Genomic DNA, 143,744 nt, shown 5'->3' on the forward strand with positions numbered 1-143,744 from the left:
TGAATGGTGGACAGTGGACTGCCGCCACCAAAGTTCTTTGCGGAGGTGGCTTGTGTACTGTGCATGGTGGCCACCGTCAGCCGACCCTTTCCGTGACCTCGTGACCTTTCCACTGCCCGGCGGCCGGTGGACCGTGACCCCTGGGGCTGACGGCGGCTCCCTGCTGCATCGGCTTCCCAGCGCCACTTGAGTCCGATGGGGCTTCCAAGTGCCACTCCAGAGCCCGGCTTCGGGCTGCCTGAGCCGACCCGACACCGGAAGGTCGGCCCAGCAGTTCACACGACGTTACTATCTGGACGGGAGTTAATTAGGAGCGGCGCTCGATAGCATCTGTCTTGGGGAGGGGGGGGGGGCACCGCCCACTGTTCCGGCAGATGGGTGGAGCCTAACGATACCAGGAAATCAGATAGGTAGGTCGGGGAGCTAGAGCCTATTTTTGCGCCCCCTCCCCTCCCTCTGCCGAGTGACCTCTTATGTGCACGCAGTTGTGCATTTAGGATGGATGATTGGGATGTTCTACGGATATGATAAGGACACAGACTGTAGGTATATGGAAATGGCGCCATATAAACTTTAACAATGCCAAACTTCCAGTGTTACAATGATGCAATATGCTGCTTAATTAAAGTAAAAGTGCATAATATATTTATTGTGAAGCATCCGTAGTTCCAAACAAGGCATGTGCATGATTACTTAGCGTCAGTGTGGGGTACCAAAATAAAGTAAAAATTAACCCTCGCCGGACCTATTGGTTTTCTACATACGCGCCGGCCGAGGGGGGGGGGGGCGGGTACGACCCCCCCCCTCGCCGTTTCGCCCCTGGTGGAGCTAGCGCGTCGCGGAAAAAACGAGCGTGTGCGCCGTTACGAGACGCAGAGATTGGTACCCGATTTTAAGGTCCTAGGTCAACCGGTGACCTCTGAGGTCAGGTCAAGTGCCCCAAGGTACGGTTCAGTTTTTGGTGAATAACTTCGCAAAAAACGGCCGCAGAGCGCCGATTTTGGCAGCATCGCGTTCGCCTCGCTCAGGCGCGTCGAATGATATACTTTTTGTCCGGGTCAGGTCAACTTGGGGTGTTGACCTCAGGTCAAGGTCAGGTCAGCACCCCCAGGTCACGAAGTTGGTCGAAAGAGGTCATGTCGCATATCATTCGATTCGGCAGGCCTTCCTGAGTCCATTGGTGCCTTCCCCGACTCGCTAGCTCAATTTGATCAAGAGTTATTGACGAAAAACTAATTTGACCTTGATGACGTCATAAATGACGTCACGCAAGGTCAACATTGCAAAAGTGACGCATCTAACCTTACAAGGAGTGCATCAAATCACGATTCTGTGTGCTTGAGATAGTTGGAGATCGTTCCCGGCGCCAGAATAGCAGTTTGAATTTTTCCCCATTGACTTATAATGGTGAGGTCACGAAAATGACCTGACCTCATATGACCTTTAGGAAAAATCCGAGATATACAAGTTGTGGGACTCATAATGGATACTAGATCCTGCAAGTTTCATTTCCCTGTGACATCTCCTCTGGCAGTGAGGGCGTTGCGAAGTTGCGACATCTGAAGACCGTGCAGAGGTTCACTTATGACGTCATAGGTCAGTGACCTGACCTGACCCAAAAATGCGGTTGGTGTCAAAAGATGCGGCTTGGATCAAAGGTCAGGTATGCCAAGTTTCAGCTCTCTATCGCCAGCGTGTTCGGAGCTATCGCGAAAAAACCCTATGGGGGGGGGGGGCGGCACCCGCCCCCCCCCCTCGGCCGGCGAGGGTTAAACTGTAATCACAGACCACAGTCGTTCAGCAGACGGCCTCAGATCCAGATAAATTATGGAACTTTTATTTTCCTTTATTTCATGTCATCACTTTCAGAGGCCAAATCTTGTTATAGTGACCTATTAAATCAAACACAAACGGCTATGGAACTAATCAAATCAAACTAGTGCAGTTATAACACATGAATATTTATTCAAATATGAAATCAATAAACCCAAAATTTCTGGCGTTGAATTGGAAGGCAGAGAGGAAAGACGCTTCCACGGTCATCTGAAAGAGGCAGGATGGAGACGGAGCGCACTCCGCGTTTTCCGATTCCCATCCGTCCGCTAAAAAGCCCCGGAAACCGTTCGGATGAAAGGAGTCGTGCCGCTACCGAATCGGACAGCACGGCCCCCAGAGCTGTCAGCCCTAACCAACAGCTCAATACCTTTCAGTGGGACGCGCTGAAAGGTCCGCGAGGTCGCAAGCGGTGGGGTGAGGGAGGCACCGCGGACTTAGGTCAGTCCGAGGCGTGGGGCGGCCACAGATCTCTCCTTCACAAAATGGCCATTGGTCACAGTGATATGTGACCAATGACACGCGCAACGTGCTACCATTATAGCAGGGTACGAACGAAGCTATTTAGGCAACCATATATCACAATGGTATTGCAGCATTATTACTGCTGCAGATAGTTGATTCTGTGATGTCCTATTATGCATACACTGAAAACAATTTAACCCAAGGCCCGCGAGTAAACCGGTGTTTTGCGGGTACCCCTATCCGCAACCATTTTTAACCACCCTCCCAGGAGTACAGTAAGGTCCCATTGCAGCGTAGTCGTCCCTGCTCTCAGCGGACTTGTTCCCTGACAGCGGTTATATCCGCTCAGAGCAAGTACGACTGCACCGCAATGGGACCTAGCACTACTCCTGGGAGGGTGGTTAAAAATGGTTGCGGATAGGGGTACCCGTAAAACACCGGTTTACTCGCCAGCCTTAGGTTAAATTGTTTTCAGTGTAGTATTCGATATTTTATGTTCACGTGCAAGTTTATTGAAGTAATTTACACATCTATATCTTTTTGTTGACTGCCTGTCAATGTTTGAGGTCGCTTCATTCATAGTTCCACTAAAATGAAGGGCATTCCACGAATTACGAAAGGTGTCTGGCATCGGACGCTGACAAATGCGAATCTATTAGAACGACCCGGACAATCTGTTTTAGGCACTTGCGAAGTTCTGGACTCACCGGAGAACATGTCCGAAGTAATGACTCCATTTCGCTGTTGTATTCAAGAGAGAAGCATCTGGTTTCCTGCAGAGTCGTCTTCAGTTTCCTCACACCTCGGGGCCAGGCTTCCGTCCATTGCATGTCAAGTGCCACTGGAGATTGCCGGCACCGTGTTCTGAGAGTTGGCCGCCGGTGTTCCCGAGACGTGACCTGGGGCCGGAGAGGGGGTGGGTGATGTCGCACATCACTCTCACCCCTGGGAGACAAGGTGTCCTTTCTGGTCATGTGTCTGTCCAGACGCCGCCGGTCAGGGCGGAAATAGGACCGTCCTGGGTCGGACAATGGCATTCTGTTGCGACGGCGCCCGGTGGCGGCGCCGCTCCGTTGATAGGTGACCTGTGAAACCCCATCGTGACTGGCCGCGCCCCCGCCCCGGCCGGTCATGGGATTCCACCGGACGTGACACGGGCTTTGTCACGTGGTCAAATCGCCGCCGATCTCGATCGAGGTCCTAGTGAGATTGTGAAACATTGCGCTGCACTACGCCGTTGTCGCTTCATTTTGTGACAACATAACACGATTGCAAATCAGCGAATAAAAGCGGACAGCTAGCAATTTATACCCTAACTCAGCGCTAACTGGGTCTCTTAGTCCTGCTCATCTACCGATTAATATGTGCATCGGGACTGTGCCTATCACCCGCTCACTTCACACACAGACCCAGTCGCCCAGACTAGGCCTGCAGCTCCACAACTTCTCACAGATGTCCTTGGTCGGCGCGGTGATCAAAGTCGCTTCACTGACAGCGACATCGGACCACGTATGATCGGGAGGGAGTCGGAGTGGTCTGTTGACGTCATTTACTGATGTCATCGCGGGTACTCTCGTGGCGTTCCCACGGTCCCGGCTGACGGCTGAAGCCAAACAGAACAGCGGCGGCGCGGTCGGTCGGCCGGTGGTCCTCGATGGTCCGTGCGGAGGCGGACCGAAGCGGACGGTCCTCGGTGGTCCAGCCGGACCGTGGCGAATGGTCCTCGGTGGTCTAGACGGACCGTGGCTTATGGTCCTCGGTGGTCTGAGGTAGATGTGCCGTGGTGACTGTGGCCGGCTCTTGGATGGCGCCTTTCGTGTTTGTTTTCTTAGCTCTGCACTGCAGCTGTGATTTAGTAGCTATGTTTTGGTGGTTTTATCTCTTTGGTTTTGTAGCAAAAGGCTGGAGGTGGCAGTGTTGTTAGGTACATTATATTTAGCTCCAGCGAAGGCAGAATTAGCTTCTTTTTAATCCGTTTGGTCTTCATCCTTTGCTTCTTCCCCCTCTCGTTTTTATTCGTTTTGTCATCTGAATTAGTCATCAGACACTCAATCCACTCATCCTCATTCCGGTTGACGAACATCTTTCTCCTCATTTTCAGAAATTATTCAGAAGATGGAGCTTCCTAAATCATGAATTATGAAATGAGAAGGCATATCTAGACGAATAAGCACCCATCGGTACCCACCGCATTGGCGTTATACGGTAGTTGTCTCGTAGTCGCCAGTTCCGCCGCACTCCTATATATAATGAAACAGCAGTTAATTTCCACCGGTCCAATTAACATCGATTCTCCTTCCGATCCCACGTTCTTACAGGGTTGGACTCTAAATTGGCCTCTGTTCCGGCCGGAGTAAAAAGGGTGGCCCCCAATTATCAGCGTATGGACCGCCATGGGAGCAGTGGCCGGGACCGGCCCAGACTGGTGTCAGGGTGGTGACCGGTCAGCGTCACAGGTGGGTTGCTGGTGATTGGTGTCGAGGAGGTAGAACAGGTTTCAATCGCTGGTCGACGTGATTGACTATAGTCAGCGATCAGAATCGTTACTGTCGTATGCTACAGGTGGATTGGTTGGTATAATGGCTATAGTTACGGAACCACTTGAAGCATGAATGCTGTGACGAGTCGAAACCGTCTAGCGGCTGTTGGAAATTGGCCCCAATTGCTTATTACAACAGTGATTCGATGTCTAAACCCTTCATCTCTAAGGCGGCACACATACTGTCCGTGGTCTGAAATGTCAGACATTCTGCACATCAGGAAAAAATATTCTTCTTCTATATCCGCAAGGCAAAGGTCACGCCTTCAGTATCCTCCCCCAGGCCGAATGGCTGCCCCTTCCGACAATCCTTCAATCCTCCCGCGTCGGTCGCGTCCCATCTGTATGTAGGACACGCCGCTACACGGGTGGGCAGGTGGGAGCCGCAGCTGCCTCTGTCGATACTCATCTTCAGCTCCAATCTCGCCGTCCAAACTTCAATTAAACCCTTGTCCGTAGCACGTGCCGGCGATGCTGAATGAAAGCGTCGCGACAGTGGAAGACTTGGAATGGAAACGAAGCAGCCCATCGCATGTGATTTCTGTTAGCAGAATGGATCATAGGATACTAAAGGCCAGGTGGGCTACAGTTATGGGTTGACATTTACAAAAGGCTCCTTGCATGCAGTCTTCAGAACTGATTATGCTTTATTGAGAAATTGCTATCGGCTTTGGCGTAATCGCCCTGCCTATTGAGCTGACTATGTAGGTAGTTTGACACGTGGCCCAGAAGACCCGCTTTGAAGCTTGTTGGCCGTGATTCGATTTAAATTGGAAGTGATTTAGATGTTTTGATCTGATGAATGCGCGGAATGATTGCTGATGAAAACCGATGACGGCGATGGCGGGGAGTAGCGTCGATGACGTATGACGCTGGAACTAGTGCAAGTTACACCGATGGCTCTGACGGCCGATGACTGTTGATGACGCTGAATGACGCCTATGACGGCGATGACGGCGGGCCGGGCCGGACCACCTGGCGTTGCCGTACTCTCTGACCGGTCTCTGCCAGCTGGTAATTCCCGAAGGTCATCTCTACTGCTCTCCTGCATGGGTGACCCGTTCCTCCTCCTGCGCCTAGGGGGACAGAGCGGCGGCGGGCACGGCGAGAGCAGGCAGAGCAATGGGAGTCACTCCACTGGTGTCAGATTTATTGTATTTTCTGAAGGAGAACTTAGGGAATGGTCGCGGTGAGCTACTTTTTCAGCCGGTTGCATGTTTTGTTCCGGTGGGTGATTGGCAATGTTTTCCAGTTTCGGCGTCGTTGTCGTAGTTTTAGAGCACAACTTTGTTAATAAGCCTCCTTTTAAATGCTTTCCTTAACTATATATGTTGCGTGGCGCATAGTGCAATGAGTAATTCGGCAAACCTAGCCTAACACAGTATACCTGCACAACATGCCACAACATAAGGCATATTTGTGAGATATTGTGGTTCATTGAAGGCGAGTTATAATTATTGTGGCTCTTCGATTTGCGCTCGGGCTTGCATCTGGGACTGTATTGATCGCGCCACTCTTTTGCTTGTTTAGACACCGCTGGGGAATTATTCTGGCCTTCAGTTTAGCCGGCTGTGGCCTGTCAACTCCTGATGGTAAACTGCTTATTTCCGAAACATAAAGGGAAGATACAGAAATATAAACACATGAACAGAATTAACACATCGACAGAAATGGATGAAGCCGGCTAAACCATGGCTCTATTTCTTTTGGATTCGGTCAATTACCAGCTGGGTCTAAACAGATAAAAGGTTCATCACTTCCCATTCTACCACCTCCAGCACCGATCATACCTGGTTCAGCTATTGTGTGGTCCCCCAGTCCATCCAGGGCCGCTATGGAGTTGAAGGCAGCTGGCCGGACCACCGCGTCCACCGGTCTCGGCGCGGTCGGTCCGTCGACGGTCGCAATTGGCATTCGTCTCGCGCACCGGCGGCCGGGCCAAGCCGCCAAGAGTCGTCGATCGTCCGCTTTAGCCCGAGCCCCGATCGGCGGTCGACGCGTCGGTAACGACGGAAGGCGGCTATGAGGGGCCGCTCACAGGCCGGCACGGAGTGAGACTCAAAACTGTGAACTGATTGCAGGGGTTGATGAGGGAGCTGGAAGGCTGCAGAGATGGGAAACTGCGTTAGATGGTGTCAGGAGCTGTACAAGTGTACATGGTGTACCTAGAGTCAGATGGGAAATTGTTGAACAGCATCCACTTTCGCCTATCTACAAGGTAGTTCAGCTGAAAATATCGAGTACATGCAGCATGCCACTATAGTAATACCTGTGAGGGCGCAAGGAGATCTAGAGCGGGAGGAGAGAGAGAGAGAGAGAGAGAGAGAGAGAGAGAGAGAGAGAGAGAGAGAGAGAGAGAGAGAGAGAGAGAGAGAGAGAGAGAGACAGAGACAGAGACAGAGACAGAGACAGAGAGAGAGAGAGAGAGACAGAGAGAGAGAGAGAGAGAGAGAGAGAGAGAGAGAGAGAGAGAGAGAGAGAGAGAGAGAGAGGAGAGCGGGAGAGAGATGAATAGAGAGACGTTGCTTTGATGTTCATTCGGCCTGCACCAAGCCTTATTACGGGCATCGTGCTGCGCTCCGCCTTATGAGCTCCACTGCAGCGCCATATGGCATTGGCATCTGTGGGGCTTGACTAATCTATCCTGAGAACTGAATTCAATTTAGCTGTTTTGCTGAGATAACACATCATTTGCATGCTCATATATCAGTGCGCTATTGATCTATTTACGAATAGCCGATCTTAAATCCTACCACATGGCTGTATAATAACTAGTTAGGCAAAACACCTTATTATGTAACCTAAGCGCAAAACAAGCAATTTTTACCTCAAAGACTTGACTGCTAGTTGCTGGTCCTACTGGGTCCAAAGTGAAAAGTGGATGAACTCCTGACATAGGTATTTGGGGTTCAACCTACGCAGAAGGATCGTTGGAATTTGTGAAGAAATGGTTTGAGGGACTCAGAGCGACGCTCAACGATATTCCCTGGGTGTGATTAATTAGTCAAGCGACAAGTGCTGGGGTGTTATTGCATTAATTAGCAGGCAGAGCTGATATGTTTATGGTCTAGTTGAGTCAGTTGTAACTAGCTGATTAAGCTTGTAGCATTGAAATTTATCGGCATTGGCAGCTCATTCAAATATTCGTCGTTTCGGGCAGACAAGTTCTACTTATTCTTCATTTTTTTGCCTGTGTGGTTAAAGTAATGGAAGAACAACGTATGATATTATCCTCATAATCTTACGACACATTATCACAATCACAAGAAACACATCGCATAGCGAATGGGCATAATGACACTGAAACACATTTGTCTTGTAATTGTGTGTACCGCACTGCCACTTTTGCATTCATGTGTGAATAATAGCTGCACCACAATACCAGCATAATGACGTTAGACAGAAAGGATTTCGGTCGTTGCATATCCAGGTAACGGCATTAAGGTACGTAAAGGAATTAGAGCCGCAAAGACCCCAATGCCTCAAGCAACCACTTGTAGTCTATAAATAGAAAGCCATTATGTCGTGCTTTGACTTACGACCTACTCTATTCCAGCGATCTCAGTGCATTAACTTGTCGGATTTCAGGATTGAGAAGGCACCGCTCATCCTACGCTTTGTGCTCGAAAGCTTTTATTTAAATGGAGGCTTTAGAAACCCTTTTAATGGAAAATCCTCACGCTTGCCCGGAGGTGCGTCTTCCGCAAAACCGGCAGAACATGGCGGCATAAAATGGATCGCGTTTATCAATTACACAACGTCAGTCCGCGTGCGGGTGTGAAAAAGTTCAGACCAACGGCAGATGGAATCGGGCCGAATTTGGTGCTGTTGGACTGGCCGTCCACCCGGCCGACCCCCAGCTGATAGGGATGGTACATTAGTCGACAACAGAGGACGACTGGACGCAGGCGGGACGAAAAACTGCGGCCAACAAGCCGGACAGCGATAATGAAAAGAAGTTTTAATGACAAATGGTTTGACAAACCACAGTTGAAAGGCGACAAGGGGTGAGCACTGAGCAGCCAAAAGGAAATTTAGAAAAGGTCCCAGCGCCATAGTATTTGTACTGACCAATGTAGAAGTAGGCCTGGTAGATTACCTCTGAAATCAGTATCCAAATGCAATGCATGCAAGGGAATTGATGATAAACAATACCTACATAAATCAATATTACAGGCACGTAGCCAGGATTTTGCTCACGGAGGGGCCACAGGTCGCGGCCTAGTGTCGTACCCCTCCCAAAAAGGAAAACTCCTCGGATTTGGCCTACTACCTATTTTTGGGGGTGTAGCGCAGCTGTTGTTATTTACTTTTATTTTCTTTTAAGTTTTATTTTATTTTTCGCCTTCAAGGGGGCATGGCGCCCGTCCCCCTTCGCTACGTCCCTGCAATATCAACTGTTCAAGCTGAGTTGTATAATGTATTTGATCTGCTCCATCGAAACGGTGTTCCCTGGGCCTAGCGTAAACCGAAGGTCGTCCAAACTCTCGCGAAAAGACCAGGGGCGGATCCAAGGGGGGGGTCACATGGGTCATGCCCCCCCCCCCTTGAGGCCCGAGGGCCCAAAGACCTGCCAGGGGCACCACCGGCCTATCAGGGGTATCACAGTCCTGACAGGGGCACCACAGGACCGCCAGGGGCACCACCGGCCTAGCAGGGACACCACGGGCCTGGTGCCCCTGGGCCCTGACAGGACTGTAACGCCCCTGACAAGCCTGAAGTGTCCCCGGCAGGCACGTGGTGCCCCTGACAGGCCTGAGGCGCCCCTGCAAGGCCGGTGGTGCCCCTGGCAGGCCTGTGGTGTCCATGGCAGGCCTGTGGTGGCCTTGCTAGGCCTCTGGTGCCCCTGACAGGCTTGTAATGCCCCTGGAAGGACTGCGGTGCCCCTGGGCCCTGACAAGCCTGAGGTGCCCCTGACAGGCCAGTGGTGCCCTTGCTAGGCCTGTGGTGCCCCTGGCAGGCCTCTGGTGCCCCTGACAGGCTTGCGGTGCCCTTGGAAGGACTGTGGTGTCCCTGGGCCCTGACAAGCCTGAGGTGCCCCTGACAGGCCCGTGGTGCCCTTGTTAGGCCTGTGGTGCCCCTGGCAGGCCTCTGGTGCCCTTGCTAGGCCGCTGGTGCCCCTGGCAGGCCTCTGGTGCCCTTGCTAGGCCGCTGGTACCCCTGCGCCCGGAGAGGACTGGTGCCCCTGAAAAGTCTGAAGTGCCCCTCGGCAGGCCCGTGGTGCCCCTGACAGGGCCAAGGTGCCTCTGCGAGGCCGGTGGTGCCCCTGGCAGACCTCTGGTGCCCCTGGCAGGTCTGTGGTGCCCCTGTGGCGCCCCTGGCAGACCTGTGTTGACTGGTGCCCCTGCTAGGTCGCTGGTGCCCCTCACAGACCTGTGGTGCCCCTGGGCCTTGACAAGCCTGAGATGCCTGGCTATGACAGGCTCGTGGTGCCCCTGATAGACCAGTGGTGCCCTTGCTAGGCCTGTAGTGCCCCTGGCAGGCCTCTGGTGCCCCTGCTACCCCTGCGCCCGGAGAGGACTATGGTGCCCCTGAAAAGCCTGAAGTGCCTCTCGACAGGCCCGTGGTGCCCCTGGGCCCTGGCAGGCCCAAGTTACCCCTGCGAGGTCGGTGGTGCTCCTGGCAGGCCTCTGGTGCCCCTGGCAGGTCTGTGGTGCCCCTGGCAGGCCTGTGTTGACTGGTGCCCCTGCTAGGCCGCTGGTGCCCCTCACAGGCCTGCGGTGCCCCTGGAAGGACTGTGGTGCCCCTGCCCCTAGGGCCCCATGGGCCCAACAGGCCCGTTGTGCCCCTGACAGGCCTGTCGTGTATACTTGCTAGACCTGTGGTGCCCCTGCTTCCTGGCAGGCCTGTGGTGCCCCTGGCGGGCCTGTGGCGCCCCTACAAGGCCGTAGGTGCCCCTGACAGGTTTGTGGTGTCCCTGGAAGGACTTTGGTGCCCCTGACAAGCCTGAAGTGTCAAGGACAGACCCCTTAGACGCCAGGGTCAAGTTCGTCGGACTGACAACGATTTGCTTACCTGATAACGTTCCTGGTAAGTACTCACTGCTCAGCGTCCACAACATATATACACATAGCACATTCATATATACTTGCTTACAATTGGTAAATGTGGTTGGGGCTAAGAGTTAAGATACTGACTAAAAATAAAAAATAAAAATAAAAAAACTGAAAATGGGGGCACCACCAAAATGAAGTGGACGAAATCCGTTGAGTTTTTAATTTTGGGTATAGGTAGGGGCACCACTTCGATTCATGACCCTCCCCTTGGAGTTTTCCTGGATCCGCCCCTGGAAAAGACTCCAATCGCTTAACGAATACGAAGAGCAGTAATTACAAGCTACAACCTATCGAATGACTGAATCAGACACTTACAGCAGCATTTACATTGCACAACTGATGAGCAGCGATCGTACAGCCGGCGACAAACGACAGACGACAATCGTATAGATGTGCACCCGGCTGCAGCCATCAGACAGACAGGCCATCTCCGTCTCTCAGAGTGGTCGGACGGGTTGTGACTGCCGAGCTGCACCTGGCCAAACCTGCAGCACCGGTCCGCTCCAGCTGCCCCCGTCTGCCCCCCCCCCCCGCCCCCTCGGTGCCCCGGTCAGTCGGTCGCTGCCGGCCCCAGCTGCCGCCGCCGCCCGGCAGCGGCCGTTTCTTTGGAGCGGGACGGAAGGCCAGATTGACGAACTAGCGTCGACCAGAGGACGCAGCTGCCCCGAGAACGGACAGACGCGATCGCTGCGGATGGCGCCGCCATTGTTTTCGTCGTTATCTCTTTCACACGGATGGAAGTCGCTTCGGGGCGAGTGACGATGGGAGGGAAGACGTTTACGATGGACAGAGAAGGACGGAAATGTCAGAAACGGACGATAGGAGGTCCACTCTGTGACAACCTCAGACCATTCGCACTGTATCGAGCCCATAACGTTGGTTGTCATTCATTGTCCTTGTAGCCGATGTCTTATACATTTCCTTACCTTAGATTCATGAATTTAGCGCCGGTGAACCGTGCCGATCATCGGCCTGTCAGTACCGGTACTGCTGTTTCTGCATCGTCCTGAGGGGCGCCGTTATTTCTAAGGAGCTTCGAAGGTCGCCGAGAATGGCTACCAACATAAAAGGTCGATTTCTGGGTAATGCATGGTTTCGCACAGTTTGTGTGTCTACCACGAAAGAAAGGCGTAGATATTTTTTCATAGAATTCCGGCAGTCAATGCCGTGTGGTACACCCATACTGCTAAATATACTCCCTAATATCACCATGCTGATGGGTATATGTCAAACCCTGATTGGATCCACAAATGATAATTTCCTCTGGTAGAAGATCAAAAGCTGACATTTTCGAGCTGGAGGTTTCAGTGCAGTTTAGAGAGCCGGGAGTTGGCCATAAAACCACCACGGCTTGGTAAGTCTGGGTAGCTCTGTATCTATGTAGTTTGCTGTAGTAATGCCAAAAGTCCAGTACACTCAGATGCCTCTATTCACACCCGTACCCGCTCGTGTCCCGGAGCGCACTGCCCGGCTTCACCACATTAGCCTAGATCATACCTCTGTACACGTCATATCACGTCATATCACGTCATTCTGAACCCTAGACAAAGGCTGATCAATTTCTCCCTCCGCCGACTCACCGGCGCCATAAGACCCTGGCTCGCAATACGACGCGCACCATCATCGCTCGAACCACGCAATGACTAAGACACAGACTACACCTCACCCTGATCCTCAAGATCATCACTTCCGCTGCTGCTGTTTAACGCATCAATCGGCACCACGTGGCCGAAGAAGTCAGGCGGCCGCCGATTACGCTGACCTCGGCGCACCACCCTTTCGCCGCTGTCGCTCTCAGACCGGCCGCACTCACCACCCGCATCATCAGCCTCCTCCACCGGGCGCCCCGGCGCGCCATCGCCCTCATAACCGAATGTCATGACGACCGGGGACCCGGCACGGTCCTCCTCCGCTTCCTGTGGGCCCCCGCTGCCCCGGTCGAGGGTCCGAGGGCCTGCTGCTAGTCCCCCGGTGTCACCGCAGTGGCGGAGGTCTCTGATGTGCCAAGGCACGCCGCCCACTTCAACCACCTGCGGCGACACCACGCCAGACACCGTTCCTCGAACCGACCGCTCGGTGCAGCGGGTGCCCGGCCGCCTCACCCACACGGCGTCCCCCACCTGGAAGTCACCCTCCCGCCGGGCTGGCGGCCGTCCTATCACGGCCTCCTCGGACGCTCCGGCGGTAGCTCTTTGTCTCACGGCGTCCCTCACAGGGTAGCGGTAGATGCCGTTGGCGGGCGCCTCAGCCGCCGTCCCGCCGTCACGGGGCGTGATATTGTACAGGTGCACGGCCTCTCCGATGCCACACTTCTTCCGCGCCGCGATCACTTTGACACTGCGGTGGTTCCGCTCCACGATGGAGTTCCCGCTGGGGCGATGCACTGCGCGGAAACGCAGCAGCACTCCCCAGCGGGCAGCGAAAGCGGCGAACTGACGACTGCGGAAAGCGGTGTCGTTGTCCGCCAGAAGCTCAGCCGGTGCGCCTCGCTCCGCGAACACTTGTTCGAGTTCACTCGTGACTGTCGCCGCGTCCGACCGCCGCAGCAGCCTCCACACACAAAACCGTGACGGGCCACAGTCTATCACCGACAAGTAGGACTGACCACCGTAGTGCGTGACATCGATGGCCAGCCGGTCCCACGTCCCCTCCACAGCCAGCGACCCGTGCCTCCAGGTCACCGGCGCCGGGTCAACCGCGCGGCAGACGTCACAGGCCGTCACCACTTCCCTGACCACTTTCCGGGAAATCGACGATGACACATCCCGACGCGCGAAATACAGCGTTCGTCGGACACCCGGGTGACCCGCCCTGACATGTACGTCAGTGACGGCCTGTCGGAAGTCCACGGTAACGGCGCCGCCGCCGTCTCCCACTTCCGATCCAACCACTGCCGCTGCTGCCACTGGCTGTCCATCGCTCGGCCGCTGGTCCGCTGGCTGCGAGTCCTGACGCAACCACAGGGACGGCACTCGGGTCAGCGTGTCCGAACGGTTCTGAGACGAGCGGACTAGAGACACGGTGAGAGAAATGCCCAGCTCTGCGACCAGCTGCCTGATGACGTCGACCCGCCGGCGGATAAGCATCTCTCCATGTGCCTTGGTTCGCAGTCTCGCGCGCCCGCTCAGAGCGTCGCTGACCCACCGGTGAACAGTGGCGGAGTCCGTCTTCAGCTCGATGGTCTTCATGTCCCACGCCAGGGCCAGGTTGATGCCCCGCACGGCGGCGTCGAGCTCCGCCATGTTGATGTGGGTGGCCTCGTCCCGGCGGAGCCAGCACGCGTCCTCGATGACGTCACCTCCCTCGCTCTCCAGCACGACGCCGGCGGCTATCGAGCTAGCGTCCGTCCACAGTACGGCGCGGTGCCCAGTCACGCACCACTGCCCACGGGCCGGGTCCTCGCTCGCCAGTCGCTCAGCCACGTGCTTCAGCTGTTCCCGCAGGGCCGCGTCGTGTGTGACGTCATCCCACCCGCGTGTGAGAGAGTTGACACGACGCTTCAGCCACGCTGTCGCTGGTCTCAGCCAACCGCAGACCGGCAGGTGCGCCACGATACGACCACACCATGAAAACACGGAGCGCCGCGTCATTGCCGCGGGCGGTGAGCCGACTGGGTTGTCACGCCTCCAGGCCAGCCCACCCCCGACTGGCTCCACACGCAGTCCCAGCAGCCGCGCTCCGTCCGCAGCCCGCTCCGGCGGCTTACACTGGAGCCCATAGCTCGCGAAGTGGGCGATCACGCGCTCCGCGCTCACCACGTCCTCATTGACGCACAGATCGTCGACGTACGGTATGACGGCGCCCTGCATCACTGGGTCCTGTTGCAGCACCGTCCGCACCACCGCCTTCATGATGAGAGGCGCGACGTTGAGCCCGAATCCGACACGGGTAAGAGCGTACCTTTGGCCATCAATCACGACTGTCTGAAACGGCCACAGCCGACGATCGGTCCTGAGCTGCAAGTACGCCCTCTTCAGGTCGACGACGGCGACGTTGGCCCCGTGCCGCCGCCATTTCCTCAGCGTGTCGGCACATACGTCAGCGTCGGCCGTGTGTGCCTCCACATGGCTGTTGAGCTCGCGGCAGTCTAAGACTGGTCGTACTTTAGTCTTGTTCTGCTGTTCAACAGCCATGAGAGGGATCAGCCCACGCGGCGGCCCGTCCACCGTCTCGTCGTACGGCTCCAGCCAGCCGTTGTCGATCCATGTACGGAGTTCAGCATCAAACTCCTGCCGTGCCTCGGCCGGCACGCCGTACTGGGGGACACCGTTCCTCAGGCACCCTGGCTCCGCCCCGTTCCGCCACTTCCACGCCACCGTCCAGTGTTGACTTTTCGCGTCATAAGTGACCGTGAAGTCTCGCTCTTCCACGGTCAACGCCGGGGGCGTCACGGCGCTGCATCGCGGCGGCACCCCTCCCGGGCCCGGCACGGCCACGTCGGGCCTCTCGCTGGCACCGAACACCACATCGTCCGCCGCCCGCACTGTCACCCCGCCCAGCGCCGCGATGCCGGTCATCCCCACCAGCATATCCACGCCCAGTGGTTTGTCCGGCACTACCACGGCGCTGAGCGTCACCGCGGGCCCGCCGCTCTTCAGCTGAACCGCCACCTCCGTTACTCCGCTGCTTGGCAGCCGGGACCCGTTGACGGCCATTACAGTCACGCCGCACCGTCTCCAGCTCGCGCAGCACGACTCGTGGATGATGGTGCAGCTGCAGCCCGAGTCGATGACAGCCACTCTGCGCTGCCCATTCACCAGCAGCTGCACCGTCGGTAGCGCGCCTCTTACTCTTGGGCTGCCCGAGAGGAGGTTGGCGCAGACACCGCCTCTCCTGACGCGTTTCCCGGCATCCGTTCCGGGCAGCGTGCCGCGGCGTGTCCTGGCTGCTCGCACCGGAAACAGATGATGTCCGCTCTCCTCTCCGCCCGGCAGTCACGAGCGAAGTGACCGGCTCGACCGCAGCGGTAACACCGTGATGACGCCGGCGTGTGGCGGGAACGGGCCGGCGCAGCGGCGGCAGCGGCTGCAGCGACGGCATTCTCTGCCATCAGCGCCCGAGCCCGCTCCACCAGCTCGGCCAGCGTCAGGCTCTCCATGCGGCAGCCGGCCCTCAAGGTATGCCTCGCCGCATCCGGGAGACCGGCCACGAAGCCGCACATCAGCGCCGTGTCGCCGAGCCCGCCGAACAGGGAGGCCAGCCGCCGCAGGTCTGCCAGGTAGACGTCGACGCTCTCGCCGACACGAAGTCTTCTCGCCGTGAACTCCTCGTACGCCTGGAACTTATCCACAGCGAACGCCCGCAGCAGGGCAGCTTTGACGGCAGAGTACTGCAGCTTCTCCTCGGGCTTCAGCTGCTGGTAGACGCTGAAGGCTCCGCCGGTCAACCTACCGCCATCGAACTCGGGGATTAGCCGCATGTCCAGCGCAGAACTTGCCACAGCGCTTTCCTGTGACATGGTCGCCGAAATAGCTTGTAGTAATGCCAAAAGTCCAGTACACTCAGATGCCTCTATTCACACCCGTACCCGCTCGTGTCCCGGAGCGCACTGCCCGGCTTCACCACATTAGCCTAGATCATACCTCTGTACACGTCATATCACGTCATATCACGTCATTCTGAACCCTAGACAAAGGCTGATCAATTTCTCCCTCCGCCGACTCACCGGCGCCATAAGACCCTGGCTCGCAATACGACGCGCACCATCATCGCTCGAACCACGCAATGACTAAGACACAGACTACATTTGCACAGTGCAGAGCAGGATCACTGGAGAAGAAAAAACTTGCCTGGGCAGTTCTCAAATGGTCGTGGCACGGCGATGCACCGACACACAGCTCATTGTCCGAATGATGACTCATTCTATAGAATGAGTATACCGCTTATTTAGGCACTGCGGCAGAGCTTACACGGCTCAGACTCCTTGCAGAATATAGGGACTGACATAAGGACCCTCGCGTGTTGTTTTACCGCCCACATGTTATTTACACGCGCTGATGACGATGACGTAACGGTAACGACGGATGAGCCATAGTGGCCCAATTCCTGTCTTGTGCTTATTTCACGATAAGCTGTGTCTGTCAAGCCTCATTTCCACCCGGTAAGTTTTTCCGTTCTCTTGGCACGTAAAATTTCCACGTTTTAGTGTTTGAAATACATCCTTAACATAATTAGATTGCGTTCGGAGCCAGTCGGCGGATCATTCAGTAGGTGTTGGCAGATCAATGCCCTACCTTACGGCGTAAAATAGGCCACACCGGTGAGTGATTCCAGACAATCCCTCAATTTAATCTGGCCGAGCCCGTGAGACAAAGCCACGTGACGCCATCCCACGAAACGAGATGCACTTGATCTGGAGTGATTCCCAGAAGTCGGCTCCGACGGCTTGGTTCGGTGACTGCAGCTGCGCCCATGTCGGTCCTCACGGCTCGTGCTCATCCACACGGCCCGTGCCCGCCCCATTGCCGAACTTACTGGCACGGTCACGGCCCGTGCCCACCCACACTACCCGTGCTCACTCAAAAGGTCAGTGCTCACCCGCATCTACCCGGCCTGTGTTCCTTCGTGTGCTCCCTTTCCCTCACGTTCTCACCTGCACCAGCCCGTACTCACCCACACTCTCGGTGAGCTCGGTGAGCGCCTCCCCTCCAGCCGGCTCCGGTTTCAGGTGTTTCCCCTCCGGCGATGTCTCGTTAGCCGTTTGGCGTCGGCCATCAGCCGCCACAGCTCCATTGTCGGGTATGTGCGCGGTGCCAGCGGCGCAGCCACCGCACTGCCGGTCATTGTGTCCGGCCCTGCAGCGGCTGAGACACACCCGCGACAGCCCGTGTCAGCCCGTGTCGGTTTGTGTCGATCTGTCTGTAAGACGCGGTCCGTGACCGTCTATGTGCACCAGAGCGTACCAGAAAGGTCGCCTAAGGCCGCTGGTGCACTGCGTGCTGTCGGACATTGTTCAAAGCTGATATAAAGTGCTCAGCGGTAGTATAGCTTACACGACCTAGATAATTCTCGTAGTTGCCATGTCGTCATGCACATTTTTTATTACTTTCATTATTCTCTAATTAGAACCGTGTATTGACTAGACATTTGAGTTTCAATTTATCAGTAGCGTGCGATGACGATATGATGCAAATATATTTGTCGAAAACTCTTAATTGGGAACGGAAGCTGCGGACCGCAATAGTTGAAATCTGATGGACAAACGACGTCTTTCGCGTGTTCTCTTCAAGTTGTTTTCCTTAGCCACTGTTTTTTTCCCAGTCGATTTTCATTAGTTCGGATCATTCGAACACTGTTATAAAATTTGCACTTAACCCTCGCCCGTATTGGTGTTTTCCCAGCCGCGAACGTATAAGGGGGGGGGGGGTCCGTTGGACCCCCCCTTGCCGTTTCGCCCCTGATCGAGCTAGAGCTTCGCGGAAAAAAACGAGCGTGTTGCCCGTGACGAGAGGAAGCCGATGATACCTAATTTTAAGGTCCTAGGTCATTGATTGACCTTGCAGGTCAGGTCAATGACCCAAAAGTCGGGAAAATCGGGACCTGCTATAACGTCGTAAAGTGTGTCTGCTATGGGGTTTTTCGGGGCGCTGATCACGAATATCATGTAAGTTTTGATCACAGATGATGTCTTTATGCATTTAGTCCAGGTCGGGTCAGGTCAGGTCAGGTCAACCAGTAGGGGTCCTGCCGGGTATTCCTAGTAGGTGTCAACCGCCTCTGACAGCTTCGTAACATGTTACGAAGGCACCAAAACTACTTCGTAAATGTTCATATGGTTGCTAAATTCGAATTCAGCTCCAAAAACTGGCCTAGGAACATGTAAAACTCGAAAAAGTGAACCGAGGTCACCAAAGGTCAATGACCTGACCTGACCTTCAGGTGACCTTGATACCCACCCTAATGCATGGGGGCAACATCATATCACATGTTTGAACGCTTGAAACCACGAAAAGACTGCAAACGCGCGGCTAATGCGAGCCGACATACGCAGAATCGCGATTCCGGCCAAACATGGTCTCGAAAAGTAGGTCACAGGTCAAAGGTCATTGGGGTCAGGGTCATGAAATTTTCAGGGTAGGTGTAAAATTGATTAACGCGAGGGTACTGAAAGTTTCGTCGCGATCGGCCGCTTTTTACGCGAGTTATTCGCGAAAAACCATGGGGGGTCCGTTCGACCCCCCCCCCCCTCCCTATACGGGCGAGGGTTAAGTGCAGTTTTTATGGCCTAACTAGCAAATCTTGCATTTTACCATTTGATGTTCGGCACGCGTATGATGTCGTTGCTATTATAACTTCTTCTTTTTTATTTCTGAAACAATGTTTCGCAACGCTTGTCGGCGCTCTGAATCGACGCATCTAAACAGTGAGACGCTGTCAAACCGAACCGAACTGCTAAGCCAACTAAGGTGGATCTATATCAATATGATAGGCTGCCGAAATCTTAAAATCACCTATTGACTTTGTGCTGTTGCCTGCTTTACTTGTTGCCATTATATTTGTGGGTTTATTCGTCAGCTTTCTTTCTCTCTGTGTTTGCAGTTTGTTGTCAGCAGCAGCGGTTCCGTGTCCGTCCGTCCAACGTGAGCGTGGTGGAAGGAGACAGCGCCATCTTACGGTGTGAAGTGCAACACCAAGTCGGACAACTCCAGTGGGCCAAGGATGGATTCGCTCTCGGTAAGTCCAGTATCATCTATCTATCTGCATTATACCCACGTTCATGCATGCCAGTTGCAAGACAACTATGTAGATGTAGCTGCCTGTTGGTATTTTAGGACTGCGAAGGTCGACTATATCCCTCGTCGTAACTACGAATATCAACTATGACTTCCCAGAGCTGCAACAGCCCCTGTGGTAGCCCACGTGGAGGGGTCGGTGAGCCGAGACAGCCCACCCTTCCGGGGACAGCCCACGCTTCCTTGTTCACCCTTCCTTCCGGCGGTGTCGGCGGCGGAGAGCGTCGGAGACGACGTACCGCTCTGGAGCGACGGCCAGATCCGCCCTCTCCAAAAGTTGTGACGAGTGACGAGCTCGCACGAGTCAAAGGTCGTGGTTCAGGCGACGCGGTCGAGTCGCCACGCAGCTTCCGGTATTTGTTTCTGCAGGAAGAAGCTCAGCTGCAGAAAGCGATGATGACAATGCACGGAAACCGGTCCTTGCTAGCAGTGGCCTCTACGTCAATTTTTAGAAGTGGAGAGCTGTTGGTTGAGGTGTGACATCCTGATGTTTCCCATAGGCTGTGATGCGCCGGTCCCTCGCATGCGCAACGCATTTCTTCTTATCGCTGAACGTCTCACTGCTCACGCCCTAACTGTGGTCCCATTATTGTGGCCAAGCTTCTGTGCAGTTAATTACCTATCTCAGCTCGATATAACTGGACCGGGCTGTGCCGTCGTATCTGTTCCCGTACTGGCCGTCTGCGGTATCTTGGCAGCAAGCCGAATGCCACGGCTACCTCCAACATACACCTGCTCCTTCTGCACATTACGCAGGCGTATGACGTCGGCTCTTGCGGCGGAGGCGGGCCGGGGTCCTCGGCCCAGGTCGCGGTCCTGTGTGCCCGTCCGATCGATGCGCGTCGTTTGGAGTGCGGCCTCGATGGCGATACGGGCCCGCCGCTGCCGGTGGGTGGCAGCCGCCATCAGCCTATCAGTGATACATGGGCCCATATAGGCTAAATTATGGCCGCTGAAACCTCTCCAGGAGGCACGATTTTTTAGCATTCACGGCGGCGACTCTCTCGAGGCCGCTGTGTTTGGGTGAGCTGAGGACTCTGTTTTGGGAAGGACGCGAACGCAGCGCGCCACGACCGTGCCACCCGACTGTCATCAGTTACGGTGGCAGGATGCAACGAGCGCTGCATACCGCCGTAAATCTGCCAGAATGTGATGCAATGAGGGAAATCGCCAATAGTGCCGGGGCTGCATTCGTCCAATATTGAAAAGCATGATAGGATCAGTGGGTTCATTCCCCAACGTGCCTGTTTCTGGGTGTTATATATATTGTCCGTCGCGGTGCTATGAATAATGTCATATCTGAGGGATTAGCTTTAGTTACATGTATCAAATCGCCAGCCGTTCCGTCAATCATCTAGTTTAATGTCGAATCGTCTCATTTTATCGGTTGCTAAGCAACATCTATTTCTGTGACTGTTGATTCTTACCTATTTAGTTTGTCTTTGGTGTTTCCCAGAAGCGATAGAAGTCATTCAAGTTTCAAGGACTTTCCAACTGCATTTGGTTGGAAGTGTACTTACTGTGAGACGAAAACAACAGCTCTAGCTATAATGTAGCGACGAAAACTCGACTGGAACTTATCCATTTCAATACTTTTTACAGGTTACTCTCGGTCACTTCCCGGCTACGACCGGTACCGAATGCTGGGTGACCCGGGGTCAGGAGTGCATGACCTGGAGGTCACCAACGTGACCCTGGAGGACGACGGTCGGTTCCAGTGTCAGGTGTCACCGAACCGGGGACAAGACGCCATCCGAGCCGACGCCATACTCACCGTGCTAGGTAAGATTGTCCATTTACTCTCGCCATATTGGGTTCCTTCTCAGAAAGTAGTCGCGCCATCCATGTTTTATTCATCGTACCGTCATGCCCTATGATGTTTATTGATTTTATGAGTTGTGTTTCATCCGAGACTCCTTCCTTCGCCGCAGCTCCACCTCTCCCGTCAGCCCTCTGCCGCTCTCCCCTCCCTCTCTCGACCACCTCCGCGCCGCCATCACTCGCCGTCAGTTATATCTGGTAAGAGCAGCGCGCCGGGCCGGACGTTTCTATTTATGCACCAGGAAAATATATCACCGAATGCGGAACGAGCCACCCGAATAGTGGACGACACCGGAGTCTGATAGATCGCATCGTGAATCTTCCATGAAGCCATCAGCAGCCGCTTACATAAAGGCTGACATGTGTCCAGTGGGAATTGGATTCGCCAATTATTCGCCCGTTGGCCATTTGTACCCTTCAGCCAGGCTGCATGTTGTGCATGGACGCTGGCTCTCGAAAATAGTCGGACTGATACTCGGATTTGGGGTCTTTTATGGTGATTCGATGACTGTTGGATGGTTCAACACGATCTGCTGATGAGCTAACGGGAAAAGAAAGCAGTACAAGATTGTTTGCCATCTGTGTGAGGCTAGTGCAGGATTGGAATGACAATCAAATCGTAAAAGGGAACCTATATTCTTAGAATGCTTAGCTTTTATACAACCACTTACGAATAGTTCAGTCATAGGCGGCGGAACGGGGAGGGCACCGGGGCACCGTGCCCCCCTTTGATTTTGGCATTTTAAAATTAGCCCTATGGGCGTTGCATAGAAAGAATGGGACCAAAAGTCGGTAGTGCCCCCCCCCCCTTTAATTGAAGGTGTTCCGCCGCTACTGAGTTCAGTTGTTTGTTTTCACTGGTAAGACAATCTTCTACCTGTCACTTCCACGACCTTATTTGCTCATTATTTTATCTAAATATGAATAGGTTTGCTATATTGCATTTGCTTTATTACATTTGCTTTATTTTTACCGTTTGCTTACAAACGGTATAAACATAAGTCGGCATTTTCCATGTCACATTCGTTTAGATCTAAGATGGCGTTCATTGCGTTTCTTCTTTCGATGCAATTGTATTTCGGCAAAACCATCCGCAAAACCATTATAAGCGTTCAACATAACTAACGGAACCGTCTTCAGTAATGTAACGAAAACGGTATCAACGATAACAGGGGCAGCCTATTATGGCATTGCAGTATACGCGGGAACGGGATGATGCAGATTTACCCAACGTCAGGGATGTACGGTTCGATGTTCTGAGAACTTTAATCTTTGACGTGCCGCCTACCTGACACCTAATCTCTCGTCACAAATTACGAGGGTCTAAGTGCTTTCAAGTCCGCCCCAAGTTTGTCGGAGGCATAACTTGTCGTGCACCGGACTTTACCAGGAACGCCCCAGCTGGTAGATCTGAGTACGTTTTACCAGCAGCGTACAGCTAAGTAGGTATAGGCTAGAGTTCTGCACGGCTGCAATTTTCCACAGCCTAGCCGCCCCGCAGCCGTGGCTCCACAGCCACAGCCGCCCACAGCCGTGGCAAACTGTGGGCAGCCAGCCGTCAGCCGGCCGTGGATACTTTCAATGAAATGCAACCAAATAGTATATAATAAGTTGTTTTTTAGTTGAAACATATAGCCAAAAGCACATTGCAATGGGCTATAGATTCTCAAGCTCATGAAGCATCATAGGTTAAGTGGTTGTGTATCTGGCTTTAGGCCGAAGGCCTGAAGCCTGATGCGCAACGCATGCCTCCACAAGCCCTTGCAAGGGGTTAAGAAAGATGGATAGGTAGGTACCTACATCATCAGAAAACACAAACAACGAACCAGAATAGAAGCACTAGCAGTGTAGACATCTAATGCCAAATCCTGAAGCATGGTTGTGGGACAGAACAACAGACCCTGATGCTTTTCATTATCAATGTTAGGCGTGGAAAATGAAACTGAAGTTGATGGACTGTCAAAAAGTGATTGTCTAGTCAAACCTCTTGCTTCTTTCTTACCTTGCATATTTTCTGGGGTGTGATATGCCAGGCTTGAAGCAGCCTTCTGAGCAAGTCTCAAACTATTTTGATATGCAAGGCATCAAAACACTAGTGAGCATCCAAGAAAGAAAAACATTCATCTATTTTGATTTTTCCAAATAATGATCTTCGCTCAAATCCCCAAGGACGTGCAAGCCACATTTGCCTCTTTCAATCAAAAATTTTACTTGAGTTTTAATGACGTCAATAGCAAAGAAGTGGCAATAAATTGTTTTGTGTCACCATTAACAGCCATGAAAACTATAAATAATAAACAATAATGCTCTACAGTTTAAAAATTGCTCTCAAACAAAGATTAGGTATCAAATTTTAACATTTTCAGAAGAAGACGTCATTTTATTAGTAAAGTCAACAGCTCGCGTAAGAAATGTTGTGTTCAGGGTTTTCACCGTCATGTGAATTACGTGTTCAGGGTTTTCACCATCATGTGAATTAACCGTAAGTAAGGTTCATGCTCACTTATAATCTAATTCCATTGGCTTCGTTGATCAGCATTTTCTGTTAGCGGTCACTCACACACCAGTTAGAACATAAAGCGCCAGTTTTATATTATGTAATTGGACTTGCCGAAAATCCAGAAATACATCTAAGAGTGTTATTTTAGATAATATTTTAGGAAGCCTTTACCTGCCTTTACCTAGGCGTGATTTCTTTTTCTATTACCTGAAAGAATTATTGAACGCTCGTCTTCAATAGCTGTAAGGTGCTCTCCTAACTAATGACCAGGTGAGATTGATTTGAGAGGGATGTGACAATGCAACATGTTGCTTTTTCTGAAACTGTCAAGCTCTTGATGATGCGCGCCCTAACTCTTCAACAACAACAACAACAAGCTCTTGATGATGAAGGAACAATTGGTACCTATAATCAGTATTCTGTACCAGAGTGCAAACTCCCCTACAGCAAATGGTAAAACCATTACAGGTTTTCAAAGGCTTCACCACTTTCAATGTTGCTGGGCATCCTTTGCATGATTTTTACAGGCTAGACTGCTTATCAGAATGTAAGATTAAGGATTTAAAATTTCATATTTGAGTACTTAAGATTGAGCTTGAAATCTCACAGCCGTGGCCACAGCCGTAGCCGTGTTCTTGGAGATATTTGCAGCCGCCCCGGCCCACAGCCGTGGGGCTGCAGCCAGCCGCGGCTGCAGCCGGCCGGTGCAGACCTCTAGTATAGGCCATAATATTCCCACAAATGATAATCCTTGAATCACTTGGTCATGTTAGAGATAACCAAATTTGTCAGCATTTTGAAGCATTGTGAAACGCATAGCAAATATTCGAGAAGTTAGTTAATTTTCCCTGGTTGGTGTTCGTTATCACTATCTAGTATCTATACATTCATGATTCAGCCGCATTTGCCAGTTTTCTGACAATGTAAATTAAGTAAGCTTTAGTCCCATCTGCGTCAGACAACGTGCCACGTGCATGAGGCAGACACGTGCCACGTTTGCTCCGGCCTCCGGCACGTGCCGTGGCATTGGACACAGCTGCACACAGGGCAGAGGTCGGCTAAACTCAGATAGATCGCTGCAGGTAAACCGAGCTGCATCATTGCTCAAACGCCTGTTACAAGGCCATGAAATTAGATCACGACGGTGAACCTTTCGGCGCAACGTACAAATTGGTAAAAGGGCTTTCAGGTTAGCACGGCCCATGGGAGACGGACGTCTCTGAAATCAAGATGTACTTGCATCATTTATTCCAACGTGAATGTTTGCTTATTTCCATACATCGATAGAATTCGAGGTGCCCAGGTGTGGATGTCCACTGTCCAGTGACCATGAGCAGTGAGCACCTGACATGTCGCAGCTTTTACTTGTGTTGCATTGTAATGTCCTGGCTTAACCCGCGCACCGACGGGGGGGGGGCGGATATCCGCCCCCCTCCCCTGAGGTTTTTCGCGAATAGCCATGGTGTGCAAGTTTGAAGCTCCTATCTTTTAAGGTCAGGTCACCAGGTCACTTTGAATGACCCAACCTCAAGTCACTTTTTTGCAACTTTGTCACCGTGCCAGAGCTACAGTAGATGTCGGAGGCCTTTGAAAGTCGCAGGATATTATTAGGTCATTAGTAGCTACAATTTGTATATCTCGGAATTTTGATATCGGTGACCTAAGGTCAGGTCAATTTCGCGACCTCCCCATTATAAGTCAATGGGGGAAAAATCAACTCCCTGTTTTTACCACTTAAACGGGTCGGAATGGCCCCATATACCATACATGACTTCATATACGATCAACCTTCACTACCTTGAGGTCTGTTTTGCTGTTGGGCAGCTGTGAGGTCATGTGACGTCATCAAAGGTCACCAAATGTTTTTGGCCAATAACTCCGTACAGGAACAAGATACAGACGCGTGGATGGTCTCATTGTGTTCAGCTAGTCAAGACGCATCGAATGATATACATGATGACCTCGAGGTCACGTGACCTGAGGTCAACCTTTGACCTTGACCTTTCGAGGTCAACGTATATATCATTCGATGCGGATTGACGAGAGGATCACGATGATGCCCTTAGTTTTTTCCTATCTTGACTAATTCGAAAGTTATTCGAGAAAAACTCTCCATATCTAGCGCCGCCATTTTGACTTTTTCGACCCCTGTGACGTCATCTTTGACCTGACCTGAAAATGACCTCAGTAAAAATTGTAGATCTTGGCCGTGCGTATCCGATGCCGTTTACCGCTTGTCGCTATCTTGCTTCGTTCTCGAGATCTCAGGGGGGGGCGGTCATCCGCCCCCCCCCCCCGTCGGTGCGAAGTTGGCGCAGACCCCCGTCGGTGCGCGGGTTAATCATTTATGCTTTCTTCTTGGATACTAAAGACGCATGGGGTTGATGCTATTCTGGACATATTCGTTTTGAAAAATTGTAGGTACACCATGCACGGCATGCATCGACCTTTTCCTCAGTAGCTAAGCTATGTGTACCTACTAAAGTACTTCATTTAACTAAATTAACCAAGTTAAGACAGTCTTTTTTTACCAGTAGGGTCATAGAAGCTTGGAACGGTTTACCTCCTAGAGTTATCAATAGTTCCTCCTTAAGTAATTTTAAAAATGAGTTAGACTTGTATCATAAACAGCGTGGGCTAGTGTTCGATGAAATGGTGTAATTGTACCGTGTTTTACATACAGTGTTTGTTCATCTACCTGTAACCTCGTTGGGCCCAAGTGGCCTGCTGTTACATGGAATACATGTTATGTTATGTTATGTTAACAGTCATTTCATAATGAGGCCCATCTGTAGGCATTGCTGCCTGATCACAAAATTGAATGACTCGAATTGCCCGACCTGGTGCTCGTATTCCAGTGAAGCCGAGGGCGGTACGGGTCAGCTCTTCTGCTCGGTCGCCGAGGCCGGGTCAGTACGAGACACGGGTCGGCGGTGAGGTGACCTTGACCTGTGACGTCATCGGAGCTCGGCCGGCTGCCCAGGTGCGCTGGGAGAGAGACGGTGTCCCCATCCAGCCAGGTGAGCAGTGACGAGCAGTTCTTTGTCATCCTCCAAGTCCCACTTAGCTTATAAGCTGCCGGGTAACGGAGCCTTGATCAGTTTTGCGCAAGGGACAGATAACTCAATGGTCATGGGTATAACTTAATTGATTGTGTGCCCACATTTAGGTGCAACGTAAATGTCATACTAGGAGGGTGTGGACTTTGGAATGAAGGTGACCTCGCCCTGTCTCCTTTCATTCCCAGCGCGAAGGGACTCGTTCTCCGGCTGGGGTCACCCGGGCCGTAACGACACGACCTCTGTGGTGACCCTGCGACCCACGGCAGCCGACGACGGAGCCGGCATCTCCTGTGTGGCCCAGCACCCGGCCATAGCGCCGGAAGATCAACAGTACTTCAACTCGACAATCATCTTATCTGTCCTACGTACGTATTAGACATTGAAAACATACATACATGTTTGCTAAACTGGTCTGGGTGCAACATTCTCCTTGATTTCAGTCAATCAGTTGTTTGGTGCTCCGTCTATCGCATTCGCCACTGTCGAGACTGCGATTCTCTTCAACGCAGCCTCAGTTAGACCATTCTGTCACGTTTGGTTCTTGACTTCGTGTATTCCCGTTGTCATGTCCGGCTATCACCATCAGTCATCACTGTATCACATACTCTACGTCGGCGGTGTGCCGTTTTCAGATGCTCCGGGCGCACCTACCATCACCGACCATACTGAGGGCGAGTGGGTCTCTGTCGGCGAGCAGAAGACCCTGACGTGCGTCTCGGAGGGCGGTAACCCTCCGGCTGACCTCGTGTGGTTCCGTAACGGTCAGCCGGTGACCTATCAGTACCGGGCACAGGCCGGCCGCGCCATGGCCCAGCTGGTGCTCACCGTCGAACGCGACGATCACGGCGCAGAGTTCCGCTGCGAGGCTTCCTCCAAGATGCACCCGGCGCCGATGGTCACACACGCCCAGCTCAACGTGCAGTGTGAGTGAGACAATGTCGGCTTGTGATACGTCTTATCGTTATAGCAGTGGTGTTTGTTGAAATTTTCGAAAACTATGCGGTTGTATGATCACACGAAGGAACGAGATGTGCTTATGCGTTGCATTTTTACTTGCATGCAATTTGACATCTGAAACCGATATCATAGATGCATTTTGAGGCTTATTTTTGTTAGGGATATAAGGACAACTTGCATTGCATGAACGAGGAGTATTTCAAACGTTCCTTGTCTTTTGAAAGATGCAAACGCACACTGGCTGTGGGTGTTCTGTTTGTGTTGTGCGCGTTGACTGACCGTCTGTTCCTCGTTCATTTCAGTCGGCCCAGAGCGAGTCACCGTGTCCGGAACGCAGGAGGCCAGAGGCGGAGATACAGTGCACATGTCCTGTATCACATCCAGCAGTAACCCGCCCGCCAACATTACCTGGGTCATCAACGGCAGGACCATGATGAACGTAAGTTCTTACGTGATGCAATCACCAGCAGCCTATAACTCGCTTACCTACATATACCTACTTGTTGAATGAACGACAACCTTGCCCATATCCATGATAAGCTCAAGATAAGAATGTCTCCTTGAGCTGACTAACGCGGTGTAGATAGTCTGGTCCGAAGTTTGAGACGCCTTGGCGGCGGACGCTTGTTATTTATCCCTTGTAAATGATTTGGCCGCAGTCAGTAGCAGCTCATCCCGCGTCGCGTGCAGGATGAAGTGCATGCTTTTATATACTAGTGGTAAAAGCACGCTGGGTATCAGACCAGTATGAAAAAAAACTGCGTTACTGGCCACATTAAGTCGGTAAGTAGGGCAGGTCACATCAGATTGCGTATAAGACTTGATAAATGTTTGACATGGCCTGGCTCTAAATTCCCCTGTCAACTCTATAGTAGATTGCATAATCAGCGAACTTCTCATCTAAGAAAATACTCGCTTAAAATCCCCTGGCTTCAGTTAAAAGGCTGTCCTTATCCACATCTAAGCATAACAGAACATCTCATCTCTCGACTTGTCATTTAAATATTGCGGCTCGGGCCATCCGACTCACGGCACTGGTGTGTAATCGACCCCTAGCCGTGGTATCACTACACGGCAGTCATGCATAATGCCTAAATCGAGCCGTATAACACGACTTACCACTCCGCCGAGATTCCCACATTATTTATTGGGCACCAGACGGTCGGCGGTAGTCGGGTTGTGCCTCCCTCGGCTGCACTTACCCAAATACTGCTCTGATCTGGCGTCCTGAGCAGCGGCGCGGTGGCTGCAGGAACCGGTCCGTGTCACTCCGAGATGGAGGGGCAGACCGACACATGAGACGGATATGCCGTAAGGCATGCATCTTGAGCTGAGTTATGACCGGGACATAGTGGAGTCCTGTAACTTTTACGTGCTTGTAACATCATTAGAATTAGATCAGCCTACTTAGCCACGCTTTACCAATTACCATATTTTCCCTAAGAACAATTAATATATAGTATCACTTGCGTTTCCGCATTGTGACCATGTTTCTGTGTGTGCCTGTCCTCAGACGAGTCAGTCTCACGCGCCGAGTCCGGCCGGCAGCGGCTGGGTCACCCGCTCCAACATGTCCACCATGGTGCCGCCCGGCCTTCAGGAGGACATGCTCGTCTCCTGCCATGCTCTGAACCCTCGACTGGGCGTCACCAAACAGGGCGCTCAGAAAGTCACCGTGCTGCGTAAGTTGGGGAGTAACTACCCCACTGGCACGCTTCAGTGACCTTTCTCCCTGCAGCCGCCTCTTTGGTCCCTTGGTCTGATCTACAATTTTAGTTCGCCCCTATGGCCCTCTTTATTTTCCCGACTGTCCTTCCCATTTGGTCCGCAATATTTTCCCGTCTTACTGATCGTCCATCCCCGGTCTACCTCACTTGCCGGCTGCCGTCCTGGCCTACCTGACTGTCCACTGTCCACTGCCCACTCCATCTTATCCGTTCCTGATCCGTTCCTACGTGCGGCCTTCCTGGGCCCTGGCCCGCCCGCTCTGGCCCGCCCACCCTGGCACGCAGCCCGAATTCTGCCGTTGGTCGCTGCGGCCAGCCTGTTCCGCAGCTTACCACGTTAATGATTGTAATTTCCGCGAAGGGCTGCGTTAATGTCGCCATCTAATGTATATGGAAGCTGCGTATGAATATCTGAGAAGGTGTTGATTTGCTAAAGGGAGTGGAGATGCTCAATGATGCTCGGTGCTGTTCTGCTATTGACGGCGTTGAACAGTAGTGCATTGAGCATTCACTGACACATTTGAGCTAATGATTTAGTAATTAAGTTCCGTGTTTAATCGTCTGCTAAGCTCCCGAAGCAGCACAACACACTATCACAATAGCTTTCATACATTTGTTTCAGATCCTCCGGAGCCGCCGACGATCCTGGGCTACGAGTCGGGCTCCCACCTGCGGGCCGGAGAGCGGGTGTCTCTCTCGTGCGTCTCGCAGGGCGGCAACCCGCCGGCCACGCTCACCTGGTACCGGGGCGACACGGAGCTGGCCTCAAGCACAGAGGTGCGCGACAGCGTGGCCAGGAGCGTGGTCACGTTCCAGGTGGACCACGCTGACAACGGACGCGTCTACACCTGCCATAGCACCAACTCGGCAATAACTGGCGTGCAGTCAGCCAGCGTCACCTTGAGTGTCTTTTGTGAGTACTGCCAATGGAAAACTATCAGCCTGGGTGACTTTTGAAATGGTTTGCGTAATTATGGTAATTATGGTAATAAATCGTGCTCATGTATGAAAATGAAGTGTCGTTGACAAATACCCTGGTGATACGTTACCAATTTCATCGTCAGTTTAGGCAAGATTTGTTTGATTCTGAAGTTAATTAATCTGTTTTTCCTTTCCCAGTCCCTCCGTCGAGCCTGAAGCTGGAGGTGCGTCCGGACGTGTTGCGGGCGGGCAGTCAGGCTCTGCTGACCTGCGAGTCGAGACCGTCGTACCCGGCGGCTGAGCTGACCTGGTGGCGAGACAACGTCCAGGTCACCGACGGGGTTACCGCCCTGGAGACATTCAAAGCCGGCAGCATGGGCGGGTGAGGATGTCATCTCCTTCCAATTTGCTCATTCACGTTGACAACTCGGGCTGAAACTGTTGTATTCAGGGATGCGGAGCCGTGGAAATTTCAGACGGCTCCGGCTCCGGCTGCGGCTCCGGAGAAAAAAATCGGCTCCGGCTCCGGCTCCGGCTCCGGGTGAAATGTTATGGCGGCTCCGGCTCCGGCTCCGGCTCCGAGTAAAATGGTCCGGCTCCGGCGGCTCCGGCTCCGACTCAGTACATCTCCTATGCAATCAATTAAATACGGGTGGAAGAAAAATTGGATTGGTACACGTAGCTTCTGTATTTGCATAACAACTAACAACTAAGGCTATTTTTCTCAACAGCACATGCAATCAGCGAACAGGGTATATAAGCACGTGGCGAAATGTTATGACTATACGGCCGCGTTACTCTATGCCATGACCGGCTCACCGCGTCCCCGCGCAAACGCACCTCGGAGAGAACTGGCAGAACAAAGGACTAGAAAGCATTGGAAAGGACATTGGAAACGCAGTCGCCACGAATCGGAGTTCACTGAACCATCTAAGCTGACACCCATCTCGGCTGCATTGGGGGTGGGGGGGGGGGGGTGGGGGGGGAAGAGACGGTGCTGGGAGTCGCAGTCCACTGCACTGGCTTCAAAACAATGGCCGTCACCTGATGACCGGTCCTCATGTTCTGGGGATGCAGTAGACGTGGGGGGGGGGGGGGGGGAGCAGACAGGAAGTTGATTGCGTACTGTGGGATGCTGGGGATATTCGGCTTTTTTCATTCACTTGATGGCCCATGACGTACTTACCATATGTTTTACTGCCTTATACTGTCAAACCGAACTACATAGGTCAATTATTTTTTTCCTCTTCAAAAAATAAAAAGGAGCCGGAGTCGCCCCCTTTTTTGGCGGCTCCGGCTCCGGCTCCGGCTCCAGGCTATATTGTTTCACGGCTCCGGCTCCGGCTCCGGCTCCGGGCAAAATATGCCGGCTCCGGCGGCTCCGGCTCCGACTCCGGCTCCGGCTCCGCATCCCTGGTTGTATTGTGTTTATATTCCGTTACAGTCGAAATATGTATTGCATGGTAGTACGTACCGTTGCGCCCGAAATTCTGTTTTTTTTTTTCTCGGGAGGAGTACGATGTTGTGCTGTGTCTGATCCCGTCCTGTCTGGGTCTGATTCCACCATGTCTGTCTGCCGCCGACAGGACGTCGAGTCGAGTGCAGCTCCGGAGGAACCTGACCACCTCTGACGACGGAACCGTCTACCAGTGTCGCTCAGAGACCCGGGATGTGGCAGGCGACGTGCGGGACCAGGTCACGCTCAGCGTTCACTGTGAGTCCGCGCACCTCGCAATACCTAATTGAGAAATATAAACGTTATCAGCTACCAGAATGCTACCTCTTTTCTCATCGTTACTCGACATCTTTAGCCGATTTCTAAAATAAATAATAAAATTAGGAAGGCTGGAAATCTTTTACGGATAAGATTGCTGTGAATGCTGCATTTTTCTCTTAGTAGTTTTTCCTTTCTGGGCTCACACTTATCGGAAATGTGCTCCTTAACAAAAAGGTCATGCTTCAATTGTCACTTCAAAACTGACGTATTATAAAACAATTAAAAGACAATGCTATTTGTATACCATTCCAGATCCACCAACATTCCCGAAGCGGATTTACACCGAGGATATCGAGGAAGGAGAGTCGCGCCGGATCAACATCACGGCCCGAGGCAACCCCAGTGACATCTCGTACCACTGGTACCGCGTGTCGACCATAGATGGCACTAGAGTGATGGGTCACGGACCCGTGCTAAACGTGGTGCGTGTGGCACGGGAGGACGCGGGACTGTACTACCTAGAGGCCATCAACAGCGAAGGCAACTCGAGCGTCAGTGTCAGCATCAACGTGCAGTGTGAGTGCCGCCGCTGCCTGCGCGATGGTGGTCTGGAGGTCACGTGATGAGGACAGGGACATTATTTCGTTTTAATTAAGATCGTTTGGGTGTAAGGCTTAGCGTTGTCGTCCGTCGACGATGTTTAACTGGGGCCAAAATACATTTTCTGTAAAGTAAAACGTACTGTGAGCTTGAACCATTCTTGTAATGGCCTCATTCAGTGCTGTTTCCCATGTGGCTCAGCATATGCCGGCTTTCTTAGGCATTATCCGCACTCTGTGAACCGGTACCCCGTACATCCGTTCTCTGAAACGCTGACTGACCCCTCGACGCTCCCGTCCCCAGACAAGCCGGAGCTGATCGCTGTCTCGGAGAGCGCCGTGGTATCACCCGGAGTGGACGGCGTGTTATCCTGCTCCGCCAGTGCCAACCCCAGCCCGCCAGACCTCATCACCTGGCATAGGGAGGGATTCGACTTCAGCTCGCCTCGGGTCAACATCCACAGCCGCAACGGCACCTCCTACCTCACCCTGTACAACGTCACCAAGGAGGACAGCGGGCAGTTCGAGTGTCGTGCCGCTAACGAGTTGGGACAGACGGAGGCGAGAACGGCACTCCTGGTCAGACGTGAGTTGGCAGCTCGGGACGCGGAGCCGTTTTGCTGGGATGATTATATAAGGTGGAACTGAATGACTTTTTAACAAGTGCAGTACCCCTTTGCCATTGCATTCTAATCTCAAAAGCTTATATGGTCTCCGCTAAAAGCTTGTTTATTGTGTCGCCAAGCTAATTGATGTAGAGTTCGTGATTGATGTTGAGTTCGAAGGCCTTTGAAGTCCGCCGTCTGATCCTGTTAAACGTTAAAGGCTCGGTTCAGTGACGGATCAGACTGGCCGCTGGCAGGCCAGATTTGCCCGTGCGGACTATTCAGTGGCAGATTTGATTGCCTGACCGGACTGTGGCGATCTGACGGTGTGTCGACTTTCCACAGACGCCGTGGAGCTGGAAGGAGCCGGGCGGGTCGGTCGGGCGGCTGCTCAGCTGGGGGACACGGCACAGGTCCCGTGTCGCGCACGAGGTGTGCCGAATGTTACCTTCGAGTGGAGTACCAACGGAACAGCTATCCTGACGGCAGAGACGGGCAAAAAGTACCAGCAGAAGGACACTCAGGTACGTACATACTTAAAGCAAAGAAAGAACAGCGTTAGCTGAACTGCGGAAGATGCCTACATAAGTAATGGTAAAGAAAGACGTGACACTTGCAAAAGCAGAAGCGACACAATGTCATAAAGCAACCATTTTAGTGCTTCCCTGGTGGAAAGTACTGCTTTCACCAGGGAGTAGTGAAAGTACTGCTTTACTGGAACCCTTTCTTTTTCAGATTGACTTGGTAACTTGGCAGTCGGTGCTCCGCATCAAGGACGTCCAGCCCTCGGACTACGCCACATACGAGTGTGTCGCCCTCAACGAGCTGGGCTCCCAGCGTCAGCAGATAGAGCTGGGCCGTCCCAGTGCACCGGACCCTCCGCTGGGTCTGAAGGTGGTCAACGTGTCACACGACTCGGCCACCGTGGCCTGGGAAGCCGGCTTTGATGGTGGACAGGAACAGGTCAGCATCACACATTTTGTTGTAACTACAGCATTTGGAGCTGACAATGAATATTTGCTCCTTTGCAACCGATAACATATTTCCAGGTTCGGTGGAGAACACATTCAGTGATAGTTTGATAACAATGTGATAACTCCATCGAAACTATCCGCACTTGACAAGCAAATGTGTCTTCGAAAAATGCGCACTTGTCGCCCAAAGACGTCCCCTGCTCCTGTTTTAGATGTATGCTTACCAGCGCAGCTGGCTGACGGGGGCTACAGACAGCGTTCCATGTCTGAACGAATCATGGCTGTGTCTGTTGCAGAGGTACAAACTGCGGTACCGGCAGTCTCCGGGTACCGAGTACCACTACGACCCAGTACCACCGTCCTCCGGTACTCAGTTTACCGTCACCGGCCTCCGAGCGAGCACGCGGTACACCTTCTCCGTCATGGCCTACAACACTCTCGGCAGCAGCGCTTACTCACAGGAGGTCACGGCAAAGAAAACAGCGAGTGAGTAACTGAAATGCTTAACTCGGCATTAGCTATTGATTGACTTTAAACGCTGAATGCGTTTCAAATCGAATACAACGTCTGGCAAACAGAAGTTGTTGATGTAAAAACTTTCCATTTGCCTCGGTCAAAATTGTTTGCTCTTGAATTATGGAGGACGCACTCATGTAATGCATTTGTTCAAACTGAATCATTCACCGTGTTCAACTATTTCCTGAGCAAACACCGAGAGGTTGAAAAGCACCTCTAGTTAATCAATAAGTACACACAACCTTCCTTCGGCATAAACACCCCCGCACTTGCACATAATGTGGTCTTCACCTTGAATCGCTATTTTGCGGACCATTTCATGTATGATGCGTCGTCAGCCTAATTATACTTTTCGCCGATATTGGTTCACTCGGTCTCGATTCCTTGGGATATACAATTTTGTGCTTGCTAACATGGGACACGCTCTGCTTCTGGTGTCTGACTTTGTTCTTCATGCTTTGTTGTAAGCGGATCTTTTTCCTTGGTGACGGCTGCTCTCCTCTTCTCTCGGGCCTTTCTTGCGCTCTCGGTCTTACTCTAGTGAAACTATGCTTCCCTGCTTCTAACGTCTGCCGGGTGGTGGTGTGTGCCGGCGGGGCCAGCAGGTCCGCCGCCCGTCAGCTACGTCACTGACCGCGACGAGCCGGGCGAACCGGCCGCCTTCCCGCGGGTGGCCGTCATCTCCGTCACCGCCGTCGGCGCCCTCCTGCTCATCCTCAACGTCATCTTCATCGGCTGCTACCGCCGGCGCCGGCACCTCAAGAAGCAGAAGGCCGGTGAGTGGCCGCATGTCTGTGCGTTTGTGTGTGTGACCTTGCCGGTGACCGGTCGCAGGCGACGCCGATCAATCCCAGCCGGCCGTGTTTGACGAGGCCCGGCTGCCCTGGATCGTCATCATCGCCGTCTCCTCTGTCGGAGCACTGCTTCTCGTCGTCAACGTCACGCTCGTCGTCTTCTTTATTCGACGACGTATGCGCAGGGCGAGGCAACCAAAGATGTTGGAATCTGCATGTGAGTTTGTTTTTGTCTGATAGCGACCGCGGCTGCCCATTTGCTTTGTTATTTGTTTATGGCAAAGCTCTTATTAAGTTGCTTCTGTTTACGCATTGTCCAACTTAGTTTTTGTGAGGAAACTTGACTCTATCTTCCCTTCAGAATGTTTGTGACGTCTGGAGTTAGTTGCCAAGTCTTCTACGTCGTAGCCGCTCTCTATGTGGTTTTTATGGTATCCCGCTGAGTGAAGTGTACCCTGTCTGAGCGGGTCATTTGTTGTCTCCAGCAGCCAGCGAGGCGAGCACCAAATCGGAGACACTCCACATGTACGGCAACGAGACGGTCAGCTCGGTCTCTGTCAAAAGTGGCGGCAGCTACAGCCGGGAAGACAGTGTCGCCGACTTCGAGGTAATTCCGTCTACGGGCGATAAATCTCGTTCATCTTACGCTCAATGCGGTATCGGCCAATCGTTGAAACTTTCGAAGAACTGGATACTTCCTGGTTTCTAAGTTTATGGCTTTCCTGACTTATCGTGGTGTTTAATTTATTATTTTTTAATTTTAAATTGTGACTTTCTATACGCATACAATGAACGTCCTGATTGTAGCTAAATATGATGCGTGAACGACGCGATATCAAACATAAGGCCACGTGACCGCCTACCCCCCCTTTATAGATATTATATGGGGACCGTGTGAAAATCACGACCCAATGGCGTATACGCCCCAAAGGACACTATCCGCCTCTGACCTGTGGCTTACCCTTCCACAGGATGACATGAGTCGGCGTCGGTACGATACGTTCCTGAGCGACTCGCCTCTGGAGCCTCCGGTGGAGTACGGTGGTCGTCCCAGCTCTCCGGACCGGGCCGACTATGAGCCGCCCGAGCAGTACGCCGACGCGCTGCGACGCAACTCGTACGCCTGCACAATGGGTGAGTGGTTAGCGAGAGGGGATGGGCCTATATGTTGGGATTGGGGCAACTTGAGCCGTGCAGTTTGAAGTGCGATGGCATAGAGCTACTGGCACGTCTCTGACAATATGATTATCAACGGTCTTTCGCAGAAATGATTGTGGTAAAATTAAACATATCAAATTTACGAAATTACGGGTCACTACAGTTGTCTCACTTCGCGTCTTCTAACTGCTTTCCATGAGTTGTACCAGCTCAGGGACTACGCTCAGCGTAAGAACTTTATGGACATGTCGTTCGGTTTCAGGTGCTGGCGTCGAGCCGATGAGCAGCAAGCTGAACACGACGTACGTGACGCAGCCGCCGCGAGCTCCGCACTTCCGTCCATCTGCTGTAGACGCACCCACACCGGACCTGCTGCACTCGAGCGGGCCCGGCTCAGGCTACTTTCCCCCGGAGCCGCCGGCCGGCCCCGGCCGCCACTACTCGACGCTGCCGCACCAGCGGAGGGCAGCCGCCGCCACCGCCGCGGCGCCCCTGTCCAGTTTCAGCCGGCAGTGCTCCAGGCTGGCCAGCCCGCCGCCGACAGCCATCACGGAGACACCGCCCCTCGAGCAGCGGGGACACCTGGTGTAGCGAACCCCTGGGACTGGGACTGTAGTGAACCCGTCCCTGGGGCAACGACAACTCCTTGTGTGGCGGACCTCTGGAACAGCGGGACTCTGGCGTAGCGCATCCTATCCTGATTCCATCTTGCGTTTTGTCTTATCAACATGTATGCTGTCACGTTCATTTACCCAAGCTGATCCATCTTTTCAAAGTTCATGTTGAGTCCTCGTTCAGTGAATTTTACGTCGGTCTTCCATAGTCCCTGACCTTTGAACTATCATCTCAGCTCTTCCCATCCCGTTCTTCCCGTCGTCTCGCCACCCATCTGAGCGAGTGACTCGGCTGTGATATCGCGGACCATGCCTGCCCAGTGACCGTCTGTCAGCTTTGGGTGTCATAGACGCCGCCACGCAGTGACAGCAGTGACCCGAAATGGCAGTGGCAGACTGGCAAAGCACCGTGAATTGCGCTGGCGACCGTCCCAGAGCGTCAGTTTCAACTTACCTACTGATGCGGCGACGGTAGGACTCATCTCAGCAGAAGTGGGAATTCGTGCCGCGTTGGTAGTCGATGTCAAGCGTGAGCGTCTAATGACATGCGAGGACAGTGTGTTGTGCAAAGTGACAGTGGACAGTGCACAGGTGCATACATTTGAAATGAACAGTGCGGAACGGTATATCGTTACGCTGTTCTGTGAGTTCGTTTGTGATCATCAAACGCAATGTCATGACGAGTGCTCTGAGCATGAACTGTATGAAGTAACGAATGCTGACAAATCTGGTTTTAAATGTGCATGCGGGGTCTGTGAAGCTCATGACGTTTCGAATAGTGTGAATGCGTATGTATACCTGAGAAAATGCATGTGTTTGTAGAATGAACGCACATCATTATACGCCTCGACATCAACCAGTTCTTTCTCGAAAGGACACCTATGTTTGTTATGCCCAATGTCCGCCCTTCCTTCTGTGCACGGGGGGCGTGAGGGGAAACGGACCATCTAAACCCAGCGGTCGTGGCCTGCGCTCCTCTATCGTGTGCATTCGCATCGTTTCATCATCATTGCTCTAGTCATGCGACGAGGTGTGTTCAACGACGGATCTGTGTTCCGTAAACCGTGTGATCAAAGGCGCGGTGGGCTCACCGCACTTCCACTTAGTGGTGCGTTTGTCAGTAATGTGCATGCTCCTCTTTGTAACTGCAACATGTTTGTACAGAAAATACAGATACGGATGTTTTCCTGTCTCATAAAATATGCCTACGGAGGGGCGTTCTTCCGTGCACCCTGCACTGGGATATCGCGCTCTTTCTGCTGCCTTGTGAATACCCAAAACGCGGTGAAGTATAGCAGCATTGAGCATCCTGCCGATAAATGTTGAATTGGGACCTTTTTGACTCGGATTAGGACTAGAGTGTTGTACGATTGTAGAAAATTACGTGTATTGTACCGTATGAGATAATATGATGCGATAACGGGGTAGGTTTAGGTAATGGGGCGATTGCATGTTCAAAATCTTGAAGCCACAACATGTTTGACATCGTTCCAAAATTACCAGAGGCAAATGTTTTTGTGATCGAGGTCCCACAAACATGACACAAATAGAATGATAGCGAAATGAACCTCGTCGCCTGAAAGCTGCCCTGCTGATTTTGCCGTCGATTTTTTACTACCCGATTTTCTCGTAAACAAGCTGAAGACGCCTTGCTCCTTCATCACCTAATCCCCCTCCACTGCTCATCCGCTGCCAGAACTTCGAGAAGGACCAGTGCGAACGCGACGCGGACTCATTTAATTATAGACGGTCCATCGCCGGCGCGCGAGGCGATTTCGAAGTTAGCGGCCCTTGTTTTGGACCAGTGGCGCACGGGCACGGAACGGTGCGAACGGCGTCTGGAGACAACTGTCAATTGGCGAAACTAGCAACTGTCAACAGGCTTGTTTGAACAGCAGCGCGTTGTAGAAACGAGACAACACCGCTGGGTGTCAACAGAAGGGCGGAAAAACAGGTGCAGTGCCTAGTTAGAAGTTGTGTTTTTGATTAAAGTTGGCCCCTAAATTAAACGACGCCCTGAAATGGGTCGCATTTCGACGTGCGTCGCCGATCCTGTAGGCATGACACTTGCGTGATGAAGATGGAAATAAAAATGGGATTATTACATTTGATTTTGGACATTTTTTGTCAATGCATGGATTTTCTGTCCTATAACAAATAACATCCGCGGCGTTCTGCCCCCATCGAGCTCTGTCCCCACTCCGTCTTCCGTTTGTTTGCTGCAGAGGCGCTCGGTAATTCCTCTAACGGTGCTCTGCGCCATGCCGGTATTGCGGCCCATCGATGTATCGCCCGGGCCGCGTGTACCGGGCGGTAATCCGTTTACCACAGCTCCGACCGACGTCGATACCGGCGCGCTCGTCGCTCACCGGCGCCGAGACAGTGGGCACGTGGCGCACGGCGGGGAACACATCGATGGGGCTTGCGGGCGGATCTCCATCACTGGAAGCGGGGAACACATCGGTGGGGGTAGATCCAGGCGCAGAACATCACTGCGGCAGACAGACCAGAGAACACATCACGGCAGTGACAGGCCAAGGCGGGGAGCACATCACTGGGGGGGGGGGGAGGGGGCGGCTCCAGGCAGAGAACACATCACTGGGACGGATCCAGGCGTGGAACACCGCCGGGACAGACGGCAGGGACCAGGAAATATATCATGGCTGAGGGCGGGGCGCATAACCACACCGGAAGGCAGGCAGCACACACTGCACTGGGACAGATTGAAGCTGGGAACATGTCAATGAGGACAGAGCCAGGCGGGGAGCATCACCGGGGCGGACGGCAAGAACCAGGGAACGCATCACTGCTGGATGAGGGAAGCTTACGTTAGACAGGCCGCAGGCGGCAGGGATGACATTGATGTGACGGCGGATCCGGGTGGGAAACCCAGCCGGGGACCGGGGCAGACGGCAGGGGCCAGGGACCAAAGAACGCATCACTGCAGGAGGCAGCGTACGGCAAAAAGGGGAATCACAGGATCACAATTCATCACAGGATGAATTGAGGTCGGGAATACGTCACTGGGGCAGATTGAGGTGGGGAGCATGAAGCATAACCCGACGGCCCGGATGGATCGCTGGGCGGAGGGCATCCCATCGGCAGACAGCGGAATAATTTTGAAATGAAACACGATGGTGGCAGGCAAGAGACACATAAATGCGTCTGCGGTCAGGAAAGGGAATCCGATTTGCAAAGGCCTCGGGAACACATCATTGTTGCAAACGGTTTCATGTATAAGTTACCAAATATCTTTTACCCAACATGGATATTAGGTGAATAGGATAGAAAAACGACAATATCGCTTTGGTCTTCACAACGACAAATTGCATAAGGCATGCCTTACATTTACCTACACACAGCACAACTTATACGAAGAAGCCGGAAAATAGACTTGTCCTTCCACTCTCCCATTTGAGTTGTCCTCAAATGAATTTTGAACGTTCAGTGCCGTGGTCATTTCAGATAGGCGACGAAGGCCGCTGTGATAAATGGCCGCTTCTGGCCACCAGCTCCACGGCCGCAAATCGACGGCTATGCGAATATATGACTTATTTAAATGAATCGAGCAGCTGTAACTTAAAATACTGGCGCACTTAGCCACCGCACATCCCACTTTATGGGGTTTTATATTTCCAACTTTGGGTGGAAATATAAAACCATTATATTCATTCGCACTTTGGGTGCGAATGAAATGAAACCACGACTGATAAAAGAATTGTTCGGGTCAAAGACCAGAGACCTACCTGACGAGCTGACGAATTAGGCATTTAGTGGAGTCAGTGGTGAAGAAAATTCGTCATCCTCGCTTGGTGATACACAAAATCACTGGTTACTACATTTTTTTTTTTTGCTTGCCATCCACCTTCGGCATTAGCAGTAACAAGATCCATGTGCCATACGCTGGAACATCGACTTATATTCTCAGACGACCTTGCCGCAACATTGTGTCACGCCTCATCGTACCTTGATCCGACGTTTGGCGATCTTATGCGGCTTCCTCAGTTGTGCACATTCGATTTGTCCGTCTGCGTGTGAGGGCAGCTGGACAACACCGACGCTCGAGCGGTTCGGAGGGCGGCCCCGGGGGACCGGCGGGCCGCCGCTGCACGGTTGTCTCGGCGGCTCCAGCCAGCACTCAGGGACTGTCGTCAGTCGGCCGGCTGCAGCGGCGCGGCGAGGTGCGGTGCGCAGGAGGGTGCTGTGGAGCTGGGACAAAGCTGGATGCGTCAGACAGCTACGGAGAAGATCAGACAGAACTGAAACGGTGACCTGTGTCGAGGCTAGGTCAGACACAGTGAAATTTGTGATAATACGAAGTCGGCTAACGTTTCCGTACTTGGGCCACTCGCAGAGGCCAGGCACGTGACTCATCAGCCCCTGCTTTTGGGAAGTGACCGGTGTGAAAAATTCCGACTTGGATTGGATACAAGACCCAGGTGCGAGCTGCCCTCATCTGACTCTGGGATCTAGACTTGGTGCTGACCTAGAGATTGACTAAAAAGGCTCGCTGTCGATGTTGTGACAAGAGGAAGGTTTTGAGCACTGTTGTCCTCTGGACACCGTGTGTAAGAGACAGCTACCTGCCGATGTTTCTCTGAATTCCTGACTCCCAGATTTGATGTAGTTGAGAGACAGTGAGTGGACAGCCCGAAGCTCAGACAATCACCAGTAAAGGTGTTGCCATCCTCTCCTCATCTTTGTGAGACAGACGGAACAAGATCCTACACTGGGACAGCGGAGGAGCCGCGGACCGGCCATGAACTGGCTCAGTCTGGTCGTCGTCGTTCTCTGCACGTCTCTTCACAAAGGTGGGTCGGTGCACTGTTGCATATGCAAATGTGGCATTGTTAGCAGTGGGGACCCATACTGCATGCCGAATCTTTTCGAGACAATACAAAATGTGTAGTATTGTTATAATATAATTTTAATAAATATTCACCTCAGCTCTCTGTCATCTTCAGTCATGTATCTAAGGATAATTCACAGAAAAACCCTTCTTGTTTTCATCAATGCTGAGCTGTCTGCAAAAGATCAGTTATTCAGAATGCATGTCCTGTCCGTCATCTACGATACCATACTTAGATGCAAAAAAGCCGATGGCATCATTTGCTTGCGACTGATAAGATATTGTTATGCGCTAATTGCAAGGTTACCGGGTTTTGTAATCGTCTGGTGACGCCGTTATCACGCGGCATTGCGGCTGGGTGGGCTGGTGGTCCCCTCACAAATGCTAATGAGGGAGTTGACATTGAATTGTAATGGTCAAGTCGTAATGAACCACCCGAAAGCATGCGGGTGGCATTATATGAACGGGTAATAAGTACAGAGACGCACGGCGTTTACACAGCATCTTTTTCATAAACGAGTATCACCGGAAACAATGAACTGATTTCTGAACGATATTTAGAGAACGCATTTAATTTCCCATATCCCTCTTTACACTATACAGCACAACTTCAACGTATAGCTATATATAGACATACGGGTACTGGGTTGCCCGTGCAAACCTCGCTACCGCCTGTTCTTTTTGGCCCTGAACGGCTTCAATAAAACGGCAACGACAGACCTCGCTGAACAAACTAACCAGTTGGATCTTTATCTGCATGAACCTCACTCTGTCGTGAGTTCAGAGTTTTCTGAGAGATCTGAGTCAGCCCCAGAACTGAACGCTAACTGCAGAATCTAAAATACCACTCAGTGATTTTATGTCTGATAGTGGAAATTCGTGCCTGTCTCTCTGAGGTCTGCTCACGCTATAAAGACGGCTCGGCTGACTGTCAGGACAAGATACGGTTCACCAAGCACGCCCTAGCTACACACGCACTACTGAGACAGACTCGGTGGCCGAGAAGAATGCCGAGCTTCTCGTCCTCAGAAGCGAGCTTACTTAGCAATGATATAAAGTAAAATTTATATGCTCGACTGCACGTTTCGCAGATTCGGTTTCTGGCAAACTCTAATGCCGGGCTGACAAGCTGACTGATTTCGCGATCGGGCGTGTGTTCTAGGTAGCAATTTTCTACGGCTTCTGACACAATCCCGCTGATACGGACACGGGTCCGGACCAGTAATTGGCCGGAACCGGCGCGGTGGCCGACTCAGCAGTCGTGCCGGCCGGAGCGCCCCGCAGCCGGAGAGCAGCCGGGGAACTGCGCCCGGCCACTTCTGCGCGCTGTTTTCGCCCCATTGAGTGCAGAAATCATCGCGGCGGAGAGCTTGGTAATTACAGAGACGTCTCAATAGCGGCTGCAGGTCACGGCCGCCAGAGAGCGCCGGCTGCGGATCGGGCGGCGCCGCCGATCAGGGCGGCCTGTCTGTGACCAGAGCGGCTGCAATACCGACCTACCTCTCTGATTGTATACCTGATTTGTCTTGACCTGACCTCAGCTCACTGACCTGACTGAAACACCTCCTCAATTAGACCCGACATCACTTACCTAACGGACCTGACCTGACCTCAAGTCCCTGACCGGACTGAAACTCACCTCATTTATACTTACTGACCTGAAGCCTCGCCACACGCCCGGTCCTTTTCATCTTTCATCTCCTTTCAGATCAGACGTATTTTTAGAACCCTGCAGGCCTGGTAAACCTCAAAGCATCCATCGCTCTCTCCGGTATTGCTTGGTTCTTAGTAGTTCCTGTTTTAGATCGACCGCGGCTATGAAAAGCTACATGGCTGTGGAGAACTCTTGAGAAAACTCGTGGAACCAAAAAGGCCAGAGCTCTTGCGTGCCCCGTCAATCTCTATCTATCCTCGCTGCTTGGTACTGGTTCCTTGTCTTTATACGCGTCCTCATGACCGAGTCCGCCTAGCACTGACTATCTTCCTGCACCACCACCTCAATTTCATGTTCGGTCCAACTTTAGAGCTCCACCACCTCTCTCCGCTCGTCAGGTGAAGCAGCCGGTGCCGCCATGCCGCAGATATGGGCAGCCCTTCAGTCAGGGCACGACGCGCATCTCGCCAGTATATGGCCGCGGGGAGCGGGTCCGGTGTCCTAATTATGCCGCACGTGTGACGGCTGACATTGGCGCTTCTCGGCCCGGTTATGAGCCGGCGCGGACGCCCGAGTGCCGGTGAGAGGCGGAGACGAGCGGCCGTCGCCGAGCTGATGGACGCACGTGCTCGGTGATGGCGTGTGGGGTGGGTGAGGGTATGGGACAGGTAGGTGTGTGGCTGGTTAGTGTAGGTATGTGACTGATCAAGGTATTGGACAGGTTAGTGTATGAAACCGTTTTATGACAGAGGCCGCATGAGATCACTCGGTATGAAGATAAATAAAAAATGATTGGGCTAATAATTGAAAAAATGTTTGCATTTTATAAGACGTGAAATGGGAATTATCACACATTTCCCTATGTTCTTTGAAAAAAAAATGCAGCACTGCTGTGATTTGGCAAGTGACTACTCGTACTCTTAGTTCTCTGTACCATGCTAAGCCTGATTTTGTTCTTAGTACAAAATCCGTTTACGGTCTAAGCAATTAACATACCTCTGGTTATGATATCATCAGGCCTGCATACCCAGTTGCGACATAATCATTGCACTTCCAAGTCCCCGCGATATAATATCATCGGCTCTGAAGTAGCGTGACCCCGTCGTGACGCCATATTATCGGTGTAACGTGACGGTATCGGCGTGACGGCGTGACGCCACGGTCGTTGTGTCCGTGATTGGACGCCGGGCCGCGCACCGCTCGTGTCACAGTCGCCTCGTGCCGCGGTCGCCTCGTGTCGCCGCCGCGCCGTTTTTGTATGGGGCGCGGGTGCTAACCGCTCTGGGGACCACCGGATGTCGGGCGCGCGATATTAATGGCGGGAACGGAACGACTGGCGGCGGCCAGTGTCGGTTCCCACCGCGGGGTCACAGGAGTCGGCCGGGTCACGGAGGTCGGCGGGGTTGGCCACCGGCGGCGCCAGCAGGGCGTTCCTGGAGGGTGGATCCCCGAGAACTTTCACAATTAGTTGGCTGTTTATGAAACCGTTTAGAAGTTATCGCATATGCCGGCACTATGTGCGCTGCAATTTTGCACCTGCATTGTTTTCACTTTTTTGACGGGAAACTTTTCTGATCAGTTTTAGAACTTTTATGCCAGGACAGAGAAATGAATCAACCACACAGATTATTGTCGGGCCGGCAGGTTTAGAATGGTCTGATGCGGACAAACCGGCTGGACCGGACGAGCTGGTTGGAGGGACGGTCATCCATTAGTCCGTGGGTTGTTCAATTGGTTCGGCATCCAACGGATGTCTGAGAGCATGACATCCTACCTAATTCCACACTTCGGCTGCCAGTCCTGTATCGGCAGTGCGTGGGAATCGCGCCCTGCAGCCGTCAACGGGTTCTGACCGATCTCGAGCTGCCCACTCCACAAAAACGAGCGGTACAAGAGCGGTGCTGCCTAACAACGTGTCAAAATAAAAACCGCGGATTGTCTGAGAGTGAGATTTTGCCGATTGTCGCTGCGAGTGGCATGGACGGCCAGCGCGCGGGCCGAGGACTCGTGAGAACCGTCTCTCTCGGTGGTGCAGCAGCTGGTACTCGGCGGGCGCACGGGGAAAGTCAGAGCGCTCCTCTGACGACATGACACGCCGGTCACGAGGCCGGCCCAGCCGGGTGAGAGGGCGCCGGATGTGCCCGCCCGCCCGGAGCGCCGCCGGGCGGCGGTCCGGGCGCCCGAGGTCGGGTGGGCGCCGCCAGTCCAGAGGAGGTGCTCACATGGGGGGCAACCACCAGCAGCTTTCAGTCATCACCTGTCTGGTACCGACTGCTGCTACGGCGGAAAACCCAGGTGAAGCTGGATTTGCATACGGTCTGCATGACATGATAATTGCGCAGGAGATGAATCTGTTCATGGCACCACATGCATAGCCACACCACGGCGCACGATTCAAATGGCCTCGCGCCTCCGATTGGAAAAATGTCGTGCCCGCGTCTTACTTGAAGAGCAGCAGATGACAACTCAAACACTACATTAGCTTAAGCATAACATGACATGAGCTGCCACTGTATTCCTGACTAAATAAATCCACCGCGCCGTGAGCCCGCCGTTTGGCCACCTGGCACGGCCAGTCTCGAGCTACCGCGTGGTGCTGTCATTTTTGTCAGATACCCGTGCAGTTCAACGAGCCATGTCGCTTGACTTCCATTGTATCCGCGGTCACGGTTTCGTGCAAAGCGTCTCGTCCGCTGCATCTCGAGGGCGGCCGTCCGTGGCCGACAGCCGTCCGTCTTTCAGCTGTTGGGCGCCGACATGTCCGGTCGACAGCGCTCCGTCTTCCGTCTGTTGGGTGTCGACATATTCGGCCGACAGTCGTCCACTGTCGCTCGTCCGCTGTCGGCTGTCGATCGTCGACTGTCGACTGTAGATCGTCCACTATCGACTGTAGATCGTCGAATGTCGACCGTCGCCGATCGCCGCCGGCCGTTGGCGATCCGCCGTCGGCCAACTGTTTGCAGTTGGTTCCGGTTCCTTCTTCTTTGCGGCACCAGCTCAGCCGCAGTGCCACCGAGCGGCACTAACTTCGTTGCCGCGGGACGGCACGTGACCGGGGTAGTCCCGCCTGGCCCGAGGCTGGTGCGTGTCCCGCATCCGGCCTCCGAAGGAACTGCCTCGAGCGCTGGAACCGCCGGGATATATCGCTTCGGACGCTGAGACTTTTGGAAAGAAGGGGCAGCGGCACTGGAAAGGATCCTTGCGCTGCGCTGAGGAGAGGTCCTAGGACACTGAAACACGTAACAGGGCGCTGAGATGAAAAAGGATCCTCGTATATTGATTGTCGAGGTAGGGAGGGACTTCCGGGAGCTGAGACCGGACGGGATTTTCGGCACTGAGGCTGGGGAGTGAGGAGAGACCCCGTGCTCCGCGGTCCCCAGAGAAAGCCTGGTCCACAGGCTCCCCCCGTCCCCTTGCACACCGTCCCCTATAGATTCGGTCCGGTGCGTTGCTGGACGCACACCCTGGGGACGGCTGATTTGATCATCTTCGGTCGAGAGTCGTAGCCTAACACGTTATGTACATAACTGGTCGGCGGTGAGGGGATTGGGGAGCCCCAGCGACGCGTCGGGGGCGATGGGTAGGGGTGAACGGACTGGCGCAGTTTTGTGGCATTTGGAGACGGTGCCCCTTATAGCTTTAGCAAGTGTGGATTATTGTCGATAACATTATCGCTACCATGCAACTTCATTACCACGCATGCTAGTTTGATTTTGTTTTATACATCCTTGCTATTTTTTTTTTTCAACCAGTCGTGGCTTAATTGTCACATGTTGAAATCCACTTCTGACCTAATCTCTAAAACACGCAGAGACTGGATACCATTGAATAGTGATCCAATAAAAGTGGGAACATGTCAGACGAAAGCATAACATAGAAACTTACTCATTTTGCGTTGGTCGCTTGCAATAACATACCTATACCATGGCTCTCGTTATATTCTACATAATGCTTGTTTACGCCTTGCGGTGCAGACGCAGTCTTTCCAGTCAGACACTGTCGGACTGAAAGCTTTCAACGGATGTCAGCTAGTGCGCAGTTGATATGGATGATTTCCCGTGGATCAGTGAATGCACTCTGGGACTGGAGACGTCGCGGACGACCGTTCCCATCGGTGCCGGCAGGTCGCTCTCCCAGGCCCTGACCCCTGCACAGGCCAAGCACCCTAAATTACTGCCGTGGCGCGGCGGGGTAGCATTCTCTGAGAACGGGGCGCAAAAGCGCCGCCTAATGGCTTCCCTTTCCGCACTTCGGGGTGGATGCACACGCCACATGGCGCCTTGCACTCTGCATGGTAGTCAATTGACGTCGTTTTCACATTTGTTTATGATCACGTCACTCTTGACGCAGTCACGAACACATGTGAGGGCAATTTTCCACTTAGCATTACCGTACCAACTGCTGCTGAGGGATTCCATCATGAGTTCCGGCGAAAGACGTTCCATCAGAGTTCCATCAGGATGTCGCACAGCATTCTTCCCAAGAGGTGTCTTGAAGCAGCTCAAACCCTTTAACTGGTGCCGATATGATAATGTTCATTGTGCCCCCGACCCAATAAGCTCAGACAACATGATCATCTGCATTCTGCATGCAGTTACTTATCTTGGTGAAATTTCCAGTCGGTGTACCGCTGAGAGTGTGCCTAAGGTACGAACTCTGGTACGAACTCCCGGTGTTGGTGATGACCTACTCAGATTAGGATTGGGTCTTCGCAGGTTTTTGTGTGTTTGCTGCAATAGATTGTTGTTCCAGACTTCTTGTTTTGATCATACATTTTTGCAAGTTTCTGCTGCTGGGGTTCTTCTATCAGTATAAAACATCAGTTCTCCGCACAGAGCCACCTGGGAAGGACACTTTCACCGTCACTGCACCCACCGATGTTTGGCTCTTTGGGTCGATCACCTATCTCTCACCAATCGTCACCACTGACACCGTTCCCACTCGGCGCGGATCCAACATCCCTGACCACATTCTCCATGGCGACTGTATGATTTGTTGCATCAAACCACAGCGGTCGGCAGACTCCGCCGACCACAGCCACCGCGCCTTCTGCCCAGCCGCGACGTCGCAGTTCGCGTGTCGAAAAAGGCCGGACCCGCACCTAACAGGATCATCACTCCGCCGCTCTGCCCTCTCTGACACTCTGTCTTTCCCACGAGGATGACGGCCACGGCGGCGAGATGACGTGCGATGGCGGCGAGATGACGACCGCAGGCTGCTGCAGTCCCCATCGAGCCGCCAGCTCAGATGGCCCGATGTAACGGGCTGCGGCGGGATCCCCTCCTCTCGTTCGGCACCAGAGTCCGAGTTGACGACGTGACCATGAGGAATGATAGGTGACCATCGGATGGAGATGTACCTATTTGGCGACAGACATCTGTTTTGGGGATGCATCGCGGTGGCAGAAAGGTGTCAACAAAACTGTTACCTAAGCTCAGTACGACCAGGTGCAAGTAAAGGCACTTTGTTTGGCGTGTCTTGCAGTGGATAGATGGCAGGAGATCAGACGCTCACTGCACCAAATTTGTGAAGTTGCCTGGGCGGGTCTGTATAAAGCCCCCAATGGCGTGCCAAGAGCAGCGTTCAATGGACAGTGATGTGCCAACTGATTCGTAAACTGTATAACGACGTCCAGCCATTCAGCCGGCGGCCGTGAGCCGTAAACCGCGTCTGGACGGGGCGGCAGCGGAGATGAATCGCGGTCCAGTTCGGCCCATTTAGCCAGACCGCTCTGTGGTGGGTTTCCGACACCGGCAGACTGCAGCTGCAGCTGTAAACAATGCCTCGACAAGTAACGACTTTGCTTTAGACAAGGAGGAAGACTGGTTTGATAGGATCAAGAGATCACAAACCCATAGAGGATTGTCTGCTTAGGAAGGTCCGGCCAGAGAGCTTGATAGTGTTCATGCATCATTGGGGGGGGGGGGGGGAGGGCTCAAATTAAATCAAATGGAGACTTTGTGGAGACTGATTTATGTCATAATATGTTCATGCAATGTGACAGTTTTTTTAGACTATGGCTACGTTTCCATGGCACAAGCTAAGCCGATTTTGAAAAATGGATTTGCTCCATCATAGCATTTAGGCATAATTTAAAAATGTAAATAGGTATAGGATTAGGTGCTAGCTAAAAACATTTATATGCTCATTTTTTGCATTAGGTAAATAGTTTCCGAGAAAAACGCACGTGAAATTTCGTTATATCGATTTAGACGTGTCATGGAAACGTAGTGTATGAATTCCCGAAGAAACGGATCCAGCAATTAACAAGTGAAGCGTAAAGCCCGGAAACACAACCCCAGCTCGCTGCCGGCTCTGCACTCTGCAGTTATCAGTCTGCCCGGCAATGGGGTACAAGCATCTGTCAGCCACGAGTGCAGCCTTCCGCTAGCCCCGAGCGCAACCCTCCGCTAGCCAAGAGTGCACACGAGCGCTGCCCTCGGGCCGATCATTACCCCTGTCCGGCTGGGTCTTTCCACCCAGAGTCTAATCAGAGGATATTTATCGGAGTGCGACAGACGGCCGACGGGTCGTTACCTGGCCCGATGGGATGCTACTGCTGCATGAATAGACCATCGAGCACCGGCGGAAAAATAGTCACCTGGGAGATGAACGGTCGCCCGAGGCCGTGTTGGGTTACGAAAATATCAGCTTCACTGGTCAATGTGGCCAGTGGGAGACTGAGTCTAATGTGAAAAGTGTGGTGCGAGTAGGTATTGAGCAATGATGCATCTGCATCCCTGCTCCTGCGATGTTTTATACGTCACTCACAATGCAGATAGTTTTTGTTAACATCCTCTGTACTCTACAGAGCCATTGTTTGACCACATGAATGTGAAGCTTCGACACCATGTTTCTCAACCCCGATCTGAGAACAAAGATATTGCCTAAAGGGCTAATCAAGCCTTCATGTTCTGATGAGAATTCTGATAGATCCAATGCCAGTCGATTTTTGTTCATGCGGTGGTCAGTGCGACTCGGTGCACCTTTTCCGTTTGCTCTGCTGTAAAGTCTGTGCAGATGAGAGCTGTTTTCACAGGCATTACGCCATTGCTGACCACAGGCGGCGTCTCTGCACAGTCGACTGGGTTTTACGGTGGATTGGACCGCGGGGCCGACACATGGTCCACCCTGTGTGGTCCAGACGCCAGCGCAGGATGGTCCACGGGTCTCCGCAACCGCAGTGCTCCTGTCACAATGAGCGAATGCAACCTTCAGTTCCCACTGACAAACTAAAACGTGGTTTATAATCAGTGTGATACGCACCTGGAGTGTGCACTGTGCAATGTGCATGCAGGCACGTTTACTCACATTATATCGTTTTTAATGATGACGTGACGGAACTAGCTTCTGGCAATCTCCTCGCACATTCCCAATGATAAGGACAAAACCAAAAGTAGTTTATCTCCTATCGATCGGTACATTATTCACTTGACTCCAATTAGGTACAGTTTATCATGTTGCGTGATTATTGGCTTTGTTCCCCGATGATTCCTAATAGTCGTATGATTCATACGCTATGCAGCGAATCATATGCGTACGCCTTCTCGTAGGTTGTAATTTTCTGCAGTTACACAATACAACTATGTGTTTCCGTTTGTATTGCAAAGCCAACATCACCGTGTAGGCATAACAAGTTATCAAAACAAACTCTCCTGTATAACGTCCTTGGCACAGAATTAGCTACTTTGTCTCGAACAGCAAACGAGAAGACAGACACACCATTTTCGTTCTGCTGACGACAGGTGTTTCCACGCAGATACAGGCTGCTACCATTCCGCCAACCGGAATAATACATTGTAATTGGCCTAAATGATGTCTGCACAGTCGAATGACGTCGGAAATGGTGATAGTAGCACGGCCCGCCAGCGGATAAGGGCGAGGGAGATATGGGTCTTTGGAACAGTAGGTGTAGGTGACAGCAGCTCTAATGACCTACACCCGGGACCGCCTGTGGTCAAGGCCGCTCCACTAGCCGGCCTAAGTCAATTGTTTGGAAAAAGAATCAATTTCCCAACCGTTTTCAGGTATCTTGGGGAATCTGAATGAAAATCTTCCACTGTGCCAACGCACCAGACCATTGATTGAGGTAGCAAGTTGGTAGTTTTGAACACAAGCTTTTGTGCAGCACAATCAGTGACTCAACAATTGCTTATCATGAGTGTTTGCAAGAGCTCTCATCACGAAGAAATATTTATTCGTGAAAACGCCAGGTCATGTGGCCCGTGTCCGAATGCTTCCTATATCCGTCTCAATGTATCGGTACTTGGTAAAAATAATAAATAATTGCCTAACTTGTCACCCCGTCCCTCCGGACCTCCAATGACCGTCCACCCTTGGTCTGTGGTATGTCTAGACAGGTCTGAGTCCGGATATGACTGAATCTCTCAGGTTTGATTCAGGAAACTTGATAAGGACAGCGCCAAATCCAAATAAAGTTCGGATAGTTAGTTCCAAATCCGGGGATGCAGGGTTCGAATAGGTTTGACTCCGAAGCCCGGACCGGGTCGAGTCTGAAAGGGCTTGGCCCTGGGTCCTGAATGGTTCCTAGTCCGCTCCAGTCTCAGTTTTGTCGTTGTTTGGCCGGCCCGGCGGCCCAGCCAACCCGTCTGGAGTTGATAGCTGCCTAATTGACGAGCGGATCGGCTGATGGAGACGATATACGAACCCGTCGACGATACAATCAGGTCGCTGCCGGCTGCCAGAAGAACACGCTTCCAGAGATGGGAGCTGCGCAATGAGCCATCAGCTCTTTGTAACATGCCTCCAATTTAGCAATTGAACTCTATTATATGCTGGGATTACCTGGTTCAGTTAATGGTATCGTTTGATATGAGTTATTGGAGTGCTACTCACGGGCTGCGTTTGAAGTCATGAGAGCCATACTTAGCTGATTTAGTTATGGTATCATATGATCTAATTTATAGTGTGGATTGAAGAATGTGCGGGGAACTCCGTCCTAAACAAGCCTTTGGTGGACGCTACCATCACGAGCCTGTTCTCGATCTTTAACCCGCGCCCCGTAGGGGGGGGGGGCCGAAACGCCCCCCTGTCCTTTTCGGTCGATATCTCCTAAACGGCTGGAGATATCGCCACCAAACTTTCAGGACCCCTCCGGGCATCAATTTTACACATTGTGACCAAAAATTATTTCCAGAGGCTGTGATAGGTTGGCCACAAATGACGTCAGAGTGACGTCATGTTCTGTCATTTTCGACCGAAAAAAGACCTTCGCGAGAAGACCTGTCAGGCCTACAGCTTTGAAGATACAGAAAAATGATCAAGACATAAAAGGTGTAGAATTGACAGGGCTACAAAACTGCTATCTCGAATTTTTTGAAATTTTTGAGTTTTGATCCCCAAAAATCAAAAAAGCGTTTTTTTATATATTAGCCAAAAAATCCAAAAAGTTTTTTGAGTTACGAAAAAACCGGAATATATGTGATAGTACCTACCATCTTCTATCTACATACCAAATTTCAGATCGATACCTCGTTTTTTGGCCAAGTTATAGCGAAAAAACTGTTCAAAAATGATGACGTCAAATTTTCAAACTCAATTTTTGGCAATTCTAGAACTCGTAGAGCAAAACAAAGACCACCATTAGACTCCCCGTGACGAGCTGCATCGAATCGATACCCATTTTATGCAAAAATATCAACTTTGAAATTTGACCTAATTTGACCTGACCTTGACCTGACCTTCACCAAAACGTGACCGAGGCTGGCCCCAAAGGCTGCCTAACCCACATAATCGCATTTGTCATGTAAAATGGACCATAAAACATGTATCACACGACACATTCATATTGTGACCCCCGGTGACCTGACCTCGCTGTGACCTGACCTGGTATCATTGACCTCAGATAGCAAAGTATGTGTTTGACGAACAATATACCATCGATGGTTTTCAATAAATTACCAATTTACTCGATTTCACAGCACATTTCTTGAATTGCCTGTGAACGGTGAAAATCTGACCTTTGACCTGACCTGTGACGTCATCGGTTTGACCTAGGTCAATGTAATTTGGTCACAAGGTAGTTCCCGGGTAGGGCTATCGAACGCCGTTTGAATTTTGAAAATCGGCCGGTAACTTTCCGAGATCTTAGGGGGGGGGGCGAAACGCCCCCCCCCCCCTACGGGTGGTAGGGTCCGCCGGTAGCCCTACGGGGCGCGGGTTTTAAGGCAGATTACCGGGTAGGGATGTTATCGAATATCGATTTCTCCTACAACGTTTCATGAGCAATTATGCACATCCATTTTGTGCATTGCTGACTGTCCTGCTCAAAGTGGGGCATGCGTAAAGGAAGATTTGTAACAGAGGTAGACGCGTGAATGTAATTACCTGCGCAGAACGCATCCTACGAATGTGCAATGTGCATCCTATACCCAACCTGCTGGTGGGCTCGGTCGGGCTGGAAAGAAAATAGGGGAGGGAGGCGTCAATGGGAAGGTAGGCAATAGCTGTGCCAGATATTTTAGTATCTTGAGTTCCAAAGGCTCTTTCTAGATGTCTTACAATTATGGGTTGAAGCATATTGAAAATACCTATAGCTGTTATGGACGGACCTTTTAACAAAAGGTGCTGGATGATGTTAGCCATTTTCACGACGGGTGATCTGGCGAATGCACCAAATTTGACCAAATCTTCACCTAATGTGCACCAAATGTGTACCAGATACCCGTCGTGAAAACAGCTATTGGCTGCATTGGAAATGATACGGTTGATCACGAAATAAACAAAGTAATTTTCATCCACTGACCCCGGCTATTTGCTAACGCCCTATATTGATTGTGCAATGAAATCTGGGATTTCTCGATTTTCTTTGACTTAAAATAAATAAATAAATATATGCTGGTGATTGCTTTCGATAATACAAACGCCCCCAGAATCCAGTAGCCGTCTCGTCGCTGTTGACCTTTGTTCCATCGGTGCTGTCGGCCTCAGTTTGTCACAGCCCTGTTCTGCGGGGTCACAATGCGCCGCATTCGACGCGGCGACAATCGCGACCGGCGCGCCGTCTCCGAATGTCTGCCGCTGTCTGTCGCGCCTCTATATCCCCGGTCCAATTTTCGCCGCCGAAAACTAGCGCTGCGCCGCCGTTCGGAGCTGGGCAATATAGTACAGCCCTGCCGCGGCGCTGGCTCCTTCCGAGCGGAATCGGAACGGTCGGCCTACAGGGTGTCCGGAAATTGATTGCACACTCTTTTAGTACATTTGACAAGGAACCAAAACGAGCATGTTTCATGGTTTATTTGCCGATATACCCTCCACCCAGTCGCACACACTCCCTCATGCGGTCGGGCATGCCGCACATGAGGTTATCCAGTGTCCCCGCACTGATGCCGAGCCACGCTCGCTGGAGGTTCCTGATTAGCGCCTTCTCGGTGGTAGCCGGCTCCATCATGTCGAGCTCGCTCTGCACGATAGCCCACACGTTCTCGATGGGCGACAGGTCAGGGCTGTTGCCCGGCCATACACCCTTCTCCCAAAACCCTGGGAGGTTGTCCCGGCACCACTGTTGAGTGCTGGTGGCGTGATGAGCCGGAGCGCCGTCTTGCTGGAAGATCGCCTCGGACATCTTCGGGAGCAGCTCGACCTGTGTTGGCGGTCCCGTCTTCCTCTTCCGCTTCATCGCCGACGCTCCGACTTCTTCAGGACCTCCTCCACGTAGTACTGGGCCGTCACTGTCTGGCCGCGGGGGACGAAGTGGAGCTCCGACAGGCCCTGATGACTCATCATGGCCCAGACCATGACTTTCAGCGGCTGCTTCACCGTGTCGATGGCAGGCACTTCAGCGCTGCTGTGCGCCCAGACGCGCTCGTTCTGGCGATTCGGCGGGTGCATGAGCTCGAACACCGACTCATCGCTGAACAAGACGCGCCGCCAGTCCTGGATGGTCCAGTTCTTCCGCTCCCGGGCAAATGCCAGCCTTTTCCGCTTCTGGGCTTCGGTCAGTTTTGGCTGGCGGCGCAGTTTTAGCGGCTTGAGACGCAAGCACTTGGTCATGTAGTGGTGAACAGTGGTCTTCGACACCGGATGACCCTTCTCAGTCAGCTTTTTGGCCAGTTTCCGCGTCGATTGGCGTCGTTTCAGCACGGCCTTGGCGAGCACGATTTTGGCCACTCTGCTCAGCAGTCTTTCTCCCACGACCTTTACGATTCTCCAGTGATGCACCGCTGCGGTCGAGAGCTAGCCAGTAATGAAGGGTCCGGCGAGATACGCCCACTTGTCGGGCAACATCGCCTACCGTCATCCCGGCTTGAACCATCCCAACCGCGCGGTGGCGCGTCGTCAAAGTGTGCTCCCTCACCATTCCCGATATGGGGCCCGCGCGCGAAGACTGCCTCTCGGAAAATGACCTGTGGCCGCTCACTGCGGCTCGGGTCAGGTCACCTGCTGGGTCACGTGATTAACTGACACGCTGGGGTGCCCGGGGGCGGGGTCGCGACCCTTCCTAACCGGTTTGGCGGGAGCATGTGCGAGATACGGGCATATGGACCGTGTGCAATCAATTTCCGGACACCCTGTACAGAGCTGCGGGCTGCCTCGGGCCCGCAGCGGAGAGGAAAGGGTGGGTCCAAAACATAAAGTTGAAAGGCTTTCAGAAGATATACACCCGAAGTGATGCAGGTTGTCACTGGTCAGTGTTGGTCAGTGTTCGACCCTTTTCGAAAGCCAATTAGAATTCATTGTGACAGCGTTTGCAGAATATGATCGGGGAGGTGATGAGTTGAGGCTGCCGGGATAGTGGAAAGAATGAGTGATTTTGGGTTGTTGTTTTCAAAGCCAATATGTGTCATTTATTGGAACCTTTCCTAACTTCCTCTTTTATGTCACTTCGAAAAATGTCTTTTCCCACAGGCCCGCCCGGAATAGCCGGGCACCATCCGTCGGTAGCATTGTCGCTCTCTGCGGGGTCACCCGGTGCACGGCGCTATTGACGACCCCGCACCGGGCGTCCCGCCGAGCCATCATGATCACCATTTACCTCCCGCCCCCCCCCCCCCGGGCCGTCACCACTCCCCCTCTCGGCCGGCGGACCGGCATCGTCGGCGAGTCGTCGACGACGGCGGGCGCGGCTGGAATCCATTTTACATGAGTCGACCGCGGCCGGGCCGGCGGCGACTAAATAACCGCTCGGACAGATATGACTGGCCGACCGGCTTAAGCGGGCCGTGTTTTCCGGGGACGAGCCGGCTATGGCCATTAACGGAGATAAATACACAGATAACAGAGTTTGGCGGTGGAAAGGAGTCGGTTTTCGGCAGCCGTCGGCAGCGCCGCTCGGCTGGACAGCGGTTCGAGGACTGGGGCAAGTCCAGAGCTGGAAAGACCCATGTAGTTGGGTGAGCACTTTGATGGCTAGGAAGTCAAGAAGGAAGAGGCTATGAATGGAGTTAACAAAAGCTGATGAGCTTCTCAGGCATTGTCCAACGCCTTTCTTTTATTTGCTATACAAACAAAGTTTATCATAATAAGATCAATGATCATATAGATTCTGATTTAGTATTGGAAGTTATTAAGACATGTTGGGTTCAGACTTAGTTGAATTATTCAGTATTAGGGGAGAGTGGGGTAAGATGCCCAGGGTGGGAAAGACGCCCCACCCCCTCTAGCGGCGAAACAAAGAATCGAACCTGGAAATTAATGTTCTTAGCGTAAAGCGGAAGCCTGCCTTGTTAACTGCACAAAAATTTGCGAGGCTCAGTTGGGCAACGGCTGGCTGGTGATTGCATGTTTTTTATTTGCTGCTTTCAAAAAAAATATTTTGGTGTCAAAACATTGTAAATATCAAAGAAAGTAGATAATTTTTGCGTCCCTTGCTATAGTCGTGATAAATTAACATGCGTGTACTGTGTCCCAAACAGTTTGTTTCAGGGTGTAGTTTTATGGCTAACGAATTGTACTGATTTAATGTTACCTCGGTACCTTGGGGTAAGATGCCCCCTGTCCTGATGGGGAAAGACGCCCCCCTAAATCCGTAGGCTGTCCTTCAAGCAGCCCGTCAAATCATTTATTACATACCTGTGCTGAGAGACAAAAGCCGATCTGGGACTATTGAGAGTCCAGTACGGTCGGGTGCTCCCCATGCCGGTCTCTCGGCCCACACAGCGACTTTTTGGGCGGCATCTGACTCTGAGAGCCCTTACGACGGCCTCTGTGGGCCACATTATTGGCTCCAGGGCCCCTTACGACATCCTTTGAGGGCTCCCACGTTGGCTCCACGGGCCGCGCTGGCATCTGAGGTCCCCACGATGGGTTCGAGGGCCCTCAAGCATCATGAAGACCTATAAGGGCCCCACAGTGGTCTCCGAACGCCACCACGGAGGCTTGTTTGGCCGCGCTGGACCGTGATGGCCCTAACGATGACCTCTGAAGACCCTTACGACTACTTTTAAGGGCCCTTACGATGGCGTTTGGTGTCTACTGCAGGCCCGAAGGGACTACTGATTCGTTAAGGCGATTCACGTGCCCATTTATGTCACTTATAGTGCAGGGGGCATCTTACCCAACGCCAGGGGGCGTCTTTCCCACCCTGTGGGGTAAGATGCCCCCTTTCACTTCTTCAGGAAAATGCTTAATAGCAAAACAAGTTATCATATTTCAAGCACGAAAGTGTGATATTTTTGGAGAAAAATGATGTCGGCTTCCGTTGAAACTACAAGTTTTTGCTTTCCGGTCGTCATTTTCGAATAATATATGACATAGTAAAACCCTGGGCATCTTTCCCCACTCTCCCCTATGCTTTAGTAATGTAATATTCACATCCTTATGAAAAAATGGGACACTTCATAAAGATCAATAAATGACCGTTAGGAGTGCCTAAATATGTGTATAATTGGTGGTTGAATTTGTTCCAGTTAGTGAAAGCTTATCAAATTTATTATTAGCTCCCTTAAACTTTTTGTGTTGGGTCATTCACTGAGAAAATTTAAAAAGGGGGTGGGGTGTTTTTGCAGTGTATGATGAGTGTCAGACACTTTTAAATGTGTACTGTGACACTTATTACAGTGTCATTAAGCCTGTCATAAACGGTTAAAGGTTTAGACACCCTCAAAAACTCCCTTGGGTATGCAGAATAACCACTTACCCATGGGTAAGTAAGTGGTTATTCTGCATACCCAAGGGAGTTTTTGAGGGTGTCTAAACCTTTAACTGTGTATGACAGGCTTCATGACACTGTAATAAGTGTCACAGTACACATTTAAAAGTGTCTGACACTCATCATACACTGCAAAAACACCCCACCCCGTTTTTGAATTTTCTCAGTGTTGTTATGTAAAAAAATATCATTGGCGTGACGCTCACGGCTAAAAAAAAAAATAGGTTGTCCAATAAATGTCTTCTTTGAACTTATATTTAGAACAAACATTCAATATTTTATTTTAACTTCGTATTTGATGCTACTCAATAACTTTGTGTGACAAAATATTGCTCACAGTTCAGGTAATATATTCGCCTATAATAAAGTGAATGACGTAACAATCACGCATTTCATATGAAAATTTAGCCAGAGTGGGCCCAACGGACCCATATAATAATTAATATGAAATACTTCATGATAGCATAGGATCTTAATGAAGTGGCTGCTTAACTATTCAGCATAGTTCCTTGTAAGCTTTCCAATCTAAGGTTTCTACTGAATTAGATTTGATTAAGGCACAATTCAGCATCGCACAACTTTCTTCCAGTGACAAAATTAGAGCATTGAGTCTCTCCTCGGCTATAGCTCTCGATGGGGCTATAAAATGCTGACCAGCAACAACGAGTCCCATAGCTGATTTCGCCTCTAAAGGATGGTGGCTGTTCCATCGAATTTTCCGGTTGTGAATGTCGGGAAGTTATTTTTGATCGTCAGCGCGGCCACATGTGTCATGGTCGTGTTCGGCTGTCCGGCTCACGAAGACCAAGTGGTCGGGCTGCTGGTGACTGCCGTGTCATATTTCAGCTCGGAAATATGACAAAGTGGCCAACGGCAGCGTCATTTCCATTCACGTTGACTGCCGTTCAAATTTACGTCACTCCCTCTCATCCCCTCTTTAGCCTGACGACCGGCCATTCGAGACGACGTAAAAACGCCTCGGAAAACAGCCAGCGTCGATTGCCGCTCTGAAGCGCCGTTCGGGACCGATCGCAGCCATTTGTCCAGTGTTCTCACCGCCTCGGGGTGGTCGCCGGGTCGCCGTATCCCCTCCCCCTGCCCTCTTTCCTCTGCCATCGGCGCTGTCGAGGCGGACACGTGCCCCCGGGCGCCACCCGTCCCCCTCCATTTGCCCTGGGGCGGTTCTTGGGGGCGGTGCGGCGGGCCGGGCCGGACTGCTCGTGGCTGGGCCGGGATGGGCCATTACAGGACGGCCTCTATCCGCCGGCAGTGGCCATCACACGGGACCAAAGGAGGTAGAGATGGCCCCTCCGCCGACCCGGCTAACGGGGCGCTGCCGGCCGCACGGACGGACGAATTTGGGGCACTGCAGATCCGGTATTACTATATACGAGTGTAGCTGCGGCCGAACAGAGCTAAGAATAGACGCACGGATGCGTGTAGTGACCAAGCTTCGAAAAAGAGTGGCACAAGTCTTTTTTTTAAGTTGAAAATGTGAATTCGATAGACGGCTATTTCATTTAATTTTATTTGATGAAGAAGTTAATAGTTACCTCACTTAGGGCTTAAGAATTTGAGCAACAGCGTTTGATAAATCAAATGCATCATTTTGCAGCAGCTGCTGCAGCAGCTGTGACTGCTGAGCGCTGATGGAAGTCACTAGTCACTGCTCAGTGCTCAGTGTTAACAGGTCACTGCTGAGTGCTACCAGGTCACTGCTGACAGCAGTCACTGCTCAGTATTAACAGGTCACTGCTGAGTGCTAACAGGTCACTGCTGGTAGCAGTCACTGCTCAGTGCTAATAGGTCACTACTGACAGCAGTCACTGCTCAGTATTAACAGGTCACTGCTGAGTGCTTACAGGTCACTGCTGGTAGCAGTCACTGCTGAGTGCTAACAAGTCACTGCTGATTGGTGACAAGTCACTGTTTTTAGCAGTCACTGTTCAGTGCTGACAAGTCCCTTCTGGTTATAGCAGTCACTGCTTAGTGCTAACAGGTTTTTGCTGGCAGCAGTCACTGCTGAGCGCTGACAGCAGTCACTGCTGACAGAATACTGCTGACAGTGCCGATCGGCCCCAGCTGTGCAGCAACTGAACAGCCGAATCGATAGAGCCTTCAATTTGTGGCGATGGAGACATTCAGTAAGATGAATTACCCCCGAGAAGGTTTTAAAGCCAAAGAACTTGAAAGCCTCTGGATTTGGCCGGGACCGAGCAGTAAAATCGGCTCAGTTTGTTGACCATCGAAGGCTGAAATGTTTGTTGCTCGTTGCAATTCCAATTTAGTCTTATTTTCAACGCCTGAACCCTGAATTACGCTTTGGATATTCCTAGAGTGATTTCAGCATATATTTAAACGAAGAATAAAGAACCGGACAAAATGTGCATTAAGTTACTCATGCACAAGTTACTCGCTCGTTTGTTTTAGCTGTGCGAGCTATTGGCAAGAGGCTGCAGGAATTAAGCAGAACACTCATTTGTTTCGTTATGAACACTGCGAAAAATGAGCAGCAACTCATCAGCATCACATGTTGTTTGGGAGTGAAAAACACTTCGTGCTGCTCACAGTCTATTAAAATGCTTCGGTTTTAGTCTATTCATACATAAATACCTACATTTGCCAGATTGTCACACATTTGTAGTATTTAATAGCAGCATTATAAAGTGTCGCCTAGCTGTTTTTATATAAGATTCCATAGGAAACATAATTAAATATAACAACTAGCGGTTGTGGGAGTCGCCCCATGCATTTGCTTTGATACAAAAACTTGCATGAGATGCCAAGTTTTAGACGACGACTTATTGCTGCTTTCATAGCCCTCATCTCAACTTAAGACGCTGTTAAGCCTCTTGACAAATGCGCCTCTGGCCCATGATGATAGTATGCGCCCCAGTGGGTGACCCCCTTTTTACAGCCGTTTAATGCCGACCAACCCACAGGGCTGTCGGCCCGTCGACTTAACGAGGCCGTCTGGGGCTGATGGGGGCGCAAATAGGGGAGCGAGGGAGGGGGGTGACGTCCAGTCCCGCCCGCCACATCCCCGGCTGACCGATGGAACGGCGCGGCCGACGACGGCGACGACGGGAGAACGTCGGCGACGACGCCGTTCACCCTCTCCGGATCGACAGCAAAAACAAAACAAAATTTACGGCTGCAATGGCGGGTGCTGAATAAAGCTGCAGAACCGGCAGTCGAGTCGGCAGGGAGGGCGAAAAATACCAATCGACGATCGAGCGGGAGGCAGTAAAGGAAAATAAAATAGGCGCAGCATGGAGCGGCGCTAGTGACAATGTGCTGAAGTGAAGTGGATGGACCATACATATAGACAGTAGGCCTGGCTGTGCCCTGATCGAAAGTAAGCGATGATTATTAGGCTTTAAATGATGCTACTTGGATCGCTATTGAAAGCATTGAAAGCTCCTGCTAGGCGTCGTCTGCACGATCAAATGTATAATGAATCTCATGCATGCAGAACCTGCAATGAATTCGTATAAGCCTCGCGGAAGTCGGTTCTTCTTTTCGTAAAAATATTCGCCATTTATGGCCATCTGTGACTAAAAAGGCTTTTGGTCATGCAGGCCAGTGAAACCCCGCTTTATCTCGTTTGTGAATCCATGGATCCACGATGTCCGCAAACAACTTTCAATGCAGTTCACTTACTAGGCACCGGATTGCAGATACGGCATTAAAGGTAGTGTGCCAGCTTTCTTGGACCGTATGGAGTTAATGGCCCAGATAAGGAGAACCGGATTTTTAGAACTTATCCATACCTTCAAAACTCATGGAAACGTCTTAAATTCTTCAAATTTTGAGTACCCCAGTGCGAAATTCGCCCCGACGGGTTGTCGGTCGTACCCCAACCACATTTCACACCACTATGAACAATAAATGCACACACTGAAATCGCTATTACCGATATGCTCATCCAATCAAGTTTCGATAAACCCGTTCATCATCATCTCCTGCGGTTTCGAACACGCCTGTTAGGTGGCTTCTGATGCTCGTCGAGGTCGGAATTTCCAAATACGCGTGGTGCGTCGGGCCGCGCGCTCTGACTTCGGCCAAGAAAAATGCGTCAGCTGATCATTGTCATTTCTGCCACTTGCGTGTGGTGAAATGGGGTCATAACTTATAAGACGGCTTTTTCATATCAATTATTTTACATAAAATCATATTTCAAACCATAAATAATGTTCGACAGCCAAATAAAAGAAACAATACCAATACGGGCTTACAGTTTAAGGCTCGACATTGTGTTGTCTACGATTAGACAGCTGATAACTCATTCCCGTACGTCGTATGGTCGTAACACTATAATGACCTTTGCTTATTGTCACAAGTGCGCCGCATTCGCGATTGTTGCCCGACGCCTGTTTGCAGGTGAGCCCACTACAGTTGTTATACATAGGTATCTAAAAACCGAAAAACTTTTAGGCGAAAAAGGCACTATTCCAGGCCCATTTTTGATTTTTTTTTGCGATATTAGGTAAAAACAGAAGCTTCTTATCCTAGGAAAAATAAACTGGGAAATCTTTCAAAGGTGGCACACTACCTTTAACAGGATAACGAAGTTGCCAAGGCCATTCCTAAAGCCTCTAGAATATCATTAATATTTTATGAATGAGGCCAACAATGACTGAGTCGTTCGAGTAGGTATGTATGTCGCACCTTGACGCCTTCATGTATTTACACGTATGTGACATCTTTTCCGTTTGCACCAAGGTGCAAACACGTATACTTTGCGTATACTTTGTCCAGCTCTCTAACCAGGCCGGTACAGCTCCGTCAGGGTATTAGAAACAGTGTTTCCGGGGCAGACATTTCCCAGAACTCGTCAACAGCAATCAATCTAATCTGAAATTCCAGAGAACAACTCTCAGACTTTTAATTGCTGTTAGTGATGTCTGCATAATTGTCATTCATCAGCCCAAGTCCCTACAGCTGGCGCCGAATTGGGGACGCTCCACGGGTCGTGATATTTTCTAACGTTCGGGAATTGTGAGCATCTGCCTCGGCGACCGCTGCTTAAATCAAAATGTATGACACGTTCTTCGCTGAATGCCGCCGAATATCACCGGCGTCAAGAGCTGGGGATTTAAGTGCATTTGTCATTCAGGTGGCGGCTCCGACTGGCATGCTAATCTGTCCACTTCTGAGAGGGATGCAGGGGATGAGCAGATGGGCGTAACGCTAACTGACGAGAGGTCATTACACCAGAGCGGGTGACAAAGGGCAGCCACATGCGAGTGGGCTCAACTGGTGGGGACACGTGGAAGAGTGGCAACAAAGTGCACTCATCAGTTTTGCATTTCAGCTCGTCGTAATATACATGCAACATATACCGCACACGGTTACGCCTAAACCTGCAAAGTCCGAACGTGGAGAGCCTTTTGTACTGAAGCATATGTTCACCATGGTGGTGAGCCCTTCCCGAGGCATATTTATGTAGGTAACGCTAGCCTCGTTTTGATCTTTTCTTCATTCCGACTTCACTTTGTGCTGCGTTCTTCCGGCAACGCTTATACTCTGCTCCCTGCCTCTTGTTTATTACGCGTGTTGATCGTACACTTCCTACTCTCTTATTTGCCGCCTCCTGTTCACCCCACTATGTTGTCCCTTTATGGCTCCATTGCTGGTGTATTTTCCCTGACCGACACATGTAGACACAGACACACCTACTGACTTTGAGCAGCGTCTGTTCTTGCAATCGCTGGTGACTCTCACTGGCGCTTCCGCTCCACTATACCTAACCGTACCGCCGCATCTCATCCTGGTGCGTCGCCATCCTTCTCACCCGTCTGGAGCAGCTCCTTGACCCGGCGTCGGCAGGAATTCAATTGATGGCATCAGCAGAGGCCGGCGACCGCCAGCCAGGCGGCAAAATTCCGTTCAAAATTGAAATATTCCGTCGGCGGATCGTGTGCGCACCAGCGGATCGGCAATCCGCTGAGGCGAGCCGATTGGCCGCGACGATCGGTGCGAAATGCCCGGCCACGTGCCGCGAAACTGGGAGCCGGGAGACGAGAATGGTGCGCAAACTGTCGACTCTGGAAATGGAACGGTAAAAGGGTCAATACTTCGGAAAGCCAGGGTCAACATGGCTGACAGATCAGTTCGGTTTTCAATGATCGACGTGGTTGGGTTCTGTTAAAAGGGTCACGAAAGACAGGAATTGGTCGCTAATTCCGTTACGTTTTAATAAAGCAAACGTTCATTTTTTATTAAGGTTTAAAGTCCCGTAATAAGGCCACAGTCATTATCAGCTCCACAGTTGTTGGGTCTCTCGGCCACTGGTATATTTATGTGGGTGACATCAGAATATTGGAACCCCCCCCTCTCTCTCTCTCTCTCTCTCTCTCTCTCTCTCTCTCTCTCTCTCTCTCTCTCTCTCTCTCTCTCTCTCTCTCTCTCTCTCTCTCTCTCTCTCTCTCTCTTTCTCTCCGTACCACACCGTGTACTTACATTTGCCGCTAAGTCCGATGCCACAGTCCAGCAGATTGGGAAAGCCGTGTTGTTGTTCGCTTGATCTGAAAACTCCCGTTTCTGTATCCGTTCAATACAACCGACTCGTTTCGGGAATGGAACACTGGCACAGGGGACGTTCTGGTCTAAAGATAGCGACACGAATCGTAAGAGAAACTGAAGATTGTTCAAGCAACGGGACGTTGTTGAAGCTGTGTGTATCCGGTCTCCGTATGTCACGGAATTGGTGGCCTGAACTCTCTGCCTCTGTTCAGACTACCACAGCGCTAGACAAAAGCAGAAGACGCATGCGTCTTGCTCAAGGTTCCGACAGTCGACGTTGGTGAGAGCCGCGCGATGGACACGTTCAAAGTTTTTCAACAGCGAGGACGTTTTAGTCTTTGGGAGGGCCGCTGCGCTCCGAATTATATAAACCTTCCGTAGTCATCAGATCCACGGATGCTTCCTCACGTGATGTGTAAAAGTCGAAGCTCTATGCCAGTCCTGACAGGAGACAAAGGCTGAAGTAGCAACGAGCATAGGATAATTTAGGAACATAAATAGAATCGTAAAATGATGAAAATGGAATTTAATAACCCGTCACAAATACCACACCAGCTGGTCGGAACGGCAGGCGTTCTGTTCGCCATACTTCTGAAGGACTCCTGTTCGGAGAAATTACCAAGCATAAGCCAAAGGCGGTTCTGAGAAGTGCTACATGTCTGAATGGTGGAACCGTGTAGCACCGAAGCTCCATGTATTAACTAAATCACTTAGGTAGCACATTTTGGTCTCCGAAAATTTATTGAAGTGTTCGCTTGAGGGGAAAAATTATAACAGCGCATTCGGAATAAGTTTTTTTCCGGTGTTGCAGGGGCCGGAGTATACTCCGGCATACTGTATACTGCATACTGTAGCATACTGTATACAGTATGCTGATTGCTGATATTGAACTTTCAAACAAAACCCTGGTGGAGACATTTTGTCAACGCTGTTCTGACCTTGCATAAATACAGCAGTGGATTCCGTCCGTCTGCCTTTTTTCATCCATCGCGGAATACGGGCTCATTTCGAGGCGTTGTAACAGCACATTCGCTCAGCACCGACATCCGCATTTGATCACGCGTCATCATACTATTACCACCGCTCATTTCACGAACTGGAACTGGCGCCGTCATCGTAAACATTCGTGACATTGGCCGGGTGAGAACAGGGCCGCCCACGGTCGTGACCCTCTACGCTGGGCGGCAATGGTCGCCGCCTGTCTGCCGCCGCGCTGAGGGCGGCCGAGCAGACTGCGGTGCAGCGCGCTGTGGCGGCGCTGTGGGTCGGCAGTATTTAGCCTTCCCATCCAGAGATACTGCATTAGATGAATTGGAGACTTGACGCCGCGTCTCGAATGTAGCTGCAGTGTTTGTTAGTGTGTGGGGGGGATGGGGGGGGCTTCTAATATTCGCGTGTTCGGGTTGTTTAATATTATTTTCCTAAGGAGCGAAACGATATTCCGATCTGTCTGCTATGTGATTAGTATAGTTATGGATAGTTGTTTTCGCATGCAAGACGTTCAAAATAAAGACGTGAGACCCGGCACAAAACTCTTCCGGAAGAACTGTCTTGAGCTGAGTCTGAAACACTGAAACTTGCCGTGAGCTCCACAGGTGTTTTATGGTCTCGCTCTCCATTTGTCTGCGACCGGAGATGACATCACTAAGCCTCTATCATCATCAGAGTGAAAACTCTCTGACCGTGGATCAGTTAGCCAGGAAAACGTGGCGATCAGGCTCATGGCGCCGTGGACGACATAGCACGGAGCCGTGGATGACTGAGTGATAACACTGAGCCGTTCATCAACCTCTTCCTACAGGATCATCAGAGATCTGTACCTACGTTCTGGGAAAGGAAGGACTCGGCGACGCGTCAGGACGCTGGATACACTCTTGCCTAGTGCCGTCGTCGTTATAATTACACAACGCCGGTGGTGATAATCTTTGATGTAGACCTTAGTAGGTATTTGATTTACATACAGCCTAAGCGAATGAGCGGCAATTTGCAGTGTAAATCCGACAGGCAGGTGTGAGTAGACCCAAACGGCAGACAAGCGTTTGTTAAGTATGGCTGCTTTGCCATATATTGCCGGCTTTTGCAAATAAGTAAATAATCTTCTGGTGCCAAGCTCGGTACTCTCGATAATACATCTTTTAGCGCAATGATGCTTTCATCATAGCAAGCAACAACTCTGCATAATGACAGTAAGCACCCTTGAGACAAACATTGTTATCTTCCCGGAGTAACCTTCAGAAAGTTTCTCGGTGTGGTTTTCGCCACCTCCGTGAGTCATTCGACCCCGGAGAGGGTTCGCTCGGCCCCCACAGCCGTCCGGCCGCGCTATCTGGGCAGAACGGGTCACTCACGCCGGTATCACCGTCCGCGGCCGAGATATATAGAGCCGCTTTGTGGTTGTCTAGTGTTTGCAGGCCATTCATTACCGTACGACTACGATACGGCGCATCTCATTAAAGCCGGCCAGCCTTTGTCTGAGGAGACGCGGAGCAAGAGGCGGCGAGAGAGCGGATAGGGAAGGAGAGAGAGAGAGAGAGAGGGGGGATGGGAAAGGGCAATGGGAAACACGAGACGGAAGATGAAGAAAGTGAGGCGATGTGGTAACCGTCTATCGATTAATCCGTTTCGATTAATCGATGTATGTCTACCTGTTTTCAATTCGAAAAGAAAAAAAATAAACAAAGCTTATTCAGCAATATAATAACAACATCGTCTTCTCTGTTTTCGCAGTCCATTGTCAGCAGCAGCGGTTCCGTGTCCGTCCGTCCAACGTGAGCGTGGTGGAAAGAGACAGCGCCATCTTACGGTGTGAAGTGCAACACCAAGTCGGACAGCTCCAGTGGGCCAAGGATGGATTCGCTCTCGGTAAGGCTTCACTACTTTTCCGCTCTGCCCAGCACCTTTTTAGTGCCGTTCTTATTTCTGATTTCGCCTTTATTTTTAACGCTTCCAGGTCTGAGAGACCATGCTGTTGTATAAATAGTATATCTTATTCTTATTCTTGTCCTATGCGTACGAATTAGAAATTCGGAGCCTTGTGTAGGTACCTATTTTCTCCGTTTTCACTGTCTTCGTCTATAGAATCCAGGTTGTTAGTCGCAGGGGTGGTGGCATTTTGGATTGAATCACTGAAATGTCCATATACCCAAATGCTAACTTATTATCATTAGGAACTTTCCGATACCTATAAGGGGAAAATTTCGTAACTTACGTTTGAATGACCCCACCGAGGCAAAACTTTGGCAAATACAAAGTAAAACTTAGGAGCGTATAACTGACCAACGCTTCTAGAAGTAAATTTGAGGCCATATCTTGACTTACAATACTTTTTTTGCGCTCAGCACATATAGGTTATAACTGAACAGTTAACAATGACACTTAACAGACATGGATACGGTTTTATAATATACGATTTTATTAAGCTAAAAAAATTATGAGTACAAAACTAATTGCCACATTTTTATTTTATTTATCGTCAGACCATTGTCATTCCCAGACAGTTTCCGCCAGAAATGGCCTGCAATCAGTAGCGAATCTCAACAGTTCTACATCGAACCAGTCATCTTAGCTCATCAGAACCGGCGGACTTTTATTATTGCAGCTTCGCTAAGCCATTGATGCCGCTAAATTGTAAAGGATAGCGACGTGCCGCGCTGATATGAACATCGGGCCTGGTGGATCCGGGCTTAATAAGATGCCGCGATCCGGCCGGATCATTAGGTTAATTGCGCTGGCGCGCTGATTAGCCGAGCTGCGAATCGGGCTGGCTTCGGCCAATTTAGCGCGCGCCGCGCCGTATTACCGCGTGGCGGGGCACGGGGGAGGAGCTGTCGATGGCGGTACGACCCTGAGCGGCCTCACGCCGACCCCAGGGCCGTATAGCCGTGCAACTTGGGGCCCTTGTCGTATATAACCGTCCAGCTGGAGCCCTTGTCGTATAAACGAACAACTGGGGTCCTTCAGACGGAGCTGGGATAAGGTGGGAACGGTACCGTCGGAACAAGGACCACAGGCTGTTCGCTCAGAGAAAACGAAAAAGAAAATGAAGTGGACGCCCGTGAAACTAATTGGGACAACCCAGATCTGCATGATCATATCTGCAATCATATCAAAACCTGACTAATCATGAAAAATCTATTTTTTTGTGTCCTTTCAGGCTACTCACGGTCACTTCCCGGCTACGACCGGTACCGAATGCTGGGTGACCCGGGGTCAGGAGTGCATGACCTGGAGGTCACCAACGTGACCCTGGAGGACGACGGTCGGTTCCAGTGTCAGGTGTCGCCGAACCGCGGACAGGACGCCATCCGAGCCGACGCCATACTCACCGTTCTAGGTAAGATGAACTTCAATGATAATTTCCTTCCAATCTGCATAGTTAAAAATCACAATCATGACAGACTGCTTTCTCAACACCATCACCCTGAACAGAGGCCCCAATTTATCACTGTGTTCATTATGTCGGTTTCAGTAAGGCCGGTCTCCATTCAGCTAAGCTCGTCGGCTGGGTCTCGGGCCGCCTCCGTTTATGAGGTGGCTGCGGACGCCGAGCTGCCTCTGACCTGTGAGGTCACAGGGTCCCGGCCGGCAGCCCAGGTCGTCTGGCAGAGGAACGGACTCGATATCAGGCCAGGTAAGCGACATGGGGGTGATTGATATGCGTCTTTTCAGCTGTATCGTTACACAGTGAGAGTCTGCTATTCTCTTTTCAGTTTACACACTTGATGTTTAGCGTAGCTTCGAGTCCAATATCTAAAGAAAAAGATGAACGATAAAATATAACCGGTAAGGTTTCATCTCTTAGGTATAAAAATGTAGGCATCATTGTCATGCTAATAATATCAGACACGGCTATCTTCTAGTTCAAGAAGGATGTGTGATTCTTTTCTCCAGAGCGGAGGGACTCGTTTTTCGGCTGGGGCCACCCGGGTCGTAACGACACGACCTCTGTGGTGACCCTGAGACCCACGGCAGCCGACGACGGAGCCGGCATCTCCTGTGTGGCCCAGCACCCGGCCATAGCGCCCGAGGACCGGCAAAAACTGAACGCCACCGTACGGCTCTCAGTGCTCCGTAAGTAGTTAATGGGAAATACTTTGATCCTACTGCCTACATTGGGAGTTCGGAGCTTGACTTCACTCGACTCGACATCTGGAGCCTCTCAAAGAGCAAAACATGCGAACGAGTCGAACGAGATAAAATATTTGTTTCATTTCTTATCTACGCCATCTTAGATGTCAGCTTCTTTATTTGATTAGCTGAAATTCACTTCGTTTGTCACCTTTTGAATGGAGTAAAACAGATCGTGAGCATTTATTATGCGGGGAGATGCAGCATGTATGCAACATACACTACACATCATGTACATGATCATGCGATTTCAAGCTCCCTTTTAATTAACTCAGTCTCCCCGTCGCTCTGGCGCAGACCCTCCGGGCGCCCCGGAGATCAGCGGCTACACGGAGGGAGAGGTGGTCAGTATCGGACAGCAGAAGACGCTCACGTGCATCTCCAGAGGCGGAAACCCACCCGCCCAGCTCGTCTGGCTCAAGAACGGACGGCCGATCGGCTCCAAGTACCGCCAGGAGCACGGCAAGGCGGTAGCAGTGCTGGTCGTGGACGCAGAGGTGTCCAACATGAACGCGACGTTCCGCTGCCAGGCGTCTTCCAAGGCACAGGAGGAGGTCACCGAGACTTACATAATCGTGAATGTGTTGTGTGAGTACTGCTGAGCCGCTGAGACCTGATGTTGATGTTTGTGGTAATATTGTATCAGGGTGGTGAAAGACTGACCCACAGAAGCTCTTGCACTTGACGTTTTGGAATCAAGTGACTTCACGTGGAGGACCACTGCGGATCTAAGTCGTATCGATTCCCGACATAAGACCATTTGCTTTCAGTCGGCCCTGATGAAGTCACCGTGTCGGGGACACAGGAGGCCAGAGGCGGAGATGCAGTGCACATGTCCTGTATCACATCCAGCAGTAACCCGCCCGCCAACATCAGCTGGGTCATCAACGGGGAAACCGTCAACAATGTAAGCACCTTGGAAAGACACTGACGTTGAGCTCTTCTTCAACAGAAGCTTAAATCATAGGTTATATGCTTGCTATATTTTGTTGCTAGCTATTGATAGTATTTCAAAGAAGGTAACATCATTAGCAATTGAATATGTAGAAAATATATTGCCGTATATCTGCACAAACTAGTGAAGAGGAGAAGGCATCCGATGACCCATTGCGCCCGGAGTGGAATCCTTTCTTCTCGGAATTGATGCTGACTGAGATGAGGGCTGTTACAGACGAGTCAGGAGACGTCTGTGGCGGGCGACGGCGGCTGGATCAGCAGCTCCAACATCTCCACTGTGGTGCCGATCGGCATGCGACAGGACATAACGGTGGCCTGCTACGGACTCAACCCCGCGCTCGGACGAACCAAAGTCGGGTCGGCGAATGTCACCATACTGCGTGCGTAGATGCATGCTGTCTTACCATTTTTTTCAAAGCTCACTGTTATTACACACTCATTGGATACAATTTTTAGAATAAATTTTACGCTCATGTCCCGATGCATGTCAGATATCTGTATGTATGTCGGCTGTATGTCTATGTCTGATAGTTTTTTTATTTTGTAATAAATGAAATAGTTTTACGACGGTATCTTTACTTCACAGATCCTCCGGAGCCGCCGACGATCCTGGGCTACGAGTCGGGCTCCCACCTGCGGGCCGGAGAGCGGGTGTCTCTCTCGTGCGTCTCGCAGGGCGGCAACCCGCCGGCCACGCTCACCTGGTACCAGGGCGACACGGAGCTGGCCTCGAGCACAGAGGTGCGCGACAGCGTGGCCAGGAGCGTGGTCACGTTCCAGGTGGACCACGCCGACAACGGACGCGTCTACACCTGCCGCAGCACCAACTCAAAACTGGGAGGGGTGCAGTCAGCCAGCGTGGAATTATCGGTCTATTGTAAGTTGATGTAATCCTATCGCTGAAACCTTGAAGTGTCATGAGCATTCCATCAAAAAAATCCTTAATGAGGTTTGAATTCAATAATGAGTAACGTAGAATTAAAAAGCATGTAGCAGGTATGGTGTTGGAAGTGAATTTACAATTGTAGGTTCTTTTACTTCGATTCTACATCGTATTGCTGAAGGACCATGATCAATTATCATGCATCTTTCCATTTCAATCGCTGTATCACTGAGAGAAAATGCAATTTTCCCAGTCCCTCCGTCGAGCCTGAAGCTGGAGGTCCGTCCGGAGGTGTTGCGGGCGGGCAGTCAGGCTCTGTTGACCTGCGAGTCGAGACCGTCGTACCCGGCGGCTGAGCTGACCTGGTGGCGAGACAACGTCCAGGTCACCGACGGGGTCACCGCCCTGGAGACATTCAAAGCCGGAAAACACGGAGGGTGAGCACCTCGCATAATTATTTCGTAACGATAAGACCACGCCACCCATTGTGGGTTTTGACCTTTTCTTTGCGACCATCTTTATGATATCGTTTATGAAAATTTATTTCGTCATACCATAGTGTCGTTTTGAGTCACCTTATTTTCTAAGTTCTACTTCTATTTCTATTTCATCTATTTCATGTTCGTGTTAAATTTCGGCTTTGAGATACCAAGAAAGAATCTTTTGATTAGCTCCAAGAGTGGCTCACGTATTTGTTGGGTTTCGCTGCACAGGTTTTCAAGTCGTCTTTCGTTTCGCAAGAATCTGACGTCGTCTGATGATGGCGCGGTCTTCGTTTGTCGCTGCAACGTTTCAGAACTCTCTGAGGTGCTTCAGGAGAAACAAGCGCTACTTGTGTCATGTAAGGACATCCTTCAAGTTCCTTTGCCGTTTCTGAGGGCTAATTGCAATGGTGCTGACGTATCATGCCTAGTCGTACATCTGTTTGCATTATGGCGCATTTATACACATTTTTGTACATTTGCTTAGCAAACATGATTTATGATAGGACATTGCTTTTTGAATACATAGGGGAGAGTGGGGTGGGTTGTATCAGTTTTTACTCCGAGACCCATAACCTCGTAACTATCCGTGATAAACTCATTATTTCCATACTATCCCCTTCCTTGATTCTTCTGCTTTTTTGTGCAAAGTAACTTTTCCGCTACCTCTACCAGTTTTTCTTCTACGGTCTGCCGAATAGAACAATGTTTTTGATACAACTTGCCCCATGGCTTGGGTGAGTTGTATCACATGGTGGGGTAATTTGTATCACTATTTCACGTTTCAGGGAGTGTGCTTGCTACTGGTTTTGAACATAACAGCAACATTAAATGGGGTTAATACAATGTATAGGTATGCTCAAAGGCTTCACTTTATTAGACCAAACTTAGGTCAATGCAATCCGAACGAAACATCAACAGACTAGACGCAAAAGTGGCCCGTTAAGAGCAAAAAAGCCAACACATTGTGCCGAAATGGAACGAGCATTGACTAGCTACCTACAAACGCGAGCCAGGGCTTAGCTTTCGCGATCAAAAGCAACATACCCATACATACATACATACATACATGTTACAACATACCCCACCCGGCTCTGATACAACATGTACCTAGCCGCCATCTTGGAAAAACATCCTCGTGCTCAAAAAACAGCGGACAGCTGGAGAAATCCGATTTCACTCACGCAGCCTTAGAACCTACCCTCACCACCGTTACGGAGATATTTCAAATTCGTGCACATCTAAATGCCCAAAACACACATTTTCTTGCAACTTATTTTTTTAGAATGACATTAAAAAAACATAAAATCGGCTCTCACCTCGAGACGCGTCCACTCAGCCACAAGACAGAACAGGGAAAGATGGCGCCCGGAAAACCTCGTCGGCTGGTCGTGTCGCGAGCGCCATCCATTGGATAAGTTTGGCACAATTCGCCCTGATACAACTTGGACATGATACAACTCTCCCCGCTCTCCCCTACATCCTTGCCAAATTAGACACCTGAACTTAGTTGATAAGAGGTAACATTTGATTATTTTATCAAAACGCGCCAGCGAGATGGAATGGTAATTCATGCTTGATTTACAGACCCGCCCGAGTTCAACCAGACGACCCACGTCGCCGACATTCAGCGTGGCTCGTCGCTGCGCCTGAATCTAACGGCCCGGGGAAGGCCCGGCGACATTGAGTACCACTGGTTGAAGGAGTCGCCAGCAGATGGCGCCACCGTTCAAATGAACGGCCCGTTGTTAGACATCAGTCACGCGACCAAAGCTGATGCCGGGTGGTACCGGCTGGTGGCCTCCAACGACGAAGGAAATTTTACCGTCAGCGTACACGTCAACGTGCAATGTAAGTGGTCTGGCAATTGTTATCAGCATTGAGCACTCTGCTTAATGAGTGCCAACATTTTTATTGTGCGATTCATTCGTTTTTACTTTTTTTCCTGTAGAGTATGTTGATAGTTAATCAAGCTCATCGCACTGTAAAATCTATCCAGACCAGTGTAGACGGTTTCTGCTCCCCGGGCAGCACACCCGTATAGCCGGGTGCAGAGACTGGTCGGCCTGTCCATGAAAACTGCAAGGGGGGCTGGTCGGCCTGTCCATTCGGACGGGCTCAGCCCCGGTGACTCTCTAGGGCGCCTGACCAGACCAATGTCTTTCCTCTAATTCCTATTATCCTTCCGGCTCTGAAATGGTCTTGTCAGGCGGAAACCAACAAAAAGGATAAAATATAATAAAATGAAATAATAAAATAAAATAAAATAAAATAAAATAAAATAAAATAAAATAAAATAAAATAAAATAAAATAAAATAAAATAAAATAAAATAAAATAAAATAAAATAAAATAAAATAAAATAAAATAAAATAAAATAAAATAAAATAAAATAAACGGTTTCGAAGATTGCGTCCCTGCAGGCTGCATCTAAATTCTCTCGTTTCACCGTCAGTATCGGTATTTCTGAGTGGACTAATCTTTCACAGATGCTCCGGACATCGTGTCCATCCCCAAGATGGTGCTGGTGGCCGCTGGGGATGACACTGTGCTGGACTGCGCCGCCGAGGCCAACCCCACGCCACCAAACATGGTCAGCTGGGGCAGACAGGGCTACAACTTCGGCTCCAGCAGGGTCAACATCGCGGTCGGCAACGGCAGCAGCCTGCTGACGATCCGTAACGTCTCCAGGGAAGACGGTGGAGAGTTCGTGTGCCTCGCCAGGAATGACATCGGAGAGGCCAACGCCTCCGTGGCTCTGCTGGTCGAACGTGAGTGAACCTTAGCTAAAAATGAGTGCATAGGGATCTTAGCATGACATCTGTAGACGTATGAAGATCGCAAAACAATTATGTTACGACAATGTATGTACCTAAGTTGACATATATCTCTTATTCTTGGTAACAACAACATTAAAAAACATTCGTCACGTCCGTTTGAGCATAAACAATTGCTGGAAACATGTGACGTCTCGATTTGTCTTCATTTTCTGACTTTTTACCTTTTTGTACCTTTCCTGCCAACCTTCAAACGCAAAAGCACCCTGGGCTTTCTTTATCAGCTCAATAATGAAATCGCGAAGTCATCACGACGTGCATACGGCGTGAAAGCTGATTTCGGCGGACGGATTCTGTTCCAGATGAGCCAGAAATTGTCGACGGCCGACGGTTCTCCAAGTCTGCCGCTGACCTGACGGGCACAGCACTGCTGACGTGCCGAGCTCGCGGGGCACCCAACGTGACCTTCCAGTGGTCCACGCAGGGCACCCTGATTGATAACAGCACCGACCCTGGCAGATACAGCCTTGCTTACACACAGGTCGGTCGACGGTCCACGCCCTTCACTATCTGGATGATAAAGGATCGGATGGAAGTTCGGTCTGTCAGAATTAAAATAGCGTGTCCCACTGAAAAGTTTGACGCTTCATCAGTATTTCAGATCCGCAATGGAGTAGTTTTAAGTGCGTGAAACAAGGGTTTGATATGTGATTAGTTTTTGTTATTTGAGTCTTCAAGTTATTTTGATTTTATGTTAATTAACTTATCTTATTTTATTTTAGTTTGAGGCAATGCGCCTTTTGGCTTAGCGCGTCTGCTACCTATCGACTCTAAAGGCCGCCCCACACTGGAACTCGCATGCGGGTCGCGGGTTTGCGGGTTTTGATTTTGCGAGCATAATACTAATTCACAGAGATTAGACCGTTCCCTTATGGTAACTTCATGAATGCATGGTGAAGCCGGTTCACCTTCAGAAACTTACATATAGTCGCAATACCAGCGCAACGAACCAGAATTCGACTTCAACGAAAAACCCGCAAACCTCGCAGAACTCGCAGACCTCGCAGCGAGGAAAATCGAAAGTTGACTCGAACTCAACTTTTGGAATGCGATGCAAGTTGGCTCGCATGCTGAAAACAAGCAGACTCGCTTGTTGCATGGTGGTATGGGTTACTCAACATAGAGTGAATTCTTTTATTTGGAAGAAACCCGAAAAAAACGAAAACTCGCAACCCGCATGCGAGGTCCAGTGTGGGGCGGCCTTAAATCCAACTTTCTTTTCCAGCTGGACCTCATGACGTGGCAGTCGGTGCTCCGCATCAAGGACGTGCAGCCCTCGGACTACGCCACATACGAGTGCGTCGCCCTCAACGAGCTGGGCTCTCAGCGTCAGCAGATAGAGCTGGGCCGTCCCAGTGCACCGGACCCTCCGCTGGGTCTGAAGGTGGTCAACGTGTCCCACGACTCGGCCACAGTGGCCTGGGAAGCCGGCTTCGACGGCGGACAGGAGCAAGTAAGTTCTACAAGCAGCCAACAATACGGGTTAAATGTAATTTTATCGGTAACGTGCTGCCTAGTGAATATATTGGCGAGTACCCAAGCTGCCGATCTGATAGAGCATCCTTCCACCAGGAGTACCGAGTCCGACACACTACAGCAGACGGTGTCAGCGATCAGCGGCACGTCGACCCGGTACCACCGTCCTCCGGTACTCAGTTTACCGTCACCGGCCTCCGAGCCAGCACGCGGTACACCTTCTCCGTCATGGCCTTCAACACACTCGGAAGCAGCGCTTACAGCACCGACACAGCAACGGCAACGACCACAGGTCAGTGAGGCTTCACTATGACGTGCGGGCCGGAATATGTCTTAGGAGTTGGCGTGGAGTAAATTGTGACAGACAAGCGTACAGAAAAGTCGCAATGCATTATTGTGTTTCAATGACGCAATGTCCACTGCTGCAGGAGCGCGTGCACTGGAACAGTATCAGAAGCTTCCGAGAAAGGTCTGGAACTTGGATGTCTATGGACCTGACCTTGGTTTGTTGCAGGCGACGCCGATCAATCCCAGCCGGCCGTGTTTGACGAGGCCCGGCTGCCCTGGATCGTCATCATCGCCGTCTCCTCTGTCGGAGCGTTGCTGCTCGTCGTCAACGTCACGCTCGTCGTCTTCTTTATTCGACGACGCATGCGCAGGGCGAGGCAGCCAAAGAAAATGGTGGAATCAGCTTGTAAGTTTTAAAAGAAACGAAAGACACCCATGTCTGATCTGAATTGAATTTAGTTTCATTGCATATGTGGTACCTGCACTTGAAATCATTTTGTGCATCCATAATCATTTTTTATATATATTTTGTGTTCATATTGCACGTACATACCAAATATTATATCATTCACCGTGGGCGGCAAAGCCCAAGGTCGTTTAATCTCGAATAAAGTCAGTTCCGCATTCGAATGTAGAACTTAGAACATGCATCTGATGGTAGAGCATATAGCTACGTCATCTGCCAGACATTTTTCAGGTGTGACGATGCTTCAGTGTTGGAAAGTTTCCACTCAGTTCCAATGAACGGAACATTGACACCGATCGTTCCACCGGACATTGGTCATTTGCAGACAAATAACTTACATTTGCACGTCTCGGGAATACGACACACCAGCTGCGGGATCGTTGATCAATTGACGATATTTCGTTAGATATTTATTTGTTTGTTGTTACGAAATGTACTGTCGTAGTTTTGAGTCCATCAAATAAATTTAACCAAGCTCTGATCATTATTTGACCTGGGTAAAAGTAGTTTTAACTTTTACCATAGTGTAGCGATTACAAACTGCAGGAGTGTAGAAAGTGGCGTGTCATTAAATGTGAGAAATGGGGTTCAAACGTGAGTCGTGACGCATTCCTCTCTTTCCCTGCAGCCAGTGACGTGAGCACGAAGTCTGAGATGCTGCACATGTACGGCACGGAGACGGTCAGCACCATCTCCGTAAAGAGCGGCGGTAGCAGGGAGGAAAGCTTCAGCGACAGTCAGGTGAGAACATTTCGCCGACGGGTGGTCTGGAGGCTGCGTGGTTGATGTGTAACATCAAGTCCTTGGGAATAATTCCGTTGAATGTGTTTACATACGTGAATATACCGTAGAAAAAAGAAACATTATGGCATACCATGTTAAACATTTTATTGTCGACCTTCATACGTTTATTCTACATGCTTATATAAACAACTCTATCGTGCATGCGTATTGCATCGATAAACCCGCACTAATGACCTATGTGTCCATTTGTTTGTTTGCGTCTTCCTCAGATCGCCGACGTCCGTCAGACCGGCGCGCCCGGTGCCGTCCGGTCTCGTTCGTCAGACGTGTTTCGGTTCCGCTCAGAGCGGGTCAGAGGTCAGCGAGGGTCACCTACGACTACTGACGGTCGACAGGGTGACCAGGGGACCAAGCTGCACAGGAGCACCTCCTGCACTCCCACCAGGGGTGAGTCGATATACGCAAAACGGTTTTATGTAATGATAAATTATTAAATCTTGGTGACAATATCGAGATATTTGCGTCTCTTGGTCGGTATTTGCGTTTCATATACTACTGGAAGGACACTCAAATCGTCAAGGGAAAAACATAGAAAGCTTTTCAGCTCGCTCCACTCCAAGTGACGGCGCCGTCCATCAAGGGACACTGGCTGCATTGTTTGGCCACTGAATCATCCATGTAGAACACAACAATGATACGCCTTTTCATGAGCCAACCGAGCCACCTGCTCTGAACCGGCCCATCAGGCAAGGATGCGTGACCACGTGGATGACATGGTCACTAAAGAATTCTAACAATACCAAACAATGAAACGGGTTCCATCTGAATCATATCTGAGTTTTGACTACCCCTGTTTCGTCATTTCAGAGTACCCGCTGGGAGTGGCCGGGGCTCAGTACAGCCAGTACGGCCAGTACGGGGGCCGGTCGGGCCGGGGGACCGCTCCGGACCTCGTGCCCGCCGGCCGGCCCGCCTGCCACTCGCCCAGTGAGGTGGAGCGGTGTGCCTATACCCCTCCAGCAGGGCGCGGCGGGCTGCGGGAGCGCACCCCTCCGCCGGAGCAGCTGCAATACACGCCTCCCTCCGAGCGGTGTGTGTTCACCGGCCCCGCACAGCCGCGCTCCGCCGCCATCAAGCAGCTGGCGACGTTCGGCGGCCGCGCCAGCCCGCCGCCGCCGCCCCCGCCGCCCCCGCCGCCGCCGCCGCCCTCAGGGCACCAGGAGGTCGGCCTACTGGTGTAGCCGGCCGGCCGGGTGGCGGAAATGGCTGTGATTGGCGGTGGCGACACGCTGATGAGCTGTCGCCAGCGACCGCGACCTGGACGGTCCCCAGAGTGGTCAGAAGGTCGGAGGTGACTTCTGTGTGGTGAGACTGTGTCAATGTAGGGGTCAGACACCACGGGAACTAGCGCAATAGTGTCTCAATCAGAGGTCACCCCGGATGGTATCGCGAACAATGTTCTATGTTTGTCAGGAACGAGGGGTGGACGCATGGACAGATCTGCATATGTGTCGATAATCTGAGTGTGTCGATCATTCCTGTCCCTCCTCGCCTATGTATCGTTCAAAGCTTCACATGTCATACGTGCTGTATAGTGAACTTACCTACCTATATTTAATACCAGTCGACTTCCCAAAGCCTCGAATGTAATGCACATTCCATGTTTTCATTCATTCCATCGCTGCATGTGCTATTGGGTGCGCTAGTCATTAGGTAATCATGGTTTGCTCGTCTGATAGTGAATTTAAAGTGCATGTTTTTTTTCTTATTTGCCGCTTTTGCACTGTTGACATTGAAATTGATTTGTGATAGTCGTGATTTACAAACGACAAGCATTTCACAAAATATGATTAAACAAAGACAACGAGCGAAGCCAAATACGAGTACGCGATTGATTGCGCTTATTTTATGGTTTACAAGTTGAACCACCGAGGTGATGATTGTTGTTCTTTGCGTATCAACCAATATTATATAAGTTGTGGGGAAAACAGGCAATCGCATTTTCAAATGTTCTAGAACGCATAAATTTAGCGACCATTCGCTATTTTATTCTGCATCAAAATATCTAGCATTTGATTTTGAAGGAAAGTCCGCTGTAGACCGTCATTCGTAAATTGAAATGGTCATACATCATGACGTTCTCAATAAGGTGCTGGACCGTACGTGCTTGCCACGCATTCCCCAGAACGAATGTGGAATAGCTAAGGCTGGCGTGTGACTCTGACTTCAAAAGTTGCATTTGTAATGGGTGCAAGTGAACAGTTTTTTATGTGAGAGAATGCCTCCTTGTTCGGAGTGGAATGAGTGTTTTCTGTCGTAAATACATGACTGTACGATTTTTTACGTGTCTCCATGGGGCATCGTTACAATCCTTGTTATCACGCTTCATTGTCTCTTTGGACATCGTACATAACCATTGATCGGTAAGGTAACAATGTTAATTTTGCGTATAAAAATACGATTTACCTATTTCACACTTAACATTTGCCTCTATTGGATTAACCCTCGCCGGCCGAGGGGGGGGGCGGGTGCCGCCCCCCCCCCATAGGGTTTTTTCGCGATAGCTCCGAACACGCTGGCGATAGAGAGCTGAAACTTGGCATACCTGACCTTTGATCCAAGCCGCATCTTTTGACACCAACCGCATTTTTGGGTCAGGTCAGGTCACTGACCTATGACGTCATAAGTGAACCTCTGCACGGTCTTCAGATGTCGCAACTTCGCAACGCCCTCACTGCCAGAGGAGATGTCACAGGGAAATGACACTTGCAGGATCTAGTATCCATTATAAGTCCCACAACTTGTATATCTCGGATTTTTCCTAAAGGTCATATGAGGTCAGGTCATTTTCGTGACCTCACCATTATAAGTCAATGGGAAAAATGAAAACTGCTATTCTGGCGCCGGGAACGATCTCCAACTATCTCAAGCACACACAATCGTGATTTTATGCACTCCTTGCAAGGTTAGATGCGTCACTTTTGCAATGTTGACCTTGCGTGACGTCATTTATGACGTCATCAAGGTCATATTAGTTTTTCGTCAATAACTCTTGATCAAATTGAGCTAGCGAGTCGGGAAAGCCACCAAAGGACTCAGGAAGACCTGCCGAATCGAATGATATGCGACATGACCCCTTTCAACCAACTTCGTGACCTGGGGGTGCTGACCTGACCTTGACCTGAGGTCAACACCCCAAGTTGACCTGACCCGGACAAAAAGTATATCATTCGACGCGCCTGAGCGAGACGAACACGATGCTGCCAAAATCGGCGCTCTGCGGCCGTTTTTTGCGAAGTTATTCACCAAAAACTAAACCGTACCTTGGGGCACTTGACCTGACCTCAGAGGTCACCGGTTGACCCAGGACCTTAAAATCGGGTACCAATCTCTGCGTCTCGTAACGGCGCACACGCTCGTTTTTTCCGCGACGCGCTAGCTCCACCAGGGGCGAAACGGCGAGGGGGGGGGGTCGTACCCGCCCCCCCCCCTCGGCCGGCGCGTATGTAGAAAACCAATAGGTCCGGCGAGGGTTAAATCATTAGAGTATCAATAATTAACAGTTTAAAACAATTTATTGCTAAACACTTCAGAGATTGCAAGCTTTGTATACCATATTTGAATTATTTGATCTATTTACAGCATTGCATAGCCTGAAATGCAGCAGCTAAAGGCGTGACTAGGGTACAACAGAGGTGCCTTGTCGTTTTCAAATAGTGAATACAGCGCATTTATACAGCTAAGCGAGGATGCAACATAAGCATACACGTGTCAAGGCCTTCAAACTATGCAGTTTCAAACCACGGTAAATATCTCTGATTTAGGGACCAGGGCCATTTCATCTTTTGAATCAGTCATAAGTTGGAACTGTGACAATTAGTTGTAAGAGCAACTGATTATTAAATAATGGGTACCATTTACAACGAACTTCGGACACTTGGTAGTTTAATGGGCCCAACGTCCACCATGCGCCTTGACTGAACACGAAGGACATAGATGACTGACACAAAAGGAGCCGTTCTATAACACATAGGTAGATATTACACAAATATACACACAATAATACAATAAGCAGATTCAATGCATCGTTCTCATATCCACGACTACCAGCCTTCTGCACATTCCAAATCCATCCCATATACGATGACGCATATACCTACAAATCCAAGAGTCCACTTTGCTCGTCATTTCCACTACGGCCTGGAAGTCACTGAGTCCGCAACTGTACCGCCACTAGCGGAGAACCAGAACCATCAGACGGCCCTACACGCCGGCACGCCCCTCGCACCGTGAGGCTATCGTTCCCGGGACTAACGAGCGTAGTCAAGGAAATCACAGCCAATAGTTAGATCAGTGCGAGTCGTTCCCGCTCTCAATTGCATCAATCCGTAGAGCGTGTCGGAATCTCAGACGACATATCGTGCAGCACCGAGAGCGCAGTCACGCAGTCCTAAAACGCAATCTTGAGCCATCACCTCGCACACTTCCGCCGCATTGGTCCTTCTTTTAGAGGCACCCAGAGCGCCAGCACATCTCTTTCAGGACGCATGGTCTCCCCGCTCGCCATCAAGGCTTCGTCTTTGTCCCCACGCTATAGATAGGGGAAGTGTCCGGCCGGCTGGGAGAATGGAGGCGCGTGCGCGAACGAGTACTGCGCCTGCACCACCGGCCGCTGGTCGGAGCGGAACCAGAACCTGCCGAACACAGATCGCTGGTGTCAGACCCAGCGATTGGCACACACACGATGGTGGAATAACGTGGCCGACGTCGTCGAGAAGTTAAACGGTAAAGGCCGTTCAGACAGCTAGGTTGCAAACATATGAAAAGGCACAGGAGTTAAAAAAATACCCGATACGACATTTGGTAAGTGTATGCTGCTTATTATTACTTACTGTTGTGGCTCCTGTTGTTCCTGGGTTTCGTTTGTTCGTGTCGGCGTCAGAGTCGCAGATGTCTGTGCCGATGCCAGCCGTGTGGACGGTGTCAGGTAGTGCTCGGCTGCCAGCGGTACTGTCGAGGTTGGTAGATACCGCCCGGTCGGTGACCTGGCCGGGGGTGACAGGTAGTGTTCGGCTGAGGACGGCCGAACTCCAGGGGACAGGTAGTGCTCGTCGGGCGCCATGGCCAGTCCGTACTGCACGCCGGCAGAGAGCGGGCCCGGGGGACTGCCGACGGTCGGGAGACGGCGGTGACCGCTCCGGCACAGAGTCTGGCTACTCGAGACGGTGGTCAGCGGCTGCTGCAGGCGAGATGAGCTCCTCAGAAGTGTCTGAGAGCTTGGAGATGGTGTCACGGCTGCTGGGGAGGACGGCACGCCCAACGGCCGTCCGGCAGCCCCGCGTGACGTCGGTAGGACGTACAGGTCCGCTGGAGAGGCCGCCACGGGATCCATCAGTGGAACGCCCACGCAGGGGCCGAACCCGGCAGTACCTCCACCACTGCTGGACAGCACCTGAAGCACCAAAAGGGTAGGAGTGATAAAATCGCACCCGGTACGTCGCGACCTCAACAGCTTGTAAAAGATACACAGTGATTGATGCAAAAGTCTCCACCAAGACCGCTGAACGATGGTGGATGTTCGAATGCTCTATATATTAGGTGAGCCGAGGAACACTTACGGCACACTCTTCGAGGCTGTCTCCGCGGCTGAAGCTGCCGCAGCTGTTGACGGACGGGGAGCTGGCAGAGTCGTTGTTAGCGCCGTACATGTGCGCTGCCTCTGACTTTGTGCTGGTGTCGCTCGTCGCTGCGAAAATGGCATGCGTCATCGTGATAAAAGTATCTAATCTAAACCAAGAATGGCTTATCACCAACATCGCCACAAAATGTGCACAAGAACATTTGAATGGTGGATGGGGTCCTGAATGGTATCAGCGACTACTGCCCACCCAACTCACAGGCTGAGTCGATGGTGCTGTTCTTGGTCCTCTGCCTGCGTCGTCTCACGAAGAAGACGATGAGGAGGGCATTCAGCACCAGCAGCACACCTCCGACGGCCGAGATGGCTATGACGACCGTCCACGGGAGCTGCCCCTGCTCCAGCGTCAGCTGCTCGTGCTCGGCCGAGGCCACATCACCTGCGGGTCAGTCCGGCCAGTCCGTCAGGCACCTCAAGAACATCAGTTCGATTACATCAGTCCGCTACGTGGGTCCGATCAATCAAGAGTCATTTGCGGGACATTAGTCCATTCAGCACATCATCAAAGTAAGGATTTGGTAAGACTAATTTGGTGCACCGCCAATGGAAAAAACAGACCTCTCTAATGGTCCCGTTTTAAAGTCATCTAATGCAATGCATGTGGGCAAAGGAAGGTGGATTAATGTAAGCCGGACTGATAAATAACAATAAACCGTTCGACTGCTTAATTCCCGCAGATCTTGCATCAGCAACTCGATGGGGGTGAATATTAGACGAGTCAGCTCGTCTCCATCTTTTGAGATCTGTTTCCAAAGGCAAAGGGGATGCTTTCCCAGCAATTAAGACTGAAGAGCTATCCACTGGAGAAGAGCGCAATGGCAAACTGCTTCAGTTTCTTACACAAACATGTGCTGTTAGCTGTGCACTGCTTAGGCACTTTAGAGCGGATTTCGACATTTGTTTAGCCGAAGTTCTAGATTTTTTGCTTCTTCTTTTGGCATCCAACCTGCAATTGAGTAAAAACGGCCAAGCCGAAAGTTAGCGCCAAAGTTTCACGCGCCCAATCATGTCTGCACACGGTCCAATCCCTCTCGTTGCTAGCAGTAGGGGAACTACGTTGCACGACTTTTGTGTTACTGATTACCCCGAGTAAATCCAGTTTCATTGACGAAGATTGAGGAGAGGACAGATTGAACCTAACTCCGCGCAGGCGGACCTGGCAACAGGCGACTACCGTAGTCAACGGATTGGGCCATAGTCAACCATACCCGTTTTAAAAACTCACGCATAGTGATGCCTTCTACAGCCATCGAATACGTGCTCTTTCCTATCTTGTTGTATGCTCTGACATCAAAACTGTAGGCCGTGTCAGGGGCCAGCTTGTCCACAGTGAAGGTCGTGGCATTCGGAGGCTGCACCTTGACATAACTCAGGTGTCTCTTGCCCGACATGGGATAATATCGTAGCTGGTAAACCTGCGAACGAAAACGTAGCACAGTTATACGGGTTGTCGGTTGATGTGATAGAACTTCTAATTGTTGGTCAGTGTCACACAATATACATGCGAAACAAGCAAAAGGAGGCAAGTGAATCCTATGCTTCAGCTACCAACCTGAGGAAGGCCGCCGTCGAAGCCGGCTTCCCAGGCCACTGTGGCCGAGTCGTGTGACACGTTGACTACCTTCAGACCCAGCGGAGGGTCCGGTGCACTGGGACGGCCCAGCTCTATCTGCTGACGCTGGGAGCCCAGCTCGTTGAGGGCGACACACTCGTAGGTGGCGTAGTCCGAGGGCTGCACGTCCTTGATGCGGAGCACCGACTGCCACGTCATGAGGTCCAGCTGCCAGACGTTTATACGAACTTTCAAAAAGACATCCAACGACCAAAAAAAAAAAAAAAAACAGGGACATTGTAAAGTTAGCGAATGATCTCACTGACCATGTCTGCCGTACCTAAGGAACTAAAAAACTTACCGTCACCAATACTTTGAAGACGAATTTCAAAGGGAAAATGCATGCCTAGAAAACAGTTCGCTCACCTGTGTGTATTCGTACTGAAGCTTGTCAGAGCCGGCGATGGGGTTCAGGTCACGTCCATCCAGCCTGGACCACTGGAAGGTGACGTTGGGGACGCCACGAGCCCTGCACGTGAGGTCAGCCATGCCACCCTCTTCCGTGGCCGATCGTGACCACTGGCGCTGCCCGACAAACTCTGTGGCGTCTGCAATGAACAACGACCGAATGATGAATTGATAGCAGTTGACACGGTGCTCAGGCATATCTTCATCAACATATTTCAGGGGCAGGTATGGGAGCTATTTTCATTTTGAGAGAAACTTGCGACATCATGCAGAAGTTTTCAATTCGCACATACCTCTTCTTCAAGGTTAGACAACTTTCGTCATATATCCAGCTTCGTCGCAGGTGTCACGACTGCCTCGCCGCAGACACCCGTTCATCATAACGCAAGTTTGTTCGGAAAATGCCAGTGATGTTCATGACAACTGCCGTGATTACCGCTAACGCAACCATCCTTTGGTATCAACTGTTTTTACTTTGTAAAATGCAGCATCTTTGAAACTCAGAGTATCTTCTTACGATCACTTACGTTTGACGAGCAGGGCGGCGGTGGCGGTGGCCTGTCCGACTCCGTTGTCGGCCCGACACAGGAACTCGCCGATGTCCTCCTTGGTGGCATTGTGGACCGTTAGGTAGGAGGTGCCGTTCCTCGTGAACGTGCTCACCCGGTCCGAGGCCAGGTTGAAGCCCTCTCGGTGCCAGGATATCATGTAGTCCTCCATGGGGTTGGCGTTCACGGAGCACCGGATAACCCCGTCTTCTCCAGGGTAGACCATCGATATGTTGGAGATGGACTCCACCTCCGGAGGATCTGTCGCACGAACATTAGCGACGTCAGACACACATTACCGATACCTGGCTGGGAAAAATATATAAGCGGAGCGCAGCTTACAATGCATCAATCGTCGACAGGAAAAGTACCTACGTACAGTGTTTGTTTGCCAGGAGCATGAAGTAAAGTGGCATCAAGTACATGGAAACGTCAAGCAGCCTCGACCTCGTGTGTCTAAATCCAGAGGAAGTGGCCCCAGCCGACCCTCAGCACTCACAGAGGACGTTGACGTGCACCCGGACGGTGGTGTTGCCCTCGCCGTTGCCGGCGGTCAGGCGGTACCAGCCGGTGTGGGAGCGGCGGGCGCCGTTCAGTGTCAGCAGAGGACCTCCATCCGGCCGCCACGACCCGTCATCCCTCGCCTGCCATCGGTCCCGCGGCACTGCGGCACCCTCCCGCTCCCATGAGTACCGCACGCTGGCTGGGTTCGCTAGCGCCGTCAGGTTTTCCACTCGTGATTCGCCCGAGCGGATGTCGATCTCGTACACGGGCTTGGAGAAAATAGGCGGATCTGGAATGCCAGACACATGTTTTAAGCAAATATATACCTTTAGAGTTTTATCCATTTAATGAAATACGAAAGCCGGACAAAGCACAAGACATGGAGACGCTTCATCTGCGGTGTACCTAAATAGCGTAAAGGTATACGTTTCAGTGCATTCCGCTTCAGTCGAGAATGCTCCAAATTGGTGCAGCATTTAAGAACTTTGTGGTTTCGACTATCGTGTAAGGTAAATACACCGTCCTATGTCCATGCTTCTGAAACTTACGGAGGACATTCAGTTTCGTCTCTTCAATCAGTCCACCGGGCAGAGAGGAAGCGTTTGACCGACAGCCAAATACGGCTCCGTCTTCCATCCAGGTCAAATTAAGCCGCAGCTGCAGACGACTGGATAACCTAAAGGAGACGAAAAGTGGCCGCTGAAAACACTCGGCCATCCGAAGGAACCCTCACGTAATAAGGATTCTGTTACAAAAATAGAACATTGTGCCAAGTTGTAAGACAATTAGACCCGACGGCACCGGCAAAGTTTACGGAAAGTCAGAAACTTCATTAGGACGTACCCGCCCTTGCTGCCGGCTTTGAATGTCTCCAGGGCGGTGACCCCGTCGGTGACCTGGACGTTGTCTCGCCACCAGGTCAGCTCGGCCGCCGGGTACGACGGTCTCGACTCGCAGGTCAACAGAGCCTGACTGCCCGCCCGCAACACGTCCGGACGCACCTCCAGCTTCAGGCTCGACGGAGGGACTGAAACAGAAAGCATTTACTTTAAATGTGTTGTCCTACAATGCTACTTTGTCAGCCAAGAATCGCACAAACGGCATCGTCCAAACTATACAATTTGTAAGTGCGCGGAAATATTGTCATTGACAACGGGCACCTAAACGTCATCGATTCGCCAAACTTACAGTGTACGTTGAGCGTGACGCTGCTCGACTGAAAGCCACTGATGCCCGAATTTGTACTACGGCAGGTGTAGTCGCGTCCGTTGTCGGCGTGGTCCACCTGGAACGTGACCACGCTCCTGGCCACGCTGTCGCGCACCTCTGTGCTCGAGGCCAGCTCCGTGTCGCCCCGGTACCAGGTGAGCGTGGCCGGCGGGTTGCCGCCCTGCGAGACGCACGAGAGAGACACCCGCTCTCCGGCCCGCAGGTGGGAGCCCGACTCGTAGCCCAGAATCGTCGGCGGCTCCGGAGGGTCTGTGAAAAATAAATGAAAATATTCGCATCGGATCGATAATCAATCTACTGAACTTAGTGCCTGTTAAGCAGATAGGACATCAATCTTATTGAGAGTGGTCCTCATCACGGCGTACTCGTGCTTAGGAAAATACCAGGAAATATGCATTCCCCAAACGAGCAAAAAGCGATCAAACACATAACATATTTCCTGAAGTTCAAAGGGAGTGGAACTCACAGAGGACACGGACAGTGGCGGTGCTGAGCTTGGTCAGCGGCAGTGCAGAGTTGACGGCGTAGCAGGAGAACACCATGTCCTCCTCCATGCCGTCCGGCACCACCGCCGTCACGTTCGAGCGAGACACCCAGCCCAGGTCGGCGATGTGCTCAATCTTCTGCGTGGTCTGTGGCAAGCAACGTTTGTCAACTAACAGCTCAGTCTGAATTGGGTCAATTTTAACCCATTAACGCCCGTAATTCCCCAGCGAACGCACACGAATGCCCATTTGCCGATTTAGAGGTAGTGGTCCCCTAAGGGTACCATGTGAGTTTGGTAAATGTGCGAAATCTAGAAATATCCTTTTTTGAAGTGGTACCTTTTGGTAGGTACCACTGGGCGTTAAAGGGACCCTCCCACCTTCAAAAAAGTTAATGAATTAGCATGAAAGTGATGTCGCTCGGTTCAGAAAGAGCAAAAATGAATATCTACCAAATTTCATCGAAAAATATTCACCGGTTTTCAAGATATTAGACTTTTACTTTTGTTTACTTTTTGGGATCTCCGCTGTTCCTAGCGACTTTATTTGAAAGTGCGGCATTTGTTGCGCGCAAAGCAGCATATACCATGCATATACCACCGCGTGCTGCCAAACGTTTTAGTAAAAGATTTAAAAATCGTTAGATCTCCGCTGACGTCACAAATTCTAAGGGGGCATACCAATGCATTAGCCCCTTAGAATCCGAAAACTGCAAGTTTGAAATTCCATATCTCCGAATTAAAGCATTTTTCGATGTTGTGAATGCCCAAACCGGTATTTTCAGGCCATGGCCACCAATTTGGCTATCTCAACTCAAAACTAATGTTAAGGTGGGAGGGTCCCTTTAATGACATCATTTTTTCGCAAAAACATGCATTTTAGCAGCATACAAGATATGTTTGCCAAGAAGACTTAGCAGCTCATTCGTGAAAATTATAATATTAGACGACATACTGATCGGCAGCATTATGGCAAACGCTCGCCGCTTATGTTTTTCAAGTTGTCTGATTATGACGTCATTACTGCATGCTATGCCTAATTGCCATAAACGTCAATGCTATTATTCACCTGGTGGTGGGTGAATCTAGTGAAGAACTGTACTGTTTCAAGCAAGGCTGCGGAGTCGATGGATTTTCAGTGACTGACTCTGACTCCAATTCAGACTTTTACATTTCACCTCCGACTCTGACTCAGACTCCAGGCATGATTGTCGACTCCGACCGACTCTAACTCCTACTCCATCTCCGCAGTCCTGGCATGTCTGCGGAGTCGCGGGATTTTCGGCGACTCGAACTCCAGCTCCGGCTTCCACAATCGACTCCGACTCTGACTCCGACTTCAGTTAGAGATATCGACCCCGACCGACTCTCGACTCCGATTCTGCAGCCCAGGTTTCAAGGCTTGTAGGGTTGTTTATCTTCCTAAGATGCACAAATGTCTTTATACAAAGGACAAAACTAACGTTTTTTTAACGTTTTTTTAACGTTTTTTAGACGATTATCCAATGACAGAATCTATCTGGCGAAAAAACGTATGGTCTCAACGCAGCCAGCCAAAATGTGCGTTGGTACCTTTTGGTACCGCTGGGCGTTAATGGGTTTTAAACACAAAATACGCCATTGTAATCGAACAATGAGCACGCAGGTATACACAATTGACACAAGCGAGTGCGAGTTGATTATCAAGTACGCCTTACACTCACGTTCATCATGGTCCTGCCGTTGATGACCCAGGTGATGTTGGCAGGCGGGTTACTGCTGGAGGTGATACAGGACATGTGCACTGTATCTCCACCTCTGGCCTCCTGTGTTCCTGACACGGTGACTCGCTCTGGACCGACTGAAATGAGACAATTTGAGTTGAACCGTAAGAGGTTATCGCATTTCTTAAATTCAAAACTTTAAATGTTGATTAAAGAGCAAGTGCGAAAGCTACGAAGCAAATAAAATAGAACATATCGCATAGTTGTGAGCACAAGTTGGACACACATGGAAAAACCCTGGCAATATAAAGCACCAAGAGTAACGTCCCAAACATCAAGCATGAAGCAACATTTAGGCACAAATGTCACCGTAAACCTAATACGAAACGCTAACCTAACAACGCCACAAACGACCAGCAAAGGCCAGCAGGACTCGCGGTAAATGTTGGCAGAGAGTGATATCGTAAAAGACGCTGACACATGCAAATTTGATGACGTGCTGTTTTCCGTTGCCGATGGGAGCCACCCTTGGGAGCCACTTACATTGGACGTTCATCTGTGCCAGCGCTACCGTCGGCTGAGGCTGAACTATGGAAGACGCTTCGCACCGGTAGATGGTGCTCAGGTCAGCCTGGGTCACCGTGAATGTAAATTGGGCTAAAACCCGGCGAGTCATTTTTCGATACTTGAAGGCGATCGGCCGTCCGTTCTTGAGCCAGACGAGCTGGGCGGGCGGGTTTCCGCCTCTGGAGATGCACGTGAGCGTCTTCTGCTGACCGATACTGACCACCTCTCCCTCCGTGTAGCCGCTGATCTCCGGGGCGCCCGGAGGGTCTGCGCGAGTGGGAAAGGGAATAGGGATGTCAACGTGTCCTCAATGGTTACGAATTGGATGCTCTTACACCTTCGAAACAATAGGGATTCTGCACTTTTATATTTGCGAGTGTTGTATGCTTGCGTATGACTCCTACCTAAAAATGGCAATGGCTGGGAAAATTTCAGCAAGACAAACTACACGTTTCCTTTGCAGGAACAAAGGAGATGAGTTCGAGAGCGAAACCAGACGAGAACAAGATGAACAAAGGACCTTCTTCGATGAGGTTTTATTTACTGGAGCCTAAGCCTCCATAGCAGTGTCTTCTCTTTAATTTACTACTTACGAAGTACTGAGAGTCGCACGGTGGCGTTCAGTTTTTGCCGGTCCTCGGGCGCTATGGCCGGGTGCTGGGCCACACAAGAGATGCCGGCTCCGTCGTCGGCTGCCGTGGGTCGCAGGGTCACCACAGAGGTCGTGTCGTTACGGCCCGGGTGACCCCAGCCAGAATACGAAACTTCTTGTCCTGGAAGAAATCATGTCATGCATTGAATCGTTCAATATCAATGGAAGGGTTGATGTGTGCACGTTCAAATATACGTGATAAATGATAAGGGCGTGAGATATATCCACAGCACCCGATGTGCAAATTCAACTAGCGAATCGTATTGCAACGAAACGAGGATGATAAAAGTCCATGACGGACACATTTTGAAAAGTAAACGAACCTCGTTCTCTTGCTGTGGCCCAGCCACATCAAAACCTGACGCGTGAGCTACTCACTGGGGTGGATGTCCTCGCCCTCCCGCTGCCAGCGGACGCTCGGAGCCGGCCGTGCCCCGATGACGTCACAGGCCAGAGTCAGCTGATCGCCCTCCTTGACCTCGCAGCTGCCCTCGGGCGCCGTCGGCGAGCTCTGCCCGCAACTCAGCTGGACCAGTCGCGGCTTCACTGATGACGATAGGGATAAGGGGCAGAGTGAAATGACGCTTTATTGGTGATGAACAAATAAAGGGTTTTACTTCTACTTGCAATGGATAACGGAACATTTCATACTCTTCGTAGGAAGTGTAAAATCTATAACTTTTGAATGACAGATAAGAATTAACTCGGATTATATATATATATATATATATATATATATATATATATATATATATATATATATATATATATATATATATATATATATATATATATATATATATATATATATATATATATATATATATATATATATATATATATATATATATATATATATATATATATATATATATATATATATATATATTATATATATATATATATATATATATATATATATATATATATATATATATATATATATATATATATATATATATATATATATATATATATATATATATATATATATATATATATATATATATATATATATATATATATATATATATATATATATATATATATATATATATATATATATATATATATATATATATATATATATATATATATATATATATATATTATATATATATATATATATATATATATATATATATATATTATATATATATATATATATATATATATATATATATATATATATATATATATATATATATATATATATATATATATATATATATATATCCCTGATAAAGACTTAGCTAGCATAACACTCACAGCTTCTTACCTAGAACGGTGAGTATGGCGTCGGCTCGGATGGCGTCTTGTCCCCGGTTCGGCGACACCTGACACTGGAACCGACCGTCGTCCTCCAGGGTCACGTTGGTGACCTCCAGGTCATGCACTCCTGACCCCGGGTCACCCAGCATTCGGTATCTCGAGTGACCCGGAAGTTGTCGAGAATAGCCTGTGTTGAGAAAGTCGAGAGAGATGTTAGATTTGTCCATGCAAAACCAATTCTTACGAAACTTTCACGCATTTTTGTTGTGATTCTTAAGTTATTTGTTATTTTTTCTAGTCCTTAATAAATGACGTTTGCAAATGTAGGGGAGAGTGGGGAAAGATGCCCAGGGTTTGACTATGTCATATATTATTCGAAAATGACGATCGGAAAGCCAAAACTTGGAGTTTCAACGGAAGCTGACATCATTTTTCTCCAAAAATATCACACTTTCGTGCCTGAAATATGATAACTTTTTTGCTATCAAGCATTTTCCTGAAGAAGTGAAAGGGGCATCTTACCCCACAGGGTGGAAAAGACGCCCCCTGGCGCTGGGTAAGATGCCCCCTGCACTAAAAGTGACATAAATAGGCACGTGAATCGCCTGAACGAATCAGTAGTCCCTTCGAGCCTGCAGTAGACACCAAACGTCATCGTAAGGGCCCTCAAAAGTAGTCGTAAGGGGCTTCAGAGGTCATCGTTAGGGCCATCATAGTCCAGCGTGGCCAAACAAGCCTCCGTGGTGGCGTTCGGAGACCACTGTGGGGCCCTTATAGGTCTTCATGATGCTTGAGGGCCCTCGAGCCCATCGTGGGGAACTCAGATGCCAGCGCGGCCCGTGGAGCCAGCGTGGGAGCCCTCAAAGGATGTCGTGAGGGGCCATAGAACCAATAATGGGGCCCACAGAGGCCGTCGTGAGGGCTCTCAGAGTCAGATGCCGCCCAAAAAGTCGCTGTGTGGGCCGAGAGACCGGCATGGGGAGCACCCGATCGTACCGGACTCAATAGTCCCAGATCGGCTTTTGTCTCTCATCACAAGTATGTAATACATGATTTGACGGGCTGCTTGAAGGCCAGCCTACGAATTTAGGGGGGCGTCTTCCCCATCAGGACAGGGGGCATCTTACCCCAAGGTGCCGAAGTAACATTAAATCAGCACAATTTGTTAGCCATAAAACTACACCCTGAAATCAACTGTTTGGGACACAGTACACCCATGTTAATGTATCACGACTATAGCAAGGGACGCAAAAATTATCTACCTTTTTTGATATTTACAATGTTTTGACGCCAAAATATTTTTTGAAAGCAGCAAATAAAAAACATGCAATCACCAGCCAGCCGTTGCCCAACTGAGCTTCGCAAATTTGTGTGCAGTTAACAAGGCAGGCTTCTTCTTTACGCTAAGAACATTAATTTCCAGGTTCGATTCTTTGTTTCCCCGCTAGAGGGGGTGGGGCGTCTTTCCCACCCTGGGCATCTTACCCCACTCTCCCCTACCTATTCAAATAATTCAAAATAAATACAGCGAAGCCATCTATTTTTAATTCGATTAGTGACCAAGTTTATTCCAACGGTAGCTATTCTTTTGGCAAAGGGCAAGTCCAAAAGGTTTACAAAAAGTCGACCATCAGTTTTGGTTGTTGGTCCAAAGCTATCCATAATGGCTACCCTCCTCCCTCTCCCCAATCTATCCTTGTCTGGATCCGCTGGTGGGGAAAATGTAGGTCGGGCTGGAGACCTAACTTTCAATCTTGCTTTTTCCTTCTCTGCCCTCGATACCGATATCGAGTATGTTTGGGTTTTCCGAGGGAGTTCAGGTGGTTTTCTGCCGTCCAGTGCGGCGGCCGACCACCGCTACTTGCTCCTGGTCTCCCGGACATTTCCATTACCATTATTCAATTACAAAGCCATTACCGGTGTGGTGGCCGGGTTATTTGTCACAAGGGGAGGAGTCGCGGCCGGTACGCCGCGCGCTGGGCGGGCCACAAAGAGTGACGCGTGGCGGCTACTGCGGCGAGCCAGCAAACAGGACCCATCCGCTGCACTGGTTTGTTTTTACGGGAACTCCCGCGGGACGAGAGTCTGGGCTGGAAGCACGGGATTTAGAAGAAAACGGGTTGCCGTTGGCCGAACATTACAGAAGAAAGCATGCCCTTGTGTGGGATTGTATACACGTAAGGGTCATTCTGGGATAATTTGGTGACAAATGCCATAAAACGAGCAAAGAGCTACATCACAACTGAATTATTGAGGCCCCTTAGGTAATGAAACATCCTGAAGGTCAAAAGTCAGGTGCAGCTGCACCCACTCTAAACAAGATGCCTCGAAGCTCATAAGATCTATATACGATGTATGCAGATTACAAACAACATACAACGCTGAGGGCAACATAAGCATTTCACCGGACTTACCGAGAGCGAATCCATCCTTGGCCCACTGCAGTTGTCCGACTTGGTGTTGCACTTCACACCGTAAGATGGCGCTGTCTCCTTCCACCACGCTCACGTTGGACGGACGGACACGGAACCGCTGCTGCTGACAACGCACTGCGAAAGAAAAAGTTATGTGAACATGATAGATTGCATGCAACATGTGATACACATCTAAGAAGGCACGCGTTTTGGAAAAATAACTCCATGATTCGCAATTACAGGTCGATAGGTCGCATGCATGTTACACAGTCATTGTTCCGGTCTGTTTTTTCTCTCTTATCCCTTTTTCGCTGTTTTCTGGTTTGTCATTAGACACGCAAGTAACAGTTTGGACTACAATAGCATCCCATAAAATCCGTCCATTTGACAGCTGACGTCAGTCCCGCTGGCTCTGTGCTCCGAAACCTGTTGTGAGCGACACTGCACGCGCGCACGTGCGTCGCTGACCGTAACTCGACCGTTTATAATCCGCCGCAACTACCGCACGGCACGTTCCCACCGTCGACTGGCACGTGCGCACGTGCGCATCGGACAGTGTCATCAGTCGTGAGGCAATAGATCAACGCGGATATTAACTGATCAGGTTTGACAGATGACTTCTGGTTCGCTGCCAACGCTTTTTCATACCTATTTGGATAGCTCACAGTTTACACGTTTTCCTGCATTGCTTGTCCTCGTGTGGTAGGTATACGGTCATACGGTCATACATACAGTCTCTTTATAGTGAGTTTCCACTGATTATCAGCGTGTCACCGTTAGCCGCATACGCTAGTCGTGGATCGTGAGTCTCGTCCGTCACATCTGATCACGAGCGAGTGACGTCACGCCGGAAGCGAGCGGTCAGCGTCGTGGTTCAGACGACGGAGTTGGGAGGGTCGTGAGCGTGCCCGGGAGGGAGACAAGAGACAAAGGTGGGTGGGGAGACAATAGACAAATGTGGGGAGACACCGATCGCGGAGACGGAGTGGAGTGGAGACGGAGTGAGAGCATATACCGGTTTGTGAGGTGGGAGTCGGGAAACAAAGTCCTAAGTGACAACAGGAGACGTATGAAGGAAGGCACCGTCCGACGAGACAACAGGAGACATGTAAAAGAAGACACTGCCTGATGAGAAACATCAAGAGACATGCCAATGAAGACACCGGTCCACAGCGCCTGAAGAAACGTCAGTTACGCAGGAGTCACGCGCTGACGAGACAGGAGGCATGGGATCCACGGGCCCCCGGAAGACGAACCACCGACACGCTACCATGACTGTCGTCACGACGAAACCTTTTTCGTCGGCACCGCGCACCGCTCCCAGGCAGCCCTGACGCGGAGCTCCGGACAGGACAGTTAGCGTGGCTTCCCGAGGTGTGAGTTCGTGTGGGGTGGGGGAGCCGCGCCGCTGTAGGTGCAAAAATAACAACATCGCGTGCCTGAGTGGGGCAGCTGGAGTGAGTGCGAACCGGTTACGCCCTCTCCAGCCTAGATACAGTTGAGTGGGCCGAGCAGTTGGGTAGGGCACAGCGAGGGGTAGGTAAATACAACACTTTGGCGCCCCGTGCTAGGGTCAGAATGTTCAGTGGATGCATGTGTGATGGGTATGTGATGGGTAGGTGAAGCAGTCAGTGAACTGCTAGGTGCGTGTTGGGTGGATGGACAATCGAAAATCATATATAATCTCCAGAAATTTTATAATGTCACAGTCACAGACGACGCCGATACACAGGTTATGATATGCATAATTGTTTTGCCGGCCTTCGAAACATTCGAAACAACCATATATTTTGGTCAAACCACAACTTTCCATGAGTTATGGTTCGCGTCTGCGGCATCATTTCTCGCCTACGCTGATCATCTGACCTTGAATTACCATCCATCCCGCACTGGTCCTCAGTGGTGTTATTTGCGTGTGTTTGATGAATATGGAGAGCGGCGCCAGCCATTGTGCCGTTCGTCACGCCGAGATTCAGCCGTCGGTTCTGTCTGCCTGTCTGTCTGTCTGTATGTGAGATTCTGGGCTCTATGTCTGCCTCAGCTCTGTGTGCAGTCATTTGGCAACAGAGGGGCGACCAGTGGTGGAATAGCGACCCGGCTGTCACATATCTATCCAGTCTAGTGTTGAGAGATGGAGTTCAAACTCAAGCGGAGCGATAATATAAGAGAGCTCGGGGCTGCAGTGGTCACTTATTGGTTTCGCCACGTCATGTCACGTTATACATATATGGAAACTGCATTCAATTATTTTTTACCTTCAAAATAAAATTACCGCATGAGAATAAGGTAAAAATAGAATGTCTCATTACATTATGCAGTGGGAATATGACTACAACCGAAATAAATTAATAACGTTAAATTAACAGCCATGATCAGGTCCTGCCAACAGCTCGTCCCCATACGTGGGTGTACGATGAATAGGAGTTCTGACTCACAACAGGCACTCGAAATCACATTCCACGCATAACGTTACGGACTGATGCATGCAATAAGGACTACCTCCACTACGAAATTGGAGGAAGTTGACTCAAAACCACAATTTCTCAGAGATCCTCTTCAAAAGTGCCGAGAAGTGCACATCCGGTCGACAGTTCACAGCGGAGCGAAGGTCGGCGTAATTACGAGGTGCATTTGCATGGCCACAGGGCCGTTCAAGTGGTCAGTGATCACCGGGGCGTGTTATACGCGTCTGGGAGCGCGGGAAGCCAGCCACTGCCCACTGGGAGCGGGACCGGCTCACCGCCGCTAATTCATGCCGGCTACTGGCGCTGCGGTTTGGAAGCGGTAGGGAAGGGCATGGTGGTGAAGTGCAGGGTAGAGAAAGGTGAGCCTGACGAGACAGCTGCAGAAGCGACCATGAAAGATCCAATGGAAGGGCGACCAAAAAGCCCGCTTAAGACCTTTCATTTTCTTTTTTTTTTTTACTCACCGCAGTCGTTAGGATAGGTCGAACTTTGAATTTGCAGTTAAATGAAAAGCTATTTTTAACCATCCTCAGACATGCTGAGAGAGCTGATTAAAAAAAAACTTATTTTGTTTATGATTTGATAATGGGCTCATTCGTACACTCTTGGAGCTAACATTACGTTACGGCTCACATGAGCGTTACGGTTCACTCAGTTCAGATAATAATGAGGGCGTAGTTGAGGAGCACAACAGTTCATCAAACTCTGTAAATAAATGAATTCATGCTTGTTAGTTGGCTCGTTCAAGTCTCAAGCACTACTGCATAGGTACAGTTTTATTTCTTCATTCCATTCTTGACCTCAAATTCTATCACAAAGCGTTGACTTTGGAGCCATTCTGTCAAACGATTGAATATTTCAGTAACCGAATGCCTGCCAAACACTCAGGAGTTGGCGTCAGTTGATGTTTTTCTGCCCGTATCGCGTTTCTGCACATCATCGATGCATTTTGAAAATGCGCGGGTTGAAATGAAAAGTCAAACACGATTCCTGCGGCATAGGATTGACGAATTTACATAAGAATAAAATAATGTCTTGCTTCCACCGGGTGAAAGGTCGTTGTTGTGAGATTTCGCACGGCGCCTCATATGGTATCTTAGGTTTCAACTTTTATCCGAGTGCCTAACCATCATATCCAGCCTTGGATAACAGGAACCGCCATTGGCATTTTCGATCTCATTACTCTCATTAACCAGACTGAGTGATAACATCTCCCGGCCAAGACATGACGGCTTTTTCACGCTCGGCCCGTTTTTATGCCCGCGTGTCATTCCGGCCCGTTCGGGAGTTGACCAGGTGCAGACCGAGATCCGAAGGTAGCCGAATGTCGACACTGACATCACCTGGGCGTCAGCTGTCGCTGTACGGTGATTCGGAAGTCCCGTGCTACAGCTGCCCCACTGCGCTGGCGCTGACACCACTCACATAGCGCGTGCAGCAGGTGTTCTAACGTCGGGACGTGGGGTTCCCACTGGCTGCTGATTGGTCCGACTGATGTCCCCAGCTGACCGGCAGCGCTGGACGGCTGCTGATTGATGTCTCAACTGGCAGGCTGCTGACCGGATGTATGGCACGCTGAAGTTTGAATTGGACATGTATTTGAATATTTTCATCGGTAGTGGACAACGCTATTTTGGTTTTCAAGCCACCATAACAGTTGGGTGCATCTACGTTTTAACTAAACCAACGCCCAGTATAATATGCCCGAAATGATACAAATAATGACATAAACGCAGCGCAGCCGTCTACTTTAGTCCCTTTTTACGTTTTGGTAAAGTTATTTCAGCAAATTGAAACATCTATTCAGAAAGTCCTTCTAACGTTACAACTTACAGGTGTGTGATGTGAACTGTGATACGGAAGTGTGAAGTTCACACAAGGGCGAGAAATTGCGCGAGATCAACTTCAGAAAATCAAGTCGGATTGTTGGGGAGGCAAAAATACAGTGGTTTTTTGGGAGACGATTTGTGTCGGGCGGATTGATTTCTCATTTGCTTATCACAAGCTATTTCGGCTTTAACGTATTTAGCAGTGGAAATAAGAATGGCTCCAAGATCAGGGAAGAATAAGACGGGGAAAGTGGAAACAGGGCAGTTTGACCCCCGGCTGATAACGGAATTCGACGGATCAACTGATGTGATGGAATGGCTTTCACGGGCAGAACTGATATGTTCACATCGAGGTGTGGACGCCATCGAGGTGATACCTCTACGTCTTACTGGCGGTGCCTTCGCGGTGTGGTCCCAGCTCTCCCCCGATGCTAGAGAATCATTACCGGCCGTGAAGGCCGCCTTACAAGCCGCGTTTGCGCTCGACGAAAGCGCTGCGTACGATGCGTTCGTGACAAGGCGGCTGCAGCTTGGGGAGTCCGCGGATGTTTACCTCGCTGCTCTTCGACGGCTGGCAGATCGCTTTGGAGGCGTGCCGGAACGGGCTCTGAAGTGCGCCTTTCTCGCCGGTCTTCCCGAGTCCGTACGGAGGACACTGCGAGCCAGCTCCATCGCCGATGGTTTGGGGATCACGGATATACTTGCAAGGGCTCGTTCCGTGATGGGAGACGAGCGGCTGGTGATGGCGACAACATCGACCAGAGGACGGCCTCAGAGCTCCCGCCAAAGACGCCAGTTGTCGGCGGCAGATGCGGAAACGCAGAGGCCGTCTCGCGGTGCAGTGGAGCCGCGCCGTTGCTGGGTGTGTGGCGAACCGACACATCTGGCTGCCCGCTGTCCACACCGCGCGGCGGCGGGAAACGCGCTGGGAGGTGGCGCGTCAGCGCAGGCGTCGTCTCCCGCGCAGTAAGCTGTGGTGCGCTGCCGGTCACCGACATCATCGTGAATGGCAGGAGATGTCGGGCGTTAGTTGATAGCGGTTGCACTGAGACGCTGGTGCATGAATCGGTTTGTCGGGAATGGGAGCGGCAGCGCACTGCTGTTACCACACTGAGCGGCGACCCGGTGTACTGCGCCGGCGTTGCAACCATTGAGCTGAGGACGGTGTCTGGCCAGTCGGCAAGAGTCGAGGCACTGGTGTTGGAAGACAGGCCAATGGGAGTTGACTTGATTCTCGGTGTTCCCGGGATCTCAGCGCTTGGTGGTGTTACAATCGGATCCCCGTCCGACGTGCGATTTTGTGGGATGGCGATGGCGTGTCAGGCCGTTCCCACGGTGAATACGTCCGACTTCACTGTGCAGTTTGATACTGAGAAGAAGACGTGGACAATGGCTTGGAAATGGCGAGACGGAGCTGAGCCAACACACCTCAACAACAATGTGCCAGGGTACGCCGTGCCTGAGGAGAGCCGAAGCGAGTATGAGGAAGAATTGAAGGTGTGGATTGAGAACGGCTGGCTCACACCGTATGAAGAAGACGTTCACGGACCACCGCGCGGACTGATTCCACTGATGGCTGTGATACAAGGCAACAAGTCGAAGGTCAGGCCAGTCATGGACTACCGTGAGCTGAACAGTTACGTGCCCGCTCACACCTCCGATGCAGACGTTTGTGCGGACACGCTAAGGAGGTGGCGCCGACACGGACAAAACCTGGCCGTGGTGGACCTAAAGCGGGCATATCTACAACTGAGGACGGATCCGAGCCTCTGGCCCTTCCAGACCGTGATGGTTGACGGGACACGGTATGCTTTGACCAGGGTCGGGTTCGGTCTCAATATCGCGCCGCTAGTTATGAAGGCGGTGGTGCGTGCGGTCCTGTGCCAAGACGCAGATATACAGCGTGCGACGATCCCGTACGTGGATGACCTCTGCGTGAACGAAGATATCGTCAGCGCAGACCGAGTGGTGGAACACTTCGCAGCTTACGGCCTGGAGTGTAAGCCACCAGAGCGCGCTGCAGATGGAGCTCGAATGCTTGGTTTGCGCGTCAGGGCTGTGGCAGGAGCGCTGCAGTGGAAAAGAGACAACGAGGTCGGCGAGCCACCTGAAGTTGTCACTCGGCGATCGGTCTTCTCGTGGTGCGGCCGATTGGTGGCACACCTGCCCGTGTGTGGGTGGCTGAGACCAGCGGCTGCATGGCTAAAGCGCCGCGCCAACGCGGTGACGAGTGGCTGGGATGACGTCACAAGGGACCCGATGCTGCTGGATCAGCTCCAGTATGTAGCGGAGCGGCTGGTCAGTGATGACCCTGCGCGCGGTCGCTGGAGCGTTCAGGGCGAGAGCGCTGTGATTTGGACTGACGCCAGTTCTGTCGCTGCCGGAGTCGTCCTCGAGACACCAGACGGGCACACCATCGAGGACGCCTGCTGGCTGCGGCGGGACGAGACAGCTCATATCAACATGGCTGAACTCGACGCAGCCTTGCGAGGTCTCAACTTGGCAGTAGCTTGGAACATGAACAAGGTCGAACTGAAGACAGATTCGTCAACGGTTTACCGCTGGATCAGTGACGCTCTCAATGGTCGCGCACGGCTCCGGACTAAAGCCCAAGGAGAGATGCTGATCCGACGCCGGGTAGATACCATCCGGCAGATCGTGGAAGAATTGCACATCGAACTCACAGTAACGCTGGTGCGGTCGGCAGAGAACAAGGCGGACTGCATCAGCCGAGTGCCCGCTGCGTGGCTGCGGGAGCCGGACAGTTCACCGGAGCCCGTCTGCGCGGCAGCCGGGGCAGACGGTGTAACGGGAGTGAGCACAGGTTCCGAGGCCAGTGGCGCAGATGGCGGCGAGGCGACGAGCCTACACTCGGCTATCAGAGACGTGCACGCTCGAGCCGGTCACCCAGGGATAAGGCGCACGCTATATTTCTCGCGCCGTGATGTTTCTCCGACAGTGACCCGGAAGGACGCGCGTGCGGTGGTCACACAGTGTGATGTGTGCAGATCCATTGACCCGGCGCCGGTGAAGTGGCGACACGGCGTACTCAGCGTCAAGGAGACATGGTCCCGTCTGGCCATTGACATCACTCATTTCCGAGGTCAGCTCTATCTCACAGCTGTTGACTGTGGACCGTCTCGGTTCAGTCTGTGGCGGCGGCTGCGGCGGGCTGACACCGCACACGTGACTGAGGAGCTGGATCAAATCTTCAGCGAGCGCGGAGCCGTCGAAGAAGTCCTGGCAGACAACGACACGGCTTTTCGAAGTCGGGAGTTTTCAGCCTTCATGTCCAGCTGGGGAGTGCGGCTGCGCTTTCGCGCGGTCCATCAACCGAGTGGCAATGGGATAGTTGAACGTAATCACCGGTCGGTAAAAGTGATTATGGCAAGAAAACAGTGTTCTGTCACAGAAGCTGTGCATTTATATAATGTGACACCACAAGACGGGGAACGAGCTGAAACATCTCCCGCCGCCCAGGTCTACAAGTACAGGGTGCGGGACAGAGTGCTGGCCGGCGCCACTGACGGCAGGAACGAGGCGCCACCGACAGCACGTGCGGAAGATGCAGAAGATGGCGGGTATAGGATAGGCGACGAAGTCTGGATGAGGGTCCCAAAAACGCGATGTGGGGAGCAGTCTCGGCGAGGGGTGGTAACTGGTTTTATATCGCCTCAGGTGATGGAGGTAGATGGTGCCCCGTGGCACGTCCGTGACCTCAGACATCGCCAAGAGGTGTAATGTGATCTTGAGGATCAGGGGGGGATGTGATGTGAACTGTGATACGGAAGTGTGAAGTTCACACAAGGGCGAGAAATTGCGCGAGATCAACTTCAGAAAATCAAGTCGGATTGTTGGGGAGGCAAAAATACAGTGGTTTTTGGGAGACGATTTGTGTCGGGCGGATTGATTTCTCATTTGCTTATCACAAGGTGCCACTCCCTTCACCTATTACGAGAGGCATTATTAGGACATTTTTATGTGAATGAAGTCACCAAAGTGGTCACCCGGATTGGGAACAAGAAGCCATGCCTGTCATGCTCCTGTTCAGAACCTCCGGCTTGTCACGGGAGCAAAGCGATCTTGAATCACGATCCGCGTCATAGTGCGACCGCAGGGCCGGCACAGACGCCACGCGCATGTCACAAAGTGCTAACCAGCGCCGCTATAAATCGGCCCAACACGCCCTTTGCACTGATTGCGTGTGAGTGTGGCTGGGCGCCAGGTGAGACCCCTCGCCTGCGGCGGGCGCCTCGGGCCGTGGGAGCGCCGCCGGTTCCCAGCTGGGGTGCAGCGAGCTGCAGGCGGCGCCGGCGCCGACGCGGCGGCCCGCCGGCCGACGGCGGACGGCGGCGGGTCACCGCGCCGCTGAGAGAGTTCCCGGGTGGCACCCATGGCGCCGGGCCACCGGCCGACCGCTGCTAACGAACTGCGGCACTTATGGTAATTTAACCAGCTGGGCTAATGCGCCGCCGAGTCGTTATGACACGGCAACTGTGGTCGGCCGACGCCATTTGCAACATCTCACTGCGCCGAAGGGCATTGCGCTGCCGGACGCACGCAGTCAGCACTCACGTAAAAACGGTCATATGGGGACACACCGCGCTCACTTCCGAACCGCTGAAGAGTAGTCAGGAGGAGGATGCACATTCAGTAACTAAGGATCATGAGTCAGGACAAGAAGGGCAGGAGAACGGAACGTCCTCTGAGGCTTGGTCACAGCACCGTCGCCGCTAGCGCCGCGCGCATTCAGTAAAGTGTCGCCCAAAGCCTGCTGATCCCAAACTATGGTCTCTGCAACACACGGTCGGTCGTTCGGATCCCGGTGCGAGCCTGCTCAATGGTCTAGACTGGACAGTCGACGGTCTCCTGCTGGGTTAGAGCGCGAAAGGAATTGACGAACAACGGCAAGACTGGACAACGGCACCAGATAAGGGACAGGGCAGGAAATTGACAGGGGTCGAAAGGGTTAGCTGTATAAGTCAGGATGTGACGAAGCGTGACGAAAACTAATCGCCTCACGCAGTATTTTCCAGAACATCAGCAGCCAGTGTGCTGAAAACAAGCAAGCCAGCAGCAGAATCGATAGAATTTCAATCAGATGTGCGGACGCCGATGCGGTAAATTTGTGTTGCGACGGCGGTCTCACCCACTGCTGAGCCGTAACATGTTTACCGAGCGGAAAATGGCACCAAGACAGTGGCGGACGCGGGCCGGAGCCGCTGTCTTTATCAATCGCCTGGCGATGACAGCGTCACTTCTTTTAGGACATCTCGCTCCGGCCGGCGCGGGCGATATCTTCCATTTTGCTAGAAGTCGTCTTATTTGTCCATCCTCCCTTTCCAGAATAAAGTTGTAGCGGAGATAACTAAGAAAAGTGGTAATCGTCTGAACGTTTGACAATAAATATATTTGTTTTGTTACCAGCAAAATTTAATCATGATGGTAGTTTCCCTCAATATTTTCGTGTTATATTTCTGGTCGATGAATAAGCACGTATGCAAGTATATACTTGAGTGCAGTCCTTTGTAACCCGCGATCGATACAACTCGTTTCAACGCATTACATTATTCATTCATGGCTGCAAGTCTCGCCATACATATCGGCACGCAGACCTCACTGGAAACGGATCTGCCACCAGGTCATGGCGGCGCATCTTCTGGTCCGTAATTCTCCGAGGAGGGCGATCATTTAGGAGGAGTTTTCCACCTCGCCGGACCCATACATCACCGTGCTGACCCTCCCTGGCGCCCACACGAGTCAGAGGTCACACCCGGCCCTCGACCAGACACTCGGTCGCAGGGGGTCACGGAGTGCGGGGCTCGAACTGTGCTCAAACGTGCTCTCCGTGTGAAGAAGCACCTGAGCGCGAGCTGCTTGTCACTCCGAGTGTCTCCCACTTGAGACACAGCCTTCGGACATCTTGCACGTCAAGAATGACATTGTGAATCACATGCACATTGCACAATGGTCAATGCACATTACACATGCTGTCACAGGCATGATGTCGCTTCGATGCAAAAAAAAAAAAACTCGTCACGGTCCCACCAAGAACAGCAAATCGCTGCTGACCTTTGAACTTCTACACACTACACGAGTGACGGGAGGGTCCGGGTTGTCTGTATTGTTTTCCGAGTAGATTTACAGATGCGCCGCCCGACTCGTCCTTTGATAATGAGCCCACGGTGGACCATTAATTAGCGCCGAGTGTTGTCATGCGCCGGCGCGACGCTGGAACTATCTGCGTGTCCAGCTGGCCGACCGGGGTCATGGCACTGGCGAGGCACCTGTTTCCGCCTGGACCGGGCGCGGCCGACCGGGACGCCCGTGACGCCGTGACGTACTCCCGTGATGCCGTGACGTACGCCCGTGATGCCGTGATGTACGCCCGTGATGCCACGTCGTGACTCCCGTGGCGCATCGACTCAATGATCAGACCTCAGCGACCCAAGCAAGCACGACAATAGGTACACGGTACAGCCCACCGCTAAAGTAATGTATAGGGTTTTACCAATCTCAACGGTTGGCTTTGACTGGCGATTGTTTAATGCGGAGTGATCGAAAAGAAGATGTCAATAGCTAAAGTTGCAGCTGCAAGGGTGACAATACATCTAAGCTACATTCAAAGTTTCATTGTAGTCTGGCTAATCGTTCCTAAGCTTCAGAAGCAGAACATACCCATGAATGAAACCCCACATTACTTCTGCTGTGGACTGTACAACAGCACTCATGTAAAATCAATCGTCTTGTCGTCGCCTTGTCCCTGATGCGCCGTCGCCTCGTCGCCTTATGCCTTGTCCCTGGGCCTGACGCTATCATATTGAGTATTGAGTTAGAAGATGCTGAGTGACTCAATACCAAATCACACATGAGTGAGAATGGATCCGATTGTGCATGGAGCATCATCTTCAGAAATGTTGATAAGTCCTCATCATCGCGGAAGAGCTCAACGCGGACGGACAACAGTGTAGAGGGTTGACTGCGGGGGCCATTGAACTGAAGCCATGCACCCCAACCACTGCCCGCGTCTATCGGTGCAGAGATCAGCAGAGAACACCTGCACCACGCTATATGGAGACCAGCCAACCCCACGGGTCGTTCCACGACGCCCGATTTTACCCCTGCCACGCGAAAACCCTGACGCGCGCGCGTCCCCCACGCGCGCTCTAGACGGGCGCCAGATTGAATTACGCGCGCTGAGGGGGCGGCGCGGCGGCGGGAGAGGGACGGGGAGAGAACAGAGGGAGGGGAGGGGAGGCCACTGACAGAGCCACCATCTGTTGACCTCCTGTGCCGCTGTGCATCACGGGTGCTGGGAATGTCTTGAGTGGAGGCCGGCGGGCGAGGCGCAGCGGCGGCGGAGCGATGTTGGGTTCAGTGGTTTCACAGAACGACCGCAGAGTAAACACGCGACTTCTCTTCTGGTTGAAGTGATATCAGGTCTACGAATTGAAATGATTGACTCGTGTGTGAATAGCTTATAGTATTGAGAGAGAGAGAGAGAGAGAGAGAGAGAGAGAGAGAGAGAGAGAGAGAGAGAGAGAGAGAGAGAGAGAGAGAGAGAGAGAGAGAGAGAGAGAGAGAGAGAGAGAGAGAGAGAGAAGAGAGAGAGAGAGAGAGAGAGAGAGAGAGAGAGAGAGAGAGATCCTGTTGCTGCGTTTCACAGTATCGAGAGAGAGAGAGAGAGAGAGAAAGAGAGAGAGAGAGAGAGAGAGAGAGAGAGAGAGAGAGAGAGAGAGAGAGAGAGAGAGAGAGAGAGAGAGAGAGAGAGAGAGAGAGATCCTGTTGCTGCGTTTCACAGTATCGATGGCATATCTGCTATCTTGAGCATCGTTCAGCGATTGGCAAATGGAAAATAAAGGAACGCACTAAAATATCTGCCAGCTTGTACCCGAGAGACACTTGGCGATCAACCGATGGATGTTCAGCTGCATAACTCTATTGGAGCAGGGGGATTATTGTTATGTCGTGTTTTACTGTCTGGCCCACCCTGTTTCACGGCCGATGACTCGACCCTTGCACGAGTTTATGCTTTAGCTTATGAATTTTTAGTGCCACGTAAGTATCTATATGAATAGGGACCTCGAGAGTTGGGAAGATAGCAAACAATAGGTCAAACTTCGGCGAGGTTTTTGCAACACGACGTAGTCTCTAGCGGCTTGCGTTAGTGAAAGCTATCTTTGAATGCTAACAATTAAGTTCAAACGCATGTTCACATTAACCCTCGCCCGTAAACGGCGATCTGCCACCTTCGCCCATGCAGGGGGGGGGGGGTTGGTGCGACCCCCCCTTGGCGTTTGAAAACGGAGCGTCGTAGAGCTTAGCGGAAAAGACCAACGGATTGCTCTCGCCGAGATCTCGCGATTGGTGGTATATTTTTTGGTCCTAGGTCAACATTTGACCTACTTTTGACCGGTCAAATATCAAATTTTCGGAAAAATAGACTTTTTCAAATTTTCCGCGGCGATTGCGGCAAAACGGTGGGAGATATCGACTTGAAACCTTCACTATCGTGTTCCTTGATCAATTCTCTATCGTTTGGTATGTATTTCGTTTCCCTAGCTCTAAAAATGGCGCGTTGGGAGCGCCGGAAGTCGGCAAGGTCACAGTCGGCGGCAGAAATTCGAAAAATCAAAATTTAAATTTTTGAAATCTGATTGTATTTTTGGATTTGGGATGTCCATTTGCTCCCTATAGAAGCTAATATTGCTGCATATTCTCATTGAGGTGACAAGAATTAGCAAAATAGTGGTTCGGGCGCTTTTCAAAAATAGTACCGGACGCTGTTCCTCTTGTGACGTCATAGCTCCGTGACCTGACCTGACCCGGTCAAGTTTCTTATACCATATGATAGCCAATACTTGCCCCAACATGCATGGGAAGTTTCATCACGATCCATCAACCGATGTCCGTACCACCGGCAGGAAACCTCGGGCGTTGGCACTCAGTTTGTGAAAATCCGGCCGGAGGCTGTTCCCTTTGTGACGTCATAACTCCGTGACCTGACATGACCCGGTCAAATTTTTTTTATCAAAAGATGCGCAAGGTTTGCCCCATAAGGTGCCCAAAATTTGGCGGCGCTGCGCGCCGCCGTTTTTGCACTATTTCCGAAAAACCTCAGGGGGGGTTGCACCAACCCCCCCCCCGTACATGGGCGAGGGTTAAAATCTTGTTATGCCGAAGAAAATCTAGATCTTAAATAACATAATGCACACTGCACCTGTGTCAAACCCATGGGCTTGCAGCTTAGGTTCAAGTCGATGAGTAACCAAAGTGAACGGTTGCTCTCCGGTCCTGTTCCAAATCGAGGTAACTGAAGGGTGAAAAGGCAACAGGTTGCACTGACGAACAGTATTGAGCCGTCACACAATACGGACAGATCCAATAATCCCTCATCACCGTTGTCCTCTGCTCCTGACAAAGTGGACATTGTGCTGGGAAATGCCCCTCTGCAAGGGACGCCATTCGACGGGACACCAATGGTTGCCGCGGGGTATTGGGGCCCGACCGGACCCATTGTTACACCGACGACAATGCGTTCCCCATCAGCTCGCCCTCAGTTGTGCGGAGCTGCGAAGCTGTCACTACTTTCCACCCTGCAGCCGCCGTTCGCCAGATCAACTGCATGCAATGGCGCGCACAGTGGGGCCAATGAACCGAACAAAGAAGTGTACCAGCATCAGGCTGATGGTCGCGTGGAGCGAACCACCCACTCGACGTCGAACAGCTGCAAACCTTATCGGGGGTGAATTGAAGTGAACGAACTGGAGATGTTATTGGAAGCTTTTGACACTATCGAGCATCGCGACGAGCGAGAAAGGCAAGTGCATTGCAGGAGAAAGCTAAATGTTGTGTACTTGTGTGGCACCCAGTTGATGCTGATGTTTGTTGGAATAAGTATTCAATGACATACATTTATGTAGCAGTATCTAACTCAGGTAACATCTTTTAAGATGTTCTTCCCTAATCTTTGTAATAGCAAGCCACGAAATTTATTAAACTGCTAGGATCTCTATGTCTATGTTGCTAGTTACCAAGCCCAGACATTTTACATTTACTACTGACAGAGGCCTATCAGTAATAAGGCCATTAACTTTTCTGAAGGGTACCATTCTAAATGCCAAAAGAATGCTCTTTTGTACGTCACCATCACATCGATGATGTCATGAATACCTCTAGCAGCTAACAACAGGCGTGACTGGTGACCGAGTCTTAGCGTCATTTCCGTCTTCTGGTGCTGGTTACTCCTCATGACAAAGGCCAGCATGAGCACACCTGTGCATGTCTGATGATAGGTCTCGTGTGTCCCATTACCGGTGGGATGTGTCCGGAAATGGTACCCGGAACCGGCAGCTTCTTGGAATGTCGGAAAATAGGAGACCGAGGGAGACAGCACAGAGACGAGTGGGAGACAGGAGACGTGGTGCTTACCTGTTGGTCTGGAAATTGGAACGGGGTTAGACAAGGTGCGAGAAATGAGTTTGAGACTGAGGAGACATGGAGGGCATGGTTCTATGTCGGGTGTCGGTGGCATCTTACGTTTGTTAAAGGGACTATCCCACCTTCTAAAATATTGTTAAAACCAGTTAAACTGTGCCCGACTGTATAGATTGGATGACCAGGAACACGGTTCTGGCATTTATTTTTCATTAAACATCTTAGGCTTCCCATATTCCAAACACAAGCTTTCAAATATGTGACGTCACAGCCCAAAATTACCTCCCTCCCCAGGCCACATTACTGTCATAAAACTGATTCTTTTTACTCTGTAGGCACCACAACAAAGTTCAGACCAAGTTTTGAGCGATTTTTCAACGAACAAACCCATTTAAATCAGAATGACTAAACGAGGTGACGTCACACTAACGGTCGCTCCATGTTGAAGATAGGGCCTTGCACAAGGCCCATTTTCAAATGAAGGGAACGAATTTCGTCAACACCAAGAGGCCGCGGGGGTTGCAACCTAGATAGATAGTGGTTTCTGAACCTCGCCGCAAACTTGGCTATCTCAACTCAAACCCCATGTTAAAGGTGGGATAGTCCCTTTAATGGAATATTGACAGGTCAGGTAATAGGTATGTAATGCACTAGCGAAAGTTAACGGTTGAAGTGGGAAAAGCCTTTATGTGACTGGATCACACTTCCAACAACTGCAAGCTGACTGAAAGTATAGGAAGCACGTGTCGCTAGCCACTGACATAAATTTGCCATCCAGTGCCTATTCTCGACCGAATCTCCTCCACTCACTGGGGATGTCACCGAATCTGGAGCCGCCTAACGATGCGACTGATTGTAGTGATCTGACTGCAGTCATTGTCACTACGACACCTGTCCACACCGGGGAGACAGCGTGGAACGGGCGACGGGTCCGCGAAAGGGTGAGGAGGTCCGCCACCGGATTGTGAACTCCGCTGGGGCCCGCTGAAACGGCTCGAGGCGGCTCAAAACGGCCGACGCGGCCACTGGTGGCTCATGTTGCCCACCGTTTGTTTTGCTTGACCGACGACGTTTATCAGGTTCCAGGTATTGATCGCGATTTTTGATCGATTTAGCTCAGTTCAGCAAGCAACTCCCTTTACCTTATCTGCACTTATTGCTCAGTGATGAATCTCTACGTAAAAACATTTTAAGTTTACCTTGCCAGCATAACACATGCAATGGATACCGGCGAAATTGAGGTGATGCAACCCACGGATAGTATCATCGCTTGCGTGCTGACTGCTAAGCCACCCATTGGATTATTTTAGCGTGCATACAGGATAGGTGGACATGAAACAATGCGGCCTCACAAACGGCCTGAGGCCGTTATTGTGTTCACAAACGGTCCTAAAAGGGACGACCAGATAGCCGGTATATTTCAGTTGAGCTGTCTACAGCTATAAATATATCAGCACAACATGGTTTTAAGCCATTTTTGCCATAAGCATTTCAGAATTACCGGAACAGCTTAACGTTTCCTAAATAGATCACAACTTATAAAATGCATTGCTATTGTCAAAGCTTTACTGTTATATAACAAGACAAAACACAAACTCATGCCCAATTTAGGTGCATCTTCGTAATCTTATCGACATTTTTAGCCTAGTATTAAGCTTTAAAGATAAATCCTCCAAGACTTCTATAAAACGGTCGTTAAAAATTATCATCGCGCAGCCCTTTTCGCGTAATCACCACCACTAATGCGGATAATTAGACCACCCCGGTACCTATCAAAGCTGCGGCGGCCAACAAATCAGACAAGAACCATGACTCATCTAAAAACTTTACCTGAAACATAAGCAATGGTGCTTTAAAGTAGCATGGAAAAAAACTAATGATCACGAAACTTGTGACCCATTGGAGGTCGGCGATACTTAATCTAACAGATAAGGGTCTTCCGTTAGCATATCTGATCTCAGCAAACGCTCCGATTTCCCTAGAACTCGTGTGCAGCAGTGAGGAATCATCGCACCTATCTTTAAACCTCGTCACGACGGCCTTGCCGACCAGACGAAAGGAGGAAAACATGTGTGTCATGCGGCGAGCCGAGCCACATCACAATAGTGCCGGTGGATCTGGCCACCGCCCGCGGTGGATGGGTGACAGGGGTACACCTGGGACGCCCCCGGGGTACACCCGCAGGTCACCCACCGCCCACACCTCATGGGCGGTGCCCAGTGGAAGACCCATGGACAGAGACCGGATCCCGTCACCTGCGGTCGGCCTCCGTGCTTTCCGCACTTTGCCAGGGCAACCACCGGAGCTCCACGGCACCGCGGAGACCCGGGCTGCATCCGGCCCTCCCCAAACAGCATCCGGCAGAGGTACCCACCGGGGCAGCAGCAGGGCGACCCGGCGGCACCGGAGGAAGCCACCGGCTTTCACTGGCTCCACCGCGACTGCAACTAATGAAGTCAGCCGTGAGTCACGGCTCCGGACGGCGGCCTTTGCGAGGTGGTTTGGTGTGACCAGCGTACTCGAAGGACGGGTGACGTCCAATTCGCTCCAGGTGTCAGCCGGGCGAGTTTGCGTGACAAATTCGGTCACGGCATTGTCACCCAGTTCGAGGATCCACCGGCACCCGACTGTGGACATTTCTGAAGAATTTGGAATAAATGACGTGCATAAAATGGGCCGTTTTGAAGGCGCGCTGTTTGTTTGAGGCGAACAATGTCCAGAAAATATAACAATCATGACACGTTCGTGCCGAAAACTGGACATGTTCACAACAAGGCTGGCCGAGCAAAAAAAAAAATTGTCGTAGCATCTGTCAAGTGACAGACACCTTATTGTGCTGAGTGCCTGACTCGTGGCCGTGGAGCTCTGTAAAATGTCAACACACCTACTCGCAGCTTCCGCGTATCCCTTTGAACCTTTCCAGCGCGCTAGACCAGTGGCATTGCCCTTTTTCCAGGAAAATGACCTATGATCGTTACTTCCCAGTACATCTTTGACCTTCCCTCTGACTTATACCGGTTCTTAGGCTGTAGCCCCTCTCAAGACGAGCCTGACCTGAGACCTCCCTGCTAGGACGGATGTGACCTGTAGCATCGTCCAGCTCGGCCCAATCCGACCAATGTCATCGTCCCTCTCGGGCGGGTCAGACTGAGACGGAGCCTCGCTCGGAAGGGTCAGCCTGTGACGGAGCTTCTCTGGGACAGGTCTGACCAATGACATCGTCCCTCTCGGGCTAGTCTGACCTGTGACAGAGTCCCGCTCGGACGGGTGTGACCTATGGTCTACCGGAGAGCCTCTGAGACTCCCCGTGGCGTCTCCACGGCGGGTGAACGGCCCACCGCAGTGGTTGGACCCATTACCAGGTTTGGGGCAGCTGCCGACATAGGTCTGACCCAGCCAGACCAGCTGATAAGGAGTTCCAGAGCAGAGACAAAAACAGCGCACTGTGCCCGTTACCCGCTGAGGTTGGGGCGGTCCATGAAGGCATCAGGGACCACCGCGCCGCCTGTCACCGCCCCAAACATGCGCTAAATCACGGACCAGCGCGGCGGGTCGGCAGACGGACGGTAGCGAGACGAATCTGGGAGATGGGGGAACAGAGACGAAACGGTACTGGACGGGAGGTGGTCCGAAATGTATGGAGAGTGGAGACAGGAACGACATAGTTAGTCGGGAAAATTGTTAACGGTACGGCCTAGAACAACTAAATTTCATGCGTGCATATCACGGAGGGGATGAAACATTTCCAGTCATTTTAAACACGAATAAAAATAGTATGCACTGCAGTGCTCGCGAGGAACATCTTGATATACGTAGTTAGGATTTTAAATGACCTTTTACTCGATAATTAATTGGAAATTCAAGGTCAATTGACATTTAATTGACCTTGTCAATTGAAACAATTGACAAGGTCAATTGTTTCATGTGGCTTGAGAATGAACTGTTGTTCGAAAATTTGCCAAACAATATAATATTTGCTTTTTATTGAATTTCCAATTAATCATCGAGGAAAAGGTCATTTAAAATCCTAACTACAAATAAAAATATCAAAAATCGTGCCTATCTGGGACTGTTCTCTGCTGAATCGTACAAAACGTTGTTGCTATTACGAGGAACTCATTTATGAAAAGCACTCAACGCATTAACCAATTAAATTTGCTGCTTTGTTGGGCAATATTCACTTCAAAGTAGGGCCGAATACAAACTCCGAGGAAGTTAATTTAGTTGTTCCGCATTCGTGCAAATGCTGTCGTGCATCAAGACAGATTAGAACAATAGCTTGTTAAGAACTTTAATTACATGAAAACAGTTTGATGTCATCGGTACATCCTTAAACATATAGGTTCAAGGACAGCCTGAGCCATAACTTTATTTTTTGCTTAATGCACGCATGCGTTCAAATAAGGTGTGATTTAGCGATGTCGCACGCTGAACGAGCACGTGCTCTCAACATCCGGGTGTTGGTCGCTCCAATGAAGGTATATGTACGAGTAGATTGCAACGCTCGCAAGAATACGCTAAGGTGAATGACGGGTTATTTCGTGCTTGGAAGAGTCAACCGAAATCATGTGTTTGCGTTAATCCTGATCCATGAAACTACTTCGTGCTGATAGGTAAGTTTGTAATTAATCGGGATAATTACATCATTGATATATATATTCCAGGTCTAAACCATGGCAAATACGGGCAACAAGGCGAAGCGGGGAGAAATGGGGAGAGGGTGGAACAGACATACAAAAAGACGGAAGGACAGAACTTATTCAAATGCATCGAACAATAATGGAGTAGTTTCATGTTGTTTTCGTTTCTACCGCAAAATTAGAAGAATAATAATTGGTAAGTGGAGATTAATTGGTTTTGCTGTACTCTTTGTGGTTTTAAAGATATTGAATTTCAACTTTCTGAATAATAACCACATTTAAAAAAGCCTTGGGTGGGCGGAGCCTAGTGACGTCACAGATGAAGAGTAGTAATGGCGGTCACGGTCCTTCAAGGTGAAGTTCGGTAGTTTGCCCTAGTTGCTGCGACGTTTTGCGGATTAGCTGAGTGCGCTTAGAGTATTCTGGCCAGTTAAACATCGCTATGGATGAGGTAAGATCATTTTTCTTTGGGGGATGGGAGGGGTAAACCCCTCGGCGAGTGGAATGAATGCTGAAAGTTGGCTCAAACTCTGCGTTTGGTTTCATCTTGATCTGATGTAAGTTTGTGTTGTCGCCGTTACGTGAGCTAAAAAGTAAGAACTTCCTGAGTAACTGATCACTGCATAACTATGTAGGTAGTTTTCACGATATTAGCAGCAAACTCACTTTGCAAAGTAATGCCTACCTACAATGATCAAATGTGACCAATATTGAGATGCCGCCGTAGAGCTAATGCTTTTGCCTTAGGCTTATCCAAATAAAATGCATTTTTACCAACTTTTGCTGCTCAGTTTTCCTGTCATCTCCCCACTTGCAGGATACTGTTGACATGAATATACAAATGATTGATAAGTTGCATGTATTGAAATGCTGGATGTGGGCACGGCAGGCCGACACTGACAGCAATGTATTGATGTGGAGCAAGCCACATACTGGATTCTCAAAAGTGGAATATTTAGTGATAGTTTAGTAGTATTTTTTCTAAATCTTATGATTACTTTCCCGGTAAGACTTAGATCCATCTTGCAATGTGGGTACTCTCTTAGCAGATGTCGCCCGAGCTGCCATATCTACGTTTCATGTGCGCCGCAATGCCTTTTCAGTTAAAAAATAACAAAACATTATCTCACCTGACCTAACCATACCTACAACCTAGTCACCCTACAACTTACCAACCTGCAACCTACAACCTACCATTCCTACCTAACAAACTAGATATGACAGCTCGGGTGACGTCTGCTAAGAGATTGCCGCATTGTGTACTTTGTATCATTTTGTAAGAAACCTTATCAGAGTTGGGAAACCAAACATTTGCTGGACAACATTTCCAGGGCAATTTCACTCCACACTTCACACTAGAAAGAAATGATGTGTCTGCGTGTGCTCAGATAGACAATGATACGTCAACTAAAGGTAAATTATAAATTAAGGCTACAAATAAAAACTGAGGAAAACAATAAGAAAGAAAAAGATAACGTTCTGGTGGCGTTGGTGAAGGTAGACAGGCACGGTGACAGAAGGTGCCCATCTTGCACCAATGTAGTGTTTAAACAGTGGCTGGGACTGGCATGTCTTTGGAAAATAACACAACTATAACCCCAAAATTGCATTTAACAAAGAAAGTAGTGTGCTTGTGGGATGAAGGTAACTGCATGCCGTGCATGCAGGTGTTCTTATCCTAATTTTCCAGTCATCAGCTTTGCTTTTTTGCCTTCATTATCAATGTTTAACATCTGGGTTGAGTATAAATAAATTTACTATTTTAACTGCTTTCCACCCAATATTTTATCAAAATGTAGGTATGTGTTGTATGCTACATATACCTATTTTCCACTTCCCCATATAATTGAAATTTTCATGCTTCGCTGGTGGCACTGTGCCACATAAATTTTGTGCTACATTGACACAATTTTTGTACGCCATTACAGTCCACTACCACCTTAAAAGTGAAATTCCAACTTGAACTCTGCCCTCTGTTCCGCCATCCAACTGGTGGCCTTCAAGCTTGTGATGGAGTTTCCAATGTTGGACATGGCTGAGGCAGCTCTAAACTGATTGGTCATTCACACATGTCCTTGGACAAGCTTCTGCAAATGACCATATGGAAGATGTCCGTCATAAGTGACGCTTATGGGAAATGAGTTGTACTGCTGGCCATCTTTGAATGAATGTTTTTTTTTTTGCATTCTTTTCAGAGACCGCCCCTCGTTCGGAAGGTGGGAGTCAGGTGGGTGTTAGCCTCATGATAAGAAACGCTTCCCATACCAAACGTCAACCATTTGAGCCTCACAATAACAGACAAATATAAGACAGATGGGTCGAAAATGGTGCCTCACATTAACAGACAAACATATCGACAGATGGATCGAACTAGACCATCCACCCGGCACTCAAAGCTCGCTCCGTTCGCTACCCAGCCCATCGATACATAGTTATATGTCCATTATTGTCCACTGACAGTGCCACACTAAATGCCAGCCTTAATGACCAATTAATACTTATATGAACGATGAAAGTCAACAGCAAACTGTTGCAGCTCTTATTTGCATGTCCCAAACCAAAGGACAGACAGACAGACAGCAGTCACGGCCCACCGTTAGCCTCACCTTGTCCCAGTGCAGTCCACATTAGCAGCAGAGCAGCGGTGCCGACCGTGTCCATCTCGCCGGTCCTGTGGTAGCCTCGCTCGCCGGTCCGCCACCACCTGCCCCACGTGGAGCGTTCCGTGCACCGGCGCACCGCCCGCCGGCCGGCTAACGCCACCGTAAACTGACGACCGGGCGGGCGACGCGGCGGGCGCCGGCACCTCCCGCGCCGAGGGGGCCGTCCGAAACCCGCGCGGAGTTTTGCATTGCAACCGTGAGAGGTCGCTGCTGACAAACGTGCAGCTGTGGTGTGGGTGTTGCAGACATACCATCTTATTGCGGAATTTGTTGGCCTGAATGCATTTTCGTGTTTATCACGTATCAACATCCTTTCTGCGAAACACACTCCCCTTCCGGTACGAACTTCGTGCATTTACAGCACAGCTGAAAGGCATATTTTCTCGTTTTTGATGCCTTTTTTATGTCTACATGTGCTAAACTGTTTTAGATAGTGTTCCCCGTAAACACTTTTCCTTCTAACAAGGCGCTAAATAAATCCCTCGCCAAACCTATAGTTTTCAATATACGTCCCTCCCCCTCTCACTATTTTTCCCCGCACTTTGAGCTTTATAGAAAAACGGGTATGTGCGCTTTAATGAAACAAAGCAACTGACTGGTCAACCGATGGCCTCTGAGGGCAGGTTAAATGCATCCCGAGGTACGGGTTCGGTTTTTGATAAATAGCTTCGCCAAAAGTAGTTTCAGAACCGTAAATTTAGCAGCATCGCGTTTCTAACGCTCAGGCGCGGCGAACAACATGCCTTTTGTTTGGGAGAGATAAAGTTGGTGTGCTCATCTCAGGTCAAGATCAGGTAAAAGCCGCTCAGGATGCAACTTTGGTCGATGGAGGTCACTTCGCATATCATTCAGTTCAGCAGGTCTTCCTGAATCATCGGTGGCCGTTCCGACTCCCCTACCCAATTTTATTAAAGTATTCTTGATGAAAACTTTGATGAACTTATGACATCACGCAACGCCAACAACGCTGAAGTTATGCATGGAGCACTGTAAGGATTGTATGAAATAATTAATAACGGTTCTTTGTTCTTGAACTAGTGTTGGATGATATCCGACGCGAAAATAGCAGTTCCCATATTTCCTTATTGACTTTTTAGGTAAAGCTACGTGACCAAGTTGACCTCATGTGACCTTTATAAAAATATGATATATCTAAGCTGTAATTACTCGGAGGGTTACTTTGCAATTTGCCGAATGATCCCTGCGATACTTTCCTGGCACGGAAGGCGTTGCAAAATTGCGATATTTTAGGATCGTAAACAGGATCACTTTTGACGGCAAATGTTAGTGACCTGACCTCAAAATGCAATTGCTGTCACAAAACCTAATTTAGATAACAAAATTACACACCTATGCAAGCTTTCATATCTTTATCCCCAAAGCATTCTAAGCAATCGCGAAAAAAGCGGCGAAAATGTCAACAGGTCTTCGGCTGCAGGTCCTGAGACCGTTGGCGGCTCGTCATACCCGTCCTCCCCGGCCGAGGGTGGTTATGGTCCCGCTACCCATCTACCCCGGAGGTCCATGACACCGGTCGGGCTGTGCACCGATCACGTTATCGCTGCTCTGTGCACCGTCTGTAGAGGAAGACCGCCAGTGAACCGTCTGTGCACCGTCTGTGTAGACTGCCAGTGAACCGTCTATGGACCGTCTGCTCCGTGTGCCGTCCATCTGTCGGTCCGCGAGCCTCGCGTCTCTCGAGCGCTCCAGCTTCAGCGGCGCATGACGCCCGTCTGGTGGACGATCCGACCCCGCCACAGTCGAGTGACGCCTCTGGGAACGGAGTTCGTCAGATATGCCGGTACTCTGGTTCTGTCGCCGTAACGCCGTGTCAGTCGGGACAGCAGTGTGCATAGTATCTTGCAAGCTGCAAATATCCCCAAAGATCGAAAGTCTGTATAAAAGAGGTGCCCTTTTTTTCTTCAAAGCGTTGCGACTTCTTCATTCGTAACGGGAAGCTTTATCATACCGACGTAAAAAAAAACTGATTATGCGCGACAACGACCATGCTCATATTGTTTTCCGTCACAACAACTATACCTATATCTAAATCGGTTTCAACTTTTTTAGCGCGTTTTATCCCATAATGTTCCGGATCGAAGCTTTTATAGCACTATATTATGTTCATCTACCTAATGCATTCGTAATTCAGTCCTTACGACAGTTGGTATTAGCCGTTTTCACGACGGGATATCCGGCGAGTGCACCTAATTTGACCAAATCTGCACCTAATCTGCACCAAATGTGCACCAAATGTGTACCAGATGGCCATCGTGAAAACGGCTAATATGTTGTTGGCTTTCATAAACTGTTTTACCGTGCTTATCCCACGTAATATTCTGCAATATTGACTACCTCAGTCTCACATAGCGCAACAAAGACTAACAAATGTCGCGTCGTTTTCCCAGGCCCTCCTTATAATATCCTCGTCAGTCGGACCCTCTGCGTCGACTCCGGTATGGCCCGCGCGATGAGTCCACAAATAAAATTTATACGGCGAGCGCCCACTGCCCCAGTCACTGACAATGTTGACACAGTCCCACGGAGTCCCTGATCGGCATCTCTCCGCTCCCTGTGTGTGGTAGCCGCAGAGGCGGCGTTTGTTTGCTCTGCAGTCGCCGCCGCGCGGTGGTTTGGTGTTTTAGGGCTCGCGTTACCGCCCGGCGCCCATCTGTGGCCCTGGACGGGGTCGCGTCGGGCGGCGCCGCCCTCATGGCCGGCGGCCATCGTGGTCTGGGGAGCGACGCCGAGTCGTTCACATCGCTATTTAGTTGCACAAGTGGGGTAATAATGAAGCCATGGTGTTTCGCGGGAGCTCCAGCAGTATGTTGTGCGGCGAACCGCGGGGCTAACAGGGTGAAGAGGTGACCATATGCAGTGGCGTAGCCAGAAATCAGCGAAAGGGGGGGCCATGGTGCTCGAGGGGGCGACTTTTTCCCTTGAGAGGGGCGCCATAGTGAGCTAGTGACAGGGGGTCAGTCTAAAATGTAGCGTCATATATTCATGCATGATTTACTAGGTGTTCCTACGGAACCGGCACGAGTATCAGAACCAGGTTTCGCTGATTTTTCATGAAATCCAATTAATGCAATTTGCAGCTCAGTGTTTTTTATCAAAAGCGATAAAAAATCTTTATGCATATTTAGCACGATATAGGAAACGAGCTCAGGCTACGGACATGTTATTCTCATAATACACACCCATTCGAATTCGAAACGGTAAAATATGCGTTGATCGATTGGCACAATCTTTATTCTTTGCAAAAAAAAAAAAACATACAGGTTCACTCACTGAACCAAAATGACCTGTGGACTGCAGCCTCTCAAATATCTTCATTGAGGGCCAGTTCAATTTTGCTACCTCTCTATAAGTACCTATAAGTTACCGATTACCTATAAGTTAACCCGCGCCGTGCTGGTGGCCTGTGCTTTCCGTGTCGTGCTGGGGGGGGGGGGGGGGTTTCACGTCCCCTCTCTAACTCGGCTCCTGGGCCACGTAGCGACACGCGGTAAGGGGAAATCGAAAGAGCGTCAAAAATAATGACGGAAAGACTTCGTTTCAATTTTTAGGTCAGGTCAAAGGTCAGGTCACCAGAGGTCATCAAAGGTAAAATTGAGTCCATTTCAACAATTTTGGAAACTGCCAACGGCTAACTCGGGAACCAATAGAGCTACAGCGCCGCGGAAAAGCGCATTCGATAGCCCTTTTACAGGCTTTTCTGAATATTGCTCTCGGATTTGATCTCAGGTCAATGGTTAAGCCTCCAGCCAGAGGGCAAAAATTCCAAAAATAACAGTTTTTATGAAAAGCGTTTTTCTGCAATAACATTTGGTTCAAGATCAAGACAGTGACGATATTTCTTTTGCCTGCCTCGTGTTCCTCTCGTCGAGACGCGTCGAATGAACTATACGTTGACCTTGAAAGGTTATTTTAAAAATTTGACCGCAGGTCAAGGTCATGACCTGACCGTAAAGGGCCATTCTGCAGATCAGTCGATCCGTATCGTCGAGCTGACCACATCTGACGTGTTTTCACCGCTCTAGCACGTCTCCATTAAAAGATGAAGCCAAAAAACCGTTTATGGTGATAAAATAGGTGACCGCTTATGACCTGAGATGACCTCAAGGGCACATAAAAGGACACATGTGCATTTTTACGATTCAGTGTGCTATGTTTACCTATGAACCGATGTTTAAGGGGGTTTTAAACGACATTCGTCCAAAAGAGGCGTATTTCACTTTTCTCCCACTGACTTGAGGTCCCAAAATTGACCTGACCTTAGGTCACAGACATAAAAAGTCCGAGATGAACATTTTATGCATATTGTTAAGACCAATCTCTAAAAGTTTCAAAAGTGATCGTTCTGTCGGTGTAGCTATAGCGGGTCTTTTAACTTTTTTTAGGTAAGGTCACTTGACGTGCCCTAGTGACCTGACCTTGAACGACCCTCATCTGAAATTTAACAAGCTGTGTAGAAAAGATGTATGAACAGGTGTACCAAAGACAGCGGAGGCGCTGCGCGACGCCGTTTTTGAGATGTTCGCGAGGAAAAAACCTAAGGGGTTGTACCCCCCCCCCCCCTCCAGCACGGCGCGGATCAATGGGAGACAGTTGAAATGCTCTTCTTCTGAACGAAAACAACCTCAACCATCGGGATCCAGGTAAATATGACACATTTAATTGGTAAATGTCACTCGTGATGTGACCACTTTTATGTTACTGAGGTCATCTCAGGTCATGAAAGGTCTCCAGTAGATTTTGGAGAATAACTTTTGATAGAGATATGGTAGAGCAATGAAACACCCTATATAATTATTTTCCTTCTCGAAAGTATGGATCGACTAATATGCAATATGACCTTTACCGGCTAGGTTATGACCTTTACCTTAGGTCAAATTCTCAAATGCCCTTTTAATGTCAAATTCTAGTTCATTTGACTTGTCTGTCTCGAAAAATGGAACACGATGCTGGTTGAACTAATCTCATGCAGGTCTGAGCAAAATGTAAACGTCCTCCGCGAAAACGTATATTTTGAGGCTAAAACGTTTACCTTAGGTCAAATCTGAGATGATCAATAAGAGAGAGCATAAAAAAGAGCTATCGAATATGCGCTTTGCTGCGGCGCTGTAGTTCAATCTCTTTCTGAATCCTGACTTATGCGCCGCTTTGTCAAAAAATGTCAACATCGGCGAAATTTGATTTTCGGTTGTCGCTGGTGACCTGACCTTCGACCAGTTCGACCTAGCCTTAACCCGGCGGCCGCTGGGCCTCCGCGCCACCCGCCGGCCGCTGGGGGGGGGCATATAGTTGCCCCCCCTTTACTTCCGCGACGATATCGTCGCAACGCGAAGGGATAGAGAAGCGAAACTTTGCACACATCTTCCTGAATACCTAGCGGAGGTTGTGTCCGAATTTGGTGTCGATCCCATTTGAAATGACGTCACAGTGACGTCATAAGTCAAATTATAGATTTGCGACTCTCAGTTTCCTCACGATACATCAGATATATGGGACCGAATATAAAGGGCCGATTATTGGTTAGGAACTAGATGGAAGTGTACTTAGATGTTTTAGGATGACAGCAGATGCTGTCTAGTTCATTTACAGTTGAGTTTCATGCTCAGCGTCATCAGAAACGGTCCATATCGGAAAACGACAAAACTTTATGACGTCACTGTGACGTCATCTTAGGTGCTACAACCACCAAAATTTCTTCAAACATTGCCTAGGTATTCATTTGAAGCTATGCCAAGTTTCACGTTCGTAGCTCATCGCGTTTCGGAGATATTCCACAAAACGTAAAGGGGGGGCAACTTTATGCCCCCCCCCAGCGGCTCGTGGGTTAAAATGATCTAAGTAGTTTTGTAATAGTTTTTGACGCTCTTTCGAACGCCGCCTACTGCGTGTCTCGACGTGGCCCACAAGCTGAGTTAGAAGTGGGTGTTCGAACACCCCCAGCAGGTTCAATAAAAAAACGCTTACGCTGGGGGCGGCACCCCACTGCTAGGCGCTGTCGGCATCGCAATAATGGGCGGCACAGCGCTGAGGGGCGCAACTTGCATTGAGGGGTGGCATTGTACGGTGAAGGGGCAGCGTCGCGTTGAGGGGCGGTATCGCAACGAGGGTGGCACTTACAAGGCTGCCTAATAAGGAACGCTTCGCTTGGCACATCCAAGCCCAGCTCGGCGCCGCCTAGCTGCTGCATCTTGAAAAGGGCCCTTGGTGTCGATGAGAAAGCCCCATTGTCAAAAAATTGCCTAGCGTCAGTGGTTTCGATGTCCGTGAACTTAGCGACGTATACGTATACGTATTCAGCGACGAATTCCAAATCACTTCAGATTCATGGCATGGGTTAAGTTGACCATGCTGAACACGAATATGACATTTATTTTAACTTTTGAGCTGATCTTCATGGTTAAAATCCGGTTTAAATGACGGGGAACCGCATAACGTCGCGAAAATAAAAACCCACGAATTCCAAAGTATATGCAAAATGTAGAGCACATCCAGATCTAACGTCCGTGGAAGAATCCAAGCTCGTGGCTCTTTAACTTCATGGTTAAAATCCGGTTTAAATGACGGGGAACCGCATAACGTCGCGAAAATAAAAACCCACGAATTCCAAAGTATGTGTAAAATGTAGAGCTCATCGAGATCTAACGTCCGTGGAAGAATCCAAGCTCGTGGCTCTTTAACTTCATGGTTAATATCTGGTTTAAATGACGGGGAACCGCATAACGTCGCGAAAATAAAAACCCACGAATTCCAAAGTATGTGCAAAATGTAGAGCTCATCCAGATCTAACGTCCGTGGCAGAATCCAAGCTCGTGGCTCTTTAACTTCATGGTTAATATCTGGTTTAAATGACGGGGAACCGCAAACGTCGCGAAAATAAAAACCCACGAATTCCAAAGTATGTGCAAAATGTAGAGCTCATCCAGATCTAACGTCCGTGGAAGAAACCAAGCTCGTGGCTCTTTAACTTCATGGTTAATATCTGGTTTAAATGACGGGGAACCGCATAACGTCGCGAAAATAAGAACCCACGAATTCCAAAGTATATGCAAAATGTAGAGCTCATCCAGATCTAACGTCAGTGGAAGAATCCAAGCTCGTGGCTCATCGCCTTCATGGTTAAAATCCGGTTTAAATGACGGGGAACCGCATAACTTCGCGAAAATAAAAGCCCACGAATTCCAAAGTATGTGCAAAATGTAGAGCTCATCCAGGTCTAACGTCCGTGGCAGAATGCAAGCTCGTGGCTCTTTAATTTCATGGTTAAAATCCGGTTTAAATGACGGGGAACCGCATAACGTCGCGAAAATAAAAACCCACGAATTCCAAAGTATGTGCAAAATGTAGAGCTCATCCAGATCTAACGTCCGTGGAAGAATCCAAGTTCGTGGCTCTTTAACTTCATGGTTAATATCTGGTTTAAATGACGGGGAACCGCATAACGTCGCGAAAATAAAAACCCACGAATTCCAAAGTATGTGCAAAATGTAGAGCTCATCCAGTTCTAACGTCCGTGGAAGAAACCAAGTTCGTGGCTCTTTAAATTCATGGTTAATATCTGGTTTAAATGACGGGGAACCGCATAACGTCGCGAAAATAAAAACCCACGAATTCCAAAGTATATCCAAAATGTAGAGCTAATCCAGATCTAACGTCCGTGGAAGAATCCGAGCTCGTGGCTCAACGCCTTCATGGTTAAAATCCGGTTTAAATGACGGGGAACCGCATAACGTCGCGAAAATAAAAACCCACGAATTCCAAAGTATATGCAAAATGTAGAGCACATCCAGATCTAACGTCCGTGGAAGAATCCAAGCTCGTGGCTCTTTAACTTCATGGTTAAAATCCGGTTTAAATGACGGGGAACCGCATAACGTCGCGAAAATAAAAACCCACGAATTCCAAAGTATGTGTAAAATGTAGAGCTCATCGAGATCTAACGTCCGTGGAAGAATCCAAGCTCGTGGCTCTTTAACTTCATGGTTAAAATCCGGTTTAAATGACGGGGAACCGCATAACGTCGCGAAAATGAAAACCCACGAATTCCAAAGTATGTGCAAAATGTAGAGCTCATCCAGATCTAACGTCCGTGGCAGAATCCAAGCTCGTGGCTCTTTAACTTCATGGTTAATATCTGGTTTAAATGACGGGGAACCGCAAACGTCGCGAAAATAAAAACCCACGAATTCCAAAGTATGTGCAAAATGTAGAGCTCATCCAGATCTAACGTCCGTGGAAGAAACCAAGCTCGTGGCTCTTTAACTTCATGGTTAATATCTGGTTTAAATGACGGGGAACCGCATAACGTCGCGAAAATAAGAACCCACGAATTCCAAAGTATATGCAAAATGTAGAGCTCATCCAGATCTAACGTCAGTGGAAGAATCCAAGCTCGTGGCTCATCGCCTTCATGGTTAAAATCCGGTTTAAATGACGGGGAACCGCATAACTTCGCGAAAATAAAAGCCCACGAATTCCAAAGTATGTGCAAAATGTAGAGCTCATCCAGGTCTAACGTCCGTGGCAGAATGCAAGCTCGTGGCTCTTTAATTTCATGGTTAAAATCCGGTTTAAATGACGGGGAACCGCATAACGTCGCGAAAATAAAAACCCACGAATTCCAAAGTATGTGCAAAATGTAGAGCTCATCCAGATCTAACGTCAGTGGAAGAATCCAAGTTCGTGGCTCTTTAACTTCATGGTTAATATCTGGTTTAAATGACGGGGAACCGCATAACGTCGCGAAAATAAAAACCCACGAATTCCAAAGTATGTGCAAAATGTAGAGCTCATCCAGTTCTAACGTCCGTGGAAGAAACCAAGTTCGTGGCTCTTTAAATTCATGGTTAATATCTGGTTTAAATGACGGGGAACCGCATAACGTCGCGAAAATAAAAACCCACGAATTCCAAAGTATATCCAAAATGTAGAGCTAATCCAGATCTAACGTCCGTGGAAGAATCCGAGCTCGTGGCTCAACGCCTTCATGGTTAAAATCCGGTTTAAATGACGGGGAACCGCATAACGTCGCGAAAATAAAAACCCACGAATTCCAAAGTATGTGCAAAATGTAGAGCTCATCCAGATCTAACGTCCGTGGCAGAATCCAAGCTCGTGGGTCTTTAACTTCATGGTTAAAATCCGGTTTAAATGACAGGGAACCGCATTACGTCGCGAAAATAAAAACCCACGAATTTCAAAGTATATGCAAAATGTAGACCTCATCCAGATCTAACGTCCGTGGAAGAATCCAAGCTCGTGGCTCAACGCCTTCATGGTTAAAATCCGGTTTAAATGACGGGGAACCGCATAACGTCGCGAAAATAAGAACCCACGAATTCCATAGTATGTGCAAAATGTAGAGCTCATCCAGATCTAACGTCCGTGGCAGAATCCAAGCTCTTGGCTCTTTAACTTCATGGTAAAAATCAGATTTAAATGACGGGGAACCGCATAACGTCGCGAAAATAAGAACCCACGAATTCCATAGTATGTGCAAAATGTAGAGCTCATCCAGATCTAACGTCCGTGGCAGAATCCAAGCTCTTGGCTCTTTAACTTCATGGTTAAAATCAGATTTAAATGACGGGGAACCGCATAACGTCGCGAAAATAAGAACCCACGAATTCCAAAGTATGTGCAAAATGTAGAGCTCATCGAGATCTAACGTCCGTGGAAGAATCCAAGCTCGTGGCTCTTTAACTTCATGGTTAAAATCCGGTTTAAATGACGGGGAACCGCATAACGTCGCGAAAATAAAAACCCACGAATTCCAAAGTATGTGCAAAATGTAGAGCGCATCCAGATCTAACGTCCGTGGAATAATCAAAGTTCGTGGCTCTTTAACTTCATGGTTAATATCTGGTTTAAATGACGGGGAACCGCATAACGTCGCGAAAATAAAAACCCACGAATTCCAAAGTATGCGCAAAATGTAGAGCTCATCTAGATCTAACGTCCGTGGAAGAAACCAAGTTCGTGGCTCTTTAACTTCATGGTTAATATCTGGTTTAAATGACGGGGAACCGCATAACGTCGCGAAAATAAAAACCCACGAATTCCAAAGTATATGCAAAATGTATAGCTCATCCAGATCTAACGTCCGTGGAAGAATCCAAGCTCGTGGCTCAACGCCTTCATGGTTAAAATCCGGTTTAAATGACGGGGAACCGCATAACGTCGCGAAAATAAAAACCCATGAATTCCAAAGTATGTGCAAAATGTAGAGCTCATCCAGATCTAACGTCCGTGGCAGAATCCAAGCTCGTGGCTCTTTAACTTCATGGTTAAAATCCGGCTTAAATGACGGGGAACCGCATAACGTCGCGAAAATAAAAACCCACGGGCTGGTTGATTTGTTACGTCTTTTTGAATAAGCCGAGGACTTTCCTATTGTTCTTCTCGCTGCCGTGCAACTCTAAACCAAGCGACGTCTTGCCGATATTTTTAGTTATACTACAAAGTCCCTCATCTCACATCTCATTAGAGCATCCTCCCCCACTCTACTAGCCGCCCTCGGCTCAGACGCTTTGCATGGCCTGTTTGTGCACGAATTTTAACTTAATAATATCTTTAATTTTTTCACAGGCGTTCCAGGTTTCACGGAAATATTTAATAGCGCTGACGCATTAGATATTTCTTATGACTTTACGGTCGGTTTATAGGATTTTACCGGAACTGCTGGACTTAAATACCTTGTATTCAGCAATCAAAATGACCCCGTGTGCGTTTGCCATTTCGACCCAGTCAGTCCGGTAGAAATGGGCAGGTTCGTTGATCGGATGGTGGTATTTTGAAACCTCACAGAAACCTTGCCTGCGAGAAACGCCTTCTTACACCTGAAATAAGGAATGAAAATGGACAGCATGGCGGAGACACCAGTCGAGGGTGGCTCGGGTCTCCGAACGATTGTGACCAGAAGACGACTCATCTCGTTTTTTTTTTTTTTTTTTGCGAGCGCACGGCCCAGAGGAGAACGGGTATGGCGGGTTATATTGCTTGTGACATCTCATCTTTTATTTATTCATTTCTCTTTCTCGTTTTATGCCCTCCTCGCGGTTCCCTGTCATATAAACCGGATTTTAACCATGAAGGCGTTGAGCCACGAGCTTGGATTCTTCACCGGACGTTAGATCTGGATGAACTCTACATTTTGCACATACTTTGGAATTCGTGGGTTTTTATTTTCGCGACGTTATGCGGTTCCCCGTCATTTAAACCGGATTTTAACCATGAAGTTAAAGAGCCACGAGCTTAGATTCTTCCACGGACGTTAGATCTGGATGAGCTCTACATTTTGCACATACTTTGGAATTAGTGGGTTTTTATTTTCGCGACGTTATGCGGTTCCCCGTCATATAAACCGGATTTTAACCATGAAGGCGTTGAGCCACGAGCTTGGATTCTTCCACGGACGTTAGATCTGGATGAGCTCTACATTTTGCACATACTTTGGAATTCGTGGGTTTCTATTTTCGCGACGTTATGTGGTTCCCCGTCATTTAAACCAGATATTAACCATGAAGTTAAAGAGCCACGAACTTGGTTTCTTCCACGGACGTTAGAACTGGCTGAGCTCTACATTTTGCACATACTTTGGAATTCGTGGGTTTTTATTTTCGCGACGTTATGCGGTTCCCCGTCATTTAAACCAGATATTAACCATGAAGTTAAAGAGCCACGAACTTGGATTCTTCCACGGACGTTAGATCTGGATGAGCTCTACATTTTGCACATACTTTGGAATTCGTGGGTTTTTATTTTCGCGACGTTATGCGGTTCCCCGTCATTTAAGCCGGATTTTAACCATGAAGTTAAAGAGCCACGAGCTTGGATTCTGCCACGGACGTTAGATCTGGATGAGCTTTACATTTTGCACATACTTTGGAATTCGTGGGTTTTTATTTTCGCGACGTTATGCGGTTCCCCGTCATTTAAACCGGATTTTAACCATGAAGGCGTTGAGCCACGAGCTTGGATTCTTCCACGGACGTTAGATCTCGATGAGCTCTCCATTTTGCACATACTTTGGAATTCGTGGGTTTTTATTTTCGCGACGTTATGCGGTTCCCCGTCATTTAAACCGGATTTTAACCATGAAGGCGTTGAGCCACGAGCTTGGATTCTTCCACGGACGTTAGATCTGGATAAGCTCTACATTTTGCATATACTTTGGAATTCGTGGGTTTTTATTTTCGCGACGTTATGCGGTTCCCCGTCATTTAAACCAGATATTAACCATGAAGTTAAAGAGCCACGAACTTGGTTTCTTCCACGGACGTTAGAACTGGCTGAGCTCTACATTTTGCACATACTTTGGAATTCGTGGGTTTTTATTTTCGCGACGTTATGCGGTTCCCCGTCATTTAAACCAGATATTAACCATGAAGTTAAAGAGCCACGAACTTGGATTCTTCCACGGACGTTAGATCTGGATGAGCTCTACATTTTGCACATACTTTGGAATTCGTGGGTTTTTATTTTCGCGACGTTATGCGGTTCCCCGTCATTTAAGCCGGATTTTAACCATGAAGTTAAAGAGCCACGAGCTTGGATTCTGCCACGGACGTTAGATCTGGATGAGCTCTACATTTTGCACATACTTTGGAATTCGTGGGTTTTTATTTTCGCGACGTTATGCGGTTCCCCGTCATTTAAACCGGATTTTAACCATGAAGGCGTTGAGCCACGAGCTTGGATTCTTCCACGGACGTTAGATCTGGATGAGCTCTACATTTTGCACATACTTTGGAATTCGTGTGTTTTTATTTTCGCGACGTTATGCGGTTCCCCGTCATTTAAACCGGATTTTAACCATGAAGGCGTTGAGCCACGAGCTTGGATTCTTCCACGGACGTTAGATCTGGATGAGCTCTACATTTTGCATATACTTTGGAATTCGTGGGTTTTTATTTTCGCGAAGTTATGCGGTTCCCGTAATTTAAACCAGATATTAACCATGAAGTTAAAGAGCCACGAACTTGGATTCTTCCACGGACGTTAGATCTGCATGAGCTCTACATTTTGCACATACTTTGGAATTCGTGGGTTTTTATTTTCGCGACGTTATGCGGTTCCCCGTCATTTAAGCCGGATTTTAACCATGAAGTTAAAGAGCCACGAGCTTGGATTCTGCCACGGACGTTAGATCTGGATGAGCTCTACATTTTGCACATACTTTGGAATTCGTGGGTTTTTATTTTCGCGACGTTATGCGGTTCCCCGTCATTTAAACCGGATTTTAACCATGAAGGCGTTGAGCCACGAGCTTGGATTCTTCCACGGACGTTAGATCTGGATGAGCTCTACATTTTGCACATACTTTGGAATTCGTGTGTTTTTATTTTCGCGACGTTATGCGGTTCCCCGTCATTTAAACCGGATTTTAACCATGAAGGCGTTGAGCCACGAGCTTGGATTCTTCCACGGACGTTAGATCTGGATGAGCTCTACATTTTGCATATACTTTGAAATTCGTGGGTTTTTATTTTCGCGACGTTATGCGGTTCCCCGTCATTTAAACCAGATATTAACCATGAAGTTAAAGAGCCACGCACTTGGTTTCTTCCACGGACGTTAGATCTGGATGAGCTCTACATTTTGCGCATACTTTGGAATTCGTGGGTTTTTATTTTCGCGACGTTATGCGGTTCCCCGTCATTTAAACCAGATATTAACCATGAAGTTAAAGAGCCATGAACTTGGATTATTCCACGGACGTTAGATCTGGATGAGCTCTACATTTTGCACATACTTTGGAATTCGTGGGTTTTTATTTTCGCGACGTTATGCGGTTCCCCGTCATTTAAACCGGATTTTAACCATGAAGTTAAAGAGCCACGAGCTTGGATTCTTCCACGGACTTTAGATCTCGATGAGCTCTACATTTTGCACATACTTTGGAATTCGTGGGTTTTTATTTTCGCGACGTTATGCGGTTCCCCGTCATTTAAGCCGGATTTTAACCATGAAGTTAAAGAGCCACGAGCTTGGATTCTGCCACGGACGTTAGATCTGGATGAGCTTTACATTTTGCACATACTTTGGAATTCGTGGGTTTTTATTTTCGCGACGTTATGCGGTTCCCCGTCATTTAAACCGGATTTTAACCATGAAGGCGTTGAGCCACGAGCTTGGATTCTTCCACGGACGTTAGATCTGGATGAGCTCTACATTTTGCACATACTTTGGAATTTGTGTGTTTTTATTTTCGCGACGTTATGCGGTTCCCCGTCATTTAAACCGGATTTTAACCATGAAGGCGTTGAGCCACGAGCTTGGATTCTTCCACGGACGTTAGATCTGGATGAGCTCTACATTTTGCATATACTTTGAAATTCGTGGGTTTTAATTTTCGCGACGTTATGCGGTTCCCCGTCATTTAAACCAGATATTAACCATGAAGTTAAAGAGCCACGCACTTGGTTTCTTCCACGGACGTTAGATCTGGATGAGCTCTACATTTTGCGCATACTTTGGAATTCGTGGGTTTTTATTTTCGCGACGTTATGCGGTTCCCCGTCATTTAAACCAGATATTAACCATGAAGTTAAAGAGCCATGAACTTGGATTATTCCACGGACGTTAGATCTGGATGAGCTCTACATTTTGCACATACTTTGGAATTCGTGGGTTTTTATTTTCGCGACGTTATGCGGTTCCCCGTCATTTAAACCGGATTTTAACCATGAAGGCGTTGAGCCACGAGCTTGGATTCTTCCACGGACGTTAGATCTGGATGAGCTCTACATTTTGCACATACTTTGGAATTCGTGGGTTTTTATTTTCGCGACGTTATGCGGTTCCCCGTCATTTAAACCGGATTTTAACCATGAAGGCGTTGAGCCACGAGCTTGGATTCTTCCACGGACGTTAGATGTGGATAAGCTCTACATTTTGCATATACTTTGGAATTCGTGGGTTTTTATTTTCGCGACGTTATGCGGTTCCCCGTCATTTAAACCAGATATTAACCATGAAGTTAAAGAGCCACGAACTTGGTTTCTTCCACGGACGTTAGAACTGGCTGAGCTCTACATTTTGCACATACTTTGGAATTCGTGGGTTTTTATTTTCGCGACGTTATGCGGTTCCCCGTCATTTAAACCAGATATTAACCATGAAGTTAAAGAGCCACGAACTTGGATTCTTCCACGGACGTTAGATCTGGATGAGCTCTACATTTTGCACAAACTTTGGAATTCGTGGGTTTTTATTTTCGCGACGTTATGCGGTTCCCCGTCATTTAAGCCGGATTTTAACCATGAAGTTAAAGAGCCACGAGCTTTAATTCTGCCACGGACGTTAGATCTGGATGAGCTCTACATTTTGCACATACTTTGGAATTCGTGGGTTTTTATTTTCGCGACGTTATGCGGTTCCCCGTCATTTAAACCGGATTTTAACCATGAAGGCGTTGAGCCACGAGCTTGGATTCTTCCACGGACGTTAGATCTGGATGAGCTCTACATTTTGCACATACTTTGGAATTCGTGTGTTTTTATTTTCGCGACGTTATGCGGTTCCCCGTCATTTAAACCGGATTTTAACCATGAAGGCGTTGAGCCACGAGCTTGGATTCTTCCACGGACGTTAGATCTGGATGAGCTCTACATTTTGCATATACTTTGGAATTCGTGGGTTTTTATTTTCGCGAAGTTATGCGGTTCCCCGTAATTTAAACCAGATATTAACCATGAAGTTAAAGAGCCACGAACTTGGATTCCTCCACGGACGTTAGATCTGGATGAGCTCTACATTTTGCACATACTTTGGAATTCGTGGGTTTTTATTTTCGCGACGTTATGCGGTTCCCCGTCATTTAAGCCGGATTTTAACCATGAAGTTAAAGAGCCACGAGCTTGGATTCTGCCACGGACGTTAGATCTGGATGAGCTCTACATTTTGCACATACTTTGGAATTCGTGGGTTTTTATTTTCGCGACGTTATGCGGTTCCCCGTCATTTAAACCGGATTTTAACCATGAAGGCGTTGAGCCACGAGCTTGGATTCTTCCACGGACGTTAGATCTGGATGAGCTCTACATTTTGCACATACTTTGGAATTCGTGTGTTTTTATTTTCTCGACGTTATGCGGTTCCCCGTCATTTAAACCGGATTTTAACCATGAAGGCGTTGAGCCACGAGCTTGGATTCTTCCACGGACGTTAGATCTGGATGAGCTCTACATTTTGCATATACTTTGAAATTCGTGGGTTTTTATTTTCGCGACGTTATGCGGTTTCCCGTCATTTAAACCAGATATTAACCATGAAGTTAAAGAGCCACGCACTTGGTTTCTTCCACGGACGTTAGATCTGGATGAGCTCTACATTTTGCGCATACTTTGGAATTCGTGGGTTTTTATTTTCGCGACGTTATGCGGTTCCCCGTCATTTAAACCAGATATTAACCATGAAGTTAAAGAGCCATGAACTTGGATTATTCCACGGACGTTAGATCTGGATGAGCTCTACATTTTGCACATACTTTGGAATTCGTGGGTTTTTATTTTCGCGACGTTATGCGGTTCCCCGTCATTTAAACCGGATTTTAACCATGAAGTTAAAGAGCCACGAGCTTGGATTCTTCCACGGACTTTAGATCTCGATGAGCTCTACATTTTGCACATACTTTGGAATTCGTGGGTTTTTATTTTCGCGACGTTATGCGGTTCCCCGTCATTTAAGCCGGATTTTAACCATGAAGTTAAAGAGCCACGAGCTTGGATTCTGCCACGGACGTTAGATCTGGATGAGCTTTACATTTTGCACATACTTTGGAATTCGTGGGTTTTTATTTTCGCGACGTTATGCGGTTCCCCGTCATTTAAACCGGATTTTAACCATGAAGGCGTTGAGCCACGAGCTTGGATTCTTCCACGGACGTTAGATCTGGATGAGCTCTACATTTTGCACATACTTTGGAATTCGTGTGTTTTTATTTTCGCGACGTTATGCGGTTCCCCGTCATTTAAACCGGATTTTAACCATGAAGGCGTTGAGCCACGAGCTTGGATTCTTCCACGGACGTTAGATCTGGATGAGCTCTACATTTTGCATATACTTTGAAATTCGTGGGTTTTTATTTTCGCGACGTTATGCGGTTCCCCGTCATTTAAACCAGATATTAACCATGAAGTTAAAGAGCCACGCACTTGGTTTCTTCCACGGACGTTAGATCTGGATGAGCTCTACATTTTGCGCATACTTTGGAATTCGTGGGTTTTTATTTTCGCGACGTTATGCGGTTCCCCGTCATTTAAACCAGATATTAACCATGAAGTTAAAGAGCCATGAACTTGGATTATTCCACGGACGTTAGATCTGGATGAGCTCTACATTTTGCACATACTTTGGAATTCGTGGGTTTTTATTTTCGCGACGTTATGCGGTTCCCCGTCATTTAAACCGGATTTTAACCATTAAGTTAAGGAGCCACGAGCTTGGATTCTTCCACGGACTTTAGATCTCGATGAGCTCTACATTTTGCACATACTTTGGAATTCGTGGGTTTTATTTTCGCGACGTTATGCGGTTCTCCGTCATTTAAACCGGATTTTAACCATGAAGTTAAAGAGCCACGAACTTGGATTCTTCCACGGACGTTAGATCTGGATGAGCTCTACATTTTGCACATACTTTGGAACTCGTGGGTTTTTATTTTCGCGACGTTATGCGGTTCCCCGTCATTTAAGCCGGATTTTAACCATGAAGTAAAAGAGCCACGAGCTTGGATTCTTCCACGGATGTTAGATCTCGATGAGCTCTACATTTTGCACATACTTAGGAATTAGTGGGTTTTTATTTTCGCGACGTTATGCGGTTTCCCGTCATATAAACCGGATTTTAACCATGAAGTTAAAGAGCCACGAGCTTGGATTCTGCCACGGACGTTAGATCTGGATAATCTCTACATTTTGCACATACTTTGGAATTCGTGGGTTTTTATTTTCGCGACGTTATGCGGTTCCCCGTCATTTAAACCAGATATTAACCATGAAGTTAAAGAGACACGAGCTTGGATTCTGCCACGGACGTTAGATCTGGATGAGCTCTACATTTTGCACAATTTTTGGATTTCGTGGGTCTTTATTTTCGCGACGTTTTGCGGTTCCCCGTCATTTAAACCGCATTTAAACCATGAAGGCGTTGAGCCACGAACTTGGATTCTTACACGGACGTTAGATCTGGATGAGCTCTACATTTTGCACATACTTTGGAATTCGTGGGTTTTTATTTTCGCGACGTTATGCGGTTCCCCGTCATTTAAACCGGATTTTAACCATGAAGTTAAAGACCCACGAGCTTGGATTCTGCCACGGACGTTAGATCTGGATGAGCTCTACATTTTGCACATACTTTGGAATTCGTGGGTTTTTATTTTCGCGACGTTATGCGGTTCCCCGTCATTTAAACCAGATTTTAACCATGAAGGCGTTGAGCCACGAGCTTGGATTCTTCCACGGACGTTAGATCTGGATTAGCTCTACATTTTGCACATACTTTGGAATTCGTGGGTTTTTATTTTCGCGACGTTATGCGGTTCCCCGTCATTTAAACCGGATATTAACCATGAAGTTAAAGAGCCACGAGCTTGGATTCTTCCACGGACTTTAGATCTCGATGAGCTCTACATTTTGCACATACTTTGGAATTCGTGGGTTTTTATTTTCGCGACGTTATGCGGTTCCCCGTCATTTAAGCCGGATTTTAACCATGAAGTTAAAGAGCCACGAGCTTGGATTCTGCCACGGACGTTAGATCTGGATGAGCTTTACATTTTGCACATACTTTGGAATTCGTGGGTTTTTATTTTCGCGACGTTATGCGGTTCCCCGTCATTTAAACCGGATTTTAACCATGAAGGCGTTGAGCCACGAGCTTGGATTCTTCCACGGACGTTAGATCTGGATGAGCTCTACATTTTGCACATACTTTGGAATTCGTGTGTTTTTATTTTCGCGACGTTATGCGGTTCCCCGTCATTTAAACCGGATTTTAACCATGAAGGCGTTGAGCCACGAGCTTGGATTCTTCCACGGACGTTAGATCTGGATGAGCTCTACATTTTGCATATACTTTGAAATTCGTGGGTTTTTATTTTCGCGACGTTATGCGGTTCCCCGTCATTTAAACCAGATATTAACCATGAAGTTAAAGAGCCACGCACTTGGTTTCTTCCACGGACGTTAGATCTGGATGAGCTCTACATTTTGCGCGTACTTTGGAATTCGTGGGTTTTTATTTTCGCGACGTTATGCGGTTCCCCGTCATTTAAACCAGATATTAACCATGAAGTTAAAGAGCCATGAACTTGGATTATTCCACGGACGTTAGATCTGGATGAGCTCTACATTTTGCACATACTTTGGAATTCGTGGGTTTTTATTTTCGCGACGTTATGCGGTTCCCCGTCATTTAAACCGGATTTTAACCATTAAGTTAAAGAGCCACGAGCTTGGATTCTTCCACGGACTTTAGATCTCGATGAGCTCTACATTTTGCACATACTTTGGAATTCGTGGGTTTTATTTTCGCGACGTTATGCGGTTCTCCGTCATTTAAACCGGATTTTAACCATGAAGTTAAAGAGCCACGAACTTGGATTCTTCCACGGACGTTAGATCTGGATGAGCTCTACATTTTGCACATACTTTGGAACTCGTGGGTTTTTATTTTCGCGACGTTATGCGGTTCCCCGTCATTTAAGCCGGATTTTAACCATGAAGTAAAAGAGCCACGAGCTTGGATTCTTCCACGGATGTTAGATCTCGATGAGCTCTACATTTTGCACATACTTAGGAATTAGTGGGTTTTTATTTTCGCGACGTTATGCGGTTTCCCGTCATATAAACCGGATTTTAACCATGAAGTTAAAGAGCCACGAGCTTGGATTCTGCCACGGACGTTAGATCTGGATAATCTCTACATTTTGCACATACTTTGGAATTCGTGGGTTTTTATTTTCGCGACGTTATGCGGTTCCCCGTCATTTAAACCAGATATTAACCATGAAGTTAAAGAGACACGAGCTTGGATTCTGCCACGGACGTTAGATCTGGATGAGCTCTACATTTTGCACATACTTTGGAATTCGTGGGTTTTCATTTTCGCGACGTTATGCGGTTCCCCGTCATTTAAACCGGATTTTAACCATGAAGGCGATGAGCCACGAGCTTGGATTCTTCCACGGACGTTAGATCTGGATGAGCTCTACATTTTGCATATACTTTGGAATTCGTGGGTTTTTATTTTCGCGACGTTATGCGGTTCCCCGTCATTTAAACCAGATATTAACCATGATGTTAAAGAGCCACGAACTTGGTTTCTTCCACGGACGTTAGATCTGGATGAGCTCTACATTTAGCACATACTTTGGAATTCGTGGGTTTTTATTTTCGCGAAGTTATGCGGTTCCCCGTCATTTAAACCAGATATTAACCATGAAGTTAAAGAGCCACGAACTTGGATTCTTCCATGGACGTTAGATCTCGATGAGCTCTACATTTTGCACATACTTTGGAATTCGTTGGTTTTTATTTTCGCGACGTTATGCGGTTCCCCGTCATTTAAACCGGATTTTAACCATGAAGTTAAAGAGCCACGAGCTTGGATTCTGCCACGGACGTTAGATCTGGATGAGCTCTACATTTTGCACATACTTTGGAATTCGTGGGTTTTTATTTTCGCGACGTTATGCGGTTCCCCGTCATTTAAACCGGATTTTAACCATGAAGTTAAAGAGCCACGAGCTTGGATTCTTCCACGGACGTTAGATCTCGATGAGCTCTACATTTTGCACATACTTTGGAATTCGTGGGTTTTTATTTTCGCGACGTTATGCGGTTCCCCGTCATTTAAACCGGATTTTAATCATGAAGTTAAAGAGCCACGAGCTTGGATTCTTCCACGGACGTTAGATCTGGATGAGCTCTACATTTTGCATATACTTTGGAATTCGTGGGTTTTTATTTTCGCGACGTTATGCGGTTCCCCGTCATTTAAACCGGATTTTAGCCATGAAGATCAGCTCAAAAGTTAAAATAAATGTCATATTCGTGTTCAGCATGGTCAACTTAACCCATGCCATGAATATGAAGTGATTTGGAATTCGTCGCTGAATACGTATACGTATACGTCGCTAAGTTCACGGACATGTGGTTTCGGGGGGGGGGGGCGACCGAAGTATCCAATTCAGTTTCGCGTCAGTGACTACTGGAGGGCGTCAACGACCTCGGATAGGGCGAATGTGATCTTCAGAAGGGCACCGGGTGCTCTAGAGGGGTGCAATGCTTGGATGGGGTCACTGCTGCCTTCAGTAGGGCATCGGACGCTCTAGAGGGGCGCCATTGATCTCGGATGGTCCGACTGGGATTTTCAGAGGAGCATCAGTGGTTTCAGAGGGGCGCCATTGATCAAGGATGGGCCGACTGAAGCCCCGGTTCAGGTGAGCGCCAGTGGCTCTTGAGGGGCGCCAGCGACCTCGGATTGATGGGGCGACTGTGATCTTTAGAACGGCGTTGAGGGGCGCCATTGGGCATGGATGGGGCCACTGTTGCCTTCAGCAGGGCGCCGCAGGGAGGCTCTGGAGGGGCTTGAGCTTGGGTGGGCCGACTGTAGTCTCCAGGGGCGTTGTCTCGGATGGGGCGAATGTGATTTTCAGAGGGGTGCCGGGCAGTCTAGAAGGGCGCCATTGGTTTCAGAGGGCTGCCATCGATCTTAAGATGGGGCAGCTGTAACCTTCGTTTAGATGGGCGTGATCTTCAGAAGCGCGCCGGACGCTCTGGAGGGGCGTCATTGGGCTTGAATGGGGCGACTTTAGTCTCAAGCGGGACGACTTCAGTCTCAAGGGGGTGGGGCGCTAGTGGCTCTTGAGGGCGCTATTGATCTCGGATAGGGCGACTGTGATCTTGAGAAGAATGCGGGTGCTTTAGAGGGGCGCCAGTGGTTTCAGGGATCGATCTTGGATGGGTTGATTGGGGCAGCTGTGAACTTCAGAGGGGCGCCGGGTGCTCTGAGGGGCGCCATCAAGCTTTAATGGGGCGACTGTTCCGTTTAGGTGGGTGCCAGCGGCTCTTCAGGGGCGCCATCGACCCTGGAGGTTCGGAATATTCTGGTTTCCGGAGGGGCGCCCTTCAACATTTGGGGGCTCAGGTCGTATTTGGGGGTGCCCTGGAGATTATTTAGGTGTCCAGGCACCCCCAAAGAGATATTGAGTTCGATCCCTGCCTGCACATCACTTTTTAATTCATGTTCTCTCTGTAAAACGGCATCAGCCTAGTCGGCGCTAATTGGGGCGCCATTTGGGCGGCTGGGCGGAAAGGGGGGGCCATGGCCCCCATGGCCCCCCCCCCTGTCTACGCCACTGACCATATGTGAGACTGAAGGGAATCTGTAGGGATTCCGTGACTGGAAGAGGGCACAGAATGTTTTACGGCTCACATTTGTCCGAGCATAGAGCTCTGTATACGGTATGCAGAGGTCTATGGTCCGAGCATGCTCATAAACAATAAGGCCGAATGTGTGACAGAAGCCGAAACATTAATTATTCGTTTGGCACTGGTATTGTATCGCTGGAAAGAAAGCGATCAGTTTACCTAGTACCTAACTAACTACCTTCACAGAGTACTTACAGCTAACTAAACCGTAAACGTTTGCTAAAATAAGACGTTATCGCGGCGTTCGTATGTGATTCTCTCGACCAGATTTTGGCCAATCCTTTTGTATTATTTGTATTACGGGTGCTTTTGGTTTATGGTCTCCAGAAACTCATGAGTGTGTCAGCTTGAAAGTCAGCTCTGTTGTAAGGAGTCCATTAGCAACCGAGCAAAAAAGCCACGCCTGCCCTGTGAAAGATGTGAAGTACCCAGAACTGCTACGATGTTTCGTTTATCCTGCCTCTTTGGAGACGATAATGATATCGTTATGTAACCAATATCATAATTCAAAGGAGCTAATACAAAACGCTTTGCCTACTTATTCTCCCTTCCATCACAAAAAATGGCGTCACAGACAAATACATAACGCGGTTTTGTGTATTTGTACAAAAACATGATGCATTTACAAATTAATTATCGGTCTGCTGCTTGAGGACGAAGAGCAGAGCCTGCACTCCGGCTGGGCAGCTGACACTCGCAGACCAAGCTATCGCTGCTGTATGTAGAACTACGTCATCAAATCAATGACCTCACGGAGCTACAGTGACGTCCCAGCAACGTTAGCCAATTAGATCCACACATGACTAGTGCGCGGTGAAGTATGATGCGTCGTCCAGGCAGCGAGATGCCGTCGAATGTCAGTCCGATGTTGTGAAATGTGAAGACAGCGCACAAACAATCAACATAAATCCGTACAAAAAAACCTTATGCATCGGCTCTGATCCCGTGGAACACAAAGTCGTCGTCAGTCATCCACTCCCAGCCATGAGCAAAGCACATCAGCAGTATATGTAATAATGCCAGTACGTACAGATACACAGTTACGTCAGCATGTCCCATATGAGACACATGCACTTACGTCAGCTTGATAACAACGGCGGCATTGCCACCGCTAAGTATTGGTTCACAAAGCACACAAGTCCCGCAGGCCGCACCTTGCAGGCTAAGCTCTACATATGTCTGTGCTCGTCGAGAACTAATTTCGCTGCCCGGAAGTCCTTCAAATCCATTTGGTGTTTCACTTCATACGCTTCATGACTGTCATTTCTCCCGTGTAGCGTGGCTTCTCACTGGTTCCTCGATAAGACATGCCAAGAACTTCACACTCTTAACAACGGACACTTCCAGCACACTACGGTAGTCGCACCAGTCTCGTCTCGACATTTCGCAGCGCGCATACACATAACGAGAAACACACAGACAAGCACGCGCGCACATACACACACAAACCGTCTGTCGCGCCTTTAGCGTCCCAGATATCACAGCCGAGTGTTAGATCCGTGGGGAGCAGCGAACAAGGTCACAGGATCAGGAGAGGCCAGAAGAGGCCATCTCAGGTCGGGACGAGGATCAATGGGAAGTTCAGGACAGGAGTCTGTTCGGGCTGGTCCGTATTGGTGGGAGAAGAAGCGGCACGCTATACCAAGAGTCACCACTGCTCAAGGGCCGGAACCCGCTACACCAGGTGTCCCCGTTGTTCGAGGGGCGCCTTGTCAGTGATGACTGTCGGCGGCGGGCTGGCCAGCCTGGAGCACTGCCGATTGAAGCTGGACAGGGGCGCCGCGGCGGTGGCGGCGGCTGCCCTCCGCTGGTGCGGCAGCGTCGAGTAGTGGCGACCGGGACCGGCCGGCGGCTCCGGCGGAAAGTAGCCTGAGCCGGGCCCGCTCGAGTGCAGCAGGTCCGGAGTGGGCGCGTCCAGAGCAGACGTGCGGAACTGAGGCGCCCGCGGCGGCTGCGTGGTGTACGTGGTGAAATGGTTGCCAGCTGTCTCCACGGAAGAACCTGGAACAGACATCAGGTTTTCAGCAACGCAGTCTACTCTCGCACAATTATGTAGATCATCAGCATTCTTCGGCCACCAGCTTCACAGCAACCAGTCTCACTCACACACTTCTCAACCTCTGTTCCTTCCCCTCCCACTCCTCAGCGAAGCAAACTCCTCCAACTTACCGGCTGTATAGGTGTACGAGTTTCTCCTGAGGGCCTCCACATACTGGTCGTGCCCGAAGTCGGCTGCTCGGGACGGCGACCGCAAGTGGTTGGTGTACTCCACAGCAGTTTCCGAGACACTGCCGCCTGCGTACGGGTCGTAGCAGTGTCGTGACGCCTGAAAACCAAGGGTAGGTGAGGTCAACAGTGATGGTATCCTAGAGACTGGTGCTTAGGGACGAGTCATATGCGAAGTACTAGGACATCTTGACTTTTCGACCTTGATTCTAGTGAAATCATCCCCCTCGTAGCAGGCCAGATGTAAGCGTGCAAATGCTCTTGCGAGTTTATTTCTTCTTCAGACCAAGAGGGCTAAACTGAGGATGTCTAAAGAAGAGGGAACACACACTCGTCGGAAGGCTGTGACACTCACGTCGTAATCGTCCATGCTGTCCTCCCGGGGGTAGCTTTCGCCGCTCTTCACAGACATGGAGCTGACCGTCTCGTTGCCGTACATGTGGAGCGTCTCCGATTTGGTGCTCGCCTCACTCGTCGCTGCAAATATAGACAGTACCGCGTTAGAACAAATGCATGTTCAGGTATGTTGCACAACAATAAATGTTAGTGACAACGATGCATGCATGATTGCATTCCAAATGTTTTTAAAAACATTGGCTATTGAGCAATCGCACTTGAATCGTTGAAACAGCATTTTTTCGTGAAGTTGATTTAAAAGATCCATTCTCTAAGACATGCAACACAAGCCGAAGCTCAACAAACTAGCCGTTCTGCATCAGACCCGAAGTCATACCTAGGTACTCTGATATAAAGATCAGGTTCGAACTACTCACAAGCTGATTCGACCACTTTTTCCTTGGATCTGCGCATGCGTCGTCGAATAAAGAAGACGACGAGCGTGACGTTAATGACGAGCAGCAGCGCTCCGACAGAGGAGACGGCAATGATGACGATCCAGGGCAGACGGGCCTCGTCAAACACGGCCGGCTGGGCCCCATCGGCGTCCCCT

At 49.9% G+C, this 143,744-nt stretch overlaps 6 protein-coding genes across 6 annotated transcripts in view; 2 read left to right on the plus strand and 4 right to left on the minus strand.

Moving 5' to 3' along the window:
• Positions 1–12,706: 12,706 nt before the first annotated feature.
• LOC122372487 lies at positions 12,707–15,548 on the minus strand (the record flags this gene model as incomplete). The annotated part of the gene is made up of 1 exon (XM_043349705.1): positions 12,707–15,548. A coding segment is annotated over exon 1 (2,842 nt), but the record flags the coding sequence as incomplete, so codon positions are not given.
• A 3,883-nt stretch (positions 15,549–19,431) lies between these two features.
• On the plus strand, positions 19,432–38,774 carry LOC122372492 (nephrin-like). Its single transcript, XM_043349710.1, has 19 exons — positions 19,432–19,566; positions 21,228–21,407; positions 26,805–26,966; positions 27,194–27,373; positions 27,641–27,931; positions 28,268–28,404; positions 29,479–29,647; positions 30,315–30,605; positions 30,812–30,995; positions 32,200–32,327; positions 32,643–32,906; positions 33,234–33,515; positions 33,880–34,058; positions 34,270–34,497; positions 34,805–34,994; positions 35,630–35,800; positions 36,304–36,425; positions 36,790–36,952; positions 37,239–38,774. The coding sequence occupies exons 2-19, from the start codon at positions 21,266–21,268 to the stop codon at positions 37,565–37,567; spliced, it is 3,612 nt and encodes a 1,203-aa protein (XP_043205645.1). The 5' UTR covers positions 19,432–19,566; positions 21,228–21,265; the 3' UTR covers positions 37,568–38,774.
• A 3,363-nt stretch (positions 38,775–42,137) lies between these two features.
• LOC122372491 (nephrin-like) lies at positions 42,138–81,173 on the plus strand. Its single transcript, XM_043349709.1, has 20 exons — positions 42,138–42,401; positions 68,458–68,592; positions 69,884–70,063; positions 70,199–70,360; positions 70,621–70,800; positions 71,155–71,445; positions 71,628–71,764; positions 72,029–72,194; positions 72,401–72,691; positions 72,951–73,134; positions 73,411–73,538; positions 74,767–75,030; positions 75,668–75,949; positions 76,318–76,496; positions 77,241–77,468; positions 77,588–77,783; positions 78,006–78,185; positions 78,874–78,986; positions 79,259–79,436; positions 79,857–81,173. Exons 1-20 carry the CDS (start codon positions 42,350–42,352, stop codon positions 80,228–80,230), a joined length of 3,900 nt encoding a protein of 1,299 aa, XP_043205644.1. The 5' UTR covers positions 42,138–42,349; the 3' UTR covers positions 80,231–81,173.
• A 1,372-nt stretch (positions 81,174–82,545) lies between these two features.
• Positions 82,546–86,841, minus strand: LOC122372488 (nephrin-like). The gene is made up of 7 exons (XM_043349706.1): positions 86,666–86,841; positions 86,240–86,467; positions 85,913–86,102; positions 84,887–85,066; positions 84,608–84,735; positions 83,882–84,441; positions 82,546–83,683 (listed from the first exon to the last, which is right to left on the minus strand). The coding sequence occupies exons 1-7, from the start codon at positions 86,786–86,788 to the stop codon at positions 83,581–83,583; spliced, it is 1,512 nt and encodes a 503-aa protein (XP_043205641.1). The 5' UTR covers positions 86,789–86,841; the 3' UTR covers positions 82,546–83,580.
• Positions 86,842–87,226: 385 nt separating this feature from the next.
• LOC122372490 (nephrin-like) lies at positions 87,227–118,186 on the minus strand. The gene is made up of 13 exons (XM_043349708.1): positions 118,059–118,186; positions 96,082–96,216; positions 93,675–93,854; positions 92,774–92,941; positions 92,337–92,516; positions 91,720–92,010; positions 91,177–91,313; positions 89,456–89,621; positions 88,948–89,238; positions 88,603–88,786; positions 88,308–88,435; positions 87,755–88,048; positions 87,227–87,516 (listed from the first exon to the last, which is right to left on the minus strand). Exons 1-13 carry the CDS (start codon positions 118,111–118,113, stop codon positions 87,227–87,229), a joined length of 2,499 nt encoding a protein of 832 aa, XP_043205643.1. The 5' UTR covers positions 118,114–118,186.
• Positions 118,187–141,161: 22,975 nt separating this feature from the next.
• Positions 141,162–143,744, minus strand: part of LOC122372489 (nephrin-like) — a 19,033-nt gene continuing 16,450 nt past the window's right edge. The window contains exons 17-19 of the mRNA XM_043349707.1: positions 143,151–143,272; positions 142,739–142,895; positions 141,162–142,570 (exon numbers count right to left, since the gene is read on the minus strand). Of these exons, the coding sequence (XP_043205642.1) occupies positions 142,245–142,570; positions 142,739–142,895; positions 143,151–143,272 (605 nt within the window). The 3' untranslated portion in view covers positions 141,162–142,244. The remainder of the gene's footprint in view (positions 142,571–142,738; positions 142,896–143,150; positions 143,273–143,744) is intronic.

Source organism: Amphibalanus amphitrite, unplaced genomic scaffold, assembly GCF_019059575.1.
Source record: "Amphibalanus amphitrite isolate SeventyFive unplaced genomic scaffold, NRLGWU_Aamphi_draft 001365F_arrow, whole genome shotgun sequence".
Classification (NCBI taxonomy): domain Eukaryota; kingdom Metazoa; phylum Arthropoda; class Thecostraca; order Balanomorpha; family Balanidae; genus Amphibalanus; species Amphibalanus amphitrite.

Bases quoted from the DNA above. Each gene is read 5' to 3' on its own strand.
- LOC122372488 (XM_043349706.1), bottom strand. From the start codon at position 86,788: ATGGCTGACCTCACGTGCAGGGCTCGTGGCGTCCCCAACGTCACCTTC. The intron at 84,736-84,886 runs GTGAGTTGGGTG...CCATTTTCGCAG, and splicing joins CAGCACCATCGACTCAGCCT to CGACGAGCGACACCAGCACA. The intron at 83,684-83,881 runs GTAAGTAATAAT...TGTGTTCGGCAG, and splicing joins GAACAACAGGAGCCACAACA to GTTCTGGTTCCGCTCCGACC.
- LOC122372490 (XM_043349708.1), bottom strand. From the start codon at position 118,113: ATGGACACGGTCGGCACCGCTGCTCTGCTGCTAATGTGGACTGCACTG. The intron at 92,942-93,674 runs GTAAGAAGCTGT...TATCGTCATCAG, and splicing joins CGCCATACTCACCGTTCTAG to TGAAGCCGCGACTGGTCCAG. The intron at 89,622-91,176 runs GTGAGTGTAAGG...TGCTTGCCACAG, and splicing joins ACGGCAGGACCATGATGAAC to ACCACGCAGAAGATTGAGCA.
- LOC122372491 (XM_043349709.1), top strand. From the start codon at position 42,350: ATGAACTGGCTCAGTCTGGTCGTCGTCGTTCTCTGCACGTCTCTTCAC. The intron at 71,765-72,028 runs GTAAGCACCTTG...GGGCTGTTACAG, and splicing joins ACGGGGAAACCGTCAACAAT to ACGAGTCAGGAGACGTCTGT. The intron at 78,186-78,873 runs GTAAGTTTTAAA...CTTTCCCTGCAG, and splicing joins GAAAATGGTGGAATCAGCTT to CCAGTGACGTGAGCACGAAG.
- LOC122372492 (XM_043349710.1), top strand. From the start codon at position 21,266: ATGCTGGGTGACCCGGGGTCAGGAGTGCATGACCTGGAGGTCACCAAC. The intron at 27,374-27,640 runs GTACGTATTAGA...TGCCGTTTTCAG, and splicing joins AATCATCTTATCTGTCCTAC to ATGCTCCGGGCGCACCTACC. The intron at 28,405-29,478 runs GTAAGTTCTTAC...GCCTGTCCTCAG, and splicing joins ACGGCAGGACCATGATGAAC to ACGAGTCAGTCTCACGCGCC.